General features: G+C 38.7%; 1 protein-coding gene across 4 annotated transcripts; it reads right to left on the bottom strand.

Annotated features, from left to right (window-relative positions):
- Positions 1–28,941: 28,941 nt before the first annotated feature.
- fign (fidgetin) lies at positions 28,942–73,708 on the bottom strand. Of its 4 annotated transcripts, none has more exons than XM_027164172.2 (2): positions 73,506–73,708; positions 28,942–34,755 (listed from the first exon to the last, which is right to left on the bottom strand). In XM_027164172.2, exon 2 carries the CDS (start codon positions 34,745–34,747, stop codon positions 32,525–32,527), a length of 2,223 nt encoding a protein of 740 aa, XP_027019973.1. In that variant the 5' UTR covers positions 34,748–34,755; positions 73,506–73,708; the 3' UTR covers positions 28,942–32,524. The 4 variants fall into 4 exon arrangements, 2 of the variants coding, with proteins under 2 accessions (XP_027019973.1, XP_027019972.1); XM_027164171.2 differs by lacking the exon at positions 73,506–73,708 and adding an exon at positions 72,412–72,725; XR_003443311.2 differs by lacking the exon at positions 28,942–34,755 and adding an exon at positions 57,480–57,995 and having other exon boundaries at positions 73,506–73,644.
- Between the last annotated feature and the right edge of the window lie 51,096 nt (positions 73,709–124,804).

Here is a 124,804-nt window from a genome sequence, read left to right as displayed (position 1 = left end):
TCCTAAATACATTAATCTTTGAGAAATTCAATTATTTATGGGTCATCTGGTTTGTTGATGTTCATTGGATGATATATAATAAAATGAGATTTTCCTTTCTGTTTGATGGAAGCTGGCCATAACACTCTTAACTTGTTTCAAAACTCACAGCCTTTCATTCACTCAATTTACTAAAGCACCTTTGCTTCACGTTTTGTTTAATGGTGGGAGATAATATAGCATGAGTTCTGCGATATTAACATAAATCAAGTGAGTGTGAATTCACACTGCATAGAAATTAAGCCTAAATATGAAAGCTATAAATCACTTTAAAAAGAAACCCACCTGGAATAGCTCCTGATTAGGAGTTAAATAAAATGACCCAGAATTCTAGACCTTTAGTCAAGCTCATGTGAAAAGCAGGCGCCAAGAACTTTTTTCTCTGCCATCACAGCCATGAACACTCAACAGTCCAAAAACGCACTTTTAAGTTCAATCTGAAATGAGTTTGTCATTAACAAGTATAATCAAAGCTTCAAAATGTCAAGCGTATTTTTTATATATATATATCTCTGAATTTCTTACAGAGGATGGGGCATGTGTTTCAGCCTGGTGTTGATAAGAAGCTTACGAGAGAGAATCTCAACGTAGATCATTCCACTAACGACTTTGGTGGCTAGCAGTTAAATTGGTTTTACACCCCCATATTTGAGGCCTATTGGAGTGATATCTCAGCATGGTAAGCAGTTTAGCACATCTGAAAGGAGAAGGTTGAGGTAAATGAACTCAATTTCTGCCTTTTCTGTGTAATGTTTAACATTTCTGTGTTCTCTTCAATCTTTTTTTTAAGTACACGTTAAACGTTATACACCGGTGCAGATTATCAAAGCTTACGCTGTTCTATTATTTCATATTTTTTATTCTCAATAAGCTCATTGCATATACAGGACAGGAACATTCAAATCTGATAATTCCATGCATTCATTATATTAATGATTCTAATATGAATAAGTGTCTCCCCATCAAGCTCAACTCATTATCATAGTCATTAATATTAATATCAGTGCAGATTTGTTTTCGGTGGGCGTTAAATGCTCAACCTATACAAAAAGGAAACACCTTGATAAATATTTGAATGCATGAACGTTAAGGGCAGATGCAGGGCACTGATAGAGCTGAGGACATGGTTTGTGCTTTCTGACTCAAGGCTGAACTACTGAGATTTCGATGCACTTGTACAGCATTTACACAAAGCAGCGGCTTTTCATTTGACACAGACAATCTTCATCCCCTATTCTCAAAGATGCCAGATATGGTGGTGTTAAAATAGAGCAAGTATTTATGATTTCAGTGGTGACTCATATTTACTGTCTTTAGTTTACCTTGCAGAAAGAATAAGATAAATAATGAGTTGTAGTATTTTATTTCGTGAATGTGTGTGGGTGTTTTTGTGTGCACATTGTATGTGGTTGCGTGTTTGTGTGCGTGTGTGTTAGCCCCAGGTCTGGCTAAGCTTGCGGCTGTCAAGTGAAATTTAAACGGCCCTTTCTGGTTCTCATTCTTTAGTTTAGCTGTCCCAGTGAGACATCTGAAATCACTTACAAAGACAAACTGGTCAAAGCAAGCTCGCAAATACTCTGAGCAGCTGCTTTTTCAGTCAATCAATTCACTGCAGCCATCTGGGGAAAAGTAAAGAGCTCTTTAGGAGCATGAAGTTATAAAGTGGCTTGCTTGTATATAATAATAAAAATTCAGCTTGCAGACTGCCTTCATATCATACAACACAATAATTTGGATGAAGGGTGAATATTGATGTTTGAATGAGATGGAATAACAGAGCAGATAGAATTCACACATGTGCGTTGCTATACATTAATGGATATGATTCGATCAGCTATAACTTGGACTCCTCAAGACCCCTGAAAATGTGTTGTGGTATACGGTTCCAAGATGTTAGCAGCAGATCCTTTAAATCATGTATGTTGTGACGCGGGACTTGCATGGATCAGAATTGTTTGTCGAGCACATATTCCAGATGTTTGATCAGATTGGAAAACTGGGAGATGTGGGAAATTTGGAGTCAACACCATGAACTATTTATCATGTTCCTCAGCCCATTCCTGAACAGTTTTTGCTGTGTGGCTGGGAACCTTATCCTGCTGAACGAGGCCAATGGCATTAAGGAATACAGTTGCCATGAAGGGGTGTACTTGGTCTGCAACGATATTTAGGTAGGTGGTATGTGTTGAAACAATGAACAATCTACATGAAGGTTAGGACCCAAGGTTTCTCAGCAAAACACTGCCTCTGCCACCAGGCTACCTTCTTCCCTGCTCCATTGTCTAGTTCCAACGTTCTGTGGGATCGGACCAGGCGGACTAACCTTCGCTCCCCACACACATCAATGACCCTTGTTCACCCATGACCCTGTTGTCAGTTGTCCTTCCTTGGACAAATTCTGGTAGGCACTAACAACTGCATACTGAGAACACCCTACAAGTCCTGCTGTTTTGGAGATGCCCTGACCCAGGTGTTTAGCCATCACAATTTGGCCCTTGATCCTTACACTTTCTGAATATTAGAAAAAATTAGTCAACTGACTGTTTACTTGCTGCCTTACTGTATATATCCCACCCCTTGACAGGTGCCACTTTAACAAGATAATCAGTTATTGCGTTTTGTTTTTCAATGTTCAATGATATTCAGTGGTTATTTTTTGCCTGATTGGTGTACTTATTAATGCTAAGCAACACCTGAATCTAAATTTGATTGAAATGAAAATTTGAAATATGACCTTAACCTCAGTAACCCAATGGATGTTTTTTTATTTATTATTATTTTACTTTTGGAGAAAAACCTATTTGAGATATCCCACACAGTCAACACAGTCAAAATATACCTTTTAATGAAATCATTTTGGTTACTGAAAAACATATACCACATGTGATTTATATGATGTCAAATAAACATGTATTTGTTTATTTACATAGGATACAATATTTAAATAAGATATTATACATAAATGTCATATATTTTCTATCATTTTTATATCCCACCAGTTTTTGTGTTCAAAAGCAAACAAACACATGTTTTTTATTGCAGTGATGCTAAGAGAGATGTAGTGGAGTCTGTGAAGATTGTTATGGGAGGCTGCTCTGTACCATCCTGTACCGTGTAGACACACAGACACACAGACACACACACACACACACACACACACACACACACACACACACACACACACACACACACACACACACACACACACACACACACACACACACCAGCAGAGGTCAAAGCTGTCACTCAGAGGGCACTGTCAAATCTCAGCCTGCCCTGTCTCAAGTGGGCGGGCTCCTTTTTTTCGGCCAGCTGTTTCCAATCAGCTGGATAAAACCGTTCCACTCCTCACACCCCGCAACCCCCCTTATCCCAGAGTCCAAGAAACAACCAGTGATCCAAAAAAAAAAAAAAGAAAAAAAAGAAATGCTAACAGACACAATCTCCAAAGGAAACCTGGATCACAGCAGCCAAACAAGCAAGATCTTGATAATATATCGATAAGATAACTAAAAAATATATTGAATATAAATAGGTGTTAACAGTTTAATATCAAATGCTTCCATTTAAAAAAAAGTTACATTTTGAATAACCCTTTTGATAATGTTCCCTATACTTGAAAGACCTACATAAACAAGAATCTATTTAAAAAAAAATACTTATTTCTATACTGTATACTTCATACATAAATCATTTAGCTGTCCTGAAGTCTTGGTAGCAATCTTCCACTGTCATCATCTACACCAAAATGTCAAAAGTATTTCTCCCACTCTCATAAAACTGGATATTAAATGTGACAGCTGGCTCTATTCAATACAGAACACTTGTACCTCATGAGAAAAAAAGAATCATCTCTGACTTCACAATAGTAATACCCAGAGATGAGGCGTACCTCAACCATCCAATGCAAATTACACCAATTTACTATCTTGTATTCTGTGGGAAACCATTGCTAAATGGTCAGGCTAGCTAGTCACAGATATTAAAATAAATTATGTCTAATTTGAATTTTAGTCACGGTACATTAACTAATAGAAAGTTATTAACATTTCAAGAGAGAGAGAGGGGAAAAAAAGCTTTTGCCTGCAAAATTAACAGTGGCTGCGCTGACCTGTGCGGCACACGGACTGATCACTGTAATGACAGCGTAATGGCATATTTACATTAAAATCTCTGTAGCTAATACGGGATTCAGACTGGGACGCTAAGTCAAGGATTATTTGGTGTGGCCTGCTGGCCTTTTCTAGAGTATTGCTCTCTGACTTCAATCCACAGAAACTTCTCATTTCATGACTATTTAGAGGAGCATCCTCTGAGGCCCAACTCCCCTCCCTCGGCCTAACGTCTACTTCACTGTGTATCTTTTATGTCATGTCTCTTCTCTTTTCGTTTGCCTTCAAAGGCAATTATCATCATACGGAGTCTCTTCTCACATAGATTTAGAGGCGTCTCATTAGATGAATGGAATTCCTTATGCTGACTGATGGCTGTTCAATTCTGAGGCAGCCCTGGAGTACTGTGAGTTTGTGCTTTTTAGATAAGAGGAGTTGCATTATATATCCCAGAAATGATGTGAAGCTGTCAGACCTCTTCTGTTATCAAAACCGACAACTTATCTAAGGTTTTAAAACACTATGATCTATATTAATGCCAAAATGCCAAAGCTTGTCAGTAAGCAGATACGCTGATAAGTAAGCAGATTTTAGAGTATCTGCTAAATACTGTATGTGCTGTGTTGTGGATGGCAACATCATTATCCTAGAAGAAACTACTCCCATCACTCTCTATCTGTCTATCTGTCTGTCTCTGTATATGTTTGTCTGTCCTGCCGGATGTCTGTTTGTCTGGGTGTCCATCTCTATGTGTATCTATCTGTCTATTTGTGTTTATGTCTGCCTGACTGTCTGCCTGTCTGTCTGCCTGTCTGTCAGTCTGTCTGTCTGTCTGTCTGTCTGTCTGTCTGTCTGTCTGTCTGTCTGTCTGTCAGTCTGTCAGTCTGTCTGTCAGTATATCAACCAGCAAGGATACAGATGCAATGATTCTGAATTTACTCCTGGTTTTAGATAACACACTGGCTACTTGTATATTCTGTAAAGCCACCTTGATCTAGTCAAACACCTGACTGCGTCTGATTTGCTTATCTTTCCTCATATACAGAGGTTCCCACTTGCTCTTTGTAAGATGGCATTTTAAAATAAATCTATTATATTCGGCCATGTACCCATGTCTGCTGTTCCTTGGTATCAGCCGCTGACATTCTGCAGGTGGGCAATGTGTGTGTGTGTGTGGAGGGGGGTGTATTTAAAAATTCAAAATGACATCTAATGTTTGCGTCGTAACGTGTTCCTCAGACCCTGAGTGTAGCTGACCATCTGCTGATCTAGTCAGATGAGCAGAGAGTTGGCAGGACTGCCCAGCCTCTCGAGAAGAGGGAAGGGGGGAGAGAGAGAGAGTGAAAAAGAGACAGAGAGAGAGAGAGAGGGGGTGGGGGTGCATTAGGAAAAGGAGGAGGCAGAAGAGAAGGAAAAGGAGGAAGAGGGGAAAGGACAGGCAATGAGGTGCAAGAGAGGGGAGAAGAAAGGGGAGTTTGGCGATAGAAAGGGGGGGGTGATGGAAATATGTGTAAAACAATAGTTTATTTAACTAGTTGGGGCAAGAGAGTCAAAATGAAGAAGAGGATAAGAGAAGAAGTTTTGTGAGAAGCTTAGAGGTTTGCTAAGAAGCTCTCTATTTCATGAAGCACAGAAGGGCGGGGACTCTGTAAAGAATAACAATACGGCCATGCAGTAAAGACAGTTTGTCTGTAAAGCAGCCATGCTTTGTGACATTACAGATGAAATCACTTCAGAGAAACCCTGAAAATTAATATCATAATCAAGCAGAGAGAGCCTATTAGGATAGTTTAATGTGGCTCAGGAGAGCTGTGATAGATGTCCGGCAGCTCCAGGCCCCTATTTGCACGCAGGCTGTGCAGCACTGGCTGTTATTAGAGCAATACAGGAGGCACAGCAAGGGAAAGAGAGAGGGTGGAGGAAGGGAGGGAGGGAGAGAGAGAGGTGGGCTTTTATTAGTCTGCCTTTCACACAGCACGTCTCAACCTGTCACCAACTCCACTACACATGTTTTAGTGTGTTTTCACAGCTAAATGTCTTTCCCTCTATAAATGCCAACAATATCCCTCTCTTCATCATCAAACTGGGAGCCATATCAGTTTGTCTCTTACTACTCTAGCTATTTTCCTGTAAACTGCTACTTATGTATGGCTTTCACACCTTCCAGCATAGATTTACTCCCTCGCTCCTCTCGCTCGCTCTCTCTTCCCCACTTTGTTCTTCCTTTGACAGCGCCATTGCATTCCTTGCTTTTTATCTGCGCACGTTTTAGGAGAATGAATTGGCTGCTGCTGTCACCAGGCTCTGGCCGAGAATTCATTTTTGTGGGTCAAGTGTTTCAGAATGTCATCTATGACAGGAACTATCCAACAAAATGAATACAGGCACAGACCTTGGCTCTCCTCATCCTTTCATCACCAAACACACAAACACACAACCCCAGTCCCAAACATCCCATAACCATTAGATGATAAACATGCAAGGAACATACTTCAGTAAACTTAGCAGAACTGAGAATTGCAGTGATATTACATGCAACTATGAGAGATGCGAAAATTTCCCCCAATATCTTTAACCTTTTTACTTTTGGACGTGTTTACAAAAATACACTGATAGTGAGCTAGATTTCTTTCCCAAGTCTCTTTTCATTCTGGCTAATGCCGCCTTTGCTGACTCTGGTTTCAACCTCCTCATTGTTCCTAATGAAGCCGATGCTTTGTGGTGATTTAAGCACACTGAATGACGTATTAGACTCAACACAGCTAATGGAAAGCAATCATGTCAAACATGGCTGCTGGATGCCGACCGCTCAATAAGTGAGCAGCAGACGAATAACTCCCAACGAACAGGAGGCTGGGGGCTTCTGAGGAGTGGCTTGCACTCTAATGCGTTCCGACTATAACGGACAATCTATTTACAGTGGGCTCTGGGGAGCTAATAAACAAATGTTGAGTAATTTCAGCCAGCAGTAATTACCCTTGCAGCTGACAAGGAGAGTGTGATCGTTTCTCCTTCACCCCACGCTCTGAGCAGGAGGCTGGGAGCAGCCAGAGCAGGGGACCCACGCTGCAATACGCATGTGGCTCCCAGCCAACAGCCAGCCCTGCAAGATCACCAACTAAACATCTATCCTAGAGTCTGTACACACACACACACACACGCTCACTGAAAACACACATGCCATACATCCAGACGAGATGAAAGCAGACCTGGCTTAATGAGGGAGGTTTCATACTGTAATCTGCAGATGCATCGCTTCTTGCTTTTTACTGAAATGACCTATAATTTTGTTTCGTAAGCAAAAGCTATTAAACAATCCAGTGGGTTCATGTAGTAACATGTATATCAACAAAATGTGGCTGTAATGGAAAAATCCAACAGCTCACACAGGAGGATGAATTCCAGTCATCTTTAGAAGGAAAGACTAGATGAGAGTTCACCTCCAAGCCCGAGGCCAGTGAGCTAGCAGAATGTCCATCCCAGGAGCTCTCTTCTGTGCCAGCCATCCACTGCCATGCCTACAAAATAGATTTTTATGCAAATTCTTCTCTATTGATTACTGCGCCTCTCATCGACTAACTGGGGGTTTGTTGAATGCACATGTAATTAGATTATGTGATAATCATTACCACATAAACATTGGCACATAAACCCTTTAAAACCTGTTACATGTAACTGCAGGTCAATTTAGCTAATACAAAAGCACCATCTGAAATCCACTGAAGCTGTACACCCCCACATTCACAAACACACACACGTATACACGTCTACACACCAGCACCACCTTGTTGTTTTGGATGGAATAATAAGCTGTAGATGACGTGACAGGACAATATGATCCACTGACAGATGGACAGAGAGGCCGGTGAGCGTCCCTCTCTTGCTCAGACAGGCAGATGTCCTGTGTCTTGGCGCGGGAACGGGCTGGGGGACAAGAGCAGCCGGCCGCTGAAACGAGGCGGCTGAAACTCGAGCGCTCCTCGGGGGGTTGACTGGTCATTTGATGTCCAGCACAAGGGCAGTGTGTGATGGTGAATGAGCTTGGGGAGAAAGGCCGACTCGGCAGTCTGTTGCAAAGCTGGGTTGGCAGCAGAGCGAGATGAGGGGGTCACAAAGACAAGGAAAAAAGATCTAGACACTTTCTTGAGTGTTTTTTCTCTTTATTCTGCCTGACAGATACAAAAAGTTGCACACACGCACACACAGACACACAGACACACAGACACACACACACACACACACACACACACACACACACACACACACACACACACACACACACACACACACACACACACACACACTCAGAGGACATCTGCAGTAAGCATGGAGACAAAGCAGCAGATGAGTCTTTACACTGCTACTACACACCTGGTGCAGAGTCTTATTTTGAAGTACATTTTTTTGAAGATCACAAGCCACTCATGTCTCAAGGTCAGTGCTTTTGTTCCAACACTAAAGTAGGAAATGCTGAAAAATATATGCAGCCTACTTCAGGCAGTACAGTGCTGCTGCACCATTACTTGCACCTATCATTAAGAAGCCCTTGAGAAATATATCAGACCGGTTCATTTTTAGAATTGTGTCCTGGTATGTTCATTCCACTGGACAATGGCATATGGTTTGTATAAAGGCTATCTGTCTTTTTACAATATTCACTCCAAACAATGCATGCATACATAAGCTGAAACTCTAAGGTGAATAGTATGTTCTTGGCTTTGCATCCAAGCTGAAGCTAAATGTCAGTTTTGAAGTTCCTTCCAAAAGGCAGGTAGTTGTGGAGAAGTCAGTTTGGTGGTGTGTGGAAGTGTAAAGTTCTTTGAGTGCTTGAGATGGACTGAGATGAGAGGAAGACCATCCAGAAGGGAGTGGATCTCTGTTCTGAACGGCTCCTGGTCTGTAATTAATTGCCAGCGATCGGAGGTGCAGTCCTGCCGCCCCGTATAAAAGGCCCTGTCTCCCACACGGCCCAACCCGCGGTCAGCAGACGTTAGGCAACATTAACTGCCTGCGCCGCTGCCACTTCAGAGAGGAGAGCTGAGCGAGGGAAAGAGTGAGGGAGGGTAGACAGAAGGCTCAGGAAGGGAGTTGCATGAGAATTGTGGCTGTGTACCTTTCATCTTAGCCAAGATTTGTAGAAGGTTCAGGCCTCTGAGGTTCCTTAATTCTCTCTAATTCATTTGTACTCAAGATTCCCTTGGCTGTGGATAACCTGAGAATGATAATGAACCAGAGAGCGCTAGACAATGGACCTTTAGCTTTGAATGTGCCTACGTGGATTGAGGGAATCTTTCTCTTTGAATCCCTTGTGCAAGGAGAACTGAATCTTATTAGTGTCTGTCATGAGATGTCCTCACCATGGAGCTGGGGAGTTTTTAACTGTTCAGGGTTTGCACACACACACGGACATACACACACATTTGAAACCCCCCCCTCCCCCAACCCCCCAACACACACACACACACACACACACACACACACACACACACACACACACACACACACACACACACACACACACACACACACACACACATATCCCTCTTTATGCCCAAGTTATCAGAGTAAAAATAAAGCGATGTAATATTGTAGGCGAGTTGAACCAGAGCCCATCGATGTTGAGGCAAGGAAAGTGGTCCATCCGAATGTTGATCACCATTTCAAAATCATATTCAGCCATGAATATTTATCACTTTGGAGCTGTGTGAATTTTCAATCAATAGATTTTACCACCAGCAGAAAAACAAGTTTTTTCCTGCTCTGCGCTGCACCAACCTACATCCAAATAATACATAATCATTAGTGATGAGAAGACTTGCATTTACATTTATGGATTGAAATGCCATAACTTTACACAAGTACAGCCCCCCCATCTCTCTCTCTCTCTCTCTCTCTCTCTCTCTCTCTCTCTCTCTCTCTCTCTCTCTCTCTCACTAACTCACACACACACACACACACACACACACACACACACACACACACACACACACACACACACACACACACACACACACACACACACACACACACAGAGCAAAGAAAGGAGACTATATCATCATGTTTTGGCTCATCTGTAATTCATCAGCAGTGCTCAACATGGAACAGTATAAAAACAGCATAGCAGAAATAGCATGAACCTCGCTTTGAGTTCATAACAGGCCATAGAATATTTGTGAGTAGAAACTCCCAAGTCCACCTCCAGCAATGTCAGATACTATATTCCACTACAGACTCTGGCTGACTTGCAGAATATTTTAAGAGCACATTTAGTATCTGTAGGAGGTATGCAAAATTGAGCATGCACAATACATGAATTCACAAAATTCACAAAAATGTCTACATTTGACATTAAATACTGGTAACTGTTATCTGTAAACATAATATACAGTATGATACAGAAACCTAACTTTGGTTTAAATTAATGTAATATTTAGGAAATTTTGTTTAGCTAAGTAAATAATGTGGTTCTTGGCTGTTACATCTTTTTTTTTAACTCTACAAATCAATCTACAAATGTCTGTATTTGGTCTGAAGTGTAAATTAAATTAGTGTGTGTCTGGGAAAAATCTATTAGATGTCATAGTGGCAAAAATCAGGCAAATATCCTAATGAAAATCTTATTTTGACCACAACTGTGTAAGTTGAATACTTTTCAACAAATTGGTGCAGAATTTTATGTTAATTTCTAATGGTTTCTATGATCTGTCTGTAGAGGTTACCATGTTAGGTATAGAGCAAGCTTGGTAGTTAAGCATGCTGTCCTTAAACAGTGACTGTTATGCTTTCTTTTGTTGTGTTGTTAGATATGTCCAAAAAATCATGATAAAAATTGAGATTTTTAGCAAATAGAACAAAACTCACTAAATTCAGTTGAGGGATCAGTCAAGTGAAGAAGTCAAGTGGAATTTCATCATATGCCATGAACAAAATTCACCTCAGGTTATATGTCCAAAAGTATGGCGACACATCACCATCACACCCATATGTGCTTTTTAAACCCCATTTCACGTTGAATCATCTGATGCCATCGTCAGATGAGGAGACTCGGCACATAGCCAGCATTCCATTTCATCCCAAAGTAGTTCAGTGGGGTTAAGGTCAGTGCTCTGTGTAAGACAGTCAAGATTTTCCACTCCAGCCTTGCTGAACTATGTCTTCATAGGCTTCATATGCTTTATGCACAGGTGCATTGTAATGCTAGTACATGTTTGGTTCTCTTAGTTCCAGAGAAGTGAAATTTTAATGTTGCAGCAAACTAAGGCATCTTTAGCAATTGTTTTCAACTAGGTAGTCGAAGATTGGAGAAGAAATGTCTGCAAACATTTTGGCATATGGTGCATGTGAATGCTCTTTTTGATCAGACTTTCCAAATTACTCTGTTTAAAAAAAAAATCTTTGCTCAATTTAAAAGGTTTAAAGGTTGTAGAGGTATAACAGAGTATATTGCTCAGCCAGTACAGATACCTACATATACACACACACAACAATTACCTCCATTATAAATATAAGAAACATATTAAATGATAAATATAATAAAGTCCAAATCCAATTCCAATCATTGTCATTTTTTTACAGGGGCTTTTTATGCTATCCTCCAATTTTATGCTGGTTTTTTGATTGATACAGTGAATTGGATCTTACAGCTGCCATCCTTAACAATAATTAATCAGATTAGAGTGGTTCCAACTGATATAATATAGAGATGGCATCAGAGGACTCCAAATCTAGTTTATAATGTAAATGCATTGAATCATAATTATCTATGAAGGTTTACTTGATCTGAAAAATGTTATATTAAATGAAGGACATTATTATGGGGTGGCTCTAATTGTTAATATGAACTGAAGGAAAGTTTTTCAATGGTCATATTTAATAGTTTATTTATTACAAATGAATCTAAAAACAAACAAATGAAAAAAATATAGTAGCTTTTAGGCGATGTGTATTGATGTTATTAAAGAGGAATATTCAAAACAATACAAATTTACTTGACAATAAGATAAATGTAAAAATTAAAAATGTTTTATTCAATGTAAACTTGTTCAGAAATTATATACTCATATAATAAAAAACTTCACCAAGGCGCACCACAAATGCTAACAAACTTAATGTAGATGGCTGGCAAATATGTGAGCAAGTAGATTTTTTTCTGACAGGCATTGGTAGAAACATCAAATCAATAACACCAAATTACACTGTGAACATTAAACATCCTATTTTTGCTGTTCCTCTGACAGCTTGTGTCGGTGCAGCAGAGAACTGAATAACTAACTACAGATCAATGGCACATAATAGCTCTCCGATCCCCATCAATACTCAATTAATGAAAAGCATGGGGAAAATACCAACCAAGCGGCAGCCCATGCTGCTCCGAAACAGTGAGTAACGATTGCTCAGCTACCACTTTACAGCCCGTGAAAGGCCCAGCAGGACTCATGGGGGAGTTATGACGATAAACAGAGAGCTTCAGTACAGATTCATGAGGTGGGGGAGTTTGGAGAGAAGCTGCTTGACTGGTGAAGAGTGGCAGGGGAAAGCCTCTTTGGTACTGTGCTGTTCTCATTTTCCCTCAAATAAAAGTGAACTTAATTTTTCGTGCCGTCTGGAGAATTTCAAAGACAGGAGTTTTCCCCTCTGTTTTCTCTGTCTCCTCTGGACATATTTTCTTTGTGGTGATTCAGAGAATGCTGTATAAGGACCGGTCCAAGGCAGCACTACTGTAGCTGATTATGTAAAATCTACAAATAGCAAGTGTTCCTTAAATGGATTACTTTAAGCCATCAATCTAATAAACAAATATATATTTGCTGGATGTACGAATACAAACATGGGATGCTTAATAAAGTGAGACTTAATGTAATATAAGTATAATATATAAGTAATATCAATAAATGTCATCAACCACTGCAGTGTTATACAAAGCCTCAGTGTGCATTTTATATTTCTTGCTAGAAATGTAACTGTGCCTGTAACATCATACAGTATAGTTTAGCAGAATTATTCACATCACAGAAATTTGTGTATCCATCTGACACAGTTAGAGTAGTTAGGGTAGTTCTTAACACTCACAATATGTCTGAAAAATCAGATGCCCTCTTTCATCAGAAACAAGAATTAAAGTAGCATTAAGTGTCCTGTGAGTACATCCCTAGCTCTTTGTGTTTCATCCACTTGTATAGACAGATCAGTAATCAAGCATCCATTTGCATCAGATCAATATTAGACACTTTTATAACTGAAGGTTATAACAAGAACTAGTAGACAATATACTGTTGGCAGTATAATTTATGTTTTCGTTGTTGTTGTTATGTTGTTTTTTTATGCATCTGAACTGGCTTGTCCCAACTAATTAAATAATTTCTTTTGAATAAAAATAGCATTGATGTCATAAATAGACAGACATAACTTAGACAGAAAAAATGTAATGCTAGTAACTGAGAACACTGAAAATAAGAAGCTACAGTAAATGCTCTTGTCTGTGCAGTGCTTCCTGCAACTCTAAGGCTCAGTGCAGAAAGCTGGCTGCTTATCTTTAGATAGTTGGATAATTAAGTACAAATGTATATGTCAATGTCCCAATGGGTGTTATTTTCTCCATGACTAATATTTTTTTAAAGATTTTTATTTATTTATACTTTTTTTTTTACCTAACAAAAAAAAATTGCATGAACTATAACCAAACTACTGTAGCACAACAAAGACATCACTAAATGTTGTGGCTGAGGAGGAATCTTATCTTTTACATTAATAATGGTATGGAAAATTATTGTACATTAGAAAATCATTAGAAAATCCTTCATGATATTTGGTCATCAAAGAATAAATCCAGTCTTTCCTCTGACAGGAAAATTTAACAAAGAAGTATGGGTAATCAATACAGACACAATGGTACAGAGTGATTTACAGACCATGGCCTAGTGGTTTATGTAAGAAAAATACAGATCTTTCTACAGGCAGTAGCCATAATGGAGGCCTCTCAAGCTTTAATGGATGGCTTCGATTGCCACGCTTGTTGTAGCAGTATTCAAAAGTGCTATCCGATCAGGCCGCGAGACAGCACCGAGCAGACAGATGATTAGGTGCTGCAAACGAGGCTTGTCGCCGGGGGAAATTGATGACTCAATACAGGAGAAGATGGACGACTTCATTTGTATTATATAAAGAGACCCAGCACTGAATCAGTCATAACAGAGTTATGATTGAGCTTAAAGGGAAGCATTTGTGATATCATTACATCTAGATCCTCTTCTCCTCCTCATCTGGCACCCATCCATGTGTGCAAAACAGAGAGAGAGAGAGAGAGAGAGAGAGAGAGAGAGAGAGAGAGAGAGAGAGAGAGAGAGAGAGAGAGAGAGAGAGAGAGAGAGAGAGAGAGAAGATGTAAGAGAGAGGAGATGAGGGGAAACAAGAAGGGGAAAAATAAAAACAGAAAGCAAAGAAAAGGTGTAAAAGAAAATTGGAGAGTTTAAAAGAGCAGGAATGAAAGTAAAGATAGAGAAACTGAGGGAATGAAGTAGAAAGAAAACAAAAGGAGGCAAAATCACTTCAGGCAATCATTCCTTGAGAGTGTTGGCAGCTCTCTCACTTTTTTCCATTATTTTCCTTTTTTTCTTGTAATTTTAAAATGTTTCTCTGCACCTCTAGCAAAGGGCCAATAGCAGTCTACAAATGACATGTCATCACATTTTGTCAAACATCTCAATTCGAGTTTGACCTTGATTTTTACCCATCTGCTTTCCTTTTTCTTTTGCTGTTCTTTCATTTTTTACAAAGTCTTTTTAGCACTACTCCATTACTCCACCTCATAGAGACAGAATAAACCAGCAAACAATTCGCAGTACCAGTAATGCCTGAGGACGTCCTCAATGTTTGCACCTGCTGCATTTATCGAATTCCTGTCTAATACCTAGGCAAAATTTTAAACTGCAATCAGTCCTGTACAAATCTTTTGTTCATAGATTCTTCAGAGGTTTTAGACATCATTAAAATACAAACACCAGACACTATATTGGGAATATTTTTCTAATGCTTAATTGTCCAGTTTCAGTAAACCTGTGCCTAGATTTTTGTTCTTGTCTAAAAGGCTCATCCAACTCAATGTTCAATGTGTTGTGTGTTCTGAAATGCTTTTCTGCCGGCTGTAAAGAGTGGTTAAGTCTATGTATCCTTCCTGTAAGTTTATACCAGTTGGGTCATTCTCCATTCGGCAGACCTGCTGCACCCTGGATGTCTGTTTTATTTTCTTGCACAATTCTATGTAGACGGATTGTTGAGCATGAAAATGCCGTCTCTGACATTCTCCAGCTCATCTGGCACTTACAACCACTGCCATGGTCAGAATCATGGAGATCACTTTTTTCTACATTTTGACATGAACATTAATGAAATCTCTTACTCTGTATCTGTATGTTTTATTTGTACTGCACTGCTGCCACATGATTCAAGATAGTGGCTTGAATAAACAGGTGTACCTAATGTATGTTCCTAATAAAGTGGCTAGCAAGTATACGTATATACTTGTAGTTATTGAAAGCTAATGAAATCAATGAATAAAATAAAATTAATGTATACAATGGTTATTTGACAGCTTAAAGAAGAAGCTGGCACTCCACATTCTGTCTGAAAAGGTAAAAATATCTTCACCCCTTGAACCCTTCACCACATTGCAAATACAAAGATCACCCAAAGTCAACAGTCAATGGTAATTATATGTTTTGCATCAAAAAATTACAGACCAGCAATAATTCCTAAAACTATAGTGTAAACACACATTTTAGTGAAACCCTCCATTAACCACCATGCACAGACAGTCTTCTGACAGTTTCCTTCAAATGACCTACCACTCACATATGCTACCACTGGAGAGAGAGAGAATGTGTGTGTGTGTGTGTGTGTGTGTGTGTGTGTGTGTGTGTGTGTGTGTGTGTGTGTGTGTGTGTGTGTGTGTGTGTGTGTGTGTGTGTGTGTGTGTGTGTGTGTGTGCTTGTGTGTGTGTGTGTGTGTGTGTGTGTGTGTGTGTGTGTGTGTGTGTGTGTGTGTGTGTGTGTGTGTGTGTGTGTGTGTGTGTGTGTGTGTGTGTGTGTGTGTGTGTGTGTGTGTTTTCATTTTATTAATGAACTTTTACCCAATTTAATCCCATGTGAGTAAAATCTTAAATCTTATATAAACTTTATAGAACAAGGGAAAATAAGTATTTAGTTGTTGTTACTTAATATATTACCAGTGTATATCTTCACCTCAGATTTCCACATATAGTTTAAAAAATAGGGTTATGACATGTCTGTGGTAAAATGTTTTTTTTTTTGGGGTTTTTTTTTTTTTTTAGGTTTTGGTTATATACTGATTGTTTTTCAATTTTTGGCCATTCGTCTTGACAAATGGTCTATTGTGCATTGAAGTTAGAACTGTCTCTGATTGACACTTAATTTCAATGTGACTTAACCTCCATAAATTTTCAATGGCGTTCAAGTCTGGAGACTCATTTGGCTTTCTTGAGTTAGTTTGTTTGGGGTGGTAGTCCTGTTGAAGTCTCCATCTCCTACCCAGATTCCTGCTACATCAGATCTTCATTCATGTTTCCTTTAATACATGTAAAGTGCCAGCATTATTTACAGAGAAACAGCTCCAGGTCATGGTGCTCCCACCTCTGTATCTCTGCACAGCCTTTCTTCATATTTTTGTTGAACTAAACAGAATATCGTCTTCCTAAAAATTCTATTTTAGCTAATGGGCTTCTTTTTGTAGCATGGGCTGCATGTGATGCAGGAACAGAAATGTTTGAGCTGCAGTTTATTGTTTATTGTTTTCTGTAACTTACATTTACATTTACAACACTTGGCAGATGCCCTTATCCAGAGCGATGTACAAAAGTGCTTAAGTCTCTATCATTGAGTGCATGAACTTTGGTTCACTAGACTACAGATTTAAGATACCATGAGCCTAAATCACTATTCAAAGTTATTTTATTTATTTATTTATTTGTTTATTTATTTATTTATTTATAATACACACATACAACAAACAGGGAAGAAAGTGCCAGTTGAAGTGATTCATGAATAAGTAGGTCTTCAACCGTCATTTGAAAATAGCCAGTGACTCAGCTGTCTGGACCCCCAGGGGAAGTTCATTCCACCACCATGGTGTGGAGAGGTGGTGGAAACAGGGTGGAAACAGGGTACAGGGTGCAGTGCGAGGAGTGATGAGGGCTTTGAGGTAAGAGGGAGCTGGTCCATTTTTGGCTTTGTACGCAAGCTTTGAATCTGATGCGTGCAGCTATCAGAAGCCAGTGGAGGGATCGCAGTAGCAGGGTGGTATGCGAGAACTTAGGCAGGTTGATAACAGGTCATGCAGCTGCATTTTGGATCATTTGCAGAGGACTGAACAAGTACTTGAGCAGCCTGTGTGGACAAAAATGGACAAATCCTTCTAATGTTGTAGTCAAGGAACCAACATGAGCGTGGCATATTAGCAACATGCAAGGAAAAGGACAATTGAGTGTCCGTGGATACCCAGGGATGCAAGGATATTGCAAGATCATAACCTGGGATGAATCACCTGGGATGATCAGCAGTTCAGTTTTTCTAGGATTGAGCTTCAATTGTCGTCATTCATGATGATATGTCTGCCAGACATGCTAAGATCCAAACAGAAGCAGTGGTATCTGATATGAAAGTCCTTCCAGGTAACTTGTTCCAGCTGCTTTCAATTCATCCTGATACTCATTGTAAGTGACTGCTGGCCCCTGTTTTATCCTTCTTACCTAAACAAATGTACTGTACTATAGGTGTTTTTAAAGTCTTTGCTATGTCTCTGTAACTATTTCCATTTTAGTATTATGAAGTGCCTTCACCCTCTCCATGATTGCTGCTTGGTGAATGAAATCTTCCTACCTTTTGGCAAAGTTTATAATGACACATTGTCTGAGCCTCAGATGTCTCACCCACAAACTGTTGCCTGAAAGTCTGATGCATATGACACCCAAAATTGGTAACACTTCAGGAGTTTCAAAGTCATCATCTGATTAGATTCTACAGGATGTCTGGGAGACCTGATGTCGTGTTTTTTAATGGTCTGTCTGGAATACTCTCAAGCCAAGTCAAGAAGCTTTTTTAACATTTCACCAGGACCCTGGTGCTACATAAAACAAGATACAACTGTTTACAACACTTATGAGAATTAGCAAAACATTGGATTTATGAATTATGAAAAAGTATTATGTAAAGCTCATTGTCTTCAGTGTTTTAATCTGTTCAGTTCCCTTCCTCTAGTTTGTCTTTAGTACATGACAGCTACCAGTTTGAAAGGTTTTAATACGCTTTGTCTGAGAAATGTGAAGACCCTTTGCTTAGTGCAACAAATTGTAATTTTTTTAAATGCTAATCATGGGGGGGCACGGTGGCTTAGTGGTTAGCATGTTTGGCTCACACCTCCAGGGTCGGGGGTTCGATTCCCGCCTCCGCCTTGTGTGTGCGGAGTTTGCATGTTCTCCCCATGCCTCAGGGGTCTCCTCCAGGTACTCCGGTTTCCTCCCCTGGTCCAAAGACATGCATGGTAGGTTGATTGGCATCTCTGGAAAAATTGTTCGTAGTGTGTGATTGCATGAGTGAATGAGAGTGTGCGTGTGCCCTGCAATGGGTTGGCACTCCGTCCAGGGTGTATCCTGCCCTGATGCCCGCTGACGCCTGAGATAGGCACAGGCTCCCCGTGACCCGAAAAGTTCGGATAAGTGGTAGAAAATGAATGAATGAATGAAATGCTAATCATTTTGTTTTAAATATAGTCTATCATTCTTCTTGACCATTTCCTGTTTCCAGTGGATATGAACCAAAATTGGCATTTTTTTATTACTGCATCATTTTGAATGACTTCTCATGATGAATCATACAGTTAAACAGATTTAGAGAAGACTGACTGTCCTCAGTTGTATACACAGAAGGCAGCATGGTGGTACAGTGCATGCTGGTGTCTTTGCACAGCTCTAGGCTCCTTGGGCTTCTATCTGTTTACATGTATATCTGTTTGGAGTTTTGCTTGTTCTCACTGCATCAGTGTGGATTTTCTGCAGGTTCTCTGGTCACCTCCAAAAAAAAAATAATTGCCTCAAATGGATAAATGCCTTCAGTCTGTGTCTACATGGTGCTTAGTGATGGACTGATATCCCATCCGAGGTGCATCACTGCTTAGCATCCAGTGTTCCTGGGACAGATGAGTAGATGTCCCACTGAGAAGATGAATGAATGAATGTAATAGCTTACAAGCACCTGCCATTGGCTAGTATTGCTTTAATTTACAGAAGAATGAGTGAAGCTGCCCATCCAAGCTAGAGAGTTCACTTTCTCTTGAGAACAGAGTAAAAAGAAGTTGCTAAGACAAAAATGCTAAAGTTTTATTGACCAAATATATTTAAGCCTGACTCAACATTTAGTTAATACAAAAAAACAAACAAACAAACAAAAAAACTGGACACATTTCATTAATCAAACCTTTTTATTTTGGGGTGAATGTGTGAGCAGCATAATAAACAATACAAATTTTCCATAAGCCTACAATATCCTATTAAACCAAGCAATGAAAAAGATTTTATTTTATTTATTGTATTATTGTATGATTTTATTTATTGTATTTTAGAACTGAATATTACTAACTCTCAGAGGCTCCAGATAAATATTTGTAGGTGTTTTGATAAATCATTTTCAAGCCCTTCCCAAATATGGTGTAAATATTAGTTACTACAAGTGTTCACCAGTTATTTTTTTGTTTTGAGTTTTGATATATATATATATATATATAAACAGTATATAACTACAATAACTACATAAATATATATATATATTTATTTATATGATATATTGCTATCACAGTGGGTAGCAATATAATCTCAGTATGGTGCTTTTGTCCATATTGAGCATTCCTACTGGGCAATAAAGCCGGTGTTATCAGAGCTGCCTATTTAACAGTGTGATCATCAGAGTAAACACGCAGGAACAGAGATGGAGTGTGACATTTCCTGACGTTTCTGCTCGGCAGGCCTAAAGTGACACAGCGCACAACGTGTTGGAAGCTTCAAAAAATGCCACTTCAGATGTGGAATCAATTTGCATTTCCCCAGAGCCCGGCTAACACACGCCTGTCAGACGAGCCTCCAGATCCGCCGTCGATAATGATGTTATGGTAGAGGCTTGCTGAGGGGAAGAAAGATCAAATTCAGAGACTGACGCTATATGTTTCAAATGATTACCCTCCACTGTGTGTGTGTGTGTGTGTGTGTGTGTGTGTGTGTGTGTGTGTGTGTGTGTGTGTGTGTGTGTGTGTGTGTGTGTGTGTGTGTCTGTGTGTGTGTGATTTTGTCACTGGGTTAAAAAAAATAATGTCATCTATGGCAATTTAACCACAGATGAAAGAAAAGAATAATTAAAAAGAAGAATTAAAAAAAGAAGGGATAAAACAATAACCCAAGCTGCTGTGACTCTGCAAGACCCTTTTCTATATTTGAGATGACCTACAATAAAAAGAAACACTAAGTATTACAGACAATTAGGGATTTCCAAATAGTAATTAAGGTATTAATGAGAAAGCAAACTGTCAGTGTTAAGAGCCGAACGGCTCCTACGTCTTAATTTATTGTTGTAATTAAAATGTTACTTTGATAGTCTGCTCTAAAAAAGGAGGGGTAATTGCCACCGAATTAGAACAGAAAATTGTGTCACTACTCAGATCAAGGAAAAGAAGGATTATTAAGACATAGCTTTTTAAATAATGGCCCATTCTTGGGTTTCTTGACATTAATGAGGATATTTATTGCATAAAGGCAGAAGTACAGATATCAGCTATGATCAGCACATCATTAAAGTTGGCTCAGCACTGGATATCACCATGGTAAAGGGTAACTACATGACACTTTAGCCACTTTGTGAAAATGTGAAGCCAAGGAGGGATGATGGTCTAGAATGTTCCTTTTTTTTTCAATGTGCCATGGGGTGAGTGAGGGGTGGGGCTTTGAGTGAATTGGGGGAGTTGAAGCTTGGTGTTGGGGTGCATTTTTATGGCTTGCATTGTTTCCCTCTTTCCTAAGTGCGGTGTAAATATGAGTTAAGACGAATGGTGGTAGATGACCTCTGAACCATATCGCTGCATGCTTGTTAGCTGCATGCTCACAGGTAGATAGATGGAGAGAGAGAGAGAGAGAGAGAGAGAGAGAGAGAGAGAGAGAGAGAGAGAGAGAGAGAGAGAGAGAGAGAGAGAATAAGTAAGGGAGTGAGTGGGGTAAGGAGAAGGAAATGTTCTGTGCAGGAGTTGGGAGAAATATCACACACATCCTTAACAGCAGCCAGGTAGACTGCAGATGATCTCCTCCATCCTTGCTGTACTCATGCTGTTCCTAAACCTAAGCATTCTGACCCTGTGACCCTCACTCACACACCTCTTCTCCTCCATGATGGACAGATGGAGGAGGGTGTAAAAGTTGTGAGTTTTAGAACTTGACGTGGCACGTGGGAAGCTAATTGGAGGTGGGTAGTGCTGTATTTTCAGGAGGCCTCAGTCACCTATTCTCTCTCTCTCTCTCTCTCTCTCTCTCTCTCTCTCTCTCTCTCTCTCTCTCTCTCTCTCTCTCTCTCTCTCTCTCTCTCTCTCTCTCTCTCTCTCTCTCTCTCTCTCTCTCTCTCTCTCTCTCTCTCTCTCTCTCTCTCTCTCTCTCCCTCTCCCACACACAAACACACTAAAAGTTAAAAGTTGGCCTTATACGAAGCAGCACCAGTGGCCTCAGTGGGGATGCTGTCAGATCTTCTCATCAATATTAGTTGTTTCAAATGCTTTAAATTGCATTTATAAATTTAAAAACACACTGGTTCTTCATCGCTGGCTGCTCAATTATTCTGGCCTCTTAATATACATTTTTTTTTCCACTACCCTATCTGCCTCTCCTTTCCAATTCTATGAAATTTGTATATTTATTATTTATATTTGTATTTTTATAATCAAGAGATACAGATTAAATCTCTATTTAATCATATCAACTAGTCAACTATCACCAAGAAGCACTTAGGCACTTAGCCAGCACCACTGATGAAGGACTTGAGTCTGAAACAACACACACACACACACACGCACGCACACACACACACACACACACACACACACACACACACACACACACACACACACACACACACACACACACACACACACACACACACACACACACACTTAATTATTAGAAATGAGCATTTAATAGAATTTAAAAGAACTTCACAAATACATTGTGAGAATTAGATTTTCTATAACCAAAACGTAATTCCCATAAAACTGTATTTCATAATTTGATTAAAATTATATATGTGCAAAATATATTAAATACTTTTCAGATATCATGACAACAATTGTAGTGTCATTTTTTTGGTTATTCTGTTTATTAAATATTTTTTTTATTTTTTTGTGTGTGTAAAGTATCAAAATCTGTAAATCATTTTTTATATTAACACCTATTTGGAAGAAGCACTGCAATTGGAAGTGCTTACTGGAAGCCGCATGAATTTCTCTAGGCATAAAGAACTACAGCTAGAGAATCATTTGCTGTGTTCAGATGAGACCAAAATTCACTTTCTGAACTTCCCTAAACTGTAAAACAGATGGACCCGAGGGAACTCTTAATGCTCTGAGGATGTTTTGGAGCTGTTGCTCCAAGGGCTAGTGTGTTTGTGTGTAAATTTAATCTACATCTTTATTCACTTGATTCAACATACTGTGCTTGAGTTTATCTTTTAACTCTTACAGCAAATGCAAAGCCCATTTTAGTATAATTAAAGAACAGTTACTATTACAGTAACTACACTATTACTGTGCTATAATCACAACGTTATTCATTATGTGCTGTATATTTTATTAGACATTCATTTGTTGTTTTTGTTTGTTTGTTTTATTTCTTTTTTTGTATTATTTTATGGCCTCCCGAGTTGGTGTAAAATCTGATGATCCAGAATAGCACAAATTCATCTTCCAAACAAGTGCTTTAGTGAATGTGATAATGATATAGCCCTCTATATATGTATATATGTATATATATATATATATTACAAATTTATTCAAATACAGTGACCTAGAAACTGAAATAGAATAAAAGAAGAAATTGAGGGTCAAAATTTTTAAATGTTCTGTTTATTTCAATTTTTAAATGGTCTCATCAAGACAAAATAATCTTTAATATTTATGAAATAGACACTACTAACTGGAGTAAATGTTATTTGTATTTTAATTGTATTTATTATTTTAACATTTTTTTAAATTTTTTTTAAATCTAGGTTTAGCTCAGGTAAATTTCCAGGTGTATATACAGAATAAATTTCTTTAAAATAATCAGGTAACAAAGTGAATGAGTGAGTTATTAAGAGGACGAGGGAGGACGAGGGAGATGCAAGCGTGTTAATCTCACAGTCTGCTTTCATAAAGATAGCTGAAGTAATGAAAATAGCAGAGCCTGTTAGTCTCCATTCAGAGTAATAAGAGTTATTGTTTACTGGTGGCCTTCAGACAGACAGATAATGAGCTGTATTAGTTTTAAATGGCCAGAATGAGAGGGGGTATGAATATATTCACAGGACACGCTGCACCAGGCACAATCTGCAATCAATAAGGAACGGCCTCTCTCCGTCCCTCTGGACTGGCATTAGACGTCTCTCCAGATTCCAAACAATGTGGATGGATTACATCTCACAAAATCATAAGATGCAAAATGGAATAAATTAGATATAAATAGATGAATAAAAAAAACATCCAACTAATCTCTGCCTGCGTCTCATAACATAGGGTATATACATATGCTATCAGCCACTAACATATGTTTTCTCTCCTTTTTTCACACACACACACACACACACACACACACACACACACACACACACACACACACACACACACACACACACACACACACACACACACACACACACACACACACACACACACACATTAGATGGTGTGCAGGGCTTGTTAGATGTAAGGAGATAAAACTTAGCATAGTGCTCCCAATTAGCACAGCAGTGACCATGTGCTGCCTCAGTCTAATGTCCTCTCCTGACGAGAGACACAGCTTGGAGGGTTCTGTGTGTGTGTGTGTGTGTGTGTGTGTGTGTGTGTGTGTGTGTGTGTGTGTGTGTGTGTGTGTGTGTGTGTGTGTGTCAAAATGAGGCTTGAGAGAAAGAGGGATAAGGGTTGGGGGGGAGTAGAAGGAAGAAGAATGGAGAAAGAGGGATGAGTGAAAGAAAGAGCACAAGGAGAGAGATGAAATGGCTTAAGCATTCATTTTGAGTAGAGAGACAGGTCCTATTAACATTTAACAGCATTTGTGCAACTTGGTGCGGAGGTTATGATGCAAATGAGGGAGAATTAAAAGTGGCCAGGGGTTTGGCATTGATGGATTGCAGTCTGGCAATGTTCACACTTCCCAGTGTCCATCAGAGGCGATTACTATGTAATTAAAGCTTATTTCTGGACTCTCCGCTGCATAATTACTTTGTGAATGTAGGCATCATCTAAAAGCTAGCAAAAATGTTTCAGCGTTTAGTCCGGCAGTCATTTTCACCAGCTTGTGTCAGATATAGCCATCAGACAGTGCAAAAGAACTGTCACTTTTAATAAGAGGCAAAAAATTAAATGAAACAGTATGCTTATTATGGAAAAATTAGGCTTTCACGAGTCCTTTCTGCTATTTGCATAATTTATTCTTTTTTGCTCCTTCTTCCCCTCTCTTTCTTGCTATCTCTCTCTCTCTCTCTCTCTCTCTCTCTCTCTCTCTCTCTCTCTCTCTCTCTCTCTCTCTCTCTCTCTCTCTCTCATTCTCACTTTCTCTCTCTCTGTCCAAGCTTTAGGCAATTTCCCCTCACATTTAAATAGATTGCACATTTAAGGCTACTTAAGGAAAATTATCACTTTGCATATTTTAATTGTTATGAAGGAACTGATTTGAGAGAGGTCTATGCCTCATCTTCTTGAGCTGAACTGTGTGTGTGTGTGTGTGTGTGTGTGTGTGTGTGTGTGTGTGTGTGTGTGTGTGTGTGTGTGTGTGTGTGTGTGTGTGTGTGTGTGTGTGTGTGTGTGTGAAGTGAGCTCTGGACGCTGTGCCGTCGCAGATAACCCCAGTTCACACACATCCACTCGACTTTCATCAGAATGCTAATGAGGAAGCTAACACTAGGACAAAAGGATGTCTGATATTTACAAAATAGGCATTAATAACTGGAGCGTAATTTGTTTGACACAACTTTTTTTCCTCTTGGATTATTTTCTGTTTGCTAAATTGCTAAATATTGGCACTAGAATGAAAGAGAATGCTCTGGACACACATATATATCATGCAGAGAAATCACTTTAATGGGCATTATACTAGATGTAGTTTAGTCTGAAATTTCTTCTTCTTTGGTTTAATCCTTTTTTTAGATGATGAGTGGTGCTTTTATAATAGAACACGGAAACACATTCCTATATATAATTGCCATGTAATGTTAAATTCACCTTCAAGTAGAGTTAGTAAGCTGCAGAGCAATTCACAGACAGTCAGGTTGTGCTGGATTCCAGCTGCAGGCAGAGAGGGAGCTGTATGTTAAAGTCAGCAAGAAATAATTTACAGTGGATAATAACATTTCCTTACAGTGTTAACATAATCTTACCACAACAATTGCAGTAAACATCTTATGCTTTTTAATATAATCAGTTTAATTCCATATATACATATATATAATAGGAAGAGATCTTAAGGCCAAAGAGATCCTCCTTCTTATACAGTACATCCTCTTAGTGAGTGAAAGAAAATGTTGCTTAATTATTTAGTCAGTAAGTGCACATAATTATTGTTTTATAAAAAAAAGTTACTGCTCTCTGATAAATCTAAAAACCAAATTTATGAAATATGGAGAGAATGTTTTGAATTATCACTCAAACATTTTGAAGTACATCTGACCTTGTGTTCCAGGTTTTTTTTTTTTTTTAAGGAAATTTGAACAAATACATTTTTAATATAGATTAAATGTTTTACATTTTTTATTCAATTAATTTAAACCACTATTTATCTTTTAGAAATAACAGAAATTATTAAACATCTTAATATATGTTTAAATGAAATTAAATCAACTGTTTTGATGGTAAGAATTCATTTAAATAAAAAGCTGAAAGAATAAATTATAAATCATAAAAGTTTCAGGTTTTCTTTCTCCTTCCTCTCTGTATAGATAGATAGATAGATAGATAGATAGATAGATAGATAGATAGATAGATAGATAGATAGATAGATAGATAGATAGATAGATAGATAGATAGATAGATTAATTAATTTTTTTTTAGATTATTAAATTATTAAATTGTATACAAATTGTTGTAGCTTAAGTGTCAGCTGGAAACACACTGTCTTGCTCCATCCGCATAATGAACCAAATAATAATCTCATTTTACTGTAAATAGATCACAAATGCTTCACCAAACACGTTGAGATATTTCATTAAATTCTGCGCTACCCGACTTAAATGTGACATCTAATGAGATAAAATGCATTTGGAATAATGTCACATGTGCTGTGATATAATTTAAGGGATGCTCAAGGAAATGCAACATTTCAGAGTCTTTTTTCATCAAAAGGTAAAAATCAATCAGTGAATGATTCAGCACAGGAAGAGTGACCTATGCAGAAGAAAAGGTTCACACATGAAGCTCTCAGCAGCAGATCAGTAATTACTTACAGTTTAATAACCACAGAGCCAGTCGTCCTCGTATTAGAAATAAAAAACAGCAATAAAAAAGAATAAAAAAACATGGTTGTGTATAACAAATATCTCGCACACTTCAACGATGTGTTTATGTGAAATCTATAATCCCATAATGCACGATATATACTTTCTGTAACTGCTTGAGGAGATACAGTAGCAAAGGACAGGCTGAAATGACATAAATATGAACACGAGAGAAGACACCTTGACAAAAGGAAGAAAAAACATCTCCCATCGTCATCTCTTCATCTGCAGCTCTGATAACCTTTGTGTTTGTGATTGTGCTGGAGCGTGTTGGCGGTGTCTCTGAGGGGAACCCTGCTGAATTGCATCCATTAGGAGAGGCTTCTTTTAATGTGCACGACTGTGGAAATGACACACAGCCGATCACAAATGAAACAGCGACAGGCTCCAAATGCACCTAGTTCCCCAGTGTTAATTGTACAGCAGCAACCTACGCACAAAGCATCTACTACATAATTATGCCTTCAATGTGGAAAATCGAAAGCATTAATGTCTTATTTATAACAAAATGAAAGAAGAAGAAAAAAACAACAACGAGATAACCTTGGATTTATAGTGTGCGGCAAATTTTGGGAAATCGATCGAGTCACTTTTTAAGATGATACTCAGTGATTAGTGAGGCTCTGAAGTTCACAGTAAGAGTTGAAGGAAAAATGTTGACACATATATGTTGTAAAATGAATTGCATTAGAAGTCAATTTTAAAGCTTTCATTCTTGTCTCTTTGAAGGGTCAGCAAGCTCTTACAACTTTTGAAGGGTTCACATTAAGACTTTAAATGACACCCGTGCAGTATATCACATATCAAAGACTAAAGTCTACTGTATGTGAGAACTCAAGATACTGGTATATAGACTGTTAGATCATTTAGCTAAATGATGCTTCCATACGCCAATCAACCAACTAAGAGGTAAATGCCTCTCATATTAACAGCTAGGCTAAATCATTGACCTTTGAGTTCACTGTCATGTTATGTGACCATTACAGCAAGGATAAAGACCAATATGTCCGTTTTATACTAGTTTAACAGGTGTAGAATGTTCAACTGAACAACTGTGGCTGAAATGACCTAGCACCTATGAATAACACCAACATTATGTGTAACAATCTTTGATTTACACTACGGACAGGAAGACGTCATAAGAAATGCAGTAGCAGTTTTGTTCCTTTAATATTCTTATGCCAGACATAGTGGAATGTTCCATTTGAATGGTCAGAAGATGATTAGTCTGGCTACAAGGATGAACATGCGCTTATAATGTGTTATATTTCCATAGTAACTAATAATAACATGGGTTTTGTATGGCAGACAGTCGAAAGAAATCAGTTTTGAAAAGTGTTATTATTTTTCTGTGAGTTTAATTTAGCATTTTTGGAAAGAGCCTCCAGTGTCAGTGCTTTGTAGCAGTCAGAGTTCAGGTTGCAACTTTTCCAACAAGGGTCTTCAGGATGGACGGTTTTGTGGTTTGTGGTTTCTCGCAAACAAGACAAGCTGTGCATTTTTTCCTTTCGTCTTATTCACTTGAAGACCGAGTTAGAAAGTGATGGTGGTAAGGGAATGATTGTTTATAGCTGTTAGACCATACATGACATCAATAACAACTGTAGCTTCAATGTTCTACAATATTAAACGTGACTAGAAAAGAATGAAACATATGTCATGAGGTTTATTAATAAATAAAAGATAAAGATTGTTGCCAAATTGTTGTAGTATTAGAGGAACATCAGGACATGCTGTTATTGGAATGTCCCATCACTGATTAGTTGCAATAGCATGTTCTTTACAAATGAATGATTTTACAACAGTACATACATGTAACGTAATCGGAGGGAGAGGTGTATTTTTTTTTTTTTTTGTGCAGTGTATAGGTCTTTCTCAAGAATTCCTTGTCTCTCATCCCAACTTTGCATTTTAATAATATCTCAAGCAACAAATGATTAACAACAATATAGCCACAAGGTATTAACGTGTGCCGTATTTTGAAAGCGTTTTATGAAAACAAAACTCATACACTGGAATTTCAAAAACATGTTAATGATCTTTTATTATCCTTTGCCCCTATGAATACATGAAAATACATTTACATTGACTGCAGTTATGGCAATACTGTACATACACACACATAGAAACGTTATGTGGTGTTTTTCAAAATGTTATATCAACAATGTACATTAAGTACACATATGTGCGAGTGTAGCTCATGTACAAATACAAGATATGAAATGTAATTCCATTTCATATAGAATTTTCATATATAAAAATGCACACTTACACACTTAATGATAAGTGCACACACACACACGCACACACACGCACACACACGGACATACACACATTCACATGCACACTACATTTCACAAAGGAGTAAAGCGATTTTATTATAATCCAAAAACTGAATCTGCATTTTAGAGACCTTGAAGAAGACCTATACAGCCCACAACATCCTTTACCCATTGTTTTTTTTTTTTCCTATTTTTTGTAAGTAGATTTCAAAGTTACAACTGTGTGCAATATCTTTACCTCAACACTCTCTTGTGTGTCTCATCATTTGCCCAACTACTAAACTGCTCAGTGTAGGGACAGTCTTTCTGAGGTAGACTGCTCAAGTTCAAGGACAAGCTTTTTTTTTCCCACTTTTATATATTTTTTCTGTTTTTTAATTTTTTTGAATTTTTTTTGCCTTTTATACAAATGCATGACATTCAAAAAAGACAGAACATAGGTACTACATGTGTGTATGTAGCAATGAGGTAGAAATGGTTTTAGAGATCAATGTCTGAAATAGAAAAATGATATGACAGCAACAACTAGAAGAGTGCAGAAGGATACAGAATGAAAAACAAGTAGAGGGAGTGAAAAAAGAGGCAAATCCAAATGGATGATTGAGAAAAGGTGTGCTTTAAAACTTTTCACTTCATTTTTCACTAAAGTAGTCTTAAACCTAATGTTTTTGCAATCAGCAGTAATCAGGGGCATTCACAATAGCCTCCAAGTCACGAAGGATCTGTCCAGATTTCCGAGGGATGTTGTAGAAGTGAATGCCCGTGGATTGTTCCCACACCAAAACCGTGATAATAATGATACAAAAATTATTCACAACAGAAGATTGTAAGATTGGCTCTGAGCATCATTGCATCAATTTAAATTAAATACGCACAAAACTTCCTTATTCTGGATGTTGAAATAAATGTGGAAATCTATACCACTTAACTAGAACAGGAAATTGCTATTGTTGCTATGTTTTATCAATTTCATATTGTCTGTTGAAGTAAATTGGTTCTATTTGCTTTGGTGCAAAGATGATGGTTTCAACTGATAAACAATAAACCAAAAGTGAATTTGACAAAATAATATGCTGACATTTACTATAACGACAGGACCAGGACAAATCTGACGTCATACTGGACAGATACCAAACATGCTTGACATCTTTGCAAGTTTCCTCTTAATCACATTATTAATGCAGAATGGTAAAGTGAATGGTATTTTACAGCTGCTAAATACAACTAGATGTCCATTATGAAATGCATGACTATTTCTGCATGGACAAATCACATATACATCCAGTGGATGAAACGTTAGCTCCAGCCACTAAGCACCTTTGACAGGAAAACGTTGCAGCGTTGAAGTAAAAAGGGACTATGCCAACACCCAAGAATGCATGACATCCACAATCACATTGGAGAGAGAATGCATGCAATAATGGCCTACGATAAACAGTGAGAGGAAAAGGAAATAGCATCTCCTTCAGTGCTGTACATAGGCAGTCCTACACCACTCCACTCACTAGTGCTTCACAAAATGGCAAACATGAAATGCGCACAGGATAAAAAGGTGGAGGTGGTGGGGCGTTGGGAGCGAGTAAACAAACAAACACAAACATACATTCAACACAAGGCCTTCTTTGACTGTTCCTCATGTGCTGTAAACACAGGTGCAAGCTTGTCTCCAGTGTCCCCATTGGTAATACCCGGTCATGTGACTAGCGGCGAATGTTAGTAAAGAAAAAAGCTGCCAACAATATGAAGCGGGAACACCAAAAGGGGAGTGCAATGACTGGAGAATCGTGCCCTCTGAGTGCAACACAAAACCCATGGAGCATGTATATGAAGGGAGGCTGCACTATATATTGTGCGAAGAAGAACTGCAGACAGTGTTAATCGCATTTAACTCTTTCGAGCAGCTAGTTGTATAAACAGGCTTTCTTCTCCTTTAGTGAGCCTAGGGAGTTTAGGACGTCAAGCTAGCCTCTTTAGTTTTTGCTTAAAAAAAAACGAACAAAAAAAAAAAAACAGTGATGAACTGAGGTAGAAAAGAACACAGGTTACACATGATCCTTCAGGATTGTTACATGAATGACACACAGCAGCAGAACAATATTGTTAAAAACAATGCTTACAAATAACCAAAGTGTTTTATCCCTTAAATATATGTGGTGGTCTGTGTAAAAGTTTTGGTTCACTGCAATGAGTCTGTCTTTTCTCTTCACTGATTACATACCTAATTTCACAAAACACAAACTGTGGTCCCCTGCAACTTCTCTTACGTAGCTAAGGCTTAGAATTAAACTTTGATTACAAATGCACTATAGAGTGTTTACTGTGCTATGCAAGGGAACAGGGTGCTGTATTCAAGACTGCCGCAATTCAGAATTCTTCATTGTTTATCCCTCTGTTTCAAGATACTCATAATGGAATTAATATTTCATTTTAAATTCAATACTTGACAAATAAGGGAAAAAAGAGAAACATTTTTTCCCCCCAAACAGTCCAGAAATGATCTGGTTACATTCATAGTCATATCCATGTCATGTTTTAATCAGCTGAGGTGAGAATTTTAGCTCAATGCAAATCAAAATCCAAACCCAATATGTAGTGCTTTGACACAATCTTTTGAGGTACTGTACAAATCACAATCACGTTCCTGAGTTTTAGAAGAAAATCAAAAGCAAATAAAGTCCATAAATTAGGGCCCAGATTATAAATGCCACAAGAACTTCTTATGCCCACAAGGGGCCAACAGATCAGACTCAGTTGAGGAATATGGTTGTTTTCTTATTTTTAGTCTCAGGTTAAAGCTTTTTATATTAGCACATGCCACCAATATAGATTGTGAGGCAAACCAACCAAAATACAAAATAATAAAGCACCACTTTAGGCACTTAATAGCAACAGAATCTCAAAAACAGCAGAATGATATATGTGTGTGTATATATATATATATATATATATATACACACACACACACACACACACACACACACACACACACACACACACACACACACACACACACACACACACACACACACACACACAATGGAATTTGTCTCTGTGGTAATTTCAGTGACAGTGCTCTTCAGCAAATGATGCTCAGCTTTAGCAGTGTTGAGCGAAATTGTGGTCTTTAAGACTATGTGCAAAGGGCCTTATATTGACTATGCATCATTTCGGTCTTTAAGAGAGTCATTCCAGATGTTATTTAAGGGTCATTAGTAAAACCCACCCATTATTGTTGTAATTTTCACTTAAAGAATTCTGAATTGGGACTTCTCCTTACAGAAGGAGAAATCACCCTATATGGCCCCCTTAAGCTCCCATTTCACTGACTACAGCCAAACATTTTGTTCCACTCAGTGTATGTGTCCAGTTCTTTCTGTGATATGCTGGGTTGGATTTTGCAAAAGACATTTTCAAAGTCTTGGTAAGATAGTGGCCTCATCTGCCCTGACATGATTCCAGACAGTTCTGTGCCAGGCATGCTGTGCAAAGGTCCGACAATGGCTTCCTGGCAAAGACGTACCAGGTCTAACCCCGAGAATCCCTCTGTCCGTTGGACAAGCAGTGCTACCTCTTTATCACTGAGGCAGTAGTTGTGCTGGGAGAGCACCTGACTGATGAGTTGGTGTCGTGCTGAGGTGTCTGGGAGTGGGATGAGTAGCCTCTTAACAAAGTACCTACGCAGAGCTTCATCTATTTCTTCAGGCTTGCTAGTGGAACAGATGACCAAGACATGGTCCTCTGTTGAGCTGAGCACTCCATCCAGTTGAAGGAGAAGTTCACTCTTTATACGATTTACTGGGCTTTCCTCACTTAGCTGTGGTGAGAGTAAGAGATCTACATCACTAACAAATATTACTGAAGGTTGTCGGCAGCGAGCTACAAGAAATGAAGCCTGCACCACCTTCTCGCCCTCCCCCAGCCACTTACTAACTAGTGCTGATCCACTGAGCTGAAGGAATGCAGCACCCAGCTGGCTAGCCACACAGCGTGCCAGCAATGTCCGCCCAGTGCCCTGAGGTCCAAAGAAAAGGATGCTGCGTGGTAATGGTGACAGGCCACTGAACATGTCTGGCCTCAGGATGGGCCACAAAACCTCCTCTTTAATAGTAGCCTTGACCAGCTCCAGCCCAACAATGTCACTCCAGTCAACAGGGGGCATCTGCTGGAGGACCTCTGTGGTGACCATCTCTACCAAGCTGGAGTCACTATTTTTCAGCTGCTCTTCAGCTGGGTGGCCACTTGAGGGAACTGTGCCAATGGAATGTGGCAAGTGCTGTCTGTGCTCCTCATTGTGCTCATTCATAACAGGTGAACTGAACTTTCCGAAAGACTCGCCTGATCTCACTGACCCCATGGAACCTTTGGATGCACCATAGGATGGAGGGGTGATAGCTCTGCCAGACTGACTGCTGAATTTACGCTGTTGATCTGAGGACATTGGCTGCTTTGTAGGCTTAAATGGCAAAGACGTGGTATCAGCATTTCTGTCAAATCCATTCCCTCTGCTTGAGTCAGCAAGGTTGCTATCTGGCATTCTGTACATAGGACTTTGAGTTGAGCGCTGTTGGTTGTAACTGAAATTTCCATAACTGGAGTCCAGGTCTCCTTGTCCTGTCATGTAGAAAGCTTTTCTTTTCAGTGAGTTGGCTGAGCTGCCATTCAAAGGTGTTGGTGCAATAGGCGCATGGTTGTGGGACTGGTAGGAATAGCCGGGAATGGTAGAGGGGGGTAGTGGAGTGGGAGCTGCAATGCCTGAGGGCAAGTAGGCTGACGGAGCGGGGGCTCCTCCAGGGCTGTAGCCTGGAGCAACAGAAGCCTGGGGGGTATATGCTGTAGGAGGGTAGTTGTAACTGGAGAGGTTAGGCGAACCTGCATTATAGCTAGGCACCAGTGTCGGAGGAGGAGGAGGGGGGGGTGGAGGAGGCTGAAGAAGCCCACTGCTGTGCAACGGTGAGGGATGTGGGGAAGGTAGGGCTGGGGTATTTTGCCCACCACTATAGGTGGAATGCAGGTAAGTGCCATTGTAGCCACTCGCAAACTCCTGAGAAGGGATCCCCGAGTGCAGGGCAGCAGGCGTATGGCTCCCACAACTGCTACTGGAGTAGCTGGGTTCACTCAGGCTGCTTGCCACCCCTGATGAGCTGCCAATGTTGGCTGCACTGTCCGCTGATGGTAAAGCAGCTGGCACTACAACCTTGCTTGCAGATATCACATCTGCGGTGCAGTTCATGGGGTAGATGCCCTCTTGCCATACTTCGCTTTCGGACTTGCGTCCGTTAAGAAGTCCTGGGGCACTCTCTGAATACGAGCACAGCAGTGCCCTCTCACTGGGACCCTCCAGGATCCCAGAGTACTTTTCAGCATATTTCTTCAGGAGGTTGGAGGCGGTGAGAGCAGAGATGTCATCGTTGGCCCATGCATACTGGTAGGTCCTCTGCAGGTGCCCACGATATGCCTCAGCTTTGTGGGCTGGGGAGCGGGTCGTTGAGGAGATGTCGAAGTGCTGCTCTGCCCACTGTGCATGCTCTGGGTTCCACTGCATCTTTAAGCCTAAATACCACAAAAAACACAAACAAAACAATACCAATGTCAGATACATGATAAATAAGGTACAGAGAGAACGGATTCAGCAAAGGCGTCAGTTTTGTGAAACTCTGCAGAATCAATGATCCAATACATGATTGCTTTTAAACAGAAAGAAAAAAAAAACAGCAAGAGCAACACAAAATATTACTTTCCATTTCCTACTCTGCAGCTCACCTGGAGTGCGGGCTACATATCACAGGCCCTGCTGACAGTTAGTATCGTAGGAGAAGTGCGGATTTGGGCACCAGCACCTGGTTAGCACAGTATAATGCACCTTGCACAGACCGGGGTGACACAGACATTGCAGGTCACTCTATAATCCAACTCTCATCTAAAGCAGTCCCAGACAGTTTCAAATCTGCTTGGAGGAGTGCAGCAAAGCAATCTCCCAGGCAGCGCTCCGCTGCTTTCATCACACAAACCCCACAGCATGGCATGAATTACAACAGCTCTCTGTCTGCCTGCTGCCTCCTAGAGCACTGCTGGCTGGAAAAGGGGAAAAAACATGCCTCTCTTGTCTTTTCTTTTTTCTCCCCACCCCCACCCCCACCCCTTCTATTTCTCAATGCCTCACTTTTTTCTCTTTCCAGGTTCTCTCTTTTATTGCCTCCAGGGCTCAAAAGCCACCATCAAGTTTAATCCCACACTCCATCTGCAAACACAAGTAGTTACATATGCTGTCATCTTAGACTCAGCATGGGATTATCAGAGAAGCATTTACTCAAAAAACCAATGGGATGTCACTGGTGGTTCACATACAATCACACACACACACACACACACACACACACACACACACACACACACACACACACACACACACACACACACACACACACACACACTACAGACAACAGATGAGAATGGAAGTCTGTGCTGTTATCCCACAGGTGAATTTATATAGCCTAACAGACTGAACTCACCATGGCACCAAATACACACACACGCACACACACACACACACACACACACACACACACACACACACACACACACACACACACACACACACACACACACACACATCCACAAAAAAGCTAACAATAGGTGTTTATGACATTTCATGATTCCCCAGACCTGTAAGGATCTTAAATACTGTATAACATGCATGACTTGCAAAAACACATTTAGCAGCTGTTATACTCCTAATATGCCTTCTGTAAGTATTGCTATAATGGATAGATGCAGAATCATGCCACTGGATATCTCAGACTAAATGACACAGAAAAACCCCTGCTGCTAAATTACAGTGTTGAACCCAGAACTGGTGTGTCAGTGCCAGGACACAACATAGATTTTTCTATATCAGCAGTGAGATAAGTGGTGTCCTCAACCAACACCTTATCAGCAACCTGCCCAAACAGCACACACCCACATGCACAAATACACATAAATACGCCCTAATTAGCAGGATATTGCCATGCTAATTGAGTTCATTTACAAGGATTTTGTCAAAATGATCTGTTCTGTGGTGGCCCTTCAGACCTGTGAGCTAATGGCTAAGAAGCGCTTAAGACTATAAATTAAGAATATAAAATGGCAGCCATGCCATGAAACCTATTATTAACATTAGCAATAATACCTCCACTCCGAAACAATCACAGGATTCAATACTATTACTCCAATTAATCACACCCTTTCAGATTATGAGAAAATTTCTGCAACATGTTACACAGTTTGCTGATGACTGCTTTTGATGTGCGATTATGTTTTGTAATGTGTTGTCCTAAACCATTGCATTAACCACTAAGCTATGCTTAATGCCTGCTTACTTCTATGGGACATGTGGTATTCCCACAGCAATCCATCTGAGATGCATGAGATTCATCTCAAATATAATATGAGTGCAGATAGTATATTTTCCACGATCTGAGGATGAGGTTCCATTTATTCGTGTGAACAAACTTTAAACTGCTTGGCATGTCCTTCTGCACTCTGTTTAAGACTACCTTGGGAATTTGTTGTCTTGGTATCATTGGAGAAAATTTATATATATATATATATATATATATATATATATATATATATATATATATATATATATATATATATATATATACACATACATATACACACACACACACACACAGTGGTGTGAAAAAGTGTTGCATGTTTGTCACACTTTAATGTTTCAGATAATCAAACGAATATAAATATTAGTCAAAAATAACACAAGTAAACACAACATGCAGTTTTTAAAATAAGGTTTTTATTATTAAGGGAAAACAAAATCCAAACCTACATGGCCCTGTGTGAAACTGCTTGCCCCTAATCCTAATAACTGGTTGGGTCACCCTTAGCAGCAAGGACTGCAATCAAGCGTTTGCGATAACTTGCAATGAGTCTGTTACAGCGCTGTGGAGAAATTTTGGTCTCTCATCTTTGCAGAATTGTTGTAATTCAGCCACATTGGAGGGTTTTTGAGCATGAACTGCCACAGCATCTCAATAGGATTCAGGTCAGGACTTTGACTAGGCCACTCCAAAGCATTTTATTTATCTTCAGCCATTCAGAGGTTGACTTGCTGGTGTGTTTTGGATCATTGTCCTGCTGCAGAACCCATGTTTGCTTCAGCTGCACATTGCCCTTCACAAATTTTTGGTAGACAGCAGGATTCATGGTTCCATTTATCACAGCAAGTCTTTCAGGTCCTGAAGGAGCAAAACAGCCCCAGACCATCACACTGCCACCACCATATTTTACTGTTGGTATGATGTTCTTTTTCTGAAATGCGGTGTTACTTGTATGCCAGATGTAATGGGACACACACCTTCCAAAAAGTTCAACTTTTCTCTCGTCAGTACACAGAGTATTTTCCTAAAAGTCTTGGGGATCATCAAGATGTTTTCTGGCAAACCAGAGACGAGCCTTAATGTTCTTCTTGCTCAGCAGTGGTTTTCATCTTGGAACTATTGGTGCCATTCAGGCCATTTTTGCCCAGTCTCTTTCTTATGGTGGAGTCATGAACACTGACCTTAACTGAGGCAAATGAGGCCTGAAGTTCTTTGGATGTTGTTGTTGGGTCTTTTGTGATATCTAGGATGAGTCTTCACTGCGATCTTGGGGTAATTTTAGTAGGCCGACCACTCCCGGGAAGGATCGCCACTGTTCCATGTTTTCGCCATTTGTGGATAATGGCTCTCACTGTGGTTCGCTGGAGTCCCAAAGCTTTAGAAATGGCTTTATAACCTTTTCCAGACTGATAGAGATCAATTACTTTCTTTCTCATTTGTTCCTGAATTTCTTTAGATCTCGGCATGATGTGTAGCTTTTGAGGATCTTTTACTCTACTTCACTTTGTCACTCAGTGATTTCTTGATTGCGAACAGGTGTGGCAGTAATCAGGCCTGGGTGTGGCTAGAGAAATTTTACTCAGGTGTGATAAACCACAGTTAAGTTATGTTTAAATGATTTTGTTTTCTCTTAATAATAAAAACCATCATTTAAAAACTGCATGTTGTGTTTACTTGTCTTATCTTTGACTAATATTTAAATTTGTTTGATGATGAAACATTAAAGTGTGACAAACGTGCAAAGAAATAAAAAAAATCAGGAAGGGGCTTTTTCACCCCACTGTGTGTGTGTGTGTGTGTGTGTGTGTGTGTGTGTGTGTGTGTGTGTGTGTGTGTGTGTGTGTGTGTGTGTGTGTGTGTGTGTGTATGCTCACTATAGCAAAGAGTTCTCTGTAAAGAGTTCCTTGAAGCTTAAACCAATCTGACCGTTCGCCTCTGTCCTTGCATTAGAACCTGCCCAACTGCCACTCACAGTTTTTTTTTTTTAGCATATTCTGTGGTGTAAATTCTAGGGCATGAAAAACCCCAGAACATCATAAGTTTCGGAAATACTCAAACCAGCCATCTGGCACCAACAACCATGGCTGAATTACAACCACTGACTGACATTTTTCCATTCTGCTGTATAATGTGAACAATAACTGAATCTCTTGACCTATATCTTCATACTTTGATGCATTATGCTGCCACATGTGTGTGTGTGTGTGTGTGTGTGTGTGTGTGTGTGTGTGTGTGTGTGTGTTTTTATATATATATATATATATATATATATATATATATATATATATATATATATATATATATATAGCGCACTAGAACAGATATTATGAAAGGCTGACATCCCATACTGTATGCACACAGGGATTTCAAACAATACTCTAGCTTCCCGTTCTAATGACTTTTTATAAAGCGCACTACACACTAACAAAAGAGCAAATTCAGCTGTAGCTATTTAACAAGTCTAACAAATTACAAGGCTCTTACTGTCAAAAGGCAGAGATGTCTTCCTGAAAACGTTTAAAGCATTTAAGTCTGTAAAGTGAGACATCAAAGAGATTTAGTTACATGGATAACAGGGTCTGAAAACATACACTGTACTAAATGTCCTTTAAGTGACAATATTTATACACACATTCCTGTCATTCTAACACACAATGTGAGTGCGCTGTAAAATAATGTGCTGCTCATAAAAATATTGCACAGTACATTATGATTGGGTGATTTGTGGCAGACGACCAAATGAGGCAATAAAGGAGAAAATATCAAAAGGAATTTAAGTCCAGTAAAAATGACAGAAATACTGTATGGAGAGAGGTAAAGGGGAAAAAAAATAACAGGGACAGAAGGAGAGAGAGAGAGAGAGAGAGAGAGAGAGAGAGAGAGAGAGAGAGAGAGAGAGAGAGAGAGAGAGGGAGCATGATAGCAAAGGGACTGCAGAAGATGAATCATCTCCAGTTTAGTTTTAGACTGCAGCTCCTCCGTGCTCTTCATGCTTCTCCAGCCTCCTGCGAGCACGGTGACACAACAATAAATAACACAAGCACATAGACAAACCTATCTCTGTGGGAAATACAAAAATGTCATTTGTACTACTTCCATATGTCATATCCTGCCACTGTTTCAGGGTAGAACAGAGAGAAAGATCCTAATTAAAGTTTGTGATCTAAAAGAATCGTTGCACAATCCATGTTAGTCATATATCTGCAATATTTTTATTTGAACATTCTGTCAGATCCCAGATGCAATATGAAAGAAATGTAAGACATACAATTTATCCAAAAGTCTTCAGTAAAACAGCTTCTTAGTATTTCAACATGTTTGCATCACACACACACAGGCAGATCACTGCAACAGTTCATTAGGACTCCATCTCAAGATACTGACAAAAAACCTTTAAATTAGATGCAACAAGCAATGACTTGCTCACTTGCTTGCTCTCAGATATGCAACTGGCGTAATTAGTGCTTGTTTCATTAGTGGATGTCTGAGGACCTCTGCTTGAATTCCACTTGCTGGCTCTCGACAAAAGCCCTTTGTTTAATTTACCAGCATCTGTGAGGCTACCTTTACAGTACGCCTGACAAATCTTAGATTACAAACGCTGTCAGAAGTCCCTTGGCTAGAACGCCAGACCCAAAGCTGGAGGAATTGTGTGGTCAATGGATATGGCCTTATTAAGGCAGCTTTGACACTTAAGCAGTGTCCTTGATCATTATGGCTAATAACAGGTGAGCAATATACAGGAAACATATTAAAATGTGCTAATTACATAATAGGAAGGACACCATCTTGTGTGTAAATTATAACAAGCTAAATTCAACATTAAATACAGAGAGGAGAAAAAAACATGTGGTATACACATTAATTGTATATCCACATGATTAAAGATTCACATCTTGCATCAGCCTTTACGAGCTGCGCTGTCTTCTTCAAGCCTGATGATAATTATGTGCAGTCCATGCAGGCATCTAATAGGTGTGTTATTAGCAAGAGTGATCAACAGTAAACCCCTGGAGAGGAAGCTCTGTTACAGCACACTGTTTAATTTCAGACACTGTGATCATGGCCAATGGAACAGAGAAGCTGACCTTTTTGGGAGCTATTAATCTGGCTAGCCTTGGCCGATTTTAAGCAAACAGCGGTGCGCCCGCACTCTGTCCGTCCAATTTCCCAGTGCGTAAATTGGACTGCCGCTTGCACAATTCTCTATTCATTACTGCACAGCTGAAAGGAAGCACAGAGGTGGTGGAGTGGTTCTCCTTTCCTTTTTTGTGCTGTGTATGTGTGTGTGAGTGTGTATGAACACGCAATGGCTTTGAGCAGAATTCCCAAGCGCTCTCTCTCTCTCTCTCGCTCTCTTTTTGGGGTGCTACTGTGCTTGGGGGATGGGACTTCTTTAGGAGCAAGCTGCCATAATTGAAGCGTGGCCTAATCAGACTCATTACCATTTTGGCCAATTTGCACCACCAAAGATGCTTATTAGGTAACTGTGTTTGATAAAACGCTCCTTAGAAAGCTAACTGTAATGAGCTCTTTAGAGTCAGGTCTGAGCATGATTATGCCGGTGGAAGTGTTTGGCTGGGCTCATGCAGACGCTTACATTTAGTCATGTACAATGTCATAATTAAGCTACACAACCTGCCTTCCATAGCACACAATGAACACGGCTGCAACCGGAGAAACTCAGAAAAATATTTATAATTACTGATCATTACGGCCCAGGGATTTTTATCTGTGCATGTAAACATAATTATGAGAGCCTCTTCCGTTCATAATGTGCACACAACACATACAGCATGACAAGCGTGCAAATACCGTGGACAGACATTAATTACATTCATAAATAAAAACAACCTCATATTCCTTTAATGCACTGTCGAGATGCATCTCTCTCCCTCTCTCTTTCTCTCTCACTCACTCGCTCCCTCTGTTCTTTATAGGCGGAGTGGGTGAGATACAGTTGTAATTCAATCTCTGCTGGCATTGGTTATAGCAACCGAAGCCCATTCATCTTACATATCAGTTTAAAACCACTTAAAGTCAATTTAGAAATCCATGTACCGCTCATTCAGATGGGTACAGGAGACCAGAGGTCACTATTAAGCCCCTAATATAGCCAAGAATTTCCGTCAATGTCCTTTTCTCTGTTTTACAACACATCATGGAGATGATAGATAGATATGGTTTTAAAACATAGCTATGCACCAAAGAGTAAGTTAGAAAAAAACATACCTGCATCACTTACCTCCAGGGTACTTGAGAATAGAGTAATTCAATTAAGCTTTCTAAACACAATTAATCTACTAATTAGCCTTAAATGTGTGTCACAGAATGAAGTCCACATCATTTAGTGACTTAGCTAATTGTGATCTTGAGCTACTCCATAAGAGGGAAATTATGATAATCTAAAGATCCATAAACACTCTCGATGGGGGAGTTTTAGACATTTGGAGGTTGACATGAAACAAGAGGGACCTACTTTATTAACAAGAAGTTCCCAATGTTTGTTTCGAGGTAGTTTTATTCCTGTTAGTTTATTAAGTCTTGTTTATACTTTAAACCTAAAACCTATTTGCTGTTTGGCTAGATTTAATTCCATGCTGTATATTATTATATATATATATATATATATATATATATATATTATATGTATTTATTTATATATATATATACATAAATACATATATATATATATACATATATATATATATATATATATATATATATATATATATATATATATATATATATATATATATATATATATATATATATATATAATATATATGTATATTACTGGTGGAAAACGAACTCATAAATCCATTTCATTCATTGGCCAGAAATATGGAAATGGAAAAAAAGGGAAACAAACCTTTGAACATTAAAATCACAAAAATAAGATGATATTATTCGATAACAATTATGTCAATAATAATAAGTAATTTAAAATGTTGGTTTGTACTGTATACAAGTGTTATTTTCCCTTTTTTGTTTGTTTATTGGACCACATATCCAGAATGCATTTCTGCAGGGCCACAGATCTGTCAGTTTATGTCTCACAACTCAATTTAGCAACTTGCATCTAGAAAAATTCTGCCCACAGCCCAAAATACACAGCATCACAGTACACAGTACCAACAAAAGTACACTTCAACCAGCTGAGTCAATTCAAGACTGAATCAGTTTCTCACTTCAACAGAACTGAACCAATTCCACCACATTCACATGGTCTCAGTCTGGTTGTTCTGATCTAGACCGAAGAGGAAAAACACACTACGATTAGATTCCCTTGATACCAACATTAGACAGAACATCATTACTAAATTTTAAATAGCAATCAACATCTGTTCAACTAGAAATAAATTTGCTTTTGAACAACGATTCATTCAGTCATCTTCAATAAACGCTTCATCTCAGCCAGGGTCACTGTGGATCTGGAGCCAATCCCAGAAACACTGGGCAGAAGGTGCGAATTCACCCTTGATGTTGATGCCAAACCATAACAGACCATGCACACACACATAGTCGTACACTCATTCAAAACTGGGGCAAATTAGAGTTACCAATCTACCTACCAGCATGTTTTTGGGGTGATGAGAGGAAACCGGAGAACATGGAAGAAACAAATACGGACACAGAGAGATCATATACACAGACTCCAGACAGACGGTAAGATCAGACGTGTTAGTTGTGAGGTGGGAATGCTACCCACAGTGCCTTCGTGCTGTCTCGTATACCATACAGACACACGTAATTGCAAGTGCTGATTGGGTTCCTGCAGTAGGTTTTCACAGACTGTGTACATTCTTCCCTGTAAAGTGGAACAAACATTGCTGCACTCCAAAATCTGCACCAGCTTGCTTTCTACAGAGAGCTAACCTACTTGAACACATCTGATTGCAATGATTATGTAGTAAATTGGTCAATGGCAGTAATTTGTAGTTTGACTGTTTCAGCTTTACTCTAGTTATTCTGTACAGCGGTTAAGTGGCGTCGTCCAGCTGTCTGCACTCCACTACGGTAATTAGCATAAAACATACACTGCCAGCTAGATTAACATTATCTAAAGCACTGCGAAGGGTTCTAGCTTTTAAAAAATGTTCTACGACGAACCTTTATGTTCTTTTTTTTTTTTTACTTTATTTATTATCTTTAAAGATGCTTTTATTCTTTTTGCTCGAATTCTGTCAAAGAGAGAAACCCTGAGAACTTTAAAGAGAAACTCTAATGCTTTGGTTTGCACATGTGTTTTGTAACTGTAAAGCCCTTTAGCTAAGTAATACATCTAATATGTAATGCAGAAACACAAATTATTATTCAAATACATTCATCAAACAAACTATATGCTAATTATGTGATTTTCTTTTTCAGTCTGCTTTCGTCATATTCTGTATATAAAACTGTACTACAGGCACAATGCTCCAGACAGCAGACAGACAGACACCAGACAGACAGACAGACAGACAGACAGACAGACAGCAGACAGACACACAGCAGACAGACAGACAGACAGATAGATAGATAGATAGATAGATAGATAGATAGATAGATAGATAGATAGATAGATAGATAGATAGATAGATAGATACTTTATTCCTCCCAGTGGGAAAGTCACATAAGCACCTATAAGCCTAAAACTCTCTCATATCGATATCAATTAGTACAATGCATCCAGGTTAAGAGCATGAAAGCATGTTTTATAGTTCAGTACTCAGTACTCCTAATATAAATAGTGTTGCACTGATTAAATGCACCACAAAAAAAGTGTTTTCCTGTGAACTCTGTATAGTGAATTTTCATTATTTAATTTAATTATTGTTTGTTTAAATGAGATATTTCAGCTGTAAATGCCTCTCCTTTCACATAGCGTCCTGTATGCTGTGCTCAGATGGGATCTACTGTATTATTCATGTTCAACAGGACCAAAGAGGACAGTCATCTTCACGGTGCCGTTGCATTTGTCTGAAGCCCATGACGCTTGTTTCTGCCGAGTGTTTTCCAAATAAAACACCTGCATTTGTTCTACAGATCAAAATGAGCTAAAACAGACAGAAGTGTTGAGACAATATCTCCAGCTCTTCTCCATGTAAGTTATGATTAAGGGTATGGATTACCTTTCAAAAAAAAAAAATTGGGTAGTAAATATTGCTTTGTCCAACATGACTATATTCTCAGACTTCAACAGGCTTAACAACATGATGTAGGCTCAGTTTTAAACACCGACTTGCTCATAGCTCAGTCAGTTCAAGCTGTCAGTTAGACACGTCCACGCGCTGGTGTACGCGAAGAGAGAAACGGGAGAAGGTTAATAAGGTGATTTACTTCTAATGTGCCATCTGCTTTTGTCTCGGCAGCACCGTCAGCACGCTACAACTTAACTCCCCATATGCAAGCTTCCGTTTCACAGCGTCGGCGTCTGTGACAGCGCGTCAATTTTATAGCTAACAGTCGCTATCTAAAGACGAGCACACACTGGGCCACTAGACATTTGGCTAGGAGAAAGAGGCGGGAGGCCAAAAGCCACCAGTGATGGGAGGTGAATTTATACAGGGCACTTATCTTTAATATAGCTGGCATGTCAGTCAAGCAGCCAGTTTCCGGAAGACGAAGCCACTCTTTCTAACTCAGCGTAATATTCATGACTGCACTGTGAGGGAAGGCCAGCTGTGACAGAGCTGTAATCAGTTCAATCTGCTAAACACTTATTACGCCTCTCAACGCGCCACTGATACGACGCTCTCCTCTTCTCTCCTTGTGTTCTCCTGGCCCGCCCTTCCTCTTCTCTTTTACTTTCCGTCCTCTTCATCTCCTCCACATCTGCTTTTTCACTAATATAACCTAAAACAGATTGTGTCTAACGAGGCGTCTTTTAACCAATTCATATATAATTAAATGTTTTATTTGTGAAAAGAGTTAAAAACAGGAAACAAGATCCTCTCCCTGGTGGATCACAGTATGTAAAGTAGCTTTTGTTATTATTTTGTTAATGAAGCAAAAAAGAAAATCCAGGTTGAACAGCAGATGCTAAATCAGACTAAATCTTTTTTATGCCCTATGTGTGTGTGTGTATATATATATATATATATATATATATATATATATATATATATATATATATATATATAATATATATATACACATAGGCTTTAGATTGGCTTTAGATTCTCATTCCTCAATCTAAAGCCAATGAGATAATTATGACTGTAACACGACACATATTATGGCACCGTTTTATATAAATCTTTGCACAAGATTCGCGTTCTGATATTAAGTGTTTGGTAAGTACAGTGGATACATCATATTTCAAGAGTGAACAATATACAGGAACATGACAGCAGAGAGAATAATGGCCATCCATTATCTTATATTGCTTGCAATAATAATTTTCAAGGCCCTCGTTTGGTGAAGGGTCCATCACATGCTTAGCACAACGACTTTCCTACGTAATCCAAAATGGATCTTTAAAGGTCATTAGCAGAAGTGAGGTAACAGCGAGACGTTTCTCTTCCCCTTCCCTCACTCATCCCTTCCCTATACCTCTTGTTTAACTCTGGTGTATCTCTGGTGTCTCTTCGCATCACAATAAATAAATAAATAAATAAATAAATAGAATAAATAAAATATAATAAAAATAATTCCAAACACACACACACACACACACACACACTTACTGCACTAGGCACTTTTAATTCATGAACGATTTGAGAACAAATCAGTATTTTACATCAGATATTTTGTGATCTGTCAGAGGATTTTTAAAAATCCATGAATTGCATAAGACATACTTCCAGTTGCATTTGAACCTGATCCTCACTCCTTCAGAAGTGAATCCTTTCAATCAAGGATGAGATTTACTGCTCTCTCCTTCTGTGTTTGGATCTGCAAAAATTCCATGTCATTTGTTCATAAGATTTGTTCCTCTCACATTCAGCAGGTCAGTGACTTTTTTTGGTTATCTTTTTTTTTTTTTTTTTTTTTTTTAAATTTCTGTGTTTTATCTGTCTGTATTTCATATGTGATTTTTCCCCAATCATAATCCATAGACCTCGAGTCCCTGAATCTTTTCAGTCATGACAGAGATTCTTTCCTCGCTCGTTCAGTGTCTTTAATTGTTTAAATCAGTAAATGGCTGAGATTTTCTCCTCTCTGAGCAGACCTCCTTGATTTTTTAGATCATTTAGGCTTTTTAACCTTTTATTGCATGCAGTATTGGTGTAGGTTTGGCTGAGCAAGAAAAATAATTGATACATTGTAAATAGACATTTTATAAAATAACAAATTTTACTCAGGTTTTACAGATTTACATGATTTTATATAATTCTTCAGTCAAAAAAACAGTTTTGTGATGTTTGTGACATTTTTTTGTGATGGTTATAACTAAATATGCTACATTTTGCAGCAGCTATTTTTCAAAATTTGCCATGCAACTTGCAGATATATTTGTGATTTCTTTTTCAGACAAATGCATTTTGAAAGAACAGGATTTATTTATTTATTTTTTACATTTCTCCCAGTGAAAAAATAAACGTTATTACTTTCTGTGATAGATGCTCGTGAATCGAAGAGGGCTGAATGTATGTTGTGATGACATCACATAATGCATCTTGGCTGGAAACAGAAAAATCTGCAGTAATTTTGAAAAATTCTAAGCTTCTCCAAATAACAGAGTTAATTTGAATTTGCATTCAATTCTGTGATAGCAAAACTGTGAAATCCTGGAAAGGATGGACTGTTGTATTATCTGACTGCATGATCAAAATGCACCTTTCGACACACTGTTAAAACTGAACAACCTGGTGAATGAAAGTGAATGAATCATATAACTGAACAGACTCAAATGACCCGAGTTACTAAAAAGATTCCAACAGTGAATCATCAAATTGTACATATACAGTAAATACAGAGAGCCACGTTCAGATTTCTGCATGCATTTTATATTACACATTAATAAACATGTGGCCAATATGAACAGATAACAAGAAATTCTAACACCTTGTAATGTTTCTATTCTAATATTAATACTCTTCTTACTGTAAAATTCTCATTCTCTGTATAAAGCACAAATCACACTGCTTAAATGTGAATAAAAAGAAGTACAGAATCTTTACTTTGGTTAAACAGCCACTAACACAGCTGACAAAATACGAGCCTCAGCCTAGATAAATTGTAGATGGAGAGAGAGAGAGAGAGAGAGAGAGAGAGAGAGAGAGAGAGAGAGAGAGAGAGAGAGAGAGAGAGAGAGAGAGAGAGAGAGAATGACTCTCAAATTCATAATTCACTTTTATGAAAAATAAAATGATTGAATAAATGAATAAAGTAATAATGCATGAGGCTGCTTCACGGCAAATATAGTGGTACGGGGAGGATCTTGGATCAACAAGTCAGAACATTAGCACTACAAACACACTCATGAAAATGTTTCTTTTGTAGATAACCAAGGTACTGTGGGAGGAACTGTACTGTGAGGAGCACTTGACCTTGTTCATAACAAAGTCTTGTGAAACTACAGAAAAATTACCTATTGAATATGGACGCAAATTTCCTTTCAACCTTTGTCAATGCTTTGAATTTAGTGAACAAATTCGATGTTAAAAAAAAAAAAAAAAAAAAAAAAAAAAAAAAGAATGTCCAAGCCTTGGTAATTTAATTTCAATAGTGGAATCAGATATGCTGAAGTGAATAGTCTCTTCCAAGGACAGAGAATGGTCAGAGGCACTGTGAATGAAAAATATCTTTATTTGGTCTTCTGTAAAAGGGAAGGAGGCAGACAAAAGCAAATCCACACCCCTTTCCATGTTGATCGGCTCCTGCTGAAACATTTAAATGGCAAAAAACTAGGAATAAAAGTCTTCCAGATAATGGCTGATAATAACCAATTAAAATGTTTAACAAGATGTTCTTTGTGCATGACTTCTCTAGTAGTAGAGAAAGAAAAAAAAATCTCTTTGGCTAAACCGACTCACTTTAATATGTTACTGTGACAAAGAAACAGACGTGCCAATGTTCCACTTTCATTTCTAATACCAATAGCGAAACCTTGAATATCAAATTTCTATTGAGCTTCACTTAATATGCCAATTTAAAATAGATAGATAGATAGATAGATAGATAGATAGATAGATAGATAGATAGATAGATAGATAGATAGATAGATAGATAGATAGATAGATAGATAGATACTTTATTGAAATTCAAGATGATTATATTTACTCATTCACAAATGACTAAACAGAAGGAAATACACAGTCATCAACACGACTCAGAACCAAATTTAAGAAATTAAATTAAATTAAAAATAAAATAAACAGAGAAAATGTGTGCATTATTACACAATTTAAAAAGAAAGACGTGTAGGCATCACAAAAGGCTTCACCTTTTATTTTTCCAAATCATTATTTCTTAATCTTCCTGCAATTAACAACATAAAAAAATGACTAAATATTACTGAGTTTCTGGAGCTGTTGTATTCTGAGCTAAGCCAAAATGACATTCTCCTTCAATTTCAAATAAATCTGAAATTAATCTGAACTACTGACGTCTATACACAGATACCCGATGGCACTTACTTACTGTAGATCATCAGTCCAGCAAAACACAAGTTACATGTATGTTATTTTAGGTACAAGTCTAGTATATAAGTATAAAGATGAAATGGAACACCTTCACACTAAGAAAATTTTTTACTGCCATAGTGATGTCAATTAATAACATGTAAATCACTATAACTTAATGCTTTAGGTTGTTCAGCATCGTCACCAAATACGGAATCATAATACGGAAAGTTCTTGAAAAGCAACAGTAATATAACACTCAGCTTAATCTGCGAGATGCCATGTGAAGGCCTCGCTGTTGGCGTATGCACACTTGCAAGCTTGTCTGTCCGTGAGTGGCGCAAGAGTGTGAAAGTGATCTAGTGGTAAGACTTGCATGAAGCTGAACTCGTTTTGGCTAGCACGCGTCCAGCGCTGGCTCGAGTTTTCCAGCAGATCAGAGCAGGCAGCTTGTGTTCCGCTGGTGCATATGAAAGTGCGCTGGCTGGGACTCAAACTCTCCCTGCAGTCAATGTGTTGAATAATGTATCTCGAGGTGTCACGAGGGCCGCTGCAGTCTTTTCTGAGCCAGATTTAAATGTTTACACTCAATTGAATCCAGCTATGATACATCCCCTCTACTACGCACGCACACAAAAATAAACACGTACATATATTATAGTCACCTGCCTTTTTTTCTGGAACACGGGCTCTAGAACAAGATCGATGTAAATCAGGCTCTCATAACTGCAAAGTTTATTGTTGTTGTCCTGAGTAATTTATTTTGGATTTGTGTCTGCATTAGTGTTGTGCGTTTAAATCCAATTATGTTTCCACTGATACATTTTGCAGGTCAATAAAAACATTTGTTTAACTGATGAAAAGCATGTATACAGATAGAACTGCTGAAGCTATACTGGCATGGCCACATGCAGTTACAGTACTGCCAAAACCTTATAGAAAAAAAAACATATAAATCTTTCAATTGTTAAACAGATAAATCTAGAGCACCAGGAAACACCTTTGCCAGAGTGATATGGCAAATATACAAATTTCTATGTAGTTCTTCAGTCTAAACTAAGAAATCCAAAATTTTGAACTTTGATGCCTGTCCTCAAAATATTTCGAAACACCTCTTAAGTGTAATAAAAAAATAATTGTGAACAAGCTTTAAATATCCGAAATCACAACTTTTCAGCAGATACGATCACAGTAGTTCACACATTTCTTACAAATTCAACAACCCTGTGATGTGCATAGGACGGTGCCAAGCCTGGCACACTTCACATTTGCTGTAAATAAAAATAAAATATGAGTATTTTTCTGTCCTCTAGAACACGGAATCTAAAACTTTTTTGCAGCCAGAGACCCTTTTAACTGTCAAATTAATTCACAGAGCCTCTCAGTACAGATTTAGTTTATAAACATAATCCAACCGCTCAAATATTAGGCTCATTATTTAAATGGGTGCAATTTTAGTTTTTGGCTCTTAATTGGAGCCATTTTAAATGACATGCATTTTAGTTCTGAACTTTCCTCAAAACATGTTAAATCAAAGTTGATATTATTTATTAGCCTGCTTGTTGTTGAGGCTTGGGTTAAAACTATTATTTTCAAGTGACCGGTCAAATACACCGAGAAGTAGATTTCTAAAGAGAAATTAAATAGCTATGATAATGCTACTGTAGGTTGTCATTCTGGCCAGTAACAATAAAAAAAAAATTAACAGACCCTCTGGTTGTGCTTCACCCCTTCTTTGTGAACCACTGCTGTAAAGTGCACTGGGTATGGGCTAGTCACTGGGGCTAAAGCCATAAAGACAAGCTAGTAAGATGAAAATACCTAGTCCCCATCCTCCTATAAAACACCACAACATTTTTGTTAAAAAAAAAAAAAAAGCAAAAATACACAGCCTGGTTTTTAGCAAACAGATATAATAACACACATCACACTAAATTCATCATAGCATTGTTAATGTACTTGCATGTCATCATTCAAATGCAAATTTAAACGTTCCAACCTTTCCACATAATCATAGATGATTTCAGAGCGGATGAGGCGCTGGTGTTGACAGTGCTGCCTGCACTGCCTAATAGCCCATGATGGCGTTCTGTCTGCCTAACACTCGACAGGCGAAAGAGACAAGTGTTTCACATTTGGCATTTTCTTATGCAAAGCAATAATTCACAGGGTCTCGGGCATATGCGCAGCGCCATTGTTCTGTCCAAATGATGCTCATTAAGGCATGACACCAGAGGCCAAAAGACTGGCGAGCCAGTGGAGAGCTCTAAAGCAAGCTAAGCACATTCACAATCATTGGAAAGGCCTTTTTCACAACTACAGGAGGATTAGAGGTAATTATTCTGCCTTTCTCACAAATAAACATAAAGCAATGTGATGAGACTTGAGCAAAACCGGTGTGGACAAGTATACCTCAGTATGTGTGAAGAATATTAACTTTAGCTAGAAAATGTCTTAAAATCTAATGACACATATTTGTGAGTCAGTAAAAGAACAGGTGCTAGTGGATTGAATCCTCTCAGCATAAGATTGATGGTTATAAGGGATGAGCCAACACTGAACTGAAAGTGTGGGTGTCAGGACATATTTACATTTCTGCATTTTGTAGATACTTTTATCCGAGGCAGCTTACAGCCCACACATTCAGATAATCAGATGTGGATCTTGCTCAAGAGCCCAGCATTTTCTTGTTGGCAGTCCTGAGATCTGATCTCAAAACCTTCAGACCTAGGGTTAGGGTAGCATCGGGGCTGTGGTTGAGCTAGGGTCAAGGTTTAGCTAAGGATTAGGTCCAGGGTTAGGGAACCTTAACTGCTTACTGCTACCACTGTACGGGTATGCGGATGTTACTCTCTCTCTTTTTCTCTGCCCCTCACAGAACCCTCATCCCTCTCTTGTGCACACACAATGTCTCTAGAGATCACTTACACACTTCAGAAGAGAGGAGCCCAACACTGTGACCTTTCTGCATGAAGCATCGTTGACCAAACTCTATTTAGTCCCCAAAGGGCTCTGTCCCAAAGCCATAATCCACCCAAGGAAGGAGCTAAAGAATCAAGCCAACTTGCTAGGTCTAGAAGAACTATCCAAATTCTCTGTCTTCACAATAATACCCTGATCAGTAAACTTCAGAAAGCCACTCAATCCTGTTGGCTGTGGCCAACCACACGAGATGGTAGTTCAGCCTTCTGGCTGTTCGGAAATAAAGTGACTCCAACCAGCGGAACCAACCTGAAATTTGAGCTCTGCAGAACCATCCAAATCTATGTTGGCTCTGAAAACCACCCAAACCTGGCAAACCCCCCACCCCATTCACCCCACTCTCTATCTTGAGAAAACAACCCTGGCTCATGAGCTCAAGAACCCTAGGTTTTTGGCTCCATACACCACTAACTTCTGGCTCTATGCACCAACCCTGACCTTCTAGTAAAAATATGCAAGGGGCTGGCTCTTTTAATTCATTTTTATTCAATTCTTAAGTAATTCTGACCAACTTCAGAGGTTAATTTTAACTCTTGATCCATCCCCTGGGTGTGTGGTACAGTAGCCTAGCGGTTAATGTGTTGGGCTACCCATCGGAAGGTTGTGAGTTCAATCCCAGGTCCACCAAGCTGCCACTGTTGGACCCCTGAGCATGGGCTCAGTTGTATAAAAATGAGATAATGTCAGTCACTCTGGATAAAGGTGTCTGCCAAATACTGTAAATGTAAATCCCACCCATTCCCAAAAAAAGGCTTGAGCAATCCCACTTGCTTCTGCAGTTACATTTTTTGCTGTACTGCACTGACCATATAACACAGTGCCAGGTGAGTACTGATTCACATACAACAGGCTCACTACTTAATGAGCCTGGCCTTTTTTACACAAACTTCCTATCTGAACACCTACTTCTGCCTGTATAGAGAAAGAAAAACACAGTTGTTGGTTCCCATAGGATTCCAAGTCCAATGCACAATGTTGCCTTTTGGATTGTGAGAATCAAAAAAACCTGCTTGCTCTACAGAAAAAAAATATTTCTCCATAGAATCACCACAAACAAATGATCTTCAAAGAACCACACACCTAGACTGCTCTGGAGAACCAGTATTACCTGTTGGCTCAAGAGAAAATCACACCAACCCAAAAAAGGTTACTACCCAGGGAATAAGGAATTGTGTGAAAGGATAAGGTAAGAATTTACATTTCGCAGATTTGTCAGAATATCAGGATATCAGCAAATGTGATGTGTATGTGTGGCTGCTCTTCTCAGCAAATACAAAGACAGCAGGCAGTCATTTAAATTACAAACCAATAGACCTGGTCCATTGCAAATGAGCACATTACCTCGTTCAGTGGTCCGATTCAGGCCTGTGATTACTTCACACTCACCCTCCATTACACACAGCACAACAAAAGTGATTGTGAAGTGGAAAAATAAACTCTGCATGGGATAATCCGATTCCTGTTAACATGTTGTTGATGTAATTAATAAAACCATTCAAGCGCCACTGTGCTGTTTGTGCAAATTTCTGTTTACAGAAGAATAAAATGCAAAGCTGCCACTCTACATGGGTGGTTGCAGCTGAACTATTTCTGATTAGATGAAAGGTGCACTTGAACACAAGTCAAACATTTAGCTCTGACCAACTGTGAGAAAAGGCACCTCTTGAAAAATTAGATATGTCACAGATAAAAATATGGTGTGTGGTTAATGAATTCTTACACTCTGGCTACTTAGCAGCCTGTGCATTTTGTAGTCAGAGTCACTGGAGTGCTTTGCTAGATTGTGCTCTCTGCTGCTTACTGTTCATCAAGCACAAAAACACACTCAGCAAGTGAAAAGCCCTGTCACCTTCTTCCCTCCCATACTCCCAAACAGTCATTTACATTTCTCACTGGCACTAAAAGAGAATTAAAATAAGAGACTATATTTAGTTGAGAGGAAACCTCGGTTCAGTATTAACCTGCAGGGTGGGATGGGGATGTAGATGGGGAGGGTATAGGACAGGTAAAGTAAGAGCACAGCTGCTATGAGCCTTGCAACGCTTGCTACTTAAATAAACAGTACAAAAGCTGCACTTAAAGGTTTTACTTAAAATAGACTATGCAGCTATAATGCACCATAGCAGATGCTACAAGCATGTGACCCACTGCAGTCTCCTAAATATGATCACAGGAATTTTCAGCTGATAGTATGGAAACACACATAGCACAAAAACAGATCTCAAAGATAACATTAAATTCAATGTTATGTGTAAAATGTTTTTAATAACAGAAATATCAGAAAGCAGCGTTACAGAAATCCAGATGTAGATCCGTACTGAACAAGCTAGAAGTGACAGTGAAAAACAACAGAAACCAGACCTGAAGATACCCTGAAATAAAAGGTAGCAGTCATGAAGACTAATATTATATCAGCCAGTTGGCCAGGTATTGGCCAGTTATCATAAAACAATTCCTGACCACTTGTAAAACATCCCAACACACACATTTCTACATGGTTCACCAATACAGATGTTATATTATAGTTGCATTCTGCAGCATAGTCTAACTGCCATTTCCCTTTCATGGAATGCATGGGCATAAAATTACAAAACAACAAAACCTGCATTGTAATTACAGTAGCACTTTTAGCTTTTATATAAATGATTACTTTATTATTATTGTTGTTTGTATAGACTAATAAAAAATGAAAGATGTGGTAACTGACCAGTCCTGTGGCTTATGAAATATGTAGAGCTCTGTGGGTACTGGATATCTGAGCGAAATTTAAAGAGCCTCATTGGTACAGCCAAGTTCTAAAACCACTGCTTACATTGCTCTTCTACTGGTCACTGATCGAGAGAGAGAGAGAGAGAGAGAGAGAGAGAGAGAGAGAGAGAGAGAGAGAGAGAGAGAGAGAGAGAGAGAGAGAGAGAGAGAGAGAGAGAGAGAGAGAGATCAGCAATTCAGTTTGGATATACAGTATATATTACTGTAGGATGTGGCCCTATACCATCCCAAGTATAAAACCATTAAAAACCATTTTAAACAATTAAAAATAAAATGTCTAGATTTTGTTCTACATTTTTGCCTTTCTTAAGATGATTTTATTAGCCTTAGTAACTTCAGGCAGACATTTTCCTTAAGGGAGGCCCTTGGCCCCATGGTACTCTATATTGATTTTTACGTCTCTCCTGATTGAAAATCCTTTGTAGTGCAGAGTGAGGCTCAATCCGCCTCTGGGAACCAAATTCGTCCATCTACTTCACAACTTAAAGACATGTCTATTTATGAGTTAGCCAACTCCTAGTCAAATAAGTTTCACTTCACTAAAGCTGTGGGAGAAATGCCACTATGGGGAGATCAATATATGCAAATAAAATGGGTCATTTACATATTTTACATTACAAAAGTAGGCTTATATCTAAGAGGATGTTCAGTGTAGCACACATCGAGATTCTACTCAAGCTCTTCACTCTATACTGGTAGGCGTTGATAGTAGAAAATTGGCACATATATGAACAAAGCTCTTGAAACTCCCTGCCTGGGAAAGCTTTTTTTTTTTTTTTTTTTTCAGGAAAAGGTACATAACTGCAGAATGTAATTACTGCCACTGATCGTATATCAAAATGACACCCTGTTTCCTTACCATTAACATGCAGGTCTACATGCAGCGGATTAACAAACAGAACATGTGACGTGTGTCTGCTGCTTTTATGTTCATAAGAACATAAAGCTTGGCTAAATGTAAGAAAATAAAGAATTAAATAAATAAGGAAAAGCTAAACATGTCAATGGGTGCTCTGGATATTGTTCTTTCAGTACTGTACAAATAAACTCCAATTAAGAATCCCGATAATGCTTCTATTTGAACGATTAAGCGTTAAGAGCAGTAGACAAAAGCGAAAGACAATGTGGTCGTCAGCTGTAAATAGCATTGCTCCGTCTAGAGCCCATGGTGCTTGGCGGTCACTATTGACTGCGGTGGCAGGAGAAGGTCAGGCTCAGAACACGGGCCGCTCAAAAGGTGGAATGAGGAAACTGAAGCAATCTCTGGTCAATATGAAATAGAAATCTCTGGACTGTACTGCGCCAAAGTTACTGGAGTGAGGTGGCCCTGCTGCACGGGGAACTTTCCTGAGCAGAGGGGGGTGTTATGGGAAATTGGCTCGCCCACTGGCACAGTCTAGCACGGCTCAAATAGAGGATCACGCCGCACACATCACAGAATACAGATCTGAGCTTTATACAGCACACAGGAGGCAGTGAAGTGTGTTTCAGCACCCTGTAAAACCTACTGAGTGCTTTATCATCACCAGGATCATCCAGCAGACCTACAGCTACTCCGCTTAATAAGTACACCCTTTTATCAACAAACATATAGACAATATGGGCTGCTGCACTGGACTATATATCAATTTAAAAAGCAGCTGAAGACATTTTTGATGATTTCTCCTGCAATTTTTTTCTGGTTTGATTCTGTTTTTTTCCCCGTTCCAAATTGCATTTTTCTTTACCATTTCTTTTTGTTGTTTTAACAACTTTAATCAATTGTGTCAATAAAAACTGTATTTTATATCATTTCAATGTTTTATCATTTCTTTCTCTCTCTCTTTTTTTTTTTTTTTTTTACAAATTATTGTTTACTTTCTGTTTTTATTTTTTTCTGTCATTTACTACTGTTCTTGTTTTCCTTTTGCTAACAATTCTTTTTTATCCTGTCTGCTATTTTACTTTATCACTTTTATTTACTTTTAGAGCATATCTTTTATTTCTACTTTTAGTCTTCTCTCCTTTCACAAACTCTTTTATATAATTTCTAGATTTTGATTTTTATTTATTCTTGTAGTTTACGAAATCTTTGTATTGTATCTTTTTATATATTTAATTTCATTATTATTGCTGCTATTGCTCCTTTTATGCCCCTAATTGATTTTAATTATCTTTTTAATTGTCTGTTTAATTATGTATGAAATGTTCTACTATTATTATTATTATTATTATTAATATTACTACTACAACTACTACTACTGTGGTTGGTAATCTCAACAAGGCTTTAATTAAACTGACCTAAGAGCAAAATAAACACTTTAGAAATTTGCATCTGTCATGTAGGCATGGTAGGGCTCTCATACAGAGATTACAGGCTTGTGCAGTGTCAGTATGGCAAGTCCAGGATCACAATAATTATTAATAAACACTATACTGTACTGTGCACAAGGACTAGGGCTGATCGCAATAATGATATAATATCAATATAGTGATAAAATAATACACTTTTATTGCAGGTATAGGCAGAATTATAACGCAATTACAAACTCTAACTGGAAGAGGCTACTTAGATTCTAATTATATATATATATATATATATATATATATATATATATATATATATATATATATATATATATATATAATATATTTTTCTTCAGTATTTTGTAGGCTTTTAATAACAAGTAGCATTATCAATTTTTCACAGATTTTTTAAGCAGCAGTACTATTTACCTCGTATGCTGCATTCAAACTACTATTGTTCATATTTAAGAAGACGTGCATGCTTGTACTGCAATATATCATTAGACATCTGTACAATTTTTGCCTGTGTCATTTGAGCTCAAACCTGGCGTCTAAACTTGGCTCCGAATCTGGTCTGATTTTATATCTTATGCAAAACCTAAAACCTTCTCCTGCCTCTGTCTCGCCTCCGGTTGCCTCCGGATCAGTGTGTTATGGAGACGTAGAGCCACAGGTCTCTGGGCTCATCTGTCTCTCTTTCTCTCTTTCCCTGTGAGAACGACAGGTCTCTGGCACATGCTGATCCATCTCTCTCACTTGGACTCTCTCTTTTTCTCTCTCTCTCACAGAGTGACCCGTCGCAGCCAGTGTTCGTCTGTCGTCGCTGTATCGATTTGAAGAGAGGGAAAAAGGTATAATTCAGAGCTAATGCAGGTGTGATGCTCAGCTGAGCAAAAGCACCAGCATCCATCTCTCTCTCTCTCTCTCTCTCTCTCTCTCTCTCTCTCTCTCTCTCTCTCTCTCTCTCTCTCTCTCACACACACACACACACACACACATACACTGATGATGCACATGCATACACATATATCACTTAATTTTATATGAATAGAGTGCAATAATATAAAAGAATCACGTTAACACATTTGCAATGTATCCAAGTCTATGCACTGATGTATAAATAATGTGAATTCTCCCATGCGAAAATGACTGGGATGTTTCCATAAGGTCATGGACATATGAATCTCTGTGATGGGTACGGCAGTGAGTCTAACCTTCAACATCACAGCTGTGTAGTCCATCAACAGCACAATAAATCATACAGCCAAACAAAACTGCTGCTTTTAACCTCCTGGTCCAGAGTGTTAATAAATATTAATAGCGTTCATTGCACACCACTTTCAGCTCTATTTAAGAGCCATAAAGGCAGCGTCAGTGCCCATTCATGGCTGCGCTAATACCGGGACAAAAAACCGGTCGCTGACAGCACCGCTGCACTTCTAAGTGGATGAATATTGAATTGACATTTTGCACACTACTCTGATCATGCACAGTTTTCCTTGCTGCAACAGATCGCAAATGAATTCGCTCAGCTCCGTGTCTGGACAGTGTTTCCCAGGACAGAGTCTGCGATGAAAGCAAAGCTGGTTTACGGAGAAGTAAGGCTCACTGGCTGTCTTAATGGCAGTAAATTGAAACGCTGAAGTGAGGCCTGAAGGACAGCTAGAGGCGGGAAGGAGGAAGGGGGGTGTTGTGGGGGAAGGAGAGGCGGGGTGGGTGGTTTCGGGTGGGGGCGGCATGGGTTGTAGCGCTGAGAAAGGACAGGAGAAAGTGCGATGCAGGAATGTGTGGGGGGAAAAAGAATAAGGACGATGTCAATTTGTCATGATTAGGCAAAGAAAAAGAAAAGAAAACTAAACTAAATGAATGAATACAACAGGTCCTTCACCTTCACCTCCTCTCAGTGTGCACACAGCAGTCGACATGCAATTTAACGCCTATCCCATAAAGAACACACATTAGCCTAACCTCCATCTGCTGTCTAAGTATTCTGGTGATCAGAGTCATTTATTTACACTAAGATGGTCATAGTTTGTCATTAAAGAATGTAATGAAATGTTTAAAAAAATGTTATTGAACAGGTTTTAACTTCCTGTTCGCTGGCATTCTGCTGGTCCACTGAGCATAATGAGTTTGTGTGGAAGAGTGAGTCCACACACACACACATACACACACACACACACACACACACACACATACACACACATACACACACACACAAAGGCACACACAGCTCAGCAGCTCAAATAAACATGAAAAGGCCTTCATAAACGTCCACCTTTTAATACGAGAAAATTAATGTACAATTATTTATGTAGTTAAGTAACGAGTGAATGCGAGTGTGAGTGTGTATCTGCATGTTCTGTATTCTTCGCAATTAAAAGCTAATTAATTAGATACAATTCTATTAAGGAACAAATCCGACTCATCAATATACAGAGCGGGAGGTCATTCGCTACTCAAATGAGAATTGGGTTTCTTACACTGCGAGCCACTAAAAATAACCCATGGAGCATGGATGAAAAAAAAAAAACCACAAACAAAACAAAAACACAGACTCCTGTAGATGACTAATGGATTGACTTAAACATAAGCACACATTAATGATTTGGAAAATCAAAAAGTAGGTACAAATAAAGCCCTTTGTACATATAGGGTCTCCTTATATAAATATAATTTTTCGGTGCAGAAATCGAAGAGAAAGGTGAAGAAAGCCTAAGGCCAGTAAAGACACATGAGCTCATTTTAAACAGAGCTTCAGACTCGTCAAAAAAATACAGTAAACTTTACCTCCATGCAGGAGCGCAATCTGAAAAAGCATTATTAAACAATTTGTCAAAATGGTAAAGGAACCAAAGTAAAATATATTACTAATATATTACTAACAACAAGAACTAACCGAGAACTGAGAAACAGACTAGACTGGTAGGACAAGGGGTTTGTGATGTGCTTTTCTGTTTGCAGAATTTCTTAAATGCTTGCCATTCTGCTTGTCTCTAATCTGTGTTAATGGAGGTCTCTGCTGTCCTTGAACAGTGTTCATAATGTTACCTTTCTTTCCTACAGACAATGAGCAGCTCTGTTGTCAAGCTGTTTTTGTCAAGCCTCAGACAGAGACGTTTAATGTTTAAGAGCCATAACGCTTCAGAGCCTATGTGGAGAAACCACAGAGTGTTTATCTCCGTGCTACTTCGGCGTGTGGATGCTGATTTTAAACACGCATTTTCTTTTAAAGTAAAATAACAAAAACTGCAGGTCAGGAGCAGTATCTCATCACATCTGAATTTAAGCTTCTAGTTTAAGCACCAGAAGTTGTTCTTATAGGATTCTGTCACTGGCCACACACAGACATACACATGTACACACACACACATACGTGTAAACACACAGCCTGGGGGCAAAGGGAAGGATGTATTCATGCTGCTGGCGGCGGTATGACTTAGCAGCTTCTATTTCTAGAGAAAGAGGGTTGAAGTGAGGCTGCCGTGAGTGTAACACTGACCCCCAATGACCTATGACCCGGAACACTGCCCGAGGCTCCAACTCGGCAAATCCTCATTCGTTTGCAATTACCACCCGGGCCCTTTTCTCATGAGAGAGCTCAGACTAAATCTGCACGCCGGTGAGCAAGAATTAAGTCAAAACTGGCTTTTAATCAGGGCTGAAAGCTAATAATTGTATACAGTATATATCACGTAAATGTGTGTGTATGATTCGCTGTACGGGTCTTTACTGTTTTACTGAATTCCTCAATCACTGCGTCTAAGTAAAGCTGGGTTTCTACTGGACACACTTCCACAATTCCATTGCCCCTCTGCAAGCTTTGCACCAAGAGTGTGTGTGTGTGTGTGTGTGTGTGTGTGTGTGTGTGTGTGTGTGTGTGTGTGTGTGTGTGTGTGTGTGCGTGCGTGCGTGCGTGCTGTGTGTGTGTGTGTGTGTGTGTGTGTGTGTGTGTGTGTGTGTGTGTGTGTGTTTGAAAATCCCAGTCCTTCACTGTTTTGTCTCGCTCTGTCAGTGCTCTGGTTGTAAGTGAAGGCAGATGAGAAGCAGAGTTTCCCTCAGCAGTGTGTGTTTTCTGCACTCATCTGTCACTGGTTTACATACATGCAGTGACACCTCTAGTCTCAGCGGGAAGCCGATGTCAGCGTCGTGCCCCGCTAAAGGCAGTCTGCTTGGGTACGCTGCTTCGCCAGGTATCCCTCTGGAGAGGCATTAGGACATAGTGACAGTGTGACAGCACACACACATACACACACACACACACACACACACACACACACACACACACACACACACACACACACACACACATACAGGCTTACCATACAGACCAAGCACAGTCCTACACAAAGCGCTGACTTAGCTCCACATAAATTTCATTGGACACAAAATTATTTTGCAACCCCTCGGCCTCGGAGATACAGAACTTTTGGGATGAATAATGGAAACAAAGAGGTAAAAGGCTTTTGGGAACATTAAAAATATGCTGCGGATGAAATATTGGGAAAGTGTGGAATAAAGGGGAAATATTTCTCTGGGCCAAAAGTGCTAAAAGGATAAAAAAAGGGATGAAAGGGATAGATAGAGCAATTCACAGCTAATCGCCCAAACAAGTGCTCAGGTTTCATGGCCCAGCCGTTTCTCGAGACAAATTTAAAACGTGAGCCGTAATCCAGATCGAGCTCACACCTGCAGCCTTTCCTCTGATTCTCGAGGGCCGAGAGGTGCAGGTGAACACAAAGCCAAGAAGCGTCACTCTCTTCTGGAGCTGCTATTTTGGACAGTGTAAAGTCAACATTACTCCCCAAGGTTTTCTGCTGATAATGAGCACAAAGGAGGCGTCAGCCCTCATAAACCTTGGGAATGATGCTGAACTCCTTATGAGCGCTCATTTTTTTTCTCATTCTCTCTTTCTCTTTTAAATTAATCTAATTCCATGTGGACACTTAAAGGGCCCGTCAAGTAGGCCACACTCTAAACAAGCTTTTTACTGCAGCCTGGTTCTTAAAGGGGAAGTAACTTTTAAAGGGCAACAATGATCTGAATAACAAATAAATATTTTATGTGCACACACAAGCTCTGCTTTTGTGCATAAAAGCTATGCCCAATTATCTGTTCCTTTTTCACCAAGTGTCACGGGGTAGACCCACTAAAGCAAAATGCTTTTATTTATTTAAATCCCTTTATTTCCCCTGCTCACTACTTTAATACACAAACTGTCACTGACAAAGTGCAAGACTGACTAACGCGAGTAAAGCTGTAGAATGACACTCTGACCCAAAGCCATTTGTTTTGGAATACAATGAGCAAACTGAGCAACAAAATCACAATAAAAAAAGAAATAGTCAAAAAATATAAATAATAATAAAAGTGAACGTAATAAAATGTGAGACATAATGTGTGAATAAATAAAAGAAAAACTTTTTTTTATTTTACATTTTTAAACAGTCTGTACCGATGAATGCAAATATATTTACCTGCAAATAGTCAATTTTGTTCTGTGATTAATATCAGTTTATTTGTTTGTACAATATTTCAATTTTACAAATTAAAAAAAAAACATTTATTTAACTCCACAATAATATATATATATATATATATATATATATATATATATATATATATATATATTATATAAAAGGAACAGATAAATCATATATATATATATCTATATATATATATATATATATATATCTATATATATATATCTATATATATATATATATAGTGGGTTGTGTCAGCATTTCATTAAGAGAAGCCTTCAGGCTCATTCGAAATCAAATTGGTTTGACTTTCCACTATTGAAACAGGGTCAGTTTCAGTCATTCTTTAAGAGAGGTAAAAATGAAGGAGAGAAAAAGGGAAGGAAGTAAAAGAAGAGGACAATGAGAGGCATGAATAAATTAATAAATAAATTAGAAATTCTAATAATAAATCAATAATAAATAAAAAAAACAGGCTATGATGGTTTTCTTTGGAGGAGGGGGGCAGTGTGGGGTGGGGCAGTTGTTCTGACATCCTGAAAAAATAAAATCACATCCGTGTCCCTGGAGAATGATCATTACAGCTCTCCTTTCCTAGGCCTCTAAACCCAAATGTTAGTGATATTAATCAAATGACCCATAAACCCTTACTTTAGTAACAAGTAATTAGTAAAAAAAAACAACAAATAAATAAAAAGAAATGAACATTTTGCAGAGATGCCAATGTATTTTGCGTTTGACAATGTAAACTGCACAACACACCCCTTCTTAATTATTCTTAATAAATATACACAATACTATATATAGCACTGAAGTGCCAGAGTGTGTGTATGTGTTGATGTGTGTGTGTGTATGTGTATATATATATATATATATATATATATATATATATATATATATATATATATATATATATATATATATATATAAAATACTTTGCTAATTACAAAGTAAATATGCATTTGGTAAAATTAATTTTTGTGAACTACACTACTTGTACATGCATAGATACACACATACACACACACACACACACACACACACACACACACACACACATATACGAGTGTGTGTGTGTGTGTGTGTGTGTGTGTGTGTGTATATATATGTATGCATGTACAAATAGTGTAGTTCACAACAATTAATTTCATCACATGCATATTTACTTTGTAATTAGCTCAGCTGGAGGACATGGATGAAGAGCACCCCTCAAGCACAGACATTCTCTTATGCAGATTGCATTTAATAATTCATGTGCATTAAAGCTAATTCAAATGGTACCAAACCATAAATATTTTCATTCATAATTTTCAGTCAATGGTACACTTAAGCAATAAGCAAGTAGTGGTGTTTAAATTCTATAAAAGAACCTTATAACAATGTCATAAATAAAATAAGTTTGAACTGTTCATATTTACATATCGCTCTGTAAGAAATGTTCTTATAACATATTACAAGTTAAAAAAATGATCCTTTAACTTACATTCATCTACAGATCCAGACTCTCTCATAACTACACACCTTTCATATCATGTTCGTGGTATCCACTTAATTATACAGCTCAAGATAAATAACTGAAAATCAGCCGAGAGTTTAAGGGGGTTTCAAACTGTATATGTGACATGAATGCTCATGTTTTCTACAATGATGACCTTCCTTCTGCAGCACTTTGGAAACCCATGAGCCCATAATATATACTGTAACTGCAATACAAGACATAATGCTTGTTTAAAGCACCTTCTACATACTGTAGCAGAAATGCCTGAGCCTCAAAAAGCCAAGTTACGTTCTAAACTGCATGTAATTTATTGCACATCTATTAGCAGCTTTGCTGATCCTGACACGGACAGGAGCATACCCCATCGGTCCAAACAGCACCACGTAGGCTGCATATTAAGGCAGCAGGCGATGGGGTAATACCGGAGAGAGAGAGGAGGGGAGCAGTAAAAGCCGGGGTGAGTCAGGGTCAGCGCTATGTCGGTGAGCACCACAGCTGAAAAGTGCTGCTCCACAGACGGCTGAGATGAGATAATTACATTACGGCTCATCATTAGCACCGGCTGCCTACCCCACCGGCTAACACTGGAAGCCTCCAGTCAGAGCCGAGAGCCAGACGAGGGGCCAAGTGTGTAGCTACAGACTCCTGATAAGTTTCCACATCTCCTTTTATCCACAATTCCTTAACTTATTAACAGCTAACATCAAATATTCAAATATACTGAAATGTGATCCGGCTCCATCATGCTTCTTCCATAATATTTCCTTACACATTTATTCTTCTAGTAAATACATTGAAATCATCCTGTACAGCCTCCAAATACCAGTGTACACCAGTCCAAAGGTTACCCAGCTGCCCTACAGCTCTAGCTGGATAGCACTGGCTCAGAGCATTTCAGGACTTTTGGTGGATACTAAACACTAACCTCCCTGTGAGGCTTTGCCTGCTTCAGGCCGATCCCCCTCTGTAGGCCTGACACCGTAAACTTCATGGCATTTTACCAACATTTATTTCTCTCATTCCTCTCCTCCGCACTCGTCTCACCGAGCTTCTGTGTGCTTCTGCTTTCAGTTCTCCAGACAGTCCTCACACAGCACCTCTCCATCGCAGCCCAGCTTCTCTACGTCAATCCCTGGCATGGTGCCAAGCTGCCAGCCCGTCGGGCCCCCACCGAGTATGAATGGAGCGCCGGGAAGTTAGAGGAGCGCCGCGCCAATCGCGCACATCTCCCTATGATCATCATACTAATTAAGATCCAACTGCTTTTATGTGATCTTTAGTAGTACATCAAAATATCAATTTGAGACAATTAGCTGCTGAACGTGATGACTCAATTCATCATTCCTGAAGGATTTCATTTTACTTTTTTTTTTTCTTGCCAGTGGGAGGAGGGAGCCAAAATATTGGCGCTCACATTCAAGCACATGAATGTTTTCTGTCATGCATATCAATGGACAATTTTTCTCAGAGGCTAATTTCAATGCATTAATTACAATTTTATGTTCTCATTAGATGATATAATTCGCTCTCCAAGCTGAGCTCAGAATGACTGATCTTCTGAAGCCATGTTTTTTTTCCCCATGTCTTTGTGTAATTTACAAGGCTTCCGATGAATTTAAATGTCAAGAAACATCAAATAAATGAATAGGAGAGAAGGGTTTTTAACACCCTGTAATAAAAGCACGCTCCGCTTGCTGGAAGGAAACAGGTGACTTTTTGCACTGCACCCTTTAGACGGTAAGGGACAAGAACTAATTTACAATTTTACTCAATTAAAACCCTCCATACCCGCATATATCAAGGACATAGAGCACTGAAGAAAATGAAGGGATTCAGATATATTATTTGGCCAGATATATTATTCACATATATTATTTGGATAAGAGGACTTTGAGTGCACATAAAAAAAAATGTTAAAAAAAAAAAAAAAAACCCATTGGTTTTCCAGCAGATTTTTACAGGCTAAACGTTTCAAGTATTGTGGATCTTTATGCGATTATCACGGTGACTTTTTTTACATTATCTTTTCACATCAGTGGCCAAAGAAATCCTTCCTGGAGAGCTCAGCGCACATGTGAAGGAGGACTGCAAATGCACGTCTCATTTTTCAAGGTTGTTCAGTGATAAAAGCACGTTATTGGTGCAGCGGGAGACGGCCTCAGACAATCCATCTGCACCGCTGATATTCTGCACTCTATACAAACTGTCGCGCTGCTGTGGTGCAGGTCTAACCAGAGCTGTGATCAAATCGTTCAATTTCACAATTTACAGAAGGCCAAACAAGCAACAAACAGCACGAAAATTTCCGCAAAACTGCTAGGAACAATTTAAAAGGTGACCACCAACACAAGAGCAAGGGTTAAAAGAAAACGCTACCTTAAGTGAAAGCACCAAAAGAAATTCACGTTGCCCTCTGATCAGACCTGAAACTGCTTTGATTTCACTCTCTGGCTATCAGAAAAATTCAGAACCAGACTTTAATGTTATTGCCGACCTTAATGCTCAAATCCTTAGTAACTGAGTGATCGGTGTAAGCAGGAATTACAGATAATCCAATCAAAAGCAAATAAATAAATATATATGAATAAATATAAACAAACAAACAAATAAATAAATAAAAATTAAAAGAAATCTTTATGTAAGTCAATGTGAATAATAATTAAACTGTTTCTAATGGCACAGACCCAATTAATAATAATAATAATAATAATAATAATAATAATAATAATAATAATAATAATAATAATAATAATAATAATAATAATAATAATAATAATATGTTCCACCTAATAACAGGTGTGCTGCTGTCTCTTTCCCGGTTTGCATCTACCTGCATGTCCCTGAACTAAAAAGCATAAAATTCTGCCTCCATGGAGCGCGTTAATAAGGAAGTTTATCATGTCTAATTAGAATGTAAACAGAGAAATGAAGACGTCAGTGATTAAGGTAGACGTCCCCGCTCCTGTCACTGGGGGTATGCTAATTGCTCGTATAAAACTGGATGCAGGGGAATGTTGTAGAAGCCCAGTTTAAACGTATTATGACTAAACCTCCCTGTGGCCACCTGGGGATCAGATATTCGAAAGCGTTTCCCAGCAGACGCACCAGCGTCGCTTTGCTTCACGGACAGACAGAGATCCGGTGAAGGGCAGCTCATTGTTTCACACAGCAAGGGAAAATAAACCCAGCACTGAGGACATATGTTGTGTTCACTTCAAATGGACCACAGCAGTTGTGTCAAGAACATGGACTACTACCTGTGAGCAAAATAATAAACCCACTAGTCTGTTCAGGGACAGAAGTAGACATCTAAAATGACACTCGGGTTTCTGAGACACATCAAGCACCATTGAAACAAAAATCAGTTAACAACGTTGCCTAATTTCTAAATGAAACAATCGTCTGTTTTGTATAAACCAGGATATAAAAGAGAAATTTTTTTCACCAAACTGGAATGTGAGCAGTTCAAATCCTGATGTCAGCTCAGTGTGATTGCTGCGGTTATGATGCTGTCAGGTTGTGTTGCCTTGGCGATGCGTTGTAATGAATGGAAGTCCAGTGTGCACAGCAACACATTTACGTCCATCTGTCAATCATTGTTACTGCGGCGGATTTCAGCGTTTCTCTCGCCATTCGTGAATCGAGCTTGTGATCGAAAAATGCTATCCAGTATCTCTCTCTCTCTCGCTCTCTCTCTCACACACACACACATACTCTTTCTCTCTCTAGCTTTTTTTAAATATGTGATATGTGATGTGTAAGTTCCCCATTTAATTAGCAGCTACAGTATGACAGGAAGGCATAAAAAAATAAGAAGAAAACCTAGATTAGATTTCACCTATTATTCATGTCCACAAAAGCAGTTCACTCTTAAAACCCTCAACAAGTTGTCTGCACAAAATAATTAGCTAAAGAAACTACTAATAAAACTGTATTCACTTTTATTACAGATTTCGGTCATTACTTGAGTATTGACTATTTCACATTTTTGTCTTGTCCTGCTGCTCCAGGCATTGCATTTTTTTTGCACTATATTGCATTCAGCACCGAATGAAGATTCTTAAAGTAAAAAAAGATGTTGGACAAACACAGTCAGTCGACTCATCAGTCCAGGACATGTGGAGTAATAAATCACTGCACACGCTATTTACAGTAATCTCATAATGCTCCCACTGCAGCCATATTCCCAACCAGATTTCTGTTTAGGTAAGCTAAAGCTAAAAAATATAAATATAGCAAAATTATGTTTTAAATTTATCTATATTGACCCATTGCTTTGATACATTTTGGACAAATTACATTTAATAACTCAAAGCTGACAGTTTGATGTTTTTGGGGTTTTTTTTTCCTCTCGTGTGACTTTCATTTAGAGCAGCGATGTGGAATTTTCACCGTATTTTCCCTTTGGCTCTATGACTCAGGACAGCATGCAAACAGGAGCTGAGGTGTCTGTATACAGCATGGATAAATGATAATATCTATTTCAAAAACAGGTCTTTACATATGCTGTCAATCAGAGAGAGAGGGGGGAGAGAGAGAGAGAGAGAGAGAGAGAGAGAGAGAGAGAGAGAGAGAGAGAGAGAGAGAGAGAGAGAGAGAGAGAGAGAGAGAGAGAGGATGTATGGAACAAAAATGTGGCAATCCAATGAGCAATATGTGTCTAAGTATGTGTGTGTGTGTGTGTGTGTGTGTGTGTGTGTGTGTGTGTGTGTGTGTGTGTGTGTGTGTGTGTGTCTGTATATATGAGTGATGGGGGAGGGGGATGCAGAGGGAGCATGTCAAGGATTTGAGGTCCTTCATCTCTGCATACACATCTCTCAGTATAGCAACAGACAGCTGCAGCTCCTTTCTAACATGCCCCAACTTAGATCATCGAGAGAAATGACAGCACTCTCAGAAACGCACAAAGATAACACAGCCAGCTGCCACGGGAGAAAGAGAGACACAGAGAGAGAGAGAGAGAAAGAGAGAGAGAGAGAGAGAGAGAGAGAGAGAGAGAGAGAGAGAGAGAGAGATGGGGGGGGTGTTCTCACTGTAAAAACAGGGATTTGTATTTGCATGTGTCTCTCCCTGAGGGGTTTCCTCAGTTTTCCTGATGAAAAACACACAAGACAACATTTAACATATTTGCTTAAAGATGACAACCCACTACAGATTTCATTCGAGCCAGGCTTTTGTCTCGAATAAAGAAGGGTGGGGGGGAACTGAATGAGGTTTGTTACAGAGACTGACAAATGTATCCGTCTGTACGGATGAGTGTTTCATCAATTTGAAACAGGCCCTGAGATCCCCCAAGGTGCTCGTCTAGCAGCAAGCCGACTTCTTCTACAGCTTCCTTTAATTGTCACCATTACACTGAGATAAAAACTGTCAGTCTCATTTATACAAACAATCCCAAGAGGACTGGGCCGGTTAGACACCCAACCCGTTACACTGTGCCAGATTTTATAGAGCACTCAGGGTGTTTTAGTCAAACTACTGACAAACGAGTACAAAGAAGTAGAAAATCACCACTAACAAACACCTAATAAGTGAAATCTTACTCAGTAGGAGTTAACTGGTAATGTGTGTGTCACAGTGAATTCGTGGAAGCTAAAATCTCAGATTAAAGTGCGGTGAAACCAGTAAAACAAAACACAAATTTCCATAATTCCACTTGTGGGATCTTTAAAAGAACATGCATGAGACGTAGCAAAATTAAACACCTTTGGTTTGTTCACTTGCAGGGAACGTTGCAAAATAGCTGTTTGTGTGTGAGACTATAATCGTACCAGGTAACAGTAAAAAAAAAAGTATGACTTCCTTACACCACGATACTTCTGTCACTTGCCACGCATGTGTACGCCTGTCAAATTCACTCTGAGGAAAACTACATAAAATTGAATCAATTGATCAATGATTCAATTTTACTTGAACTGGAGTTGGTATTACAACATTTATCATCCGAATTTCCAGAAAATATGTTTAAGCATAATTCACAAATCCCCTAAAACAAATAACAGTGCATGAAAAAAATAAATTCACATTTGTATCCGTTCCAGTATGAATAATTTTCTCTGCAACAGTTTTTCATTTAAAGTCATACGGATATCTTAGCAATTCGGCCATGATTTAATTGTATAAAAAAGAGCTAAATATATAATAATATAAAGTAGCAATATAGTGAATTGATAGTGTGGTCATTAAACTCTAATATAATGCCTCACACATAAAGCACAGTTTGTTAAACTAAACAAAACCATTCTAAAAATACAAAAAAATCTGATCTAAATCAGAAAAAAATGAACAATTAAATAACCAATGTTATGTATAGAATCTAAAATTATTAATAAGATCAAAGATGTGTAACGTCTCAACACCAAACACATCAAGTTAAAGAGGGTGCTGAAAAGGGGAGGGGTCAGGTTCTGTCATCGAGCACACCACAAAACTCAACATGAGGTTTCATGTCAACACACACACACACACACACACACACACAATAAAGAGTGAAGAGTGCTGTCAAGTTGGTTAACATGCTGATAGGTGCACCTGGGGTCAAATCAGAAGTATGTGAGACCACCGCAGCTTTTCCACATGTCCGCAACTCACTGTGTTAAAACAATCAGACCAACAGCCTGTACCGTTGCAGACACTGGAACTAAAATCTGTCCAAATCACTTCACTTTCATGCTGGATGAGAGAAGCTGATCGAAAATACTTGCACAAACTACCACAGCTTAAATGAGGCCACTTCTGCCCTAAACCACTGAGATCTAATAAAAAAAAAATCACGCATGCTCTTTAACAGTTCTGTCGTGCAAAGAATACAGAAAACCTACAGGGGAAAAAAAAAGCCATGAACAATTTTCATTCTGATAAGAACACACTACAAAAAAATGACTTTAAAATACTAAATGTAAATGTAAATTTCCCAACTGATGGATCCTCAGCGATAAAGAGGAGTTGAAAACACACTTGAAAGTGTTTTAATTGTGTGGTTAAATGCAAATTCTACTCGCTTGCACATGAACTGATTTTTCATCGTTACAAAAAAAAATACACTTTCAGGAAAAAAAAAACTTTTGTTAATGGTGTTAATCTAAGCATGCAACTGATGTGTGGTTAACATTGTCCACAATTATTCTAACAATTTGTGGAAAAGGAACAGTGCTCGACTGACTTTTTAAATATAACAACAGTGTTACAGTATGTTGTTGAATTACAACCTAACAGTGGTATGTTGTTTGACGCAACTAGACGCAAAACATTTGTGGACAGTTCAGTGTGACATGCGATAAGGAACATCTGCAGGAATAATAACACAACCTATTTAAAGTCAGGTGTAATTAAAGATCTAAATCTAACATTTATTCTGGGTTAGAAAACTATAATCTGTGTAATGTAAGAACATGTATAGAACACACTCTATCCTGCAGTGCTGATGGAGGAAGCAACATGGCATTATGCATGGAGCCGAATTCAGCTAACTGCCCTGCAAACTTTTCTCACACACATACACCACAATAAGGAACACTAATTCACAGGATAAACACAAATATTTAAAAAATTATAATAAACAATAACACGTGCAAATGCTTACCACAAACACAATAACATGATCAACACAAACTAATACTTTAATTACGATAATATTATACATTTCTCATTTTTCCCATGTTTTGCTCCATAAGTTTAAGAAGACTAGAATGTTTAAAATGTAAAAGATGAAAATAAGCACCAAGAGTGAATATAAGTTAACTTTACTGATTGATCTTATTGAAATACTAAATTGAGTTTAATAATGAAGAGGAACAATTTCCAATTTTTAAATAAATAAATAAAATAAAATAAATAAAAAGAAATATAATATATAATATATAGGCTACTTATATATATATAAGTAGCCTATTAAAAATAGACTACAATTTAAAAACTTAATAATAATGATGATGATGATGATGATAACAACAACAACAACAACAATAATAATAATAATTGTTACTGATGCATTATTATTGTTGGCTATTATTGTTGTTATTTATATGAAGAGATGTGGTTTAGTGATTTCTTGTCAAACAGTGCTTTAGTCGATATATAACTTGTTTTTTAACGCTTATCGGATCTAAAACACGCTTTATGTAAGGCACTCAAACAGGTAGGCAATGTGTCACTATATACAGATATTATCATCATTTAAAACTGTCATACATTTAGAGTAAGCTTACACACAATGCTGCTGTACGAAGAAGAAAAGAGATGGAATGAAAGAAACGTACCATCAAGAGCGGTGCTACTGATCATCTCTGCCGGGATAGAGCAGGGGAAAGCGGGGGGGAGGAAACAGCAGAGCCGGAGGAATTCCAAAAGCCGGAGCTTTTTTCAGCGCGGCCACTTTTCCTCTCCGCTATCGGGTTTCCCCTCACCGTGTAACCCGGGGTGGGGAGACGGGCTTTATTTCATCAGGTACTCATTTAACCTACATGCATATATTAAGGTGGCGAAGGCAAAAGCAGCAACAAAATGCTACTGGGGAGCTGAGAGAGAAAGAGTGTTTGTGTGTGTGAGAGAGAGAGAGAGAGAGAGAGAGAGAGAGAGAGAGAGAGAGAGAGAGAGAGAGAGTGTGTGTGTGTGTGTGTGTGTGTGTGTGTGTGTGTGTGTGTGTGTGTGTGTGTGTGTGTGTGAGTGAGTGTGAGTGTGTGTGTGAGTGAGTGAGTGAGAGAGAGAGAGAGAGAGAGAGAGAGAGAGAGAGAGGTGGGGAGTAAACACCACACGCATGAAGCTCATGTCAGTTTTGTCCCCGAATCTCCTGCTCTAACTAAATACTGGGGTTTTATCTTAAACCCGAGTTAAAAGCCCGCTGTGATTTAGCACCACTCTCTCACCAGGTCCTCTCAGTTCTGCCCTTAACGCAAAACGCTCGCGTAGCCAAAACGCATAACAAACTTTTCAGCGGACACATAAGCTATCGCAATGTACTGACTTCCCTTTAGCCAAGAAAGTTACTCTGAAACACTTCCAACCCCACCACCAAAGTCACAGCACTTTCTCTCATCACAGCCTGGAAACGCCGCGATGATGATCAATGCAACTGAATTATCATTCAGAGGCTCCGAACTTTGCCATTTCACAACGACGCAAAGGGAAAAGGCGCATATTTTGGAACAGAAATCCAATCGCTGATGTTTGGTCATGCATATTTTTTTGGGTGGGGGGTATTATGATGATGATGATGATGATGATGATGATGATGCATGGAAGCGATCCTATCTGGAAAGGCGTACTACGCGAGGAAACAGCAAGGCGCTCTCCCGTAGTCCAGCGCTCTTGTAAATGGTCGCTATGCGGCTGAAACGGCAGGCTTAAGTCTTACCTGCGTGCGTAACCGGGGAACGGCGGAGGTCAGAGCGACATCGATCCGACAGGCTCGCGGAGGGACGGCGGCTGCTTGGGCTACGCGCGGGTGCTGACGATCTGAAACCATTCCAAGTTAGTGAAGGGGAAGACTGACCACTGCCTCTGCCATGTTGGAATTTCAAACCCCAAACAGCTGCGCCGTGCAACAGCACAGCACGTTGCTCACTGCGCATGCGCCCTGAAGCCGAGAGCCAAATTCAAACCTTGGGCCGCGCGCACGGGGACGCGTTTATGTCCAAACCCAGTGCCATCTCACTCATTCCCATCACTCCTACACACTCAGACAAAAACTACTTTTTAACTTCCTACTATATAGTCTTTGAATGAGTTAACTGATAATAGCAGAGTTCTTGAAATATTTCCTATAGAGGCGTGAAGTGGATGGTTTTAAAATAAAATTTAACCTTAAAAATCATAGCTCTACTTTACATCTTATTAGACTGTCATCTTATCAGTTGTTTGTAATAACTTGAAGTTTCTGATCCACCCATCATAAAAGGTAACACGATTCCAAAGTCACTTCTACTAGTACTACCAAACATTTAAAAGTCATCATTTTATTACCAGGAAGACATTCTTGGTGATTATAATATGATCCACTTAAACCCAATCTCTTATTTGTCTTCCCACGTTTACACACGCGAATACCTGTCATTAGAAAACAAGCATAAATAGGAATGTTTTAAAATAAATGTTACAGCTGTGACTTAGTCATGTTATGGACCAGCAATGGACATAACATAACTAAACAATGAACAAAACATGAGGGATACAGAAGGCAAGGCAAACTAGATGTATTTATACAGCACGTTTCATACAGGCAATTCAAGGTTCTTGAAAGTATGGGTAAATTATATATTTTTCAAGAGTTTGTCTGATAAAAGCAGATCAGTTGTTATTCAAAACGTCTTTCACCAAGGTCGGGACATTATCGCATCCCATTGTTAAAACTGTCATAAAGAATTTCTATTAGAATGACAAGGCAGTTCACTGACAGAAAGACATTCAGTGGCTAATGTTGAAAATGAGGCACACGTTTAACAGGAAACCACCTCAAATGACCACTCATGCTCCATTGCTGATAATCAGACATTCATTCTAAAGCATATTACCCATTAATTACTTTAAATTATTTAGTAACTGCTGTAAAAATCAATAGTAATAGGTATGTGGTTAAGAGTATGAAATGAAGGTCTAGACCTACCACTGGGTCTTGGGAGTGTAAGAGATATACTTAATCTAATGTAGACTATGTAAAGTGCCTAAATCCTAGCTGTTGGGGGAAAAAGCTTGCGGCAACTCTGATCTGTGGATCAATAAGCAGTTACGTTGTCTGTGTTTGTGATTGCCAGACATCACTAGAGAATACTGCAATCTCCCTTCCTTATTAGAGTAATCAGTGAAATTACCTGGGCATAATATGTATAATCACACTTACTTGATGTCATTACATGAAATGTCTGGCTGTCATATGTCATAATTTTTTTTTTGATAGTCATGGATTAAACCTCATACTGTACCTGACAAGTCCACATATCTGCCTTTCTTTTCCTGCAGATGTTCATCCACTACTTCAGCTCTCATAAATAAAACTGGGTTTGTGAAGGTGTGCATTGGTAAAGCATGTCACCCATGTTCCCACATGCCTCTGATGCTTTGTGTGTGCAGGCCTTGGAGTGATGCATTGATCTGGCCCTGAGTACTCCCTCATGAGCTCAGTAGCCATTTCCAGCTCAGCCTTCAAGCCTAGAGAGGATTCCTGGTGCCCACCTCCAGTCCATCTGGGCCTCCCTAACAAATGAGTGCCCTCCTCAGTCCAAGGTAATAATCTTTCTGTCACTGTCCAGCTACTGTATCTTTTACAGTTCAAACTAATTTTGATTTAACCAAGTCATTTTCCACTTTTTTTAGGAGAGATGTATGTTCACTGTATTGGAACAATGTGGATGTGTTGAATTGAACCAAAAATATATGACAGGATACCTACAATGCATTATGAAATCTAGTGGAGTGGAGCGAGAGAAAGAAAACGAGAATGAGAATAATAGAGAAAGAAATAAGGCTATAATTAGGGAATTAAAGAATAGCAGATATGTAAAGAGATGGCAAAAGAAAAGAAGTAAGCAATAGGTAGAGGAAAATGTACAGAAAAGGAGAGAGAGAGAGAGTGAGTGAGAGAGAGAGAGAGAAATGGGGAGAGAGAGAGGGCACAAGAGAGCAAGGGAGAGTGAAACAGGACAGCCACTATGGTAGATGCAATCAGGACAGTTATTAATCTCCAGGTTGAAGTGTTGGCAGTGGAGGAAAATGCTGCTCATCAACGCTGGAATTGCTGTACCTGTGCAGCGCTAGAGAAATGCAGGAGAGGACGGCTGTCTGCTGCCTCCAACCATCACTCTGAGGATGAGAGGTCAGCAAGAAAACAACCGCTGTGGAGTGTGCAGCCCGAGCCTCCGCCATTGTCTCGCAGCCACATATGAGAAAGTTCTCCCTGTGCCTTTTGTCCTTGTGTCAGCAGGCAGGACATTCTAAATTATTTTGCTCAGCTGCCTCCCTGAACTCTTGCTACGGCACGTCAACACACACATCATCCAGACACACACACAATCATATTCCGGCACTGTGCGTGTGTGTGTGTGTGTGTGTATGTGTGTGCTCTGTCCTATCGTTCACCACAGACCTTCACTCATACTCATGCACACAGCTTATGTTGATGCATGCAGTTATTCCTTTTGCCTGCTTGTCTAAAATATATGTAGAAAGACAAGATGAGAAAAGCAAAAAAAAAAAATAAAAAACACAAAAGATTACAATACAAATAAAAGTGTTAAGATGATGCTTTACAAAATGTCAATATGTCATTTAGGTAAAGAGAGAATTACCTTTATTAAAATCTGATTTAAATGGTTATAGGGTTATACATACAGTATGATTAGTCCCATAACACACATTTCATGTAGCATTTGTAAATGCGATGCACCTAAAAATTTGAGTCATTAAACACTAGCTGTTTTCCTGTTTACTCACATAGCAGAGTGTAAAACCATAATTAAGAACAGCATTTATCAAAATAAATTTCAACTGTCTAACCAGTAAAGCAATAATGGCCGGAGCTGTGTACATTGTGCATCAGGCTCTAATTTGATAGGAATGTGTTGCCATGGTTGTTCCCCGAGCCACCCACCCCACCCCCCAAGCTGAAACTGTCCGTTTCCTCAGGAACAAGGTTAGGAGTTTATCCAGTCACGTGACATGCTGTTTTTTAACCTTCTGCCTGCAGACTCTTCTGTCATCTCCCATCACTTCATCCGGGCTTTTTTCTTGCCATGGTAAACATGTGCTTTGGACGAAAAGCCATGCAATGTCTAACACTTTAGATCAGCGTTCCATGAAGAGAATATATTGTCTTCATTGGGAACAAATCGCTTTGATTCTCTCCTATAGTCCTAAGAAAATTTTAGGGTTAATACAGACTATATGCACTGCTACTGAAATGTTGTTGGTAATGTTATGTGTACTGTATTATTAAAGCAGTTGCAGTGTTTTATATCATATACCCTTAGATCTTAAATCTTATACCAATGACACACACCATAGTGCAAACCATAAGAAGACTCCAATACAACAATTTCCCAATAAAGCACATTATCTGACCTTTCAAGATAATTTCAGTTTTTCCGTATGACAAACTTTATCTAACATAAAGACCTTTAATTGAATATCTACATCAGTCTAAATTTGCTTCTGTTTAGGAGGGAAACGTTATAGCCAAAGATTCTACAACATACGTCACATCATTGTTGTTAGATATGTATAGACAGAGAAATCTAGATCTATAGTTATATTTGATCATTTTATTGATTTGGATTGTTTAGTGTGATTGAATATTTATAAAGTGACAGTAGCTTGTAAAAAACATAGATAAGTTTAAAATGCTTATCACATTAACATAATATTGCCTGTTAATCTGTTATTAAATGCTGATAGCATGATAGCTGTCTACTAGCTATATAGGTGTATTTTTGATAATTAAATACTTTTTGTTTGCCATTTAATAGAATAAGTTCTAATAGAATTTTAGTATAATCATCACAAATGTCACTTTCAACTCTTTTTTTAACGTTAACTCTGTCCTTCTCTAAAACTGCTTAGACCTTTGCTTCATTTAAAATTGGAATATGTTATGTTCAGCTAGCTATATTTTTTATTAGTCATGTGCGATCTTGACCTTTTTTTTTTTTTTTTTTTTTTTTTAACCTGGCTTCCTTAGCTATAATATTCACATCCTTGAAAGCCAATTGAAGAACATTGTTTTAATTTACAGAACATTTTCACTGTTGATAAATAAAGCCAGCAAACTAGTTAATAAAAATCTAGTTATACTTCTGTGTATGTGCTCAAAAATAGTTCCAACACAGCTTCCTATAAGCTTTAGACCTTGTACAGTTTTAACTAGATATCTTGTTCAGTAGCATTATTCACAGTTATATAATACCTATGTAGCTACATAGTATATTTAAAGTAACGTAACTTGCAGCAGTGCAGAATTAGTAACTAAATGTAGCTGAAAAACACACACCTTTTTGTCTTTGACTTGATTTTGCTGGTCTATAATTTGGAATGGCTGTTAAATGTTTTTTCTTGCTTTCTGCCAACTAAATTTAGTCAGTGCTGCCTGCTGTTAAATAATGTCACCATAGAAACCGAATCAACTGCATATGTTGGCAATATTATCTTAGTTAATTTCTCAGTTTATGTAATAAAAAGTGTGTTAAAATATGGTAGTAACGATATGCTTTGGAGCTGTTAAAAAAAAGGCATGGTATATTTAAAATTTACATTTTTTTATTGCATCACAAACAGAAGTGTGTTTTAATTGTAAAAAGTTGTTTTCATTTTTAGATATTTACATGATGCTGTTAAATGCTCTATACCGCCTGCATTTATTCTTCTATTCAAAGGCAGAATTTTCATATTACTCATTCTCCAAATAAAATATTAATCTATTGGTCTCCAGAGTAACATCTATTTTTATATCAGTCCGATTTTGTAGTCAGTAATTGGAGACACTGTAGCTGCTGCTTCTGCAAGAGGTAAAAAAAAAAAAAAACAGTCATAATATTTTGTACTCTAAATAAGCATGAGATTCTGCACCGTTGATGTTCTGACAAATCTGTATAAATAACACAAGAGCAATTCACCAAGAGCCATTAATAGAAATAAAGGAAATACTGATAGTGGCAATCCACAAGGGGGACACTGAAGCCACTCTGAGTCTGGATATAAGACTTAGCCTTTGCTAAAGAATAGGCTTAAAGGAGGGAATAAAGAGCAAGCAACAAAGAGGAGATGTGGAATGAAGGTGGGCTGGGGGGAGAGAGAGAAAAATGAAAGGTTTGGTTTCACATTGTATGATGATATGTAGCTGAATCCCTTTATGGTCTCAGGCTAACATCCTAATGGGGACAAGCTCGAAGTGAATAGAGCCCACCGAGGATAAGCTACTAAATCTTGCAATAAAAGCAATGTGATTTACAGTAAATTCCAGCCGGCTGACAGCGGCAGAGCTGAAGGCATAAACAGGCCTTTCAGCAAAGCTCCTTCTCTCTCCTCTCTCTGCTGAGAACAACAATCGCACAGCCGGGCTGCCTGGCTCACCAGCAATGACTTTGATAAATAACCAGGAAGTCCCACTGTTGGCTTAAAACTAGAAGTTGTTCAGCTGCAATTCTGCATTTGTCCTCCTTTAATGGGTATGGAAGTGGCTTTAGCTGTAATCTGGCATTGATTGATTAGGTCTCACTATAGCTCCCACTCTCTCTTCCTCGCTCCACTCGCTGGGCTCGGTGCTTGGCCACAGCTGGGCTCCTGGCTGTATTAGGGCCCTGCATGGCTTATTTACCTGCAATACAAACACAGTTAATTCCACCTGGGTGGACGGACACAGCGGTGGACTTCAGTCACATGAGAAACTAGAAGTGACATGGTCTTGTTGGTGCCGAAGACAGCTAGTGAGGGCATTAAAAATGCGTGGATTCATAAAGCTGGAAGCGGTTTGGAGAGGGAGAATGTTCCATGCTTTCTACCCAGCCCACACACAAACTCAGAAGAGATATTAAACCTGTCCACAGGCATTCCACTTTAGTTCAGTGCTACATCATTTTCTTTCTTGAGCTGAGTTAAAATGAACAGAGCTTGAATTAGCATTAACTCAGTGGAACATTTTTTACAGTGCTACAACACTTACAGAAAGAAGTGGTGACTTGGGCTTTCAAACCTGAATCTGTAATGAATTCTCTTTTTCTTTTTGCTATCAGTTTGTGTAAATACCCATCAGAAAATGGCTCTTTCTAGCACTAATAGGTTCTGTCCAGGTGTGTAACCCAAATGTGGAGGCAATAAAGAAGGTACATGTAACATGGAGAACAATGGATATGCGTTCCTGTGGGGTTTTGAGGTTTAATCTTTTGTTTATTAATAGCAAAGAACCAATCTGCATCTTTTTTATAACCTCCTGTTATAGAAACTTCCTGTTAGACCTCATTACTAAACGAAACAAAAATGACTTAATGAGTTCATTTACAGTATGTATACGTATTTCCATGCTAAATTCTTGAATGTAGCATGCCAACCTCAAAGGAGCTTTACTTTAGGGGTAAAACTGTGTTAACTTAATAGTATTAGCTTTATAGTATACGCAGTCCTTGGCTTGCCTGTACTAACATGAGGATATTCTACCAGCCATTCTTTTAAGAGTGTATCTAATATTTTAAATGTTAAAGCAATGTAAAAGCACATAACGATCAAACAAATATCTAATTTGACCATGGATAAAGTACAAACTGAACACTATATTAAACAAAACAGAATTTAAATAGCACAAAGCAATGACCATGAAAAAATGATGTTAGTCATAATAAAATAGCAATGTTTATTCCGAATGAGGCACAGAAGGCTGGAAATGCAATTTAGACAGAAAGCAGGATATTGATTCTGTTTTACCAGCAGATCCATTTTAATTTAATATTAAATAAGAATGTGGGGACATGGGTGCTACAAGTTGTTTTCGGTTGATCATCAAACATCATCTCAGAAATCATAATCGGTGCGGACAGGCTATCCTTTAATCAAGTATTTAAATCAGGATTGGGTCGAAACACAATTCATTTCACATGCAAAGAATACTCTAGTTATTTTTAACAGGAGGTCTGGCCATGAAATTCGTGTATGAATTTTAATGGAGACACTTAAATGGTAATTATTCTACTTCGGCTCAAATGCAGGTAACAAATGGAATTCAATCAGTGGCCGTGCATAATGACCATCATTAGGAGAAAGAAAATAATAATGACATCCTATCTGCATTAGAGTCGTATGCTCTCCACTCCCTGATCCCATAGCCATTATTGATCACCATGGAGATAAGCAATTGTCACTTTCCCACAGCATTGAGCATGAATGTTAAATACAGCAGGATATTTGTGTCTGTGTGTGTGTGTGTGTGTGTGTGTGTGTGTGTGTGTGTGTGTGTGTGTGTGTGTGTGTGTGTGTGTGTGTGTGTGTGTGTGTGTGTGTGTGTGTGTGTTTGTGTTTGTGTTTGTGTTTGTGTGTTTGTGTCTGTGTGTGTGTGTGTGTGTGTGTGTGTGTGTGTGTGTGTGTGTGTGTGTGTGTGTGTGTGTGTGTGTGTGTGTGTGTAACGATGCTATTATTTTACAGAAGACACTTGTGAAACATCCATCACTTGTGTATTACTATATTTAGCCATTACCGCTCGTTTGTTAGCATCCGGTTTTCCTATAGGAAATGAACACACAAGCTGCCTGGGACTATAGAAATTCCTTTTGAGACCAAACGCAAAACATGCAAAATGACCCCAGTTCCCACACACATAAATGATGATGGCTTTCATTTTTTGTGTGTGGGACTGTTAGCATTTTGCATCCATTTGGCCTCCAATCAAATGCATCTGGGAGAAGCTGATTTTTCCAGATGAGGCGAGTTTGTATTTATTATAAACTAATGATATACGCTGCTCATGGCTCTGTAGCACACTCCTAAGTGGTTCATTTGAAAAGCAAAATAATGATGATAAGAATAATATGAGGGGGAGTTGAGTGGGTAATGTATTTGATTTCAAATACAGAACATGCACTTACTTCCACACAATGAAGTAACATATGTAACACAGGTTATTGCAGGTTATTGAAGAAATGAGCAGTTTCATTGACTGAGCATGGATCTCTCACTCAATGAACATTAACTGTTATGATTGGCGGTATTGATAACTGAAATGTCATCTATAGTATAAATCTGCATGGCACATTTTTGAGGTATAAACTGTACAATCAATATTTGTTTCAGAGCTTTCAGTGGCAAACAATAGTGCTTGTTATTGAGTCATTTTCTCAGGGGTCATTGTAAAGTTATTGTAATTGCACACGTCAAGCTGCTGCTGGAGAAGGAGAAGGACAACAGTGTTGAATGTAGTCTGGCCTCATGCCAGTGGACAGCACGCTAAACTTCCCTCTCTCTCTCTCTCTCTCTGTGTCTCTCTCTCTCTCTCTCTCTCTCTCTCTCTCTCTCTCTCTCTCTCTCTCTCTCTCTCTCTCTCTCTCTCTCTCTCTCTCTCTCTCTCTCTCTCTCTCTCTCTCTTTGCTGCAGACCCTTGGTGGAGTGTGTACGAGCCCACCCCAGGTGAGACAGGCTTTGCTGCTTTGATGGATCTGCCATTTCTGCCCCGTTCTGCCGGACAGCAGGAGCCAGGGCTTCACCCTTTCTTACTCCTTCTTCTGCCCCTTTCCTCCTTCCCCCGCTCATCTCTTAATCTCAGAAAAAATATATATCCTATATCTCGCAGATGTACACCCCCAGAGGTGCACAGAAAAGCACACACCAGGAATACAGACAGGCACAGCATTATTTATTTAATGGGCTGACAGAGTGTGTGTGCGAGAGAGAGAGGGTGAAAACAAACAAACCAGCACTGGAGAGGCTGCAGGCATCGAGCTATGCTGAAGAGTTTGGAGTAATTAGGGAAAGTGCAGAGATTCCTTAATTTTTTTTTTCTGGAGTAATAAATGTATTAGTAATGATGTATTTCATTATATGCAAGGACACGTATTATTAGAAAAACAGCCATGTTAAATGATCCATATTAACATATTTGTTCTGGTACGAAGTGACTTGCGCAGGAGAAATGCTTCTGCACACAGACATTTAGTGGCACTCTAGTGTGTTTCCATTATCCTCAGTATGGCCATTATATTTACACTCTCTAGAAATGCCTTTAAATTAAAGTCAAAATTGTTGACCAGAATATATCATTTTCAGCACAGCTGGTCAGTATTCAGGAAGACAGGATCCAAGCGTGAAATTTTAAAATACCCACTAAATCACAATTTCTCTTCCTGTCTCTGCTTTGAATATTGAAGTGAATCTGCCCCGTGGCAGGGTTGCTATATTAGCGCTTTACTTTTCCATCTTCTGTTGAGAACTTTGTACTCTGTAATAACTTCTACAATAAATACTACTACTACTACTATTATTATTAAGAAGAAGAAGAAGAAGAAGAAGAAGAAGAAGAAGAAGAAGAAGAAGAAGAAGAAGAAGAAAAAGAAGAAGAAGAAGAAGAAGAAGAAAAAGAAGAAGAAGAAGAAGAAGAAGAAGAAGAAGAAGAAGAAGAAGAAGAAGAAGAAAACGCTTTATTTGAATAATCCACTTTTGACTCATCCCATGAACCAGTAACACCTAATTCTCAGCATGTTCACCCGATGTTCATCTATTTCTAAAAAAATTCCTAACGAACTGAATTTGATGGGACAAGGGAATTGATGATCTATTAAACACAATCTAGATCTAGGGTCTTCTGTAAGCACTTAATCCTGGTCAGAGTAAATACAAAAATTTTTTGTGTGTAAATAACCCAGGTGTGAATGTGAGAATCAGTTATAAGTATAATATAATAAAAGAACATAATCGAATATATAAGACTTTATTTACTGACTCTGGTATATTTAATAAGGAGGTGGTAAATCATTAAAAACTTGTTAGAGTTAAGGAGTATTATTGACGGAGCACTGCCGGTTATTCCTGCCAAAGGTAGAAAGGTGTTTTATGGGGGAAAAATGCGTGGTTATATTTTGATAAATAATGCAATAACAATCACAAATGATTTTAAAATGTATAGAAGGCTGTATGTGGTGTTGTAATGCTATATTTTCTTAACATTAGTCACAGAGTGAGAAAGTTCTGCTTTTGCTTGAACGATCTATCAATCTATCAGAAGTCATCTTAGACCATGTTTTATTGGCTCTACATGTCGATAAATCATGCTCTCTGTAAATAAAAAAAGAGGAAGAAAATAACTTTCAGGTTGTTTACAGGTACCTGCTTTCATGCAGTTGATCAGTGTATGGATCTTATGAATAAATGAACTATAGACAGAGACCAAGTTTCACCTGCAGGACCTTTTTCTAATAGCTCTATCGCACGTATATTCATCCGCTCAATATATTGAGTGCTATGCACACACTCAGCCCTATGGATATCACGCATTTTCAATATCAAAACAGAAAAGTAGTAAAACCTCCTTCTTCCTGCATTTTACATTTATAGATCTGAGGAACGGCTTTCACAGGCTGGCTAAGGTGGACATTTGTGCATTTTTTGAGGGTTTGTGTTTGCAGCAGTGTGAAAAAATGGTGCAGACACATTGAAAGACCAAAATAGTTAAATTAGCCAAATAGACAGCAAAACAAAACAGACAGAGGCAACTTGTTCCATGTGATCTGGTAATGTCTTGTTTTTTTGACCATTGGATTTCCTAACACAACTCCTACACTTCCTGCTCAGTTTCCACAATTCCTCTGGCTGCCTACCACACACACACACACACACACACACACACACACACACACACACACACACACACACACACACACACACACACACACACACACACCAGCACATCATTGCAGGCAATGGAGTCCTCTGTGTTTACTCACTCCAAACCAAATGATCTCTCCTCAGCTCTGCCACTTCAGATGTGAAATGGAATTTGCCGCTCTGTTCTATTCTGAGTCCATTTCTCTCTGTGCGCTTTACCAATTCCCAAATAGAGTTCGCTCACTCACAGATAATGTGTGTGAGGATGGAGACGGACTCCTCGACTCCCGGGCACACCCAGGGGAGGCACCTCCAGGGAGCGCTGTAGAAGGATTGCACAGCCCAAGACGCTCAATTTCATTTTGTACTATTTGCCAAATTGTGTTTGTTCATTTGAGGATGGCTGGATATCTACATTTAGTAGAGAGTGAGTGAGACGTGAGAGCGAAATCCACCTGAACCACAGGTCACACTCACACTTGCATCCTAAATGCACACACAAGTGGAACTTGTACAGAAGAAATGTGGGCCATTATGTCAGAATAAAACAGCAGCACAATATGCCATTAATCTGGATCACTCTATAACTGCAATTGCTGTGAAAAATAAATAAAGATATGCTTATATTCGTGTTGCACACATTATTTTAAATAAACATCTGCAAGGTTTGAATGACATAAACCAAGAGTGTGCCCAGGCATCATGGAACCACCCATGCATCCATCCATCCATCCATCCAGCCATCCAGCCATCCATCCATCCATTCAATTTTTGTATCACTTCCTACACAGGGGAGCTGGAGCCTATCCCACAGGACTCTGGGTACAAGGCAGGGGACACCATGGACAGGGCATCCAGCCATCGCTTTCTGGCCATTTTTTCTCTGACCTCTCTCAGCAACAAGACATTTCCACCCATAGAAATGTCACTTACTAATGTTTTTTGTTTTTCAAACTGTTCTGTGTAAACTCTTGAGTTTGTAGTATGTGAAATTCCCAGGAGATCAGCAGCTGAAATACTCAAACCAACTCTTCTGGCACTAACATGCATGCCATGGTTAAAGTCACAAAGATCACATTGTTTTCTTCATTCTGATGACAGATGTGAACATTAACTCTGATCTGTATGATTTCATGCATTGTGTTATGCCACTTGAATGAATGATTGTGTGTGTGTGTGTGTGTGTGTGTGTGTGTGTGTGTGTGTGTGTGTGTGTGTGTGTGTGTGTGTGTGTGTGTGTGTGTGTGTGTGCGTGCGTGTGTGCATGCGTGTGCGTGTGTGCGTGTGTGTGTGTGTGTGTGTGTGCGTGTGTGTGTGTGTGTAAATAGTTTTTATTTTTCTTCATTTGTTTGTCCTTTTTTAATTTCTTCTGTTTGTCTTTGACTCTTATACATCGTTTTTTATATCAGTGCAATTGTACGATTACTTTCCCAAAAGAAAATCATACACAGACAGACAGAGATGTCTTCTAACACTTATCTAAACATAAAACCCTCAGCGCTGTATTCAAGCTCAGTGAAAAGACAGACAGGATAAACACAGGTCTTGCTTCCGGGAGCCATGATTAGCTGTTAGCTGATCTATTGTATTCCTGCTCTGCTATCTTGCCCTGAACTAAAGAACTAAACTCCTGCATGAGTGTGTGTGTGTGTGTGTGTGTGTGTGTGTGTGTGTGTGTGTGTGTGTGTGTGTGTGTGTGTGTGTGTGTGTGTGTGTGTGTGTGTGCGCGTGTGTGTCTGCATGTGTGTGTGCGTGTGTGTGTGTGTGTGTGTGTGTGTGTGTCTGCATGTGTGTGTGTGTGTGTGTGTGTGTGTGTGTGTGTGTGTGTGTGTGTGTGTGTGTGTGTGTGTGTGTGTGTGTGTGTGTGTGTGTGTGTCTGCATGTGTGTGTGTGTGTGTGTGTGTGTGTGTGTGTGTGTGTGTGTGTGTGTGTGTGTGTGTGTGTGTGTTAATTGCAGAGTCAGGGGAACAGAGCTACATTGATATGTTCTCCACCCAATCTGTGGATCAGGCCTGAACTGAGTAAAGGTCAGAGGCTGAACCAACTCATCTCCCTGTGGGGTTCCAGCATCGGCCCAACCGGCACCGCAAACAATTACACGATGGGTTCTAGAGAGCCACACATACACAGCACTGGTGCCTCGAAGAGCTTTTGGCCTCTGTGGGCTGCTGCTGGTCACACTTTAGAACAATAAACTAGTGGCCTGAGCAATCAATACGGCCACCGCTTCCATTATCATCCCTGCTGTCTCCCAGAGCACTCGTGCATGTGTATGGAGAGGCATGCATTCCTTACCACCTGTGTCTTACACTGTCACTGACTCTTTCTCTGTCTTACACACACACACACACACACACACACACACACACACACACACACACACACACACACACACACACACACACACACACACACACACACACACACACACACACACACACATTTTTCTTCTTTCTTTCTTTCCTTCTTTCTCACTCTTCCTCCCACTGAGACTAGGCAGACTCTGCAGCAAAGTATTTGATCATGATCCCAAACACAAACTAGTTACAACACATTAGAGTGCAGAGAGCTACAAATCATCCATCACATTGACAAATACAAGATATTCCCTAAGCAATGATCATTTTATTTGATGTTGCCCTTTACCAGATGTGATACAGATGTAGATGAACATCTCACATAGTACACTGGTTGTGTAGCATGCAGGTAATTGAGTGATGACAGATTCTTTCTTGTTTGGATTCTCTGAAATTAAAGTAAGCAAAATCAGTTATAATGCATTTATATTCGCATCTACAGTATATTTGGTTAAGTGAAAGGGTCCAAAGGTGATAGCACAATGTCTGTTATTTCATGGCAAGCAATGCAATTACATTACTAGTTCATCTTCAACCTTTTTAATAAACAGATTTTGTAGATTTTATTCTAGACTCAACATCAGTACCAAAAAGAGTCAGTACCAGAGTGTCAGACCTTCATGATATTGAATGTAGCTTAAATATCATTAATTTTCTGCCGCTTATCCAAACTTCTCAGGTCACGGGGAGCCTGTGCCTATCTCAGGCGTCATCAGGCATCAAGGCAGGATACACTCTGGACGGAGTGCCAACCCATCACAGGGCACACACACACTCTTATTCACTCACGCAATCACACAATACAGACAATTTTCCAGAGATGCCAATAAACCTACCATGCATGTCTTTGGACCGGGGGAGGAAACCGGAGTACCCGGAGGAAACCCCCGAGGCACGGGGAGAACATGCAAACTCCACACACACAAGGCAGAGGCGGGAATCGAACCCCCAACCCTGGAGGTGTGAGGCGAACGTGCTAACCACTAAGCCACCGTGCCCCCCAGCTTAAATATCAGATGTGTTTAATATTAATAAATGTCCTAGTATATAGAAAAAATGCTAAATAGCTCAGGAATATTCTGTAGGAACCTATATAGCATAAGCCAACATAAAGGGAGAATACATTTTTGTCACCTTAAAGGGTTTACTATAATATTTAAGCCTCAAGAAATTAAATGGTTAGAGTAAGTTTATTTTTAATGGCATAAAAACACCTGTCAAAGCCTATATTTGATTGTCAGACATGATTTACTTTAACCTGTACCAGAGAGATGAATTAATACAAGAAGAACTGCTTCATGATTCAAAATATCCTCATATAAACGAAACATTGTATGATGACCGTATAGGACTACCACTGACCTGGCTCATATTTTACTGATGATGTGACTGTATAAGAAAGAATTTTTGCAGGAACTTCTCAGAACTATCCAAATTCCTCAAGTAGACACTGCTTATCCTTGCAGCAGGATGGCAAACTGAAATGGTCTTGACTGACATAGACAATTAGCTAGATATAATCCTTTGCACACTTAACCCCTAAACCTCCAGAACCTGGCCTTACATACAGTATATTAAAACAAAAAAGGCTTTTGAGGGTCATTTAGCAGTTCACTGGATATTAGATCTTAGAGCTTGGAAAAAAAGGTTCTATGTTGAATCCTTTCACATACTTTTTTTATGTCTGAATAGAACTTTTTGAAGAATTTTTTTAAATTCCCTATAGGTACACATGAAGAGCCCTTAAGGTTTTAAGTATTACTTCCTATTAGCTTCACTGTTGTTAATAAATTATTTATAGTAAGCATTATATAAGTTGCTATAAAATGATTAACTGAGCTGAGAGTTAAAACAACTGGTTTAAAAGCCTCAAGCAGAATATATAGATAGATAGATATTGCCAGTTATAATATCATGTTTTCAACATTGTCCTTTTACTTACATTTTACTTCCTGTCCACTGGACAATTAGGAATAAAAAAGGTTGTGAAGCTTGTATGGAATGAGAGAGTGTGTGTGCCCTGCAATGGGTCGGCACTCCGTCCAGGGTGTATCCTGCCTTGATGGCCGATGACGCCTGAGATAGGCACAGGCTCCCCGTGACCTGAGATGTTCGGATAAGCGGTAGAAAATGAATGAATGCGCTTGTATTGTTTAACCAAAAAAGATGTTTGTATCCTTGGATTAAAGCTGATATTGTACACTTAAAAATACTCCTAAATATACAGAACAAAACTATTACCTAAAATACATTTCACAATTTTTTTACTTTTTTTATTCCCAGTACCTGCACTCTTACAAAAAAATGCAAGTATTTATGTATGTATGCATAATATACAATTATATATGAGTGCTGAAATGTTATGATAAATAAATGCTAGTGGCTTATTTTGATAGAGGTAGAAAACAACAGGCTTTTATTCAGAGGCTTCATATTCATTGTCAGTTTATTTTATAATTTTTAACAAAAGATACGTTTCCTAGATATAAAATCGATATACAAGCTTAGGTAGCTAAGGTAAGGTAACTAGTTAGCTAGCTATAATTAATTTTTTCTAGCTATGGCAGTTTTATCCTCTAGTTTTTTATTTATTTGTTTGTTTGTTTGTTTGTTTATTTATATGCTATTTTAGCTATGTTTCAACAACCTTGACCGAAATATCAATATAAAATTGTTGTTTCATCTGAATCCAGTGTTCTGAGGTACAAATACAAATCAGCAAAAATAGTCACTGTCCATAATCTCTTTTCTGTGTTAGAAATATTCTGGGAATTTTCACTTGTGTTAAAACATACAAACACAAATAGACACATAGATTTATATCCATGAGCTGTTTAGTATCTGAGTGCAATGGCAACCTTTCTAAATATGCAGCATCTAGCGTGGCAAAGCTGCTCTGTCAGATCCACTTGGATCCTCTGTGTTGGTATTGTGTTGAGAGCCAGGGGGCATTTTGCAGTGACTGAGGATGACAATTTGTTTGTGTGTGTGTGTGTGTGTGTGTGTGTGTGTGTGTGTGTGTGTGTGTGTGTGTGTGTGTGTGTGTGTGTGTGTGTGTGTGTGTGTCTACTTCAGGAATCTAGTGTGTATGTACCTGCTTTGACACACCAGCACTCCGCCTGGGGGGAAGCTAACGGAACTGCCATCAAAGCCAGCTGATACAATACAGGGGCTATGCCAGACAGCACACTCATCTACAATAAAGAACAGAGGAAAGATGGAGAACAGAGAGAGGCAAGGGAATAAACCCTGCAGCAGAACATAGAACCTAGCCGAAAGCCTCTGATCACTGACTGGAGTTTGATTGTTCAGTGAAATTTCTTTTGCCATGACATCATGTCATAATAATATAGCTTCCTTAAAATAGATACATAGTCATATCATGGACGGATGTGTATGTAGACCATCCCTGGTGTACGTATTGCCATGCAGGAATTACATAATATAATGAATTACATTTACAGGACAAAACAAGCAAATAAAATTAAATTGTTAGGGGGGAAAAAACAATTATCACTTTGCATTAAGTCTTGTAGGTCTGATAGCTGGGGTTCTGTCAATATGTTTTTAGCTCATATATAAATTAATAAATTCCTCCCACTGAGGGAGCATGTCTTACCTAAAGCATCTCAGTAATGGTGGCCTACAGGCATTTACTCTCAGCTCTTTTCCAGTTTCTCTCTCTCTCTCTCTCTTTTACACACACACACACACACACACACACACACACACACACACACACACACACACACACACACACACACACACACACACACACACACACACACACACACACACACACACAAGGCAGCTTTCCCCTCTAATGCTATTGGCACATTTCCAACAAGTAGCTCTCCAGGGAGACGCAATGCTACAGTGCTTCCATAATTAAGCCATTGGCAAACAAAGAAATAGTCGGCTAAATGCTTCCTGGAGAAGAATCATAACATATCTGCTGGGATTTACCGTAGGTGATTTTATTTCAAACATCTCAACAAACTAATTGGTTCCCCTGTCTATTGTTTGTCATGCACAGGGATATGGAGCACTATAGCTAAGAAACACTCATCCAGAAAGAGAATCAGTGAATTTTAACATGCTCAGGTCATATGAATTCTTCCTCTCTGGCAACACACAGAGCCACACACCTCAATGAGGCATTCCTATTTACTTGTGTATTACTGTACATAAATATTATATTATACCTCTAACCTTAACTTTAGCCCCAAGGCAGAGAGCATATTGAACTCTCAATTTTATTGCATAAATGCTGCGATTTGTGTATAAAAGACTTTTCTACACAAGGACCAAAGTGTCACCATAGCATTAACATCATGTATTCTTTTCATCATGGGGACATTTAGCTCCAACAAAGAGCTAAATGCTTTGCAAAAAAAAACCTCCACAAACCCTCACAGCCCTCCACACACACTCCACCAAACACATACACAAGCACACTGTCACATAGCAATTAAGCAAGACTGATATATCTCATCTGAGCCAAACACCTGTCTATTGTCAATGAATGAACACAGGGATGTTGATGGAATTTCAATTGGTCTGTGTATATAAAAGCAACTAATAAACAGATAAAGGGAGAATGCACTACTTCCATCTTATCTTTATTCCTGTATTCATAACCGCCATTCTGCAGTCTGAACAGTGTATTTCGGCTCAATGCAGAATTTTTTTATATACAGTCCAGCACAAAAAAATACATTTTATAGCATCGTCACCTCAATGACTGGAATTTTTCCTCTGAATGCAACCCTGTAAGAAGTCAGTTCTCCTTCTGACATTCATTTGCCTCTGTGATGAATGTTAAGGCTGTGGAGGTCAAGCATTGGCACACATGAAAAATAATTTAACTTTCGTCAATGTCTTCTTGTATACAGCCTGAACACTTTCTTTTAAAATCTGAACCAGAGCAACCTGTTAGTGTCCTCTTTTGTAGCATCCTGTTTTATTTTCATAGAATATCTTAGAACTGTACCAGAAGAGGGTCGGAAAGTGCAGTTGTGTATGTGTGCGTATGCGTGTGTGTGTGTGTGTGTGTGTGTGTGTGTGTGTGTGTGTGTGTGTGTGTGTGTGTGTGTGTGTGTGTGTGTGTGTGTGTGTGTGTGTGTGTGTGTGAGAGAGAGAGAGAGAGAGAGAGAGAGAGAGAGAGAGAGAGAGAGAGAGAGAGAGAGAGAGAGAGAGAGAGAGAGAATGAATAATGTGAGTAGAACAAGTAAAAATAAAGGTTAGTATGCATCTCCATTTCCAGTACATGGCACATCTCATAGCAGAGCTATCAGAAGTGGGACATGCAAAGTCAGACTAATAAAGGACTATTAAGAGTGAAGTATTAGGTTTGAGATGCACATAGAGCTATTAGGATTGGGAGCAATATGGAGAAGGATTCATAAAATGATGTGAGACTCATGAAGGACTATCAGGAGTGAGACATGAGTTAGTGAATACTATGCATGACTTAGAAGTGAGGTTCAAGGAGTGAGACTCACAAAGACCAATGAGGAGTGAGTCATAATGAATAAGATTCATAAACAACAATTTAGAGTATGACATGTTACATGCAGGTGTATGTGAAGATCATTTAAATACACACCATTAATCTGTTTCCCAATGATGGCCTAAATGCAATGCAAACATTTTTTCTCAGCAAGTACAAGCTGTATACCCTTAACCTGGCTTACTATATATGTATATATATTTGTGTGTGTGTGTGTGTGTGTGTGTGTGTGTGTGTGTGTGTGTGTGTGTGTGTGTGTGTGTGTGTGTGTGTGTGTGTGTGTGTGTGTGTGTGTGTGTGTGTGTGTGTGTGTGTGTGGTATGAGTGTATGATTTGAACAGATCTCTACTGAGTTTTCACTTGACTCATGCACCATTGAAGAGCATCGACTCAGCTTTAAAGAAAATGCAGCAGGATGGATGGGGTTGCATTTTGACAGATGTAAGCTGTGTGCCTGGATGAGCTGTGTATTTTAAAATACCAGTAGAAAAGGGAGCATATCTGAAGTGTGGGACTATATGTGTTTCATATGAACAACTGAGCCTTGTATTGGACTACAAGGAGTGCAGCACAAAGAATAAATCAGCTAAAGAGCAACTGACTCATACTGAACTATAATGAGTCAGACATGAGTACCGACACACCTAGAGTACTTTAGGGATTAGTGACATCACTACAAGACTCTATGGGTATAAGAGGATCCCTACAGGACTATGAGAAGTGAACCCTAAGAGTGGGATTTGTACAGTGACATAAGGAGTGCAAAAACATGGCTGTAAGGAATGAGACACATACAGAACTATGATGAGTGTAATTTCTAAAGCTCTATTAAGAGCGAGACATGAGGACTAAGATTGCTGCAGGACTATGAGGAGATAAAAAAGAAAGAATGTACTGAAAAAAAGGGAAAATGCAGAAAAAATGGAGTATGCAGAAGTTTTGTCTTTTTACTCAAGTACTCTCTCAATTAATGGCACTTTTACAAGTACAATTAATTCAAAAAGTTACTTAAGCAAATGTACTGAAATAAATGCAGTGTGCAAGAGCAGCTCTTCAGCAATTACAGCAATAGCATCTGTAGTATAATTCTTCATCAAAAGGCTCTCAGTCATAAAGCTTGGATGGAGTATGAAGTGTGTTTTAAAGAGAAGCGTGTAGCACTCCACAGCTTGAAGTTCATCTTGAAATTTGCTTGATATGCATCCTTCCTTCCCCCATCTCTGTCCCTCCTTTCCAGACTATAGAGTCTCGAGATGATTATGATTTTAAATGTCAGACTTTTAGTTGTGACATTACCATGAATCTCTCTGCCATTAACTTTTTACCTAACAATAATGGAGTCAAAACAAAAACAGAATGATCTTTGAAAATTATAGGCCTAGAATTCTAAAGTCAAATCCCAAACTATGTAGTGCAAACTTAAAAAAATGAGTTGCTGGAAAAAGTGTTCAATTATTATTTATAACTCATACATGTATTATCGTTCCATTTGTTCTTGAATATTACTGAACATTATTAGGATATCCAGCATTGGAGTCCTTTATTATTCTTATATACAGTATTCAAGAAATTATAAATACAAAATGATTATCCAGTCATTATAGAGAATGAGCGAGCGAGAGAGAGAGAGAGAGAGAGAGAGAGAGAGAGAGAGAGAGAGAGAGAGAGAGAGAGAGAGAGAGAGAGAGAGAGAGAGAGAGAGAAAGAGAATGGAATAATATTTTAACTTAATAATGAATAGGATTCTGGTTAGCATTTCATCCTAGTTTTGCTGTGTTCCCTTAAAATAGCTACAATGGGAGTAAATAGGGGATGATAGATAAAAAGGCATATGATTACTACGGTTCACATAGTGTACACGTAAATACACAGTAATTACTGCTGATATTCTGCACTTTAACCTCCTCATCATTTCATTTCAAGCCCATTGTGCTAGACTAAAGACATTAAAAATCTGTCACTGTTCAATTACTTACTGACAGCATTGTAGATATTTTTGTCAGAGCATGCTAAACCTTGAAAATATTTCTTTTATGGGTCCTATAATCTAAATAAGTGTAGTAATTTTTTTCTTTATCTGTGCAGGAAAAAAAATCACCTTTTTAAGGAAGTACGGAATAAAGTGAACAAATATAAAAAAAGACAATTCTAATGTGTCTTGAACTGTTGACATGTCACTGGCCGTACAACCTTTACAAGGTGCACTAGCTGCATCTGTTTTGTCGTCTCTCACAACCACTCCGTCTTCATTAAATCTTTCAGCCAGCAAAAATGAGCCATGCCACCATATTTGACCTCAAATCACATCTCTGATCTGAATTCTGTTAGTTTTATGAAATTCATGAAGATTTAACACATCACATGTAAGCATGCTGAATTGAGCCTTGTATCATTGTAGAATTAGTATTTTGCCTAAGACCCTTGACTTATGGTCTATAGGCCCACTGTTAAGTCAATACAATTACATCATTCTGGATATGCACGAACAAATCCGATGTTACGCAAATGCAGTTTTGTCTTACACATAATTATGTGGTAATACAGTGTATGCTTTGCTCCATGATCCCAATTTCTAAGATATCATCCGATGATTGCTGGAATTTAGAGTGATTTTTGAACTATTTGCAAGGAACGTGCTATACATGCTGACCTTGTTATTGAGTTATTGCTCAATAATTTTCCTGGTAACTTCAGCCCATTTAACTTTTAGACAGGGTCAGTTCAGTGTGGATTAATATGTAACCACATTGAACACTGTGTATAAAATGTTCTTATGGGGTTTTAGGTCATTTGGGATGCTCATTTTATTATGGTAAATAAGGGCAAGTGTGTATAGCACCATTTCTTATAAAAGGCAGGGTTTTGTATCGGTTAGATGGTTGTGGTGATTCTTCAGCAAAGACATAAAAGGCACATATACGGCACAGCAAAGTCAAACAAATCTTTCATGCCAATTTACAAACGCAAAACAAGAGCAAAAAAATATCATTTTGTTAGATGCTATGAAGACTGCAGTGTTTACGATTTACACTGAATTTGCATTAATGGAGAAATGCCAAAAATCAGTCAAAACATTAAGATTCTAATATGTAGGCAGTAGGTTACAGATGTTTGAACAAGATCCAGATTTAGAAGATCGATCTCACCTGTGCATGGGACAAGACATGCAGCGCTATTTGAGTTAAGAGTGCCATTATCTAGAGATTAACAAGTTCAAGTCACCAGAAACAGCAGAGACCTTCTCCCTCAGCTCTTGGCCTTATGCCATATTTGAAGGTGACAGCAATCCTGCCGATGCTGCACAGCAGGACAGCAAGGAAGGGAACGCACTCCACACACACACACACACACACACACACACACACACACACACACACACACACACACACACACACACACACACACACACACACACACACACACACACACACACACACACACACACACACACACACACACACACACACACACACACACTGAATCTGAAAGTCAATTCAGTTATGGGGTTCCACCCTGTCCTTACAACTTCAGTCAAACACAATGTCTTGACTCAGCAAGTTGCTGTCCCAATGGACAAAAAGAAAAAAAAAATAGAAATAACAGTGAGAGAGAGGACTGCAGTAGAAGGGAAAAAACCCTCTAGCATAGCCTTGTCAGAGCCCCTTCATCCCTGCGCTAATTATTGATTGGTTGATTGAGACAAATAAAAGATCTTTCAAAATCCTCAATGTGGCCAAAAGAGAAAAGGAGAAAACAATAGATAGATAGAAAGACAGCCAGAGAGACTGGGATAAATCAATACTCTCAATCAGGCTTGAACGTCTCTGTCAGTAGCACCACACTGAGGTGATTAGGATTGAGTCTTAAGACATTTAATAACTTCACATGGTTCTCTCCCAAGCCTCCGGAACACCCAGCATGGTGCCTAATGAACTGTACTGCACTGAAACCAATACGTGTCGTAATCACACAGCAGCCTGGGCCATAACTACACTTAGCCAGCTCACAGCTTCTATCCAGTCCACTTTAAACTGTCTTTCAACCTACATGCAGTCCACAGCTGGCTTTTTCAAACACCTTCAGCAAAGTCTTCTCAATTATTATCCACACAGATATTTAATTAATTAACACCAGCAGAGTGCTGTGCTGGCCAGAACTGCTCATACAGACAAGGACACAGAGAAAGATCTCAAATCCTTTATTCAGTGTTAGCTTCAAAGAAGAAATGAAAGAAAGCTGCATATTCATTAATACAAATGTATACAAAAAAGATATTAAAGTAATAAAAATGTAGGAATATTATTATCTGTACAAGAATATATATATAGAAAGACAGACAGAGAGAAAGAGAGAGAGAGAGAGAGAGAGAGAGAGAGAGAGAGAGAGAGAGAGAGAGAGAGAGAGAGAGAGAGAGAGAGAGAGAGAGAGTGAGTTATATATAGATATATAGATCTAGCCTCTGTGCCCCAGTGCCATAAGAACCATGGTGTGTAGCCATGAAGCATCCAAGTGCCAAGTGAGCTCAGGTACATGATGGTGCTGTTGTGGCAGGCAGCCATGCGCACACAGGGAGCTGAGGGACCAGAGCAGAGCGAACCTCCTCTGCCTCAACGTGTGCAGCACAGTCATTGAGCTGAAACAACTTTACAGCTTACACTGTACTGTAGTTATAAATTCTACAAAAAGTTATTAGAGTTACTGACTATAATGTAGGAAGCTATCTAGATAAAAACAAGAAAACAGCTAGATTTAGTGTCTGCCCAGTATTTATGATGCACTTGTTTAGCTGGTCACAGGCTTCACAGTAGCAATATGACTAGCTAGCTATTACTATCCAGTTAATGCACACTTCTTTTTTCAGCACTGAGCTTCTCAGAGACATTCTGTAGGATTGAATGTTAATGACAGTGTTATTTTTTTAAAATAAAAAAAGGTACATTTCATTTATATTAAAGAAAAAAATATTATTAATAATCAAGAAATTATCCCTTGTTAGCACTGCCGGTCTTATTAGCTTTACCCTCCAAGATTTACTACATACTTCTATGTACCAGGGTTGGTTCTTTCATGGCCATAAGCTTTTCCTATAAATTGCCATGTAGCTTCCAGTCTAAGCTAAATGTCCAAAATCCCCGTTCCTCTTCTAAAAACAGGCAAGGAGTGCTCACTCGTGTACGCTGTCTATGACATTTATATTGATTAGATTCCTCATCTCTGTGATAGCAATGAATTTGTCTGGAATTTAATTAGTTATGTTAGACATTTTTGTTTATTCTTTTAATAACGACTTTCCAGCTTATCAACGTCTCAACAGTTTAATTCACGCTCACTGAGCTTATTTGTATAAATTTTAAAAAAATCAATTATTTTGATTTAGTTAGTATCCAAACAGGGCAACAGAACATTCAAAAGAAATAAAAAAATCTTTGTTCTTCAGTGGTGTCTAAATTTTGCCCAGATGTTATATTTAAAGGCATACAGCAGCAACTGTTTTGGACATACAAGAATTTAACATAACTCAATAAACATGTATATTAAAGGGTCAAATCAGTTTATGATGGAACAAATGTCAACTAATAACAACCACATTTTATCTTCTAACCTTGTGCCTTTCAAATTTTGCCTGGATAAATAATTCCAAGAAGAAAACTAGTTAGATTTGGAAAAGAGAAGACAGTTCTAATAATAAGAATAATAAAATATCCAAGAGACAAAGCCACATCTCAGTGGTCTCAATTCTCTTCGCGATGTGGTAAACTCACTGCAGTAATGCTGCTCCCTTATTAATCAGTGTGATCTTTTACACCAAACTCATTTGTGCTGCTGTCATTCTACTTTGCTGATATTTCCAGACAGAAACACAATAAACTGCATGCAAATTACCAGGTGATGGGGGATTTCTCTGTCTCTGTTCTTGTTATTGATTTTTTATCGCTGATGGGAATACATTTTATCCCTGCTTCATCAGATTGAATTAAATAAATAAGCTTCCTGTAGCCAACAATAGATGGTAGTAAGGTAGTTACATTACTAGAAAAATATGTTACAGTTCCTTCCAAATAAAATGAATCAGTGAGGCAATGAATAGACCTTTATGCACAGTTTGATAGCAACGAGTCATGTATTGAATGACAAGATAAATCCAGTTCCATAGTTTGTTGCTGCGAGTGTCAATCATCTTAAACCATGGAGAACAATAATGCTGGCTTGCGAAGGACATAGCGAAAGATGAAGTTTCCACAAAATTTGCAGCAGGAAAAAAAAGAAAAAGAAAAAAGTGAAGAAAATGAGAAGAGACAAGCAGGAATAAGATTACTAACATTACTGTTGGTCCCATGTCTGGCCCCGAGGTTCAAATTTTGAAACTAATACTTTTTTTTTTTTTTAAGAAAATACACAATAATTCTGCTACATTATACAATCTACATACTTAATCCATACAGTATATGCCTATATTTTACTAGTTCTCATATTTCACTAGTGCATTTAAAGCCTAATAGAATTCAAACCTCCTAATAGTGTCATAAATAGTCAGTATAGACATTTGCACATCACTGTTACTAAACCAGTGCAACATCAAAAATCTTTCGTATTTCAATGACACAGCTTTCACCTTTTGAGTTGGTAAAGACAATAAACACTACAACAAAATATCAGTCAAGTTCACAACTTCTTAATATTCATGAATGGTTCTATCACTATAACCACTTAGGGTCAAAACCAAGGGCATAACTGCTGGTATCAGCATTTACAACACAAAGATTATACACAGAATGTAATATATACAGATAATGTCATAGAATACAAATATCAGTGCTTGATAAGGAGAGGTTTTACATTATTGTTGTACAGTAGTCTACATCCAGGCAGGTGAATTACACAGTTAATATATTTAATAGGTTAAAATGGTAGCATCCATGGTTGGTGAATCTCACCGTATGATTGTGTGTGTCTGTGATTTCTTACTTACCTCATGCATCATTGTACACTAGCCAAAGCATGCTTTTTAATTGTATAATGTTTATGTATGTCTTCTTTTTACTTATAAAGGTATACATTAACCTGTTAATATGCATTCTTTGATCCTCTTAATTAATTTAACTTTGTAATTATATGGTGCAGTATGTCAAAGTATTTAGACCGGTCTCGGTTTGATTGACTGAAGTTGAAGCTCCCCAGCTGCATAAACTTTACCAGATGTTTCCTTCTGGAGCTGTGATAATAATTATTTTTCCATTGCTTTCCTTTTTATTACCATTATACATGCAGGACAGAGCATGCAGTCAATACAGTACCGATTAAATCAACACTTTTTCTGTTATTTAAAACGAAACAATAAATAAATACAGTAAAGAATTTTCTGTTATTCTAAATGTCACAGTCTATCAAATCTCCAGATGTGAGCCAATCAGGCTGTATTTACTGTTCATCTACAACATGTCAGTATGTTAATGTCAGTGATAGCACAGTGTGAATAAGTACATATATTATCTTTTAGGGCAAGAAACAAGAAGTCAGAAAGAGAAGAGAGATTAGAGGGAAAGAAGGAAAGAGATTGACAATGAGATTAGAGGAGGACTCTACTGCTGTCTCTTTGTGTGGTGCCTGTCTGTCAGCCAAGAAAGGAAAGAAAATTCTCTCTCACTTTCTCTCACTCTTTCGCTCTCAGTGCTGATCTGTGTGTCCTTGTCAGCCTTAAAGAAAGGACTTTTTGCCAAAACTCCCCATTGTGCACCGATGATTCCAAAGACAGACACCACAAAGCACAGGAGATTGTAGAGGGAGGGACTTAAAATGGAGCGTTACTACTCCTCAAACCAAAATCTCTTCAGTACAAGAGCCTTTAGTCAATCTCTCCCTGCTTTGTGATGTCTCCACACTTCATGACTCTTCTCTGTATTCTGCATGGTTACTACACCCCACTGTCCTCTACAAATTCAGATGGTTACCATACCAGTTTAACATGACCACCATAACTACCATCTTATTACACCCTCAGCTTAACCTTTAAAATATTAAACCCCATTAAACAAAATTCTAACTTTATCCTTGTGGTACTACATTGATTCATTTGCAATTTCAAATAATATGCAAATGTATGTACAACAAAAATGACAAATAATGATGTAATCATGTAATGGATTGATTTATATGGTCTTTTACTAGATATGAATCTAATAGTAATAAATCTTCATGTACATATTCATCTTCAGTATTCTCTATATCCTGGTCAGGGTTGCTGTACCTAAAGACTTCTCAAGGTCTGTTTATTGAATTTATTTAATTTATATATATTTACTTTTCACATACTTTATTCAATACTTTTTTATTATAAGTAAATATGTAATGAAAAATATTAATCAGGGAAAGCAAATTTAATCAAAGGGGGGCATCGTGGCTTAGTGGTTAGCACGTTTGCCCCACACCTCCAGGGTTGGGGATTCGATTCCCACCTCCACCTTGTGTATGTGGAGTTTGCATGTTCTCCCCGTGCCTCGGGGGTTTCCTCTGGATACTCCGGTGTCCTCCCCCGGTCCAAAGACATGCATGGTAGGTTGATTGGCATGTCTGGAAAAATGTCCGTAGTGTGTGATTGCGTGAGTAAATGAGAGTGTGTGTGCCCTGCGATGGGTTGGCACTCTGTCCAGGGTGTATCCTGCCTTAATGCCCGATGACGTCTGAGATAGGCACAGGCTCCCCGTGACCCGAGAAGTTAGGATAAGCGGTAGAAAATGAATGAATGAATGAATTTTAATCAAAGATTTTACTAAGCCATTACTCAACAACAAATTAGCATTTTTTGACAAATACATATATTTATTATATGAAGAAATTGTTAACATTTAAAATATACTGTTTCAATACAAGGGTTTCTCATCCAAGGTGTTCCTGGATAGATTCTGAATACACCATGAATCTGACTAGGTTAAAGTGCTTACTGAAGATGAACGAATGAAATAATTTCTCCATAGTGTTCCATACCTGCATTGTAAACAATGTTTTATTGAATAATAAATGTCATTGCATGTTTTTTTTATAAGTGAAATAAAACCAGTTTCTTATAGTGAGGTCCAACTTTATGTACATTGAATTATAGAAAAGTGAGCATTTTCTTTTCACCTGTAGAAATTGGACCAATTGGACAAATTGTTAGCTAGATTTGATGTTAACACTAGGCACTTTTGACTCCACTTAACACTGTTGCTGCTGGAATGCTAATGACCACTCTGTTCAAAGTGGGTTGTGGCACCATTAGCTGAAAATATCCTACATTCATTTTTATCTTCTGCTGCAAAGTCCTTCTTTCAAGCCTGGCTAGAGGTGTGGCATTCATTTGCACACCGAGTCTCGTATTACTTATAGCTGAGTGATTGCTTATTAAAGAGTGTGAGCATTGTGCTAAACAGTCACAGCTCCTTAGCGTCCTCCTCCCCTCCATTTCTGTCTTTGTCTCTGTGGCTGACACCGGCTGGCTTTGTGGGAGTGAGCGACTTGTTAGTACTCTAAGCAACAGCAGGAACAGATGTGTCCCGGACAGTGGATTGATGGTCATGGTCCATCTGGCCAGTGCAGCTCTGGACAGGAATGATGAATACAGCTTCATCGGCGAATAGCTGTCATCAATCCAGCATGGCCACTGTCCACCCTGACAGCAGCCTGCCCCAGGTGGGACTGCCCGGATAGGGACTGCTCCAGAATGCAGGTCAATCAGCGCAAGCCAAAGCCAATATTAGCTCCCAATATATAGAACACTAGACGCATTACAGCCTGAGATCAACTTCGTGCTTAGAGATGGAGAGAGAGCAAGCCCGAGAGAGATTGAGAGAGAGAGAAAGAGATGAAGGGGAAAAGGGGGTAAATCAGTCAGCTTTGATGTGGACATGGTTGTGGCTGGAGTAGATTTATTTGTGCTCAGGCAGTTAAGGCAGCGTTTTCTTGGTTGAAGGGTCTGAGTAAGTGGAGAGAGAGAGAGATACAGCCACACTGTCTGGGGCAGGAGGATTGAGGATTCAAACGAAATGAACATGGCACTTTGAGAAAAGGAGAGTGATTGGAGAACTGACCTTGCCATGGCCCATTTTGAATATGTTAACTGTCCTCTGTTCCCTTGAGCTCTCACAACCTACACTTACACTTTTAATTTCCCTGAGCTGCTTATAATAAATGCATACAGAGCGGCTTATAATAAATATAAGGTGAAAGATCTGCTGCTGGAACAACCCTTGTTTCAAAAGTCCAGAAGAGTCCATAGTACTATGAAGGAATTACGAATTTTGTCATGATGCTCTCATTATTGTTTTCTGTGTGATATTTCACACAATACTGTGGGGAAAGGGACATGGAAAAGAAACGGAGAAGGAAAGCAAGTGCAGTTATGATTGATTACCAGATTGCTAGATATAATGAGGAAAGACTTCAGTGTGTACATGACGGAAAGACATTTTCACAAAGGCAGTTGATAGTGCAAGGATGTTTTTATTTCCAAGTCACAGTTCAATAGTGAAATGAAGCATACATTTCTAAATGCCAGAACTGAGAAAATAACATGTCTGAAATCTTCAACTGTATGTCCGCACTTAACCAGCTATAAAAAGTTAGACACTGAATATACATGAGTTTGATAGACCTTTGTATTTCTAAAGGTCTGTATGCATAAAAAAAATGTATTATCACATCATTGGGGTATTTGTAAATGGTGGTGTTATATTTGAGTCTATTTGAGTCTATTTGCTTTTGTTACTAAGGAAGTAACAGAATCTCATTTCTTAGTAGATAAAACAGCTTGTAAATTTTTTTTTTTACTTTATGTGTACTTTATGACACTGTGCTGTTGAATGCTCAAATATAAGCAGGAGGTGCTGCTTAATTTTCTAAAAAATATGCTTTCGCTTGACAGCAAAATATAGTTTTATATTAACTTGATGGTTCTAGTGTGTTAGTGTTTACAGACTTCTGCGGTGTCAGGTCTCTTACAGCCGCCCACAGAAAGTCAAATATGAAAGTCAAATAGCAGTGAAGGGAAAAGAAGAACAGAAGAGAAGGCGGTACTTCAGCACCCTGGATAGCACCCATCTTAGGGCAGAATGCGGATGATTGACGGTGTGAGCATCCACTCGGATTGGCGGTTGTTGGTGGCATATTTGCTAGTCCAACGCAGGATACTCTACAACTGCACCAAGTGCCGAGGTCAACACTGATTTGTTGGTGGTGCTCCGTACCCGAACCCAAGCCCTAATGCACCTGGCTCACTAAAACTCACTAGGGGGCCACTTGGGGCCTGGAACATGGCAGAGAAGTTAACTGACTTGATACTTTGGCTGGATATGGGTTCAGAGATCCGGTCATTCTGCAGATGCCCCCAGTGCCAGCTGACGGTTCCCCACCAGGACTATGTAACCAGGTACCCTGATGCGGTTTGGAAGGCCATATCCTGTAAGATATCATCACTGAACAAGGTATGCCCTTTATATCCTGACTTATTGTGGATCTGTGTTGTATGTTACAGGCAGAGGACGTCTACCACCCGCAGACAGACGGGATTGTCAAACGCTTCAACCAAACGCTTAAATGGATGCTGCTCTGGGTGATAGACAAGGAGGGAAGGAAAAGGGACCTCCTCTTTTCCTACATCCTCTTCAGCATCCGGGAGGCACTGCAGGCGTCTACGGGGTTCAACCTGTTCGAGTTCCTGTTCGGACGGTGACCACGGGGTCTGCTGGATGTGGCCAAGGAGGCTTGGGAGGCACAGCCATCTCCTTTGAGGTTTGTGATTGACTATGTGTAGGAAATGCAGGAACACATTGATAAAGTCACACTGATCGTTAGGGAGCACCTGAAAGCAGCACAGTAGACAGTGTACAAACACCCGGCCCAGCCAAGGGAGTTCCAGAGTGGAGTCAGGCCCTGTTACTCATCCCTGATGTCACTTCACCACCTCCTCTACTGCTCTTGCATCCTGCACTGCTAAGTTACGTTGCTTCACTTCTTTTTTCTCCTCCCCTTTTGCGTGCACAACAACTGAATTATAAATAAAAGCTTGCAACTGTTTTCCATCGTTGTCTGTGTGTTTGTGCTCACCCCTGCAGCCACAATGTGCTTCACAACATATCTTCAAGACTAATAGTAAACAAAAATATGTGATGTTTTTGACAAAGAAAAACATTATCTTAACATTATTTCATGGATTTCTTATTCATGTACATTTATGGACAATTAGGAAGTGTTTCCTTCAGCTGTTCCTTTAAGTTTTCTGCCACAAGAAGGCCTTCAGCAGCATATTGTTCTCTGATATTGTAATATCAACTGTAACTTTTTAGTTTTATTAACTTAAAAGACAGAAAAAAGAGAGCTAGTGTTTTTTGTGACTGTGCTTTTTTTTTGCAGAAAACTACATAAATTACAAATTATAATAAATGGCAAAATTAAAAGCACAGGATTCTAATTTTAAACTACTAATCCTGATGACATGAATGTATAGAATTATCATAGCTGAACTCATAGTTGATGCACCTGGATTGTAAAATTGCAATCTTTTTGATGTGTTTTGAACTGATTTGGATGCTTCTCAAATTTAATTACAACTCTAAATTGTTTAAAGATTGTGTTAATTGTGTTGTGTTAAATATAGTTAAAAATTGTAATAGTTTCCATTTGCTATGGTTTAAGTGAAGCAAAACATATGGCATGCTGATATAACTTCAGTGTAGTAACAATAACTCTGCATCTGTCAGGTATCACACAATTCCATCACTGATTATTTTTTCTAAGAGCATGTCCCATAATGTTTCATAATCTCTTCTGTAACTGGAATTTTCTTTACACAGTATCTCCTGAAGGTTCTGCTGTGAATATATTTTGCCAGATGTAGTAAGCTGTCAAGAAGACTACAGATAAACATGTGCCTGGGTGACCTTATGGAGAGCTGGTTTCCAAACTCTTATACATATTTATTGGCATGTTTCACCTTTAGACTTGTTGACAGCAACCCTGAGCTTTAAAAAGTCAGTCCCCATATATGGGTATTCTAAGCCATATTTGGTCTACTTGAGTGACTGATATCTGATATTAAAACCTTGGTGCATCTATGGCTTAACACATAAAATACTCACCATGCAGACTCTGTTGTAACTGTTGATCATAACAGATCTATGGTTTTTATAAAAGAGAGGATACTAGCATCCCCTTGTCAGTATTCACGATCATGTTCATGCATGCTGTACTGTAAATAGGCATCGTAAACAAAATGTAAACATCAGAGCAAAGAAATCTCAATAATAATAGATACTGACCTTTAAAATCTGAAAACATTTACTTATATATCAAAGTAACAGTTTGAAATGATTAATAAGGTATGTTGTATTAGTAATATATAGCATATGAGAAAATGAATTATTTGTTTCATAGATAAAACTTATAAAACTTCAGTTTATTATTATGGTCTGTTTCTTGAAATTTCCATCATGCTGTTGCATGGAGCAAAATGCATACGTGTCACACAGATGAATATTTATGATCATTTGAATGGTACTGGTTGTGTTGCATTAAAGGAAAAGTATCAGAATGTGATGAAGTGAAATTGTTATTTATAAGGTGTCAAATTCTTCCTAACTTGCTAAAAACTTGGTCATGTTCATGTGCAAAGATGTAAGGACTAAATGAATTAATAATGATAAACTGTTTTTCTTAAAGATAGTCACAGACTATATGGACTATAGATCGTGTATCTATAATGAGCACATTATTGGGTTATTAGAGTATGATAGAAGCAATCATGAAATCATGATCTATTCCTATTAATGTAATGGGTAGGAGAGAGAGAGAGAGAGAGAGAGAGAGAGAGAGAGAGAGAGAGAGAGAGAGAGAGAGAGAGAGAGAGAGAGAGAGAGAGGCACTGAGGCTTGAGCCAGCCAGAGAGCTGGTTTTGTACATTTTTGCTGCCCTGTCGTTTTCTCAGCAGGGTGTCTCTTGGGAAAATCAGAACTGAGGGTTTGCAGGGAGGGAGCAGAAAGAGAGAAACAGAGAGAGAGAGAGAGAGAGAGAGAGAGAGAGAGAGAGAGAGAGAGAGAGAGAGAGAGAGAGAGAGAGAGAGAGAGAGAGAGCTTGGCACTCGCCTAGCACCAACAGCATGTCTCTAAACAGAGAGACAGTCAGCCCCCTACATCCCTGTACACCAGCCGCATGTGATTAGCACACACTTACTTAACACCCGGTCTGAAGGCATTTAATGACTCTGAGAATGTGTTTGTGTGTGTGTGTGTGTGTGTGTGTGTGTGTGTGTGTGTGTGTGTGTGTGTGTGTGTGTGTGTGTGTGTGTGTGTGTGTGTGTGTGTGTGTGTGTGGACATTGTAGAAATGTATATGTGTGTATAATGTGTATATACTGTATATATACACACTAAATTGTGTGGACAGTGTCAGTAAAACACACACACATTCTCAGACTCATTAAATGTTTATGTATGTGTTTATGTGTGTGAGTGTGTACACAAGAGGATAGACAGGTCTCTCCTCTCCATCACAGGCTGGAGTGGCAGTTGAAGAATGGTCGTGTCTCTGCAGTGATCTCTGCACGCCGCTCAAAGCCTTTCTGAAACTGACAATAATCCGCTCAGAGAGACTGACACTCACAGAGACGCACACAGCCGCAGTGTCACACCATACACTGCACAGACACACCACCCTGTCTAACACACAGCAATGACTACATCAATAAAGATTTACACTAGCATACATACGAACAAATACATGTTATGTATTTGATTAGATTTAATTCAGCTGTAGGGTCATTGTGCAAACTACATGTACAAAGCCAATGAAATGCAATTAGCATCTAACCAGATAAATGACGAATAATGATATACAGCTTTGGGGGTAATATGTACAGGGGACTGGATGACTTATACAGGAGGGGTAGTAGGTAGAATAAATAGGGATATATGTGGTGTATATAAAAAAAACAGATACATTGTAATGAACAATACATGCATTACTTTTAAGTTAATTTTCTGTTTGATGAAACTGTAAATCAAGATTGAATTCCCTGTTTTTTTTTTTTTCTTTTCTGATGGATGTGATTTGGTGCCAATTTAGTGCCCATTTCAACCAGCCAGCCCTGAGCTCAACACAGATCAAGCAAAAGAGACCCCCTGTGGCTCTTTTAACATGTTGAGATGCTTTTTTTGGTTTGTTTCCTCCCTTTTTATTTGTTGCCAATTCCCACCCACAAGTTCTCCCCTAACACACAACACCCAATGATGGATGAGGGTTAATATGCTTCTTCTGTAATACAGCTTTCCATAATGCTGCACAAACATTGCCATAAAGCAATGTCTGAAGGAGACGTGTAACTGGCAGATACATTTATGATTTTCCTACAGGTTTTTACCGTTGCATAACCTAGAAGCATTACTTTTATTTAAATATACTACAAAAATTGGGGATCCATTCAACTGCTTATCCTGCATAGGGTCATAGGGAGCCTAGAGCCTATCCCAGGGGACTCAGGGCACAAGGTAACGGAACAAAAAAGGAACATTTCAGCTGCAGTTCTTAAAAGTATACATATAAAATAAAATAAAATATTTGGATCAATTTTACCAGTTAGATGCTAATTCATTGTAACTTAGTTTAACAAAGTATTACCAAAGTGTTATGCTCTTTACTGTATTCATTCATTCATTCATTCATTCATTCATTCATTCATTTTCTACCGCTTATCCGAACATCTCAGGCGTCATTGGGCATCAAGGCAGGATACACCCTGGACAGAGTGCCAACCCATCACAGGGCACACACACACTCTCATTCACTCACGCAATCACACACTACGGACAATTTTCCAGACATGCCAATCAACCTACCATGCATGTCTTTGGACCGGGGGAAGAAACTGGAGTACCCGGAGGAAACCCCCGAGGCACGGGGAGAACATGCAAACTCCACACACGCAAGGCGGAGGCGGGAATCGAACCCCCAACCCTGGAGGTGTGAGGCAAACGTGCTAACCACTAAGCCACCGTGCCCCTATACTGTATTTAGAAAACAAAAAAAAAAAATAAAAAATAAAAAGAGAGAGAAATCTTGTAATCTTTTCATATTAAAAAATAAACACTACATTTAAAAAATGTTGCAAATGTTAGAAATTAAAAGCATGTCCGAGTTCTAGTATCAGTTAACACACTACTATATTATTTAGAAAGAATTTCTGAGATAGTATGCTCTTAAATGAGGAGCTCAAGAATATATATAATGTACTGTTGTGGGTCAATGATCATCAGCTATAAAGCTACAAATGACTGGCAAAAACCATAATAAGAAGAACCCAAGTGTGTGCATTTTGAGTAAGTGTTTTTCTTTTCTTTTTTTTCAAACTCTTTATAAGTAGCAGCTTTTACAGCATGGCAAAGTTTAAAAAAACCTTTTGGAGAAAACTGAGTAAGACAGAATGCACTGACTTTAGGTAGCTCTTATCTAAAAGCCTAGTAGCAGCAAACAAAGAGCTTAATATTGAAACCTTCACTTAACATTAGGGGTCACATTGTTAAGAGTAGAGTTTATTCAAAAATGCTTTGCTACTAGCTGCATTTCCTTTGAAGGCTCACACACTCTATCAAAAACTCTCTCTCTCTCTCTCTCTCTCTCTCTCTCTCTCTCTCTCTCTCTCTCACACACACACACACACACACACACACACACACACACACACACACACACACACACACACACACACACACACTCACGCACACGCACACACAGAGCACAGAGCACATAGCACAGCAAATTGGAAATCCAGAGGAGATCATCTGTGAAGAACAAGACCAAGTATAGAAGGTGGAAAAATCACCCCTCCCTTTCTATCTTTCTGTCTCCTTCCAAAAAGGCAGTAGTTGGATGTACAGATAGCTTAGCAGAGATGATGATTTGTAGAGCTTGTTGCCTAAAGGAATATGGAATATGGTGCTTTCCTCAGTCAATTAAACAATGTCACTGTTAGCAGTGCACATAAGAGGGATAAGAAACTAAGACAGACAGTCAGTGAATTTTCTGATGTAGACTGCACAGTAATTATTGTGCTGGTTTGGATTTCGGTTACTGTTACTGTAGTCATATGAGTGAACACCATGTCAAATCAGGATTCAGTATCGGGTAGCACACATAAAGACAAAACTGGTGTAATATCTTACAGGCAGACAGATAGACAGACAGAAAGAAAGACAGACAGATAGAAAAAAGTTAGCACTTTTTTTCAGAGATCGTGAGTTTGAATTCTGATGCCACAGCGAGCCGTGGTCAGGAGCTCAGGACTGCAAAATTGGCCATGCTCTCAGGGTGGGAGAGACGGTATGCTCGCTTTTCCCATCAATCACAGAGATACTAGCCAATCACAGGTGACTGTAAGCTCATGTATGTAGAAGAGTGTTGATAACACTTTCCTCCATGGGTGGTACATTAGTGTGTGATGTCGCATGAGCAGCAGTTTAAAAGATCTGGTTGGCTGGTTTTCTGTGTCTCAGAAGAATGATGTGGGTGTGAATTGTCCAGGACTATAATTTAGGGACATGGGGAAAAATATAAAAACTTAATCTAAGATAGCCTAAGACTTTATATATACTAGTATTATAAATGTTTAAAAATTCCAGATTAAGACAAGCCTTAGGTTCAACAGGTAGAAATGATCATTTTGGTAGTTTACAAAATTGACATTTTTTTTTTCCACATTTGTTGTTGAAAAAAAAAGTTTAACTGTTTAACAAGAAAAAATGTCAAAATTCAACAGAAATCTGTTTTGACTGAAATCGCTTATGACAACCTCATTATTTAATCCTCAAAATGCATGTTTTCTGCTTTTACTGTACAGTTTCTCAGTATTTGTCTCAATATGACAGAAATATTTAAAGCATATAACCAAATGTGGGGTTTTTTCCTGCATTCAGAACTAAATCTCTAGGTTTCTAGACATTTCGAGACATTGGAGTTTAGACATTTGTTATTACTGCAGTTAATATGTTGATTGATGAAATTGCTCAAAAACAATCTTTTGAATGATTAATGACACCAAAATCATCATTTCTACCCAAAATGTCATATTTGAAACTCTGCCTTCCTCCGTTCCATGCATTCAACATATTAACTGCATTTAAAACTGCCTTTATAACATAATAACTGCATTGAATCCATTCCATGCATTCAACATATTATAGAGAATTTCTTAAAATGTTGAAAATTTAGTAAATGATTTTATGCTGATAAATTATAAAAAATTAAAAGAATGAATGAAATATTTGATAATCTACAAACTCTGTTTTGAGTAAATTCACACTTTTAAAATAGTCTTTTTACATAATACAAATATGAACCAAGGACAAGATGTTTTATTAAGTGTGCAGATTAATGCATACTTAATTAGTTGAAGGAACAGTGATGAATGTTAATTCACCAAAAAAAACTTTTAAATGACAAAAATATACTTGAAATCCCTGCAACTGATTGTGAAATGTATAAATTATTCTATTAACCCAAAGCGCTATAATAGAAGAAACCATACACATGTAACCCTAAACTCCAGACCTAAACTCAATATTATCTTAGTTAAGTTCTTTCAAATCTGTTATTTTTTGTAACAAAGTGCTGTGTAGCTTTTCGTCTAATCGGTATAGTTTTTGGAGACCATGGTGAGGTGCTGACTGATGCAGAAAAATCACATCCTGCTGTCATTCATTTATCACTCTCTCTTAGCAATTTAGCACTGACTAAGCCAATTGCAGTCTTTAAGTTGGTGATATCTGGGGTCTGATGTAGTGTGTCCCAACACAGTTCACAATGAAGACGCAGTGAGAGGCACAAACTAGTAATGGCAACACCATTGCAATTTTTTTCTTATATTTATAGCACTCAGCAGGTACGAGAGTCAGTGTTCTATATAGTCCAGCAACAGCCTGTGGCTGTGCAGAGAAAGAGAGACAGACTGACAGAGAGAGCGAGTGAAAGAGAGAGAGAGAGAGAGAGAGAGAGAGAGAGAGAGAGAGAGAGAGAGAGAGAGAGAGAGAGAGAGAGAGAGAAAGAGAAGTGGATGAGATGGAGGTGGAGGTGGAGGATGGAAGAGGAGAAAGGGGTGTGGGGGAGCTGCCGGTTGGGATTAGGTACCTGAATCCAATCTTAAGGAGCATTGGGCTCCAGCAGTGCTAAAGTGTTTTCTGGAGAATTTCTCATGTTCACTGCTAGCTGATTACTTCCAGATTTTAGTTCTGCTCCGTCGGAGATGAGCTGCACTGCACACGTTCTGTCAGTCATGGTTAAGATAGAGTTTGACACACAAGCAGCCCTATGATGTGCTCCATAAGCATGCTTAAAGAGAGAAAAACATCTAATCAACAATATAAAAATAGATGTGACACTAAATAAGAAAATGCAGCAAGGATTGTTAAGAAATGGTTATAATTGGAGTGTTTCCTGAATTTATTGTAATTTATACAGTCTATTATTATTATTATTATTAGTAGTAGTAGTAGTAGTAGTAGTAGTAGTAGTAGTAGTAGTAGTAGTAGTAGTAATAGTAGTAGTAGTAGAAGTAGTAGTAGTAGTAGTATTTGTATTATTATTTGTATTATTATCAGTTGCAGTTGATAATAATTTTACATTTATTTCTTGATTTAATTTACTCCAGTGTGATTTTTATTTGTTTTTATCTTTTAAATGGTCAGTGATTGAATTTTAAAGGTTTTATGTAAATACATTTGACTTAACTTGAGTGTAATATCTTTTTTTACCTCTCCTTTCTTGAAAGGCAGAAATATGTAAGTAAAGCAGTTAATACGCTTGATCTTCAAAGCCTCAGCTAACAAAAAATGAAGCACATAAGTGTAGTGAAACTGTCTCCCTGTAGTCCAATTCAATTCAATTTACTATAATGGCATGACCGTTACAGCAGTTACAGTATTGTACAATATTGTTCTGGCAGTCTGTGTCTGATGCTCAGATATTGATGATGGAGACAGAAGAGATGCCATGCAGGTGTGGAATGAAAGGGAACAGACAATATCTATTTCAGATGTGCTAAAGGAAGTGTTTCACTCAAGCTTACTTTGTGCTTTTTTTTCCTTTTTTTTTTCAAACAAATGTCATTTCTGCTCTTTTTACTTTCACTCATTAACCTTGCTTGTTCTTCCACTTCATGGGCCGTCTAATACACCCCCGCGCGCACGCATAAGTCTCCCAATCTTGATTTTTCAGTCAAGAGTATCCTCTCTCTCTCTATCTCACACCTCTCTCTTTCTCTTTCTCTTTCTCTCACTCAGTCAACACAATAATTCAGTCATTTTTGCTAATTAGATTATAATTTCCATATACACATATCCATCTATCCACACATGTTTATCTATGCACTACTGGACAAAAAAATCTATTCATAGGGAGAAACTGTTCAAGGACCAACCCAAATATTTAATAATAATAATAATAATAATAATAATAATAATAATAATAATAATAATAATAATAATAATAATAATAATAATAACAGTAGTCTGAGATTAATGAGAGTAAACTCTTTAACACAACACACTATCTTTACCGTCACTGTTTGTGTCATGAACCTGCTTAAACTTCTACAAAAAGGAATTTAGAGCCACGCTACACAAATCTGTAAAAAAAAATCTAATCACACTACAGAGCCAGTACATGGGTTTTGTCTTGTACTGCAGAAATGGAGTAGAGCATTGCTCCATCTCACTGGCTGTGTTTTTCAATAATTCAGCAGCCGAATTGTTACAATGTGTACACACTGCAGTGGACAAGCTGACACACACCCAGAGAACACCTTCACTGCTTCTACACATTCATTACATGAACATGGACCTATTTCTTTTTTTCTTTCGCTATTCCGTGCTTTCTGAATGTTTTAGTATTTTTCGTCACTGCAAAATCCTTTCTACTGTATTAAAAATATCCAAGGGTCTGTTAGTCAAGGGAATGTTTTGTTCCCCTGCTAAATGTCTACAACTCTATCTGCATTTGTGATTAACTCATCAGTTGGTTACTATAGTAACAATACGGACACGCTGAAGTGCAGTCATTATAATTAACCTCCATCAGATTGTGTTTTCTCATTTCATAGAACTTTAACTGTGTAACCCACATAAGATTAGCAAGGTAGAATAAAAAGCTCTTCCCTCCAGAGAATTTGTCTTTTTTTTTCACAACTATGCCTAACCATTCCACTTGCGTAAAGATCATAAAGACTCGGTGTGATAAAAGGCCGAATGTGGAAAAAGATCGACTGATTTTCTCATAATCGTTATTACAGTCAGGTTACAGATAAGACACCATCAATAAAGACAAATCTGTATGAACAATTAGGTGAGGATCAAAATAAGGAAAACTGATATGTGCCAGTTATTAGAGAAGAGACTAAGAAAAACATAGATACACTGATATATAGACTCTAAACTTTTCAAGGACTTTGGGAGAAAAAAAAGGCTCAAAAAGGTGAAGGCAAACAAGAAACAACAGAATTGTATTGTGAGGGTTGACAAGAATAAAAATGAATGTAGCCGTATGGAGGAGGATACATATCAGGCATTAATTCATTTCAAATATGTGTTCATAGTGAATCATATTATCTGGCAACAATAACATTACAACTTACTATTCTTAAAGACCTTTCACAAAAGAGGTTAGTCTTTTTTTATCATTTATCACAGCCAAGAACCACAGACCCTACATACAATACAAAGGAGAAGTACATTTGATTGACATTAGAGCTGACTACACAGACAATTCCCAAAGCTTCTCCTCCAGAAGTGCTCAGTAATTATAATGTTCTACTAAATGCTCGTGAATAACTCTTGATCTTCTGAAATTTTGCATACCTTTTTCAAATCAGTGATTAGATCTTACTCAAAAGTGCTCATTGTGTCACAATGTGTGTTAAATGCTTGTTTTCTTATCAGAAACTTGCGAATGAAAGATTGGATCACTAAAGAGATGGCAACCTTCAAAATTCTGAAGCTTATGACCAAAAAAGTGCACAGTGAATTGCAAACAATCCCTGGACTAAAGTGAGAGTCTATAAGGTTTTTAGACATTTATTTATGGTTGTCATTATCACTTCATGTTATAGGTCTATTTTTATAATAATTATTATTTCTACGACTGCTGTACCACTTGGAGACCATGAAAGTGGATTTGGACTGCTGCTGCAATGTTCTTTGTTGTGCTTTGGTCTCTGTCATTTGAGGCTTTATCAGGAGGGAAATTACATAAAAACTAGAAGGCTTTATTTGTCACATATACATTACAGCACAGTGAAAATCTGTTCTTTGCATATCCCAACTTTGGAAGGGTGGGTCAGAGCGTAGGGTCAGCCATGATACAGTGCCCATGGAGCAGTGAGGGTTAATGGCTTTGCTCAGTGGCCCAACAGTGGCAGCTTGGCTGTGCTGTGCCTTGAACCCTGATCAACAACCCAAAGTTTATTTTTTGTATCATTTCTCTTACACAGGTTGATGGAGAACCTGCATCCTATCGTAGATGATTCAAGGAACAAGGCAGGTGACACCCAAGGCATAATCTCTCATAAGTTTACACACACTACATACGATTCAAAGATGCCAATCAGCCTATAATGCATTTCTTTGGACAGAGGGAGGAAATGTAGCACTCGGCTGAATCCCCTGAAGCATGGGAAAAGCATGCAAACACCACACACACAAGTTGGAAGGCATAATCTAACCCCGACCCAAGTGCACTAAGTCACAGTGCTCCCAACTCCTAATGCTTATTTCTAAAAATCTATTAATTGTGTGATATGAGTTGAAATGTGTCTGATTAGCCTGGTGGTGTAGCAGGTAGATCCCTAGAAGTCCCCAGTTTGAGCCTCAGCTTACTGTCTGTGTGGAGTTGTACGTGTTCTCCTCTGAGTTCTCTGGTTTCTTCCCACCTTCCATAAACAAGCTATTAAGTTAGCTAAATTACCCCTAGGTATGAATGTGTCTGTGAATGTGTGTATGTGGAATGCCCTGGGATAGACTGAGAAATGAGAAACCAATATGGTCACAAAACAGATATTCAGAACATCAGTGCCAGGAGGGCAGAATGTACTACAAATGCCACAGAAGACATTTTCTGATGTAAATGTGTGCAGTGACAGGTTTGCACTCTGTCCGCCGGCTCATTGGGCTATATTCAGCACTTCAAACACACACACACACACACACACACACACACACACACACACACACACACACACACACACACACACACACACACACACACACACACACACACACACACACACACACACACACACACACAAGCAGGGGCTCAGCTCATGCTCCTTGGTTTAATCTACCATCAGTAATTGTGATCAAACATTTACAGATATAATGATGTGTTTTTGGTATTAAAAATGATCGTTTTTTGTCATGATTCACTTCATTTTGCTGTTTAACCAAAGTGATACCAAAGCCCTACACACTCAATCGGTGTTATCAAGACAGCATCCTGAATCTTAACTCAATTTGGTGATTCCAAAAAATAGAGGTAAATACACCATCCATATAAACCATACCCATATTAAACATCAAAGACTTCTTCAGTATTACTGCAGGGACTGCTCTGATGTATTGAAGGTAAAGTCTTGACCAAGTCAGACAGGTCACTCTCTCTCACACTGAGAGCTGGGCAGGTTTTCTCGCCGTGTTTCTGTTCCGCAGTTATGCCACATTAAACAGACCCCTGCTGTCTGCTTCCGCCCAGCCACCCAGACAAACTCAAGCCGACAGCTATACCAAAGCAGAGACGTTACACCCATACAACACATACCTTCTCTCTCCCAACACGACCCACTGGCCATTGTTTCATGACTTTTAAGAGCTGAACCCTCTCCTAGGTTCTCACTGGTTATGGTGGACAGTGTGGTGAGAGCAAGTCTGTTTTTATTAAATTACATGAGAAATCAACCTTACAATGATTAGCCATGGTAAAAACAAATATCAGCTTGATATCTGTTTCATATTAAGTGTTTAATTAACTGGTTTTATTTAGATCTCGGTTGCGAAAAACTGCTGAAGTTTAATTGTAGAAGCATCACTGCCCATAAATTTAAATCTTTATGGGATTTTATTGTTTATAAAGTAAAATACAAAAATACCGGATGTGATAGTTACCCATCACAGGCCACAATGCACACACATTCACACACTGAGGAGGCTTTCACACTAGCAGGTTGGTCTGAAACAGAGAACCATTTGTATGAACAAAATTGGTACTGTGAAAGCATTGTCACGTGGACCAGGAAGATCACCATGGTACCAAACCGGAGAATACTCGTAGAAGGTAGTATTAGTTCAGATGCACTGGAACTGTGCCACGATTTCTGTGAATGTGAACGCAGCTCACCCAGGTCTGCACTTGTTCAGGACGTAAATGCTCATGTGTTTTAGCCAATGAGGACATGATTATTTTCCACTGCACATGGGTACCATGAGAGACAGGGGAACACTGTGAACACAGAAGAGGTGAGGAGCCTTACTGTGCATAATAGGACAAAAATTGTGTGAGAATAGAGATATGAAAAATGGAGAAACTTTGTGTTCTCATGCGGGTTGATGATGTAAGATGAACACAAATGCAGTAGGTAACATCAAGTGAAACCAGACAACATTGCAGCAATGCACTTGGATGTGTACTGTAGCTATTCATACCTAGTGACAGTTTTGCAATCCACCTCTATGTGGATTGTTTTTTTTGGAAGGCGGAAGGAAACCGGAGGACTTTGAGGAAACCCATAAAGACACGGGGAGGACATGACTATTAAAAACAGATACCATTTTTTAATTATTTTAAAAATCTTCTTTTGTTAATGGAAAGTGTAGTCTAAAGACATGATAATACAAAAATACAACTTCTTTTCTAAACTTTTTCTGAAGTGAATAAAATGTTAAATGTAGAAAAATATAGAGCTTTTTCATTGTTTATGTACATATTTCAGACACATGCAGGCAAAAGTGGTTTATTGATGGCAGTGCGGAGTGTGTGACTCTGAGAGTCATAATTACACAGTGTGCTAATAAGTATGTATTTACATAAGTGCATAAATATGTAATTATTTAAATAGTCACAACACAAGTATGTGGTTAGTATGCAAATACTGATGGGAGCTTGAACAAGTTCTGTTTGCATAATTTAACACAAAAGTTTACACTTAAGGGTAAACAATGAAGGGTAAATCAATAATAAAAAAAAGTTAATATGTGTGTATGTTTTGGGAGACACGGTGGTTTGGTGGTTAGTACCTTTGCTCACATATCCATTGGGGGTTCAATTCCCATCCCTGCCATGTGTGGAGTTTGAATGTTTTCTGTGTGCCTCAGGGGTTTCCTCCGGGTATTCCAGTTCCCTCCCCAGTCCAAAGACAAGCGTTGTAGGCTGACTGGCCTCTCTAAATCGAATGGTAAAAGTGTGTGAATGGTTGTGTAGCTGTGTAACTGTTCCCTGCAATAGACTGCCATCCTGTCCATGGTGTACCCTGCCTTGTGCTCTGAGTTTCCTGGGATTGGCTTCAGGTGCCTCTGGAAGGGATTAGGCGTTTAAAAAAGGATAAAAAACTTTTTTACTCATGGATTAAGGTTACAATAATTTTTTGACGTCATTCATTCTGTCACAACCAAGAAACATGTGAGCTACCAACAAAGCATGAACAAAATGACTTACAGTAACTCATTGGTTCAACATGGGTATACATGCCCATGGGGTTAAAATATTCAAATATAGGAAATGATTTAAGAGGAAGTCTTAGTAATGTGTTTTTAGTTAAAGAGGTAGAGGTGGTGGCCAACATTTTTAATGATAGCACTTTAAGCTCTCTGTTAGAACTAATGATGGCATAGCAGGCCATGCAGTCACGAGGTCCAGGGGAATTTGACAAAAATGTTCGTTAAAAGGTCTAATAATTAAAATATTGATTAATTAGTCCAACATTGATTTACAGTCACACTTTATCAAGTAGAGAGGTCCTAATTATCGTGCTATTACAGCTTAGCCTGACCTGTTCATTTTCTGTCACTTGTAATGAAAAAGGACATTTTCTTATCTGCCTTTTAGGTTTTTGACCTGTAAAATTTTAATAGGGAGTACAGTGGTAGTGGGATATAGATTGGCAGCTAAGTCATGGCAGGGCTAATATCACTGAGTTTGGTTAAGTGGATATATGAACAGCAGGTCCAAACCTTCTTCAGAGGGATTGACTGTTTTAACTACAATCTTCAGCTATTAAAGCCAGTGTGGCTCAGTGATGAAACCCCATAGCCACTCCACAATTTCTCCTCTAGCCTCTTCAGGGCTAATTTTCAATTTCAAAAACAGCAAATGAGGAGGGTGGAAAAAAATACAACAAAATTCTCTAAAGTATAATTGGGATTAATAATATACAGAATTATTGTTCTACTTGGATACAAGCACACACTTTCTCTGGATGACATTCAGCAGTCGGTTAATGAAAAGGCATTGAGCAGGAATTGAATCATATTTTCCACTCCATAGAGTCAGAAAATGGTGCTTCAGACACTTGTGAGTGCAGTCAGGAATCCCAATTTGCCTGCTGGAAATTGGAAATGGTGGAACGACAAGGCACAGTGCCAGCAGAGAGCCTGTGGCACGCAGACAACGTGGGAGTGGACGAGGTGCCGAGTGATTGCATTCACCATTGATCAACCCAATGCTCCTCTGGGCATCTATGTGTGGCATGTGTAAGCATGAAAGTGCTTCCTGTCAACCACAGGTTCTCAGCTATGATGCCCTACCACACAGATGTATGATGTAAATACTGTAATTCCTGAAATCCTGTATTAATGCACTATTCTCTGACATTGTGGATGCCAATGTAGGGCATATGATGTGAGGCAGGGGACCATGATTTATTTATTTCATGATTTTATTTATTTGTTTGTTTGTTTGTTTGTTTGTTTGTTTGCTTGCTTGTTTGTTTGTGTGTTTGTTGTGTTACAGTAATGGAAACCCAGCATTATCAGCATTAGTTATTTGCCTGTTTAACGTGTCGATTGAATGGAATGGTTTTGACCCAGGGCACTAAGTTGGTGGAAAGTTCCATAAGCATCAGGGGGTACGGTGGCCCCAAAGTACAAAAACTTTTAGCATACCAAAGACACAACAGCAAACTAAAAAACACAACATTAACTTAAAACTGAGAGAGCAGATTATTGAACATCAAATGATCTTTTATGTGGCATGAAAAGTGACTTTACTGTAATTTTTGTACTGTTTTGTACTTTTTGATTTGCTGTTATGTATTTAATTTTTCTGTTTTGTTTTTTATTTGATATTGTTTTTTTTATTTGCTGTTGTTTTTTGTTATTTTTTTTTCTGTTGCGTTTTTAATTTTGCTGGTGTTTTTACTGACTTGCATTTTTTGTTTTTATTTTTGCTGTTTTTTTTTTATTTTTTATTTCTTTTTTATTTGCTGTCTCACTTTTCATAATTTTATATGTGAAATGTTTATTGTTTAGTGCTTAATAAACAGCAAATCGTGATCAAAACAGCTTCTTTTTCGAGTCTTTTTTTTTACTGGCTCTGTAGGTGTGAAATGCTCATATGGATTTTTCCACTCATCTCAATCAGAGAATATAATCTAAAGTCTCAAAGTTTCTGAAAGTAAGTCAACAGCTAAAAATCTATTTCAAATAGAAAACGAGGGAAGTGACACTAGCATGATGTGTTAATCATATCACACACTATAAAGTATCTTGCCTTTTTTAGATCTTACAGGCAGAGATTCCTGTTTCATAACACACAAGATATTCACATCTACTGTACCCCTTACAGTAAGTATTTACAAGGAACAAAATACTCTTTGCCGTCATTAGAAAGAAAATGTAATAAACACTTCAATTTTTTCCCATCTAATAAGATTTAAGCACTGTGAGCACCTCTGATTCCTCCAAAACAGGAGCTCTGTCCAGCAGCACCTTTGTTTGCAGGTGGTATTTGCATTTCAAAGAGAGCCTGAGGGAACCTGCGCTGCATATTTACATCTGATTAGCAACTTTAAATGAATCTGTCAAAATCGGTAAAGTGCTCATCACTGACTTTGAGGGGACTGAAAGACCACACACACACACACACACACACACACACACACACACACACACACACACACACACACACACACACACACACACACACACGCACGCACGCACACACGCGCACACACTGATGCGTGCTTGAACACACATACGTAGCAAACGCACATACATTACACTAAGCTTTTGTTTTGATGAAACAATAAAGAAGAACATTTTGTTTAAATATGCATATAAACATATGAACTTTAATTTTTAAAACAGGCCCAATTTTTAGAAAGTACAAAAATTATGACTTTATTTCAAAGCTGACATGATAAAGCATCTTCTTTTTGTGAAATGATGAGTAAATTTAACTAGATCCATAATAATATAACGTTTACTGTGTGCCATTCAGAGTAATTAAATGAATATGTCAAAATGCTTGCTGCTGCATTTTGAAAAGCTTTACGCTTAGACGAGGCTGAGGTAACGAGGTCAAGGCCAGCTAAAACGTGGGCAGAATGGTGTTTGTGTGTGTCTGAAATAATGCTGCATAGAAGAAGCACTTAATATTTCATTCTTATTTTAATCAAGAGCTGAGCAAATGCCTCTTCTATAGGTGAAACATAAATGCATTTTTCAAACTTGAATATGCGTGCATTGTATTCTAATTAAGGAAAATCATTGAAATTTCATGCCCATTCCTTGGTGGGTTTTTGTTTTTAGTATTTCCACATGATTGGCTGACCATTTCCAAATGCAGAGGCATAGAGAGAGAGAGAGAGAGAGAGAGAGAGAGAGAGAGAGAGAGAGAGAGAGAGAGAGAGAGAGAGAGAGAGAGAATGTCCAAACACATCATTACAGCTGCTGAATCTTGCCTATAAGGAGAGCACAGAAAAACACCAGTTCAAAATGTTAAGGTGAGGAAGAATAAAGGATGTGTGTGTGTGTGTGTGTGTGAGAGAGAGAGAGAGAGAGAGAGAGAGAGAGAGAGAGAGAGAGAGAGAGAGAGAGAGTGAGAGAGAGAGAGAGAGAGAGAGAGAGAGAGAGAGTGAGAGAGAGAGAGAGAGAGAGAGAGAGAGAGAGAGAGAGTCAGACAGACAGACAAACAGTCAGACAGATAGACAGAGACCCTGAGAATGAACAATGGAAAAACAGAAAAAATACAGAGAAGAGAGACAGACAGACTGAAAAGACATACAGTACAGTAATAAAGAAAACAGAAAGACAGAAAAGACAGAGAGAGGGAGAGAGATATATAGATGGAGAGACAGAAAGAAAGACAGAGGAGAAGATACAGACAGGGACAGTGAGAGAGGTTCATGTGCTCAGATGAACTTGTTTCAGCACAGGCACTGTGGCGGTGTATAAAATATGAACTAACTATGTGATTATTAATTGGGCCCATTTTGATTTCTGTATTCCGGGCTGCATATTGTTGGCGGCTCTCCATGGGCTCCGGCTGTGTGTGTGTGTCGAGGGGCTCGGCGAGCCGCATGCCTTAGCCATTTAGAGAGCAGCTCTCCATTCGCACCGCAGAATACCAATGAGTGGGGTTAAAAAGGCACGGCTCCTCTTGGAGACGACTCTCCTTTTCCCGCACACCTTCGCCAGGTCTCCACGGACTAATTTTCAAAGCCACCTCTTAATGTGGGTTTGTGTCAATCACCCAAATAGACAGCTTCATCCCCTGATATAGAATAGTCTTACATTAGAGTTATGCACACCAGTGCCCACACAATGGGGATCAGTTGCTCACACAGAGGGAAGAAGGGAAGAATAAAAGCATACTTTAATACCAGTTGAGTCTGAAATAATGCCTCATTCATGTTTTTCTGCACACATTCACACTGTGATGACAAGGGGTGCTATCAAAATGTGTGCAAGAGTCATAACATAGAAAGAAAAGCTGTAAAGCAAGCTTTTCAGATCTGCTCTTGGTCGAAACATGAAGAACAAACTCACATCATACTCAGAGGGAGAATTTCTTAGTATGAGGAACCACCCACCCCATTTTTCTCTGTCTGTCTGTCTGTCTGTCTGTCTGTCTGTCTGTCTGTCTGTCTGTCTATCTGTCTGTCTGTCTCTCTGTCTGTCTCTCTGTCTCTGTCTCTTTCTCTCTCTCTCTCTCTCTCTCTCTCTCTCTCTCTCTCTCTCTCTCTCTCTCTCTCTCTCTCTCTCTCTCTCTCTCTTTTGGATGAGTGACCAGTCTGTAAACTTTCATATGTTCATGCTACACATTTACGTTATGTCTTCATCTGATGGCGATGGCACTCTGAATCAAAAAAAAAAAAAAAAGGAAAAAAAGGAGACAAGAGAATGAAAATAATACAATGGGAATCTATTGGACCCTATGAGAGCTGTGTGTTGTAGCTATTTCTCTAAAGACGTTATCTCTCATCCCACTTTCAAAGAATGAGGGTCTGAGGAGCAACCAAGAGGAAGAAAATCTCCCATTCAAAAACAGTGTTTAAAAGGAACACTATTTATTGCATAGCTTTATAGTTTCAAGGTCCAATTTAAAAGAGAGTCATTTGCCTGAGATATTAAAACTAGAGTAGTGTCTGATGTTATTTGTGCCTGATGTTCTGTCTGGACCATTTAAGAGGTCTGGGATAAGAAGAAAACAAAGAAAATATAATCTTCACAAACAGAGATAGATAGATAGTCAGAGAGAGAGAGAGAGAGAGAGAGAGAGAGAGAGAGAGAGAGAGAGAGAGAGAGAGAGAGAGAGAGAGAGAGAGAGAGAGAGAGAGAGACTCATGAAACAAATATGCACTCCCCCGCTTGCCATGTTTGAGAACAATACATATTCAGCTGAACTGTAACTGTCAACCAAATTTCTGTCTTTGTTTTGGACATCTCTCTTTTTCCCCTCTGCTGTGTTCAAGTCTCTCAAACCCGTCAAAACTGTTTATTGTTGTGTCATGTGAGAGCTTTAAAGGATCTGGGAAACAAACCCACAGAGAGGCAGCCAGCTATGACAGGGCTCATCTCATCAGCATGCAAGTGTACAAAAACATACAGAAGGACCAAAAAGTGGCAGACACACACACACACACACACACACACACACACACACACACACACACACACACACACACACACACACACACACACACACACACACACACACACACAGATTTGTATGTGAGGATATTTAAAGAAATGCCAAGATCAGTCTCTAGTTGACCTCTGAATTAATAAACCTTACATGTATTTATTTTCAAATCTGCCATAAAGAGCCACGTACAGTTCATACCAATGTCAAATGTTCATGTGTGCTTATACATGCACTTGCTTAGAGTCCACATATGTGAAACAGCTGATTGTCATTGTCAGCCACATTTTGGATTCTTGGATGATTTCATTAAATTGCAACTCAATAGCAAATGAAACATTTCTGGTGCTCAATGCAGTTACCTCTCATTTATAACCTTTTCTGAATATTACATCTGAGTAGATATTAAAAAAACTCTAGGTCTTTCCCTTAGGTCAAAACAGAACTATTCTGATTCAATCTTGCACACTAATCATGCATGGTTAGCAAAGATCAGTCATTCATTCATCTTCAGTAAATGCTTTATCTTGTTCAGGGTTGTGGTGGATCTGGATTGTGTCCAGGGAAAAATGGGAGTGAGTCATGAATACACCTGTGGTGGGATGCCAGTCCATATCAGGGCACCATGCATGCTCACACACACACACACACACACACACACACACACACACACACACACACACACACACACACACACACACACACAATCCACCTCGCATCATGATTTTGGAAGGAAACCAGAAAAAAAACCCACACAGACTAACCTAAACTCAGGTTTGAACCAAGAAACCTGGAGTTGTGGCAATGCTGCCCACTGCTCCACCATGCCAACTGCTTAGCAAAGTTATTAAAGTTGTTAGATTTAATTGCAAATATACAGACCTGAAGAGCTTTTGTCAATATTAAATATCTTAAAACCTTCATGATTTAGCCAATAAATTGGCACAAGCCTGTCCTTAGAGACCATATTGAGTGTCCTCATATTAAACTAGATAGCTGATGGCATGGACTGTGACTGGTTCACTACAGAAGTCTTTAGAGTGTCAGCACTACACTGAAGTATCGATCACAATACGATACTGCTGAGTGAGTCTCATCCACATACTGCCAATCAGCACAACTTCCATCCTCTCACAAAGCAAATCAAATATACACCCTGTTCTAATCCAGCTGGCTGTGTTACTAAGCAGCTGTACACACATTCATGTTACAGCAGATCCCAGCACTGCACATCTTGCCATATCTCTAGCTCTTAAAGTGTTATGAGTACTCAAAACACATAACAGTCACCCCTACTGTGTGAATGTACACAGCATTAAACAATGCTTATCCTTACGATCCCTGAATCAAAATCTCCTATATCCCC

Source organism: Tachysurus fulvidraco, chromosome 6 (assembly GCF_022655615.1).
Source record: "Tachysurus fulvidraco isolate hzauxx_2018 chromosome 6, HZAU_PFXX_2.0, whole genome shotgun sequence".
NCBI classification, from domain to species: Eukaryota; Metazoa; Chordata; class Actinopteri; order Siluriformes; family Bagridae; genus Tachysurus; species Tachysurus fulvidraco.
This window is presented reverse-complemented; position numbering and strand designations above follow the sequence as displayed.

What these genes read in the sequence shown, in the direction of transcription:
- fign (XM_027164171.2), bottom strand. Translation starts at nt 72,436, where the DNA reads ATGATCAGTAGCACCGCTCTTGATG. An exon ending in CAGTAGCACCGCTCTTGATG is followed by an intron (nt 34,756 to 72,411) that starts GTACGTTTCTTT and finishes TGTGGTATTTAG; the next exon opens with GCTTAAAGATGCAGTGGAAC.